At 37.6% G+C, this 144,179-nt stretch overlaps 2 protein-coding genes across 3 annotated transcripts; one reads left to right on the forward strand and one right to left on the reverse strand.

Moving 5' to 3' along the window:
* Nucleotides 1-10,380: 10,380 nt before the first annotated feature.
* RBM11 (RNA binding motif protein 11) lies at nt 10,381-30,389 on the reverse strand. Its single transcript, XM_019963541.2, has 5 exons — nt 30,215-30,389; nt 25,511-25,673; nt 24,106-24,178; nt 15,966-16,062; nt 10,381-13,052 (listed from the first exon to the last, which is right to left on the reverse strand). The coding sequence occupies exons 1-5, from the start codon at nt 30,308-30,310 to the stop codon at nt 12,741-12,743; spliced, it is 741 nt and encodes a 246-aa protein (XP_019819100.1). The 5' UTR covers nt 30,311-30,389; the 3' UTR covers nt 10,381-12,740.
* An 8,454-nt stretch (nt 30,390-38,843) lies between these two features.
* LIPI (lipase I) lies at nt 38,844-111,334 on the forward strand. 2 transcript variants are annotated; one of them, XM_019965214.2, is made up of 10 exons: nt 38,846-39,003; nt 52,636-53,021; nt 55,314-55,422; nt 64,290-64,391; nt 75,662-75,751; nt 76,941-77,108; nt 78,836-78,940; nt 86,332-86,443; nt 90,501-90,677; nt 110,034-111,324. In XM_019965214.2, exons 1-10 carry the CDS (start codon nt 38,895-38,897, stop codon nt 110,119-110,121), a joined length of 1,446 nt encoding a protein of 481 aa, XP_019820773.2. In that variant the 5' UTR covers nt 38,846-38,894; the 3' UTR covers nt 110,122-111,324. The 2 variants fall into 2 exon arrangements, with proteins under 2 accessions (XP_070642596.1, XP_019820773.2); XM_070786495.1 differs by lacking the exons at nt 76,941-77,108; nt 78,836-78,940 and having other exon boundaries at nt 38,844-39,003; nt 110,034-111,334.
* The last annotated feature ends 32,845 nt before the right edge of the window (nt 111,335-144,179 follow it).

Here is a 144,179-nt window from a genome sequence, read left to right on the forward strand (position 1 = left end):
TTATATATTTGAATGCTTAATATGAAATAACATGCCAGAGGGAAAGCTGGAAAAATTCATATAGTTTAATGATGAAAAGGCCTTCTGAAGAATGCCACCCAAAAGAGGCACACAAAGGAGAAGATGACAGTCTTGAGTACAAACTGCAAGTTTTGCATTTCAAAGATCCCCAAGCAAAACTTGACAAGTAGGGAAAGTACATTTGCAGCAACTGTGTATGCAATGGTTTGTATTCCTTTTGTATAAGGACTTAAAAATGATTAAAAAATTGTGAGTCCCCAAGGAAAAAAATGGACAAAGAACTTAACTTACATAGAGCAGGAAATGATGAATAATTAAAGTAAAATACTCACCTTCTTTTCCCTGGCATGCTGCAGTCCATGGGGTCACAAAGAGTAGGACACAACTTAGCCACTGAACAACAAAAACAACAAAATCACATACCTTGGCTTATTACATTAGTGATTGGCAATCTTAAAAGAAATTAAATATCTATGAGGCTAAGATTGTTGGGAAATGAGCTATCTAGCTATCTTATATTGTTATGGATGAAGGCTTGGTTCCCTTCGAGTTCATATGTTGAAACCTTATCCCCAGTGTCACGGTATTAGGACATGGGACCTTTGGGAAGTAATTAGGACAAGATGGGGTCATGCCAGTGTGATCACATGAACCACAGCCTTGTCTAACTCAATGAAACTATGAGCCATGCCATGCAGGGCCACCCAAAATAGATGGGTCATGGTGGAGAGTTCTGACAAAACATGGTCCAGTGGAGAAGGGAAAGGCAAACTAGTGTTCTGGCCTTGAGAAACCCATGAAAGCATGAAAAGGAAAAAATATAGGACACTGAAAGATGCTGTCTAGGCGCCCAATATGCTACTGGAGATCAGTGGAGAAATAACTCCAGAAAGAATGAAGGGATGGAGCCAAAGCAAAAACAATACCCAGCTGTGGATGTGACTGGTTATAGAAGCAAAGTCCAGTGCTATAAACAGCAATATTGTATAGGAACCTGGAATGTTAGGTCTATGAATCAAGGCAAGTTGGAAGTGGTCCAACAGGAGATGGCAAGAGTGAACGTCAACATTTTAGGAATCAGCCAACTAAAATGGACTGGACTGGGTGAATTTAACTCAGATGACCATTATATCTACTACTGTGGGCAAGAATCCCTTAGAAGAAATGGAGTAGCCATCACAGTCAACAAAAGAGTCTGAAATGCAGTACTTGGCTGCAACCTTAAAAACAACAGAATGATCTCTGTTCATTTCCAAGCCAAACCATTCAATATCATGGTATTCCAAGTCTATGCTCGACCAGTAATGCTTAAGAAGCTGAAGTCGAATGGTTCTATGAAGATCTACAAGATCTTCTAGAACTAATACCCAAAAAAGTTGTCCTTTTCTTTATAGGCGACTGAAATGCAAAAGTAGGAAGTCAATAAATACCTGGAATAACAGGCAAATTTGGCCTTGGAGTGCAGAATGAAGCGGGGCAATGGCTAATAGAGTTTTGCCAAGAGAATGCACTGGTCATAGCAAACACCCTCTTCCAAAAACACAAGAGAAGACTCTACACATGGACATCACCAGGTGGCAAACACCGAAATCAGATTGATTATATTCTTTGCAGTCAAAGATGGGGAAACTCAATACAGTCAGCAAAAACAAGACCGGGAGATGTCTATGGTCAGATCATGAACTCCTTATAGCCAAATTCATACTTAAATTGAAGAAAGTCGGGAAAACCAGTAGACCATTCAGACATGACCTAAATCAAATCCCTTACAATTATACAATGGAAGTGAGAAATAGACTCAAGGGATTCAATCTGACAGAGTGCCTGAAAAACTATGGACAGAGGTTCATGACATTGTACAGGAGACAGGGAGCAAGAGCATCGCCAAGAAGAAGAAATGCAAAAAGGCAAAATGGTTGACTGAGGAGTCCTGACAAATAGCTGTGAAAGGAAGAAAGAAAAATTCAAAGGAGAAAAGGAAAGCTATACCCATTTGAATGCAGAGTTCCAAAGAATAGCAAGGAGAGATAAGAAAGGCTTCCTCAGTGATCAGTGCAAAGAAATAGAGGAAAACAATAGAATGGGAAAGACTAGAGATCTTTTCAAGAAAATTAGAGATACCAAGGGAACATTTCATGCAAATATTGGTTCAATAAATGACAGAAATGGTATGGAACTAACAGAAGCAGAAGATATTAAGAAGAGGTGGCACGAATACACAGAAGAACTATTCAAAAAAGATCTTCATGACCCAGATAATCACGATGGTGTGATCACTCACCTAGAGCCAGATATCCCAGAAAGTGAAGTCAAGTGGGCCTTAGGAAACATCATTATGAACAAAGCTAGTGGAGCTGATGAAATTCCAGTTGAGCTATTTCAAATCCTAAAAGATGATGCTATGAAAGTGCTGCTCTCAATATGCCAGCAAATTTGGAAAACTCAACAATGACCACAGAACTGGAAAAGGTCAGTTTTCATCCCAATCCCTAAGAAAGGCAATGCCAAAGAATGCTCAAACTACTACACAATTGCACTCATTTAACAAGCTAATAAAGAAATGCTCAAAATTCTCAAAGCCTGGCTTCAACATTATGTGAACCGTGAACTTCCAGATGTCCAAGCTGGTTTTAGAAAAGGCAGAGGAACCAAAGATTAAATTGTCAACATCCATTGGATCATCAAAAAAGCAAGAGAGTTCCAGAAAAACATCTACGTCTGCTTTATTGACTGTGCCAAAGCCTTTGACTGTGTTGATCACAACAAAAATGTGGAAAATTCTTCAAGAGATGGGAATACCAGACCACCTGACCTGTCTCCTGAGAAATCTGTATACAGGTCAGGAAGCAACAGTTAGAACTGGACATGGAACAAAAGACTGGTTCCAAATAGGGAAAGTCGTACGTTAAGGCTGTATATCGTCACCCTGCTTATTTAACTTTTTTGCAGAGTACATCATGAGAAATGCTGGGCTGGATGAAACACAAGCTGGAATCAAGATTTCTGGGAGAAATATCAATAACCTTAGATATGCAGATGACACCACCCTTAGGACAGAAAGCCAAGAAGAACTAAAGAGCCTCTTGATGAAAGTGAAAGAGGAGAGAAAGCTGGCTTAAAACTCAACATTCAGAAATCTAAGATCATGGCTTCTGGTCCCATCACTTCCTGGAAAATAGATGGGGAAACAATGGAAACAGTGAGAAACTTTATTTTCTGGGGCTCCAAAATCACTGCAGATAGTAACTGCAGCCATGACATTAAAAAACACTTGTTCCTTTGAAGAAATGTTATGACTATCCTAGACAGCATATTAAAAAGCAGAGACATTACTTTGCCAACAAAGGTCCATCTAGTCAAGCTATGGTTTTTCCAATAGTCATGTATGGTTGTGAGAGTTGGACTGTAAAGAAAGCTGAGCGCCAAAGAATTGATGTTTTAGAACTGTGATGTTGGAGAAGACTGTTGAGAGTTCCTTGGACTGCAAGGAGATATCCAACCAGTCAATTCTAAAGGAGATCAGTCCTGAATATTCATTGGAAGGACTCATTCTGAAGCTCAAACTCCAATTTTTTGGTCAACTGTTGTGAAGAAGTGACTCATTTGAAAAGACTGTGATGCTAGGAAAGATTGAAGGTGGGAGGAGAAGGGGACAACAGAGGATGAGATGGTTGGATGGCATCAGTGACTCAGTGGACATGGGTCCAGGAGCTGGTGATGGACAGGGACGCCTGGCATGCTACAGTCCCTGGGGTTGCAAGGAGCTGGACATGACTGAGCGACTGAACTGAACTGAACTGAGTTTACCCAAAGTAACCTTAATAAATTTGAAATTTGTACTAAGTTTAGGCACAGTCTTTACCCAGAACCTCATTTTTAGTCATACTGACCATAAGGCACAGGTTTATGTCTAGGAAAAGTGACGATGAAATCAGCCCCGCGTGAGTGAAAGTCTCTCAGTCGTGTCCAACTCTCTGCGATCCACGGAGTTATCCAGGCCAGAATACTGTAGTGGGTAGCCATTCCCTTCTCCAGGGGATCTTCCCAACCCAGGGATATAGCCGAGGTCTCCTGCATTGCAGGCGGATCCTTACCAGCTGAGACACCAGGGACGCGAGGTAATTATGCTAGCTGTTAACAAATTTCCATAAAAGCACCATCCATTTATTACAGATCCTGCAAGCAAATCTTTAGTATCAACAGTGTGGTAGTATATTTAGAGCACTGAAACAGGTCTCATGACACTTTTAACCTAGGTTTTCTCTGCTGAAAGATGTGTAGTTTTGGGCAATTAAACTTCAGTTTCCTCATTTATAGGGTGTGTTTCTCATGACAAATGTGTGGCATGCAGCTGCCTGAATAAGTAATAGTTATTTGGGTTATTAGCCTCTTAAAGCTTCAATTCCTTATTTCTTCACCAATTTGTCCATCCATTCATTCATTCCTACTCTCCAAATCAAGTAAAGACATCTTCTACAGTAAACAAAGGACATCTGATTAATATTTTCTTCTGCTATTGCCTGAAGATTTAATTCTTTGAAGCAGTTCAGTGAATTCATCTTCAGTGTTCTTCAGAAAAGTACATTATGGTAAACTGCACAATTCTTTCATGAAGTTCCCAAATACTTCTGGGGTACCGTGGATCAGAATGATTATCTCAGTCCTTCTTTGATGGGGGACAGGGAGGAAAGAAGCTGCCTTATGGGCAGCTGGATAATCTGTGGGCAGAATGTGGGGGTGGTACCAATTTGTGATAAAGATAGACGTGAGATTTTCATCAAAGTAATGACTTGTAACTGCCTCTCTCCAATTTTCACATACAACCCACAGGTTGACATTTGGAGTTTCTTATCTTCTTGTTTTTTGAGTATGATATTTATTTTAATCAGATTCTATTTTTGTGCTCATATTCTGAGTTAGGGCAAGTTGGGTTGATGGCTGATCTGATCTGCCATCCAAAATCTGGCTTTGGGGCCTGAGCTGTGCTACTACTGAGGGATGCTGTTTTAAGTTTAGGCAATTTTATGTGAATTTTAAAGCAATATAATCACTCACTTAAGAATCTCTGATTAAATAAAAATGACCAGGTGTTGCAGAGACACTCAATTAAAAAAAAATGCCTGGCCATTCATAGAGAGGCTTATGTTAGTTGAACTCAATATGCCTTAGCTCATAATAAACAGAATTGAAGTGTTACTGAATTTTACCACTTAATAAAGACTATTTTTTTTTTCAAATTTTAGCATCAGGTTCCTTACCTGAATATAAACAGACAAGTGAATTTTCTATTGAAGGGACCAATCACCCACCAGAATGATAAAAGGATTACTTTAAAAACATCTGAATGACTGGCATCTCATTTCCAGGTTCGATGCACGATACTGGATGCTTGGGGCTAGTGCACTGGGATGACCCAGAGGGATGGTATGGGGAGGGGGGAGGGGGGAGGGTTCAGGATGGGGAACACATGTATACCTGTGGTGGATTCATTTTGATATTTGGCAAAACTAGTACAATTATGTAAAGTTTAAAAAAATAAAATAAAGTCAAAAAAAAAAGAAGTCACATGACTGATTGTATGAAAACATGTGGCTTTAGTCAAACATTTTTGGCTTAAAACTTTGGGATTGCCACTTATTTAAACATTTGAACTCTAACTTTAGAGAAATTAAGCATATAGTACTCCCAATTTTATTTCTACAAGATGATAGTATTACTTCATAAGGTTACTGTGAAGAATTAATGAAATTATGCATATGCATATGCTGTTTATTGATATATGAACATATTTTTATTTTAAAATATATTAAAATTTTATTACTAATAAAGTTTAATTTGAGAATTCCAAAAAACAAACAAACAAAAAAAAAAACATCTGAATGAACAGCAGCCTTGGAAAGAAACCTTACCTCAACTTCCTTTACTGATTTAAGAGCTGTAATAACCCCCTGGATGGAGTTTTCTGTCCAGGAGGAGACTGATTCTTAGTCCTGGGATGTGAGAGTTCAGCTGCCTTAAACTGTCCTTTAGGGGAACTTCCTATCACGTTGGAAAAGACTGGGAAAAACTGAGGGCGGGAGAAAAGTGACGGAGGATGAGATGGTTGGTTGGCATCACTGACTCAAAGGACATGAGTCTGAACAAACTCCAGGAGATGGTGAAGGACAGGGAAACCTGGCATGCTGCCGTTCATGGGGTTGCAAAGATTCAGACACAATTAGTGACTGAACAACCAGCAACCATCCCAGAAGAGCACCATCCCTAGCACCTGGATGGACAGTTGTGTAAACAAACCTGATAGAACCTTCTATACTTCCCACTGAAGCTCCAACTGCTCCTCCTTTTGTTAAGCACATCTCGAAACCATGGTCTTTAGCAATCTGGGGAGCCCTTCCTTCTCACATGCATGTGGATTATTCTCCTATGTGATGGTTAATTTTATGTCAACTCGACTGGACTGCCGAGTGCCCAGACATTTTGTCAAACATTCTTCTGGGTGTTTCTGGATTAGTCTGATACTTAAATCGATGACTCCTCAGTAAAGCAGACTGCTTTCCCTAATGTTGGTTATCCTCAAGCAATCTGAGGACCACAGTCCTGAGTGGAACAAAAGGTTGACTTCTCCCTGGAGAAGTGGAAACTTTCCTGCGTGGCTGCTTTCAAGTTGGGACACTGGGTTTTGAATGTCCTTCAGACTGGAAACATACCCCTGACTCTCCTGATTCTCAGGCATTCAGAGATGGACTGGAACTGCACCCCTGGATCCCCTCGGTTTCCAGCTTGCTTACTGCAGATCTTGTCAGTCTCCATAACATGTGAGAAAATTCCTGACCATCAATCTATTAATTAGTCAACCAATTCTGTTGCTTCTGCTCCTCCAGAGAACTCTAATACATCTTGTTGATCTGCATGGTGTTAATTAGTTCACAGGTCTCCAGCCACTTGGATACAAGTTGATTGAGGAAAAGTTTTCCTCCCAAGAGTTTTGATAATGAGGATGGGGTATTCAGGACTCCCCACTCACTCTGGAGGGTGCAGTGATTTTGAAACCTGCGACAATGCCAGAAAAAGTCAACTTTCTTACCAGTCTGAGTCTTGGGTCTCTGCCACATGTTCAATTAAATGAGGGTGATAAGAAATTTCCCTTTTTAACAATGGAAACACTCATAGTTTAGATATACAAGAAAAAATTTTGGGTTAGAACTAGTTCTCTAGGTATTGTGATTCTTGGTTTAAATTAGTCCTTCCCAGAGGTAACAGATTTTCCTGGTGGATCAGATGGTAAAGAATCTACCTGCAATGTAGGAGACCCAGGTTTGAACCCTTATTCAGGAAGATTCTCTGGAGAAGGGAATGGTGACCCACTCCAGTACTCTTGCCTGGAAAATCCATCACTAAAAGGAGCCTCAGTTCAGTTCAGTTCAGTCTCTCAGTCGTGTCCGACTCTTTGCGACCCCATGAATCGCAACACACCAGGCCTCCCTGTCCATCATCAACTCCTGGAATTCACTCAGACTCACGTCCATCGAGTCAGTGATGCCATCCAGCCATCTCATCCTCTGTCATCCCCTTCTCCTCTTGCCCCCAATCCCTCTCAGCATCAGAGTCTTTTCCATGAGTCAACTCTTCTCATGAGGTGGCCAAAGTACTGGAGTTTCAGCTTTAGCATCATTCCTTCCAAAGAACACCCAGGACTAATCTCCTTTAGAGTGGACTGGTTGGATCTCCTTGAAGTCCAAGGGACTCTCAAGAGTCTTCTCCAACACCACAGTTTAAAAACATCAATTCTTCGGTGCTCAGCTTTCTTCACAGTCCAACTCTCACATCCATAACATGACCACAGGAAAAACCATAGCCTTGACTAGATGAACCTTTGTTGGCAAAGTAATGTCTCTGCTTTTCAGTATGCTATCTAGGTTGGTCATAACTTTCCTTCCAAGGAGTAAGCATCTTTTTCATTTCATGGCTGCAGTCACCATGAAACCTGCTGCACCATGGCTGTAGTAATTTTGGAGCCCCCCAAAATAAAGTCTGACACTGTTTCCACTGTTTCCCCTTCTATTTCCCATGAACTGATGGGACAAAATGCCATGATCTTTGTTTTCTGAATGTTGAGCTTTAAGCCAACTTTTTCACTCTCCTCTTTCACTTTCATCAAGAGGCTTTTTAGTTCCTCTAGACAAAGATTTGAACATGACTGTGTACCTAACACCTTCACTTTTCCAGAGATAGTCATTGTGTCCATTTATCCTTGTCTTTTGTGTTATTGTTTTGTATTGTGCTGTCTATAAGTGTTTTTGATAAGAATGAGAATCATAGGGTAGACAGAATATACAGGCATGGGTTCTATATATCTGTTGTTTGAATTGGCCTCAGAGACCAGTGCATTTGAGATTCTCACTGGACTGCTGTTCACTTGAACAAACTTTGTTGTGAGTCACCTATAAAACTGAATGAGGTGCTTCATTCATCTTGATTTTTTAAATTGGTTTTTAAAATTTTTAATTGTATTTTGAATTTTTTTTGTATTTTAAATTTTAATTGATAATTGCTTTACAATATTGCATTGGTGTCTGTCATATATCAACATGAATCAGCTGTAAGCATACCTATATCCCCTCCCTCTTGAACTTCTCCCACATCCCACCCTATCCCACCCCTCTAGGTTGTCACAGAACACCTGTTTCAGTTCCTGTGTCACAGAGAAAATTCCCACTATTTTACATATACTAATGTATGTTTCCATGCTACTCTCTTCATTCATCCCACCCTCTCCTTCCTCCACTGTCTATAAGTCTGTTCTCTATGTCTGTCCAGACTCACCACTTCATGGCAAATAGATGGGGGAAACAATGGAAACAGTGAGAAATTTTATTTTTGGGGGGCTCCAAAATCCCTGCAGATGGTAACTGCAGCCATGACATTAAAAGACACTTGCTCCTTGGAAGAAAAGCGATGACCAACCTAGATAGCATATTAAAAAGCAGAGACACTAGTTTGCCAACAAAGGTCCATCTAGTCAAGGCTATGATTTTTCCAGTGGTCATGTACGGATGTGAGAGTTGGACTATAAAGAAAGCTGAGCACCGAAGAATTGATGCTTTTGAACTGTGATGTTGGAGAAGACTCTTGAGAGTCCCTTGGACTGCAAGGAGATCAAACCAGTCCATCCTAAAGAAAATCAGTCCTGAATATTCATTGGAAGGACTGATGCTGAAGTTGAAACTCCAATACTTTGGCCACCTGATGTGAAGAGGTGACTCACTGGAAAAGACCCTAATGCTGGGAAAAATAGAAGGCAGGAGGAGAAGGGGACGACAGAGGATGAGATGGTTGGATGGCATCACTGACTCACTGGACATGGGTTTGGGTGGGCTCCAGGAGTTGGTGATGGACAGGGAGGCCTGGCGTGCTGCAGTTCATGGGGTCACAGAGTTGGACACGACTGAGCAAATGAAATGAACTGTGTCTGTGTCTCCACTGCTGTCCTGCAAATAGGTTCATCAGTACCATCTTCCTAGCTTCCATATACATGTATTAATATGTGATTTCTGTTTTTCTCTTTCTGAGAATGCTGTTGAACTCCTCCTAACACCATACATAAAGATAAACTCAAAATGGATTAAAGACCTAAAAGTAAGGCCAGAAACTATAAAACTCTTAGAATTTAGGCAGAACACTCTATGGCATAAATCACAGCAAGATCCTTTATGACCCACCTCCTAGAGTAATGGAAATAAAAACAAAAATAAGCAAATGGGACCTAATTCAACTTAAAGCTTTTGCACAGCAAAATAAACTATAAACATGGTGAAAAGACAACCATCTTGATTTTGGGTTCTGAGAGCTTGGCTTAGCTGCAGAAAGAGCATCATCTCCCGTTTTGTGCCTACTGGGGGTGCAGATCATAGGGTCTGTGCCTGGATGAGGCTGGCTGTCAGGTCAAGGTTCTGAGACACGAAGAACCATTATTGGCTCTCAGGTGACTGTCTAATCCACAACCCTTCCTATCTCACTATCTTTGTAGTGTTGAGAATTCCTTTCTTAGTATTGTCCACCAGGAATCATGGATTAGATGGGAGATAGGTCAGATGGATTTGTGGGAGAGTGGAGTACCATCCTCACTGCCTGTGGCAACTTGTTCTCCTTCTTTTCAGCTATCTTTGGGAGTTCCTTTGGATTATGGAGGCTGCATTTTCTGTGTCCTATTCAGGGACACGTCTCATGCACATAGTTAAATTATATTCTAAGCCTGGAAGTTTACCTACAGGTCTTCCCCAAAAGAGACAGTAGTTTGTGTTACATTTGAATATATATACTCATGCAGATCCTAACTGTGAAAGGACAGACAATGGATCATAAAATTTATAAAAGCTTTTATCTTTAAGGGACTTATAGAATGCTCTCATCCTACACAAATACCCTCTTGGTACTCTGGGACGATCAGATAGCAAGAAGGGCACAAAACATATTAAAACTGGCCTAAAATGTTCCCTTGGGTTTCCCAGCTGGTAAAGAATCTGCCTGCAGGGGATACTTTGATCCCTGGGTTGGCAAGATCTTCTGGATAAAGAAATGGCAACTCACTCCAGTATTCTTGCCTGGGGAAATCTCAAGGACAGCGGAGCTTGGTGGGGTACAGTTCATGGGGCTGCAAAAGAGTCAGACACAACTGAGCGACCGAGTGACTAAACAAAAAGAAAATATCTCCTTAACAAAATTCAAGAGCAGAAGTCAGACTTAGACCAAAAATTTGATTTACTATAAATTCTCCTCTGCCTCCTTCTTATACTCACTTTTACCTCCAGCTCCTTATTCCTGACTCCCCAGAATATCTTTTAGATCCACCTTCTCTGAATCCAGCTCCATTTCCTCAACCAATTCTTTTAATCTCTCAAACTTCTATGGCTTCCCCAGAAAATCTCTTGACCACCTAACCACCTGCTTTAACTTCCCTTTCTTTACAATAATTATGAGAGGCTTTTAAAAAACTGACTTTAAAACATAAGGTAGTCGTCGTTCATATGACTGTTGTCAACCAGGAAATAGGGGTCTCCTGCATTGCAGGCAGATTCTTTACCAACTGAGCTATGTCACGAAGACACCAGTGTAAACAGGTGAATTTGCCTTTTGGTTGGTTGACTTGGTAAAATTGATATCCAGATAATTCCAGCCTGTGATGAAAGAAATTTCAAGAATTCCTTGCAGTTCAAAGATTTTAACTCATGTAACAATATTTCAAGATAATTTTCTTAATCTGGTACTTGTTAAGATATTTCTTATGTGTATATATTTCCTTTAATGCCAATTACAATGAAATAATCTGGGGCTTAGGAAATTTGCAAGGTCTAAGAATTGACGAAAATGCAGAGGTGAAGTTAATGTGTTTTAGATATATATCACTTCCTATTTACATAGAAAGATATTTTCCCTTTGGTATGATTCTAAATTGCAAAAATGTTAATTTAAAAAAAGGTCAGCATTTTTAGTTTGAATATTCAGCAATATGAAGTTTTATAGATCAAGGTACATTAAGCAGAATTTACATTTTCACATTTGTCAGATCAAAACAGACTAATATTTACATTTAAAACATGATTGCATTGTATAATCATAACCAGAAGTTAAATTCAGCTACTAATTTTGCTAAAAATATTTTATTATTTTAAATAATAATAAATATCTATAAGGTGCTATGCAATACACAAAAGAAATATCAAAGAATGGTTAAAATTGGGTGGTTAGCTCCTAATGAACGTGTGTGATCCTTTCAATTGGATTCAATAAATAAATATTTTCAGCATTCTAGTTTATGATGAGCTACAAGGTTAACAAGATTGTCCACATAAATCATTAATTTTACATGTAGTCTGTTTATCCCTGCAAATAAATGGTCCAGAAGTAGGAAAGCTGATTTTACGATAAACATTAAGTACCATACAATAGTGAAACTTTCTACTGAAATTATTGTTCATTATCAAGATCTAAATGTGTCCGATATATGCTTTCCAACCTGGAGGCGAAAGAGGTGGACAATGAATACTGACATAGCCAACTAATTTTTATAAAATACAATTAATAAATAGAAGTCAAGAGCCATGTATTCCTAATTATATATAATCATATGAAAAGGGAAGGAACCAAAAGCTAGCCACATGATAATTATCTTTCCTTTGGTATCACTGTTGTGTATCCTTGTATATGAAGTATATATGTATGAGAGTAAGGCTGAGACAAGATATTTAAATATAAAAAAGTATTAGTAATAAAGGAAACTAAACTCTGCTTATTCTCTCTTCTTAGGAAAAACATACAACTCAAAGATTTGTGTTAGTTTCATTCAGAAAACTGACCATCCCACTTCTGACTTCAGCTGCGGGTTACAGGCAACAATATAGGCGATCATGGTGCATTCTCCATGAGTGCTCAGTAAGTGACTTTTGATGAATGGTTTAGTGTAAGTTCATCACTGATACTAAAACATAACAACTCAAGACTGTATTTCTTGTTAACAACACCATTACAAATACAAAAAGCACATTATATTGTTTTTAAGATTTTTGTCATTCAAGACAAAAATTAAATACAAATCAGGTATCATATTGCTATATACTTCAAAGAAGACAAGAAAGCCATGGAATTGGTCCTTTAGTAGAATACAGATTTTTCTTTTAACAGAATGAAGACTAGTAGAGATACATTTCATTTGAATGTACATACTAGTATCTTTTTTTCTTACACTTTTGGAACTTTGGGCTATATTCATTTCCTCTGCTGTTTTCTGTGCTACTGTCGCTGTCACTGCTTTGTTTCTGCCTCTTTCGTTTATTTGTCTGATAAAGGTCTGAGTCACTTGGTTGCTGCTGAGTCCATTCATAAGAGCTGGGTCCAGCCTCCAGATCTGAAACATGATTCAGTGAGGAAGATGCAGAAGTGCTATTAGGAAGTGGTGCTGTCATCTCGTAGTAAGGAAGCTGCAGTGCTGGGTAGTATGTAGGCCACTGCTGTGGGAAAAACCCACACATATTCACCTACCAAAGCAAGCCCACAAAGGGAAAAAAAAAAGACAAAGTTAGAGTTTACATTTATTATACAAGTAACTATGAGCAAACCAAACCATGTGTCAGTAAGAAGGACAGGGATGCAGTAGTTTCTTTAAACGATTAACAAAGATTCCAGCTGGTGTATAGCGTACTACAGCACAGATCAATGCTGTCCTAAAGAAATATAATGTAAGCCACATGGGTAGTTTTAAATCTTCTAATAGTCACAGGACGGAAATAACAATGAAACAGGTGCAATTTAAATAATATATATTGTGTGTGTGCTCATTTGCTCAGTTGTGTCTGATTCTTTGCCATCCCATGGACTGTAGCCCACCAGGCTTCTCTGTCCATGGAATTTCCCAGGCAAGAATACTGGAGTGAGTTGCCATTTCCTACTCCAGGGGCTCTTCCTGACCCAGGGATTGAACCCATATCTCCTGTGTCTCCTGCATTGGCAGGTGGATTATTTATCACTGAGTCACTTGGGAAGCCCTAATATATTTTATTCCCAAATATCCAAAATATTGTCATTTCAACATGTAACCAATATAAAAATTACTCATGAGATATTTTACTTTTTTATACTAAGTCTTTAAAATCTGCTGTGCCTTTTATACTTATGGATGTGGTTTAGTAGCTAAGTTGTGTCTGACTTTTGTGACCCCATGGACGGTAGCCCACCAGGCTCCTCTGTCCATAGGATTTCCCAGGCAAAAATACTGGAGTGGGCTGCAATTTCCTTTTCCAGGGGATCTTCCCAACCCAGGGGTTGAATCCAGGTCTCCTGCACTACAGGTAGATTCTTTACTGACTGAGCTACCAGGGAAAGAAAGAAAGAAAGTGAAGTCGCTCAGTCGTGCCTGATTCTTTGCGACCCCATGGACTGTGTAGCCTACTAGTCTCCTCCATCCATGGGGTTTTCCAGGCAAGAATATTGGAGTGAGTTGCCATTTCCTTCTCCAAGGGAGCTACCAGGGAAGCCCTATATATTTACATATTTATACTTATATTCAAAAGCATATTCAATTTGGATACTAAATTTTCATTGAAAATATTTAATCAGAATCTAGATTATATAAAATTTAGTTGAAATAGTAGCTATACATACCCCAATTTTTTTTTTTGCAAACATACTTCAAAGTTTTGCAATAATTGCATCAAGTTTCTGTTCCTAAACTTAAATTAAAATTAAGTAAAATGAAAATAATCACTCCTTATGGATGGCTGATAGTCACCATATTTTGCAGCACCGCAGTCAATTCTTAAGATAGATGAACTCAAATTTCTAGCTATTTAAAGTAGATTAAGGACCTATTTGCAGGGCAGGAATAGAGACACAGACACAGAGGGCAGACTTGTGGACATGGGAGAAGGAGGAGAGGGTGGGACAAATTGAGAGTAGCATTGAGAGAGTAGTAATAGAAAATAATACATTACCATGTGTCAAATAGACAGCTAGAGGGGAAGCTGCTACAAAACACAGGGAGCTGAGTTCACCTCAGTGCTCTGTGATGACCTAGAGGGCTCGGATTCGGTGGGCAGGAGAGAGGCTCAAGCGGGAGGGCGTATGTGTAGACTTAGGACTGATCACGTTGTTGTGTAGCAGAAACCAACACAACATTTTTAAGCAATTTTCCTCCAGTTAAAAATAAAAAATAAAATTAGTAACCAGTAATGTGGAATGGGGCAACATTAATACTTATTAATATTTTTGAATGAAAGTATAAATAGTAGACTGTGGACAACGTGATCATAAAGTTATTTACTTCCATTAAAAAAGATTAATAGGGAAAACAAGCTCTCGTGTGTGCGTATGTGTATGTATGTATGGCTCATCTCATCAAAGAGAAAAATAATGCCACAAAGAAGATATTGATGGTTTTAGATGAGAACTGGCTGTTTATTACTATCTCACCATAAACAAGGAAAGGGCTTTCCTGACGGCTCAGTGGGTAAAGATTCTGCCTGTAATGCAGGAGACTTGGGTTTGATCCCTGGGTTGGGAAGATCCTCTGGAGAAGGAAATGGCTACCTACTCCAGTATTCTTGCCTGGGAAATCCCATGGACAGGGAAGCCTGGTGGGCTACAGTCCACAGGGTCATAAACGAGTCAGAAACAACTAAGCACAGACTGTATAACCAAGAAGTTTTTTCCAAAAATTAAATTATCAACTTTCATTATGTTTACAAAGTGAAAATGGCTATTTGAAAAATCTGAAGATCATATGTATGTTGGATGTTTGTAAGAAATCTCGTGTTAATCAGAATACCTGTGTTATAGTCCCACAGCTGTCATTAACAAATTGTATAGTCTTGGGCTTGCTGATTAATCTCTGAACCTCAGTTTTATTATGTATAAAATGAGATGTTAGAAGAAAACATTTCCTAAGTTCCCCTTTAACAATATAGTCCACCACTGTGATTTCTAGGCCAGAACCACATTTTTGAGAGTCTTTGGAAATAAGGTAGTTTACTCTACCAATTGAGAAACTTTGTGTTTAGTTAAAATAAAAATCTATGTACAAAAGCAGTATATGGTGATTGATGACTACATTCTATCAAAATGCTTCATTAAACAGTATTCAATTTTAGAAACATACCTTTTAAATTTTAAAAATATAGTCATTCAAGTGATTCAAATTTTATTTTACCACGTGCATTATCACTTGCATCTGCCATTTTTCATTCATACACTGGCTGTTTGTGGACATAACATGTATGGGATTTCAGATGATCAATTTCAGATAAAAGAGCAGATCGCCACTGGGGCACAGTGCTCAAGGCATATTCTGCCTTCACTCTAGGCTTAGAGTTGAGCTTAAGTTCCAAGCAGTTTTCATATCCTTTATAGTTTGTATTATCATGTTATATTTTCAACCAAAGGCATATTAAACTTACCATCTTCTGAAAGAGAAAATATTCTTGAGATAAAGATGCATTATTAATTGGAGAGAACTGCATGGAAAAGGAAGATCTGCCCATGGCTTCTTCATTTCTTGAGGGAGGTAAAAGAAGAAGTAATATGAAGTTAAAATTCCTATGGACAGAGGTACTCTAGTCTTAGAAAAAAAAAAAAGAGAGAGACAGCTTCATAATTAAAGAACTTCTCTAAAAGCTCAATTAAGATAAATTAACTTTAAACATATTACACTGATAATGTAGTGACATAGCAGTATCTCAAGTCTTATTAATTACCACATACTGAAATCTTAATATTTAGAGTCACATTTGGCTTTCTGATAGGAAAATGTTAATCAATGTTATAGTTGTATAAAGGCATAGAACACTCAGATATGAAGAAAGCAAAGTAAGTCAATAATAATCACCAAGCATACACTCAATCTTCTACAAATAATATAGGTGAAAAAATAGGAATTTTTTCAATTCATTTTTGAAGGTACTTTCACTATTAAACTAAAAAAATTATGCTCTTTGTTAAACAAGCTGCTGATATTAGCATGAACACATATTTGCTGATTTCTTCCACACGGTGATAGTGGTAAAGAACCTGCCTGCCAATGCAGAAGATGTGAGAGACTCAGGTTTGATTTCTGGGTTGGGAAAACCCCTGGAGGAGGGTATGGCAACCCACTTCAGTATTCTTGCCTGGAGAATTCCATGGACAGAGGAGCCTGGGGGGTTGTGGTTCACAGGGTTGCAAAGAGACAGACACGACTGAAGTGATTTTGCACACATGCATAATCCCTGATTAACATCAGAAGTGTCCAAAAATTTCATTTATATATGTAATGTTTGCATCTATGGAGATCTCTAGTAAATCCCAATGTTATATGTACTGGCTGGATTCTCAGCTAGTCCTCATTATAGCTAGTCTTCATTCTATTTGCTCCACAGTATGCCACAATTTTAACACTAATACTGCTAATCTTAGGACAGGAAGTTTACTGTGGGAAGGGTGAATTAAAACAGGCAGATGGAGGCAAAGACAAGGGCAGGAGAACAACAAGAAGCTGTCAGACGGATAGGTGTTGGTTCATGGTGAGAGCAGGATCACAGAAGCCAGTGGAGAAGTGGGTTTCAGCGAGGAAATACTTAGTGTTGGTTGTTAGAGTAAACTGGATAAGCATTAGAGCTACTCTATCATTGATCAGAAGATTCCTGACAACAAACTGTTCAAAGAACAGCTTCCAAACAACAGTGGGGTTAAGAAGTGAATAGGAAGTAAAGATGTGAAGGATAATTTTTCAGTGAGAAGAAGGGGAAAATATAATAGACTGATTTGGAGACAAAGTTCAAGGAGACGTGAACATGTGTTTGCAGTAAGTGATAGTAAAGAAACAAGATAAAAAGCACAGTGAGGTTATAGACTGGGGAAGATGTGACCCAGTAGCAGAGGTGGTAAGATTAGCATCATTATAAAAATAGCTGCAAAATTTCTAAAACCACTATCTTTCCCATGAGAATTTCAGGGCGTGCATATGTTTCTCCATAGCGGAGTCACATGTAAATTGGGAAGTCACAAGTTGAACTGTGTCAACTCAAAAGTTATATGTTGTAGTCCTAACACCAAATAGTTCAGAATGTGACCTTATATGTGAGAGTTAGGCTAAAAAGAAAGCTGAGCACCAAAGAATTGATGCTTTTGAACTGTGGTGTTGGAGAAGACTCTTGAGAGTCCCTTGGACTGCAAGGAGATCCAACCAGTCCATCCTAAAGAAAATCAGTCCTGAATATTCATTGGAAGGACTGATGCTGAAGTTGAAACTCCAATACTTTGGCCACCTGATGTGAAGAACTGACTCATTGGAAAAGACCCTGATGCTGGAAAGATAGAAGGCAGGAGGAGAAGGGGACGACAGAGGATGAGATGGTTGGATGGCATCACTGACTCAACAGACATGAGTTTGAGCAAGCTCCTATTGGTGATGGACCAACAGGGAAGCCTGGTGTGCTGCAGTCCATGGGGTCTCAGAGAGTCAGGCATGACTGAGCAACTGAACTGAACTGTGACCTTATTTGGAAATAAGGTTGCTGCAGATGTAATTAGCTAAGAGGAGGTCATACTGGAGTAGGAGGTGCTAAACAGGCATCCTTCCTTATTATAGTCAAAGGGGAAACTTGTGGAGACAGATGCACACAGGGAGAACATCATATGGAGATGAAGGCAGAGAATTGGGTGATGCTTGTACATGTCAAGGAATATCAATGATTGCCAACAAATGAGCGGAAGAAGCTATGAGAGAGGCACTGGATTCCCTGGTGGTTCAAATGGTAAAGAATCCACCTGTAATGTGGGAGAACTGGTTTCAATCCCTGGGTTGGGAAGATCCCCTGGAGGAGGACATGGCAACCCACTCTAGTATCCTTGCCTGGAGAATCCCATGGACAGAGGAGCCTGGCAGGCTACAGTCTATGGGGTTGCACAGAGTCAAACATGACTGAGCAACCGAGTACAGCACAGCATATACGACAGAGGCACAGAACAGATTCTTTCTCATCGCCCTCAAAAGGAACTCTAGCAGACACCTTGATTTTGGATTTTGAGCTGTGAGACAATACATTTCTGTGTTTAATTTCGTTTGTGATACTTTTTATGGTGGCTTTAGCACTGAGAAGCTAAAGGCAAAGGAGAAAAGGAAAGATATACCCATTCGAATGTGGAGTTCCAAAGAATAGCAAGGGGAGATGAGAAAGCCTTCCTCAGTGATCAGTGATCAAAGAAATAGAGGAGAATAATAGAATGGGAAAGACTAGAGATCTCTTCAAGAAAGTTAGAGATACCAAGGGAACATTTCATGCAAAGATGGGCACAATAAATGACAGAAGTCAAATGGACCTAGCAGAAGCAGAAGATATTAAGAGGTGGCAAGAATACACATAAGAACTATGCAAAAAAGATCTGCATGACCCAGATAATCACGATGGTGTGATCACTTACCTACAGCCAGACATCCTGGAATGCAAAGTCAAGTGGGCCTTAGGAAGCATCACTACAGACAAAGCTAGTGGAGGTGATGGAATTCTAGTTGAGCTATTTCAAATCTGCTGTGAAAGCGCTGCACTCAATATGCCAGCAAATTTGGAAAACTCAGCAGTGGCCATTGAACTGGAAAAGGTCAGTTTTTATTCCAATCCGTAAGAAAGGCAATACCAAAGAATATTCAAACTACCATACAATTGCACTCATCTCACACGCTAGCAAAGTAATGCTCAAAATTCTCCAATCCAGGATTCAACAGTACATGAATAGTGAACTTCCAGATGTTCAAGCTGGTTTTAGAAAAGGCAGAGGAACCAGAGATCAAGTTGCCAACATCTGTTGGATTATCAAAAAAGCAAGAGAGTTCCAGAAAAACATATACTTCTGCTTTATTGACTATGCCAAAGCCTTTGACTGTTTGGATCGCAACAAACTGTGGAAAATTCTGAAAGAGATGGGAATACCAGACCACCTTACTTGTCTCCTGAGAAATCTATATGTAGGTCAAGAAGCAACAGTTAGAACTGTACATGGACAACAGGCTGGCTCCTAATCGGGAAAGGTGTATGTCAAGGCTGTATATTGTCATTCTGCTTATTTAACTTATATACAGAATACATCATGAGAAAGGCTGGGCTGGATGAAGCACAAGCTGGAGTCAAATTGCCAGGAGAAATATCAATAACCTCAGACATGCAGATGACACCACCCTTATGGCAGAAAGTGAAGAACAACTAAAAAGCCTCTGGATGAAAGTGAAAGAGGAGAGAGAGAAAGTTGGTTTAAAACTAAACATTCAGAAATCTAAGATCATGGCTTCTGGTCCCATCACTTCATGGGAAACAGATGGGGAAACAATGTTAACAGTGACTGACTTTATTTTCTGGGATTCAAAAATCACTGCAGATGGTGACTGCAGCCATGAAATTAAAAGACACTTGCTCCTTGGAAGAAAAGCTATAACCAACCTAGATAGCATATTCAAAAGTAGAGACATTACTTTGCCAACAGAGGTCCATATAGTCAAAGCTATGGTTTTTCCAGTAGTCATGTATGGATGTGAGAGTTGGACTATAAAGAAAGCTGAGCACTGAAGAATTGATGCTTTTGAACTGTGGTGTTGGAGAAGACCCTTGAGTGTTCCTTGGACTGCAAGGAGATCGAACCAGTCCATCCTAAAGGAAATCAGTCCTGAATATTCATTGGAAGGACTGATGCTGAAGCTGAAACTTTGGCTACCTGATGCAAAGAACTGACTCATTGGAAAAGATCCTGATGCTGGGAAAGATTGAAGGCAGGAGGAGAAGGGGACGACAGAGGATGAGATGGTTGGAAGGCATCACTGACTTGATGGACATGAGTTTGAGCAAGCTCCGGAAGTTGGTGATGGACAGGGAAGCCTGGCGTGCTTCAGTCCATGGGCTTGCAAAGAATCCGACACGACTGAGCACCTGAACTGAACTGAACTGAACTAGCACTGGTGGTTGAGACGGTAAAGAATCTGCTTGCAAGGCTGGAGACCAGGTTTTGTTTCTTGGGTTGCAAAGATCTCCTGGAGAAGGGAATAGCAACACATTCCAGTATTTTTTCCTGAAGAATCCCATGGACAGGGAAGCCTGGAGGGCTATAGTCCATGGGGTTGCAAAAGTCCGACACAACTGAGTGACTAACACAAGCACACTAATACAGGAACTATTTACTAAAAGCAGAAAGTATAAGAGGTAATAACAAGCACAAAAACACATTTCCAAGGAACACTAGTGAAAGACGAGGGTATGAGAAGAGCAGCATTCTCTGCACAACACTTCTAGGACACTATGACCTTTTCTCATCCTTCCTTTATAATGCAGCACATACTAGAAGAAGGTATTACCAGTGAAGTGGAGTAGTATGGAATATATACCTGTCTCTGATCTTTTAGCCTAGAATTTGTGATAATGAAGTGCATATCAAATAGAAGTAGAACATGTATGAGTTACTGCTGTCTTCTACTTGTTTATCTAGTCCTCTTCTGCCCCACACCTAGCAATACCTTGTTTCTGTCCAAACTCATAAGGAAAAAGAGGTATCCTTTCCCAGTAGAAGAATAAGGGAAGTTTTTATGTAACCTAAATGGCTCAATTCATGAGTCCACAGTTCCTTTCATACCAAGGAAGTGAATCACCACCACCTCCTGCCAACATTTGCTGAAAGTACTCACTGGATACTTGCTATATGCCATTTTAAATACCCTGAAACTATAAAATTTGACTCTTTGACAATAATTGTCCTCATTGTAGACATGAGGTACAGTGTGATCATTTGTCCAGGGTTATACTGTTAATATAGTGACAGAGGCAGGATTCAGATTCAGATAGTCTGATTTCAGGACCTACTTTGTCCTGATTTCATTGATTTAGAAATGTGGGGGACAATGAGGACGTGGAGCACACTGTGTTATGCGTGGGGCGCAGTACTTCTTCAAAAGATGAGTCTGGGTAACTGCCAGTCCTAAGAGGTCACTCTTCTATGCTTAGGAGGGTAGATATAATTAGCAGACATGGGAGGTTCAATGCTGTTAGACTACTTGAGAACATTCAGTTCTACTACAGAAAACAAGAAAACAACCAGCATGGATAAAACTCAGAAGAATATGGTAGCTTTTATGAAAGATACATTGATGGATCTGATGCAGCAGCAGAGAGAAACAGGGGCTATGAACATTAGTGTAGCTAGAACTCAGCTAATACAGATTTATGAGATAGTGATGATACTGTAATTAGAACAAGCAAGTGACTTGGAAGACATAGGCAGAATTCACAACATATATTAAATATTCAAAATAAATAATTTAGCATGTGTTAAGAGATGCCATGGATAGATTCAGTGAAAATATGATGGAACAAATAAGACTGTTAGTCATGGGTAGAAAGGGAAGGAAAGACCAAGTCATTATCATGGTGCCACTGGGCTAAGTTATGCTGTTCTTATGTCTGCTCTGCCTAAGAAACTCAGGTAGACCTTGTGAGTATGTAGCTCCTTCTGTGGCCAGGTATATTTGCCCCTCTGTCTCTTTGAGAAAGCAAGTAAGTGAGATTAGCTCTAGGAACTTTCTATCTGAATGGAATCTCTTACTCTAACCTCAGCTCTAGTGCTCGTGCGTGCATGCTTGCTAAGTTGCTTCAGGTGTGTCTGATTCTGTGTGACCCTTCTGGTTCCAAATAGGAAAAGGAGTACGTCAAGGCTGTATATTGTCACCCTGCTTATTTAACTTATATGCAGAGTACATCATGAGAAACGCTGGACTGGAAGAAACACAAGCTGGAATCTAGATTGCTGGGAGAAATATCAATAACCTCAGATATGCAGATGACACCACCCTTACGGCAGAAAGTGAAGAGGAACTAAAAAGCCTCTTGATGAAAGTGAAATTGGAGAGTGAAAAAGTTGGCTTAAAGCTCAACATTCAGAAAACAAAGATCATGGCATCCGGTCCCAATACTTCATGGGAAATAGATGGGGAAACAGTGGAAACAGTGTCAGACTTTATTTTTCGGGGCTCCAAAATCACTGCAGATGGTGACTGCAGCCATGAAATTAAAAGATGCTTACTCCTTGGAAGCAAAGTTATGACCAACCTAGAGAGCATATTCAAAAGCAGAGACATTACTTTGCCAACAAAGGTTCATCTAGTCAAGGCTATGGTTTTTCCTGTGGTCATGTATGGATGTGAGAGTTGGACTGTGAAGAAGGCTGAGCGCCGAAGAATTGATGCTTTTGAACTGTGGTGTTGGAGAAGACTCTTGAGAGTCCCTTGGACTGCAAGGAGATCCAACCAGTCCATTCTGAAGGAGATCAGCCCTGGGATTTCTTTGGAAGGAATGATGCTAAAGCTGAAACTCCAGTATTTTGGCCACCTCATGCGAAGAGTTGACTCATTGGAAAAGACTCTCATGCTGGGAGGGATTGGGGGCAAGAGGAGAAGGGGACGACAGAGGATGAGATGGCTGGATGGCATCACTGACTCGATGGACGTGAGTCTGAGTGAACTCCGGGAGTTGGTGATGGACAGGGAGGCCTGGCATGCTGCGATTCATGGGGTCACAAAAAGTCAGACACAACTGAGTGACTGATCTGATCTGATCTGATGGACTATAGCCTGCCAGGCTTGTAGACTGTCCAGAGATTCTCCAAGCAAGAATATTGGAGTGGGTTGCCATGCCTTCTCCAGGGGATCTTCCTGACCTAGGGATGGAACCTGCCTCTCCTAAGTCTCCTGCACTGGGAGATGGTTCTTTACCACTAGAGCCACCTGGGAAGCCCACTCTAGGGCTAATAACCACACAATCAGTGGGGAAGGCTGATGCAATAGAGAGAGAAACAGGTTGTATGAATATCAGTGTAACCAGAACTCGGCTAGTAGGGTCCCTTGCGTCCAAATGTTAAATTATCCAATACCCAAAGCTTTCCTTTTGCTTTTCACTGTATCTTTTAAATTGGTTTAATAAATGCTGTGATTTGAGCACCTTAGTCTGGTTTGGGAGACTTTCTGTCCCATGACCTTTGGTATAGCTAAACTGAGAGCATCCCTGCAGGCTATGGTTGCATCAAGAAATAAGCGTACATCAAATGAGAATATTTTGAAAATTACCATAGAGAAATTCTAAAAATTAGTAAAATAAATAGTAGAGTGACTTAATGTTCAAATGCTTAATTTCAAGCCTAGAAACTATCACCTTTTCATCTTTGTGCCCTTGGCAATTAGTTAACTTTTGCATCTCTATATTTATTCAAGTATAAAATATGGATAACAGTATTTCTATGATCCATCACAGTGAGACTTTGCACACTTAAGTGATTTCACAGTAATGAAAAGTACACGGTAATCTATAAACAATGCTACAAATATAAATCTCTCCCACCTACTGCAGAAAATATTGACTGAATTTTAAATGAAAATACTTTCTGTCACTTTTCATGCCTTCAGGAAAAATGAATTCTTTAATATTAACCTATGTCTAAATAGAAAGGTTTTATAGAATATATGAAAACTCTTCCTGGTATTAAGACCATATTTATTTGCCTTACCGTTATGAAAAAAAAAATATTTTTAATTACCTGTAGCTGTGTGAATTTATCTTAACACAGCTTTCAAAACTTTGGTTAGCAGGTTCACAAGAGCGAGAGCTCCCTTCAAAAGAAAAAGAATAACAGATTATTTCAAGGTACATCTTTCTGGAGTTCTCACATTAAGCCATTTTCAAAAACTCCATATAAAATACACAAGATGTTTCTGACCTCCCAAGTACTACTTACAGGGTTGCTTATATCACGTATAAGAGCGTGAATTATAACCAAGCTTTGTCCAAAGCAATGACTGTAGAAAAAAGAATTAGGCTGACATGGGGCCATACAAAGTATATAATGCTGCTTGCTAATACATACCTGTAAACTAAAGATGGCAAATGATCAGTGTTATTTGCCTTCTGTGTGGAAGGCATGAGTTCTCTAAACTGCACTGACAAATGTAAAAGTAACCTGACAGAGGCCACTGAGCAGCTGGCTGGGGACGTGTCAGGACACAACATGGCCTGGCCTGTTTTACTGTCGGTATGAGTTAATCGGATGGTACTTGAGAGCATGATGCAGCCAACTAATTATCTTTGTTAAGACAAAATCAAATGAAATGTGAAGTGGCCCTTTTCCTTTGCAACAAGACAACAGTGTTTTCTTATTCTTATGTCTTTTTTAGTACAGCGAGAAGCATAAGAACCAAACAAGGGGTACATTCATAAACCTGAATCATTGAGGAGGGAAGGAACATAAGTACCATAAGCATCACAACATAAGTATAAGCACTGCCTCTATGAGGCCCTCAAACTATAAAAGGGCTAGAGTAATAGTGCCATGTTCTCTGGACATCTAATCAATGATGAACAGTGTTGATGTGTTGTTTGAGAAGAAGAACACAGGAGAAGTTGTTTGAGGCCATTCATGTTAGGAAGCTTTTCTCTGTGGCTATGAAGGCTCAGCCTTTGGCCAGCTGCTTTTACAGGGCTCAGATCCAGGGTGATATGTATAACATGGTAAACCCAGGACAAAGACTAAGGCACCCACCCTATCTTCCAAATGGTAGATATTTGATACCATTGACAGGAAGATCAGCAAATAGCCTTGGTTTATAAAAGCTAGAGTTGGGTATCCCCAGTTCACTTAGATTTGTTTAATTTTTAACAGCCAATAGCAACCATCATGGCTATTTTCTGGCTGACATTAAAAGAGACCACTTTAAATTTTAATATAGAAATAATGTTATGGATTTGGCAATGTCATTGGTTGTATTAACTAATTACATAACATTATGAATGTGTTCTGAGAAATTTTAAGAGGCTGCAGGAGCACTTTTTTGGTCTTAGGCTATAACATAAAAAACATAGGAGAGAAAAAAAAAAAAGTTTACACCTCTGGGAACAACACCACAAACAAAACACACTTTGAAGATTTCATCAGTGAGACAACCTACCAAATCGATACTGCACATTAATTGGTCTTCCATATAAACGAATTCCATTCAGCAAAGCTATGGCATAAGACACCGATTCTGGGTGTTTAAAGCAGACAAATCCAAAAGATTTCGGCTTTCCTTCTCTGTCTTTGCATATAGTCACTTTGGTTAATGGCCCAGCCTGCAAGAAACTTAAAAATTATTTTGTCATAAATCTAAAGATTTTTTTACACACAGAAAATCAACTATATTCAATTTAGGCTAAAATTCCAAATCTGTTAGCAATAACAGCTTTACATAGTTCTTTTGATCATGTATTTTCCTAACAATAAATATCATACTTCATCACACTTTCTTGGCATTTTCTGGCTCATCAAAAAACACTTATGTTGTTAAGGTCAGGAAATTTTAGGTAATAGTTCCAAATCTTGAAAGATAGGCCTAACAAAACAATTTAGAGTGCATTTAAATCTAAGATTAAAATACTACTTTGCCTCCACACATATAGACCATGTTTAACTCAAAAATAATTGAAATGATAAACCCAGCATTCCTTGAGATGTTGGGTTTATGTTACCATAAAGCAACTCCAGTACTTTGGCCACCTCATGTGAAGAGTTGACTCATTGGAAAAGACTCTGATGCTGGGAGGGATTGGGGGCAGGAGGAGAAGGGGACGACAGAGGATGAGATGGCTGGATGGCATCACCGACTCGATGGACGTGAGTTTGAGTGAAATCTTGGAGTTGGTGATGGACAGGGAGGCCTGGCGTGCTGCAATTCATGGAGTCGCAAAGAGTCGGACACGACTGAGTGACTGAACTGAACTGAAAGAAACTGGTAACATCACATCAAAGCCTATTTTTTTTTTTTTCTGACAAGATTAAAACATTTTCACAAGAGAAATTAAATTTCTGATTTATACAGAAACTGTATTTTAATATGGTAAGCCCATTTGGTAAATATTCTCAAAGGGAAAAGTGTTTTAATATGTTTAAGACTTTTAATTAGGTACACTATCTGTAAGAATGAAAAATTAGTAAGGGTCTAAGTCTAACAACTGGGGAATATTATTCCATGGTATATTATTAAAATAAGATAAAATAAAATTGAAAATATTCAGATTTTATTGTGATTAAAACCTGTAATTAGCAATACAGAGTACAAAATCAGAGTCAAATATTGTAAAAGAGTGCTAATTACACCCTCAAATGTCACATTTCCATCATGACCATGATTACAGGAAGTACTTACCAAGCCTCATATAGATTTAAAGGTAGATGGCTCATACTTATTCATTGCTCTTTAATGACTGATTGCTTTTCTCTGTTGAGTTGGATAAGTATATTAAGGAATTGTTTTTAATCTAAAGAAAAATGTTAATTATCATCTTTAAAATGATACTGTATTTAAGATTCAATCTTTCTTTCTTTATTCTCTACTTTCCCAGGGAATAGCTCATCCTCCCTTCTGGCTTCAAGAACCACCTTATCAACAAATCTATTTTTTTCCTACTCATGCCTCCTTCATGCAGACAGTCTCCTTGAGAGCTCCATGTGATTATACTTCAAACTCAACACATTTGAACCTAAATTCATTATCTTTCCCCTTGAGATCTCTGTACTGTGCTGTGATTCGTCTCTCAGTTGTGAGACTGTGATCCTTTGGATTATAGTCCACCAGGCTCCTCTGTCCATGGGATTTTTCAGGCAAGAATACTGGAGTGGGTTGCTATTTTCTTCTCTGGATCTTCATGGCCCAGATTTCTTGGTTAAAAGTACAAAGATACTAAACCTGATTTTCACTCTTCCAAGGATAATCAGAAATTTGAAAGAAACTAGTAACAAGGAGTGGAGAAGGCAATGGCACCCCACTCCAGTACTGTTGCCTGGAAAATCCCATGGATGGAGGAGCCTGGTATGCTGCAGTTCATGGGGTCGCTAAGAGTCAGACATGACTGAGCGACTTCCCTTTCACTTTCCACTTTCATGCATTGGAGAAGGAAATGGCAACCCACTCCAGTGTTCTTGCCTGGAGAATCCCATGGACAGAAAAGCCTGGTAGGCTGCAGTCCATGGGGTTGCAAAGAGTTGGACACGACTGAAGAGACTTAGCAGCAGCAGCAGCAGTAACAAGGAGAACCAAATAGTAATAAAACAAATCAATTTTAATCAGTGTTTCTCCACAAGTGATATTAAATATATGAAATCACAAATGGACAAAATATGCTTATATGCTTTGAATTTTACAAATTCAAAAATATACCCATGCATTTTAAAAGATGATATTCAACAAGAAGACTTGCTGGTAGTAAAAATCACATCATAAGTTTTTAGTACTTTTAAACCAGAGTCAAACACATAAATAGTGCTGCCAGTTGTCAAAGATTTGCTAAGTTTTTCTGGGTTGAAGCCTTTCTAAAAGACACCTCACTTTAGTAAATCCTCCCAGAATACAGGAGAGCATAGGCAAAAATAAAAACAAATGCTTTGCTGCCTGATCTAATACAGATGAATATTTAGCTAGAAATTATTAAAAAAAATGAGACTATCAATCTATCTAATGTATCTTGTAGTTTCACATACATCTGGTACAGATCCAGTTCCTGTTGACTAGAAATAACATATGTGCATGGGGGCATTCAGGTCTATCCATCCCATGACCTCATCATTCCCGCCCCCCTCTTTTTTGTTGGCTCAACATGAGAGAAGCTTTCTGGAGAAAAAGAACTATAAATTTTCTTTCTACCTCCCTCCATCCCTCCTCTTCTTCTTTCCTTCTTTTTTTTTTTTTTAAGTTAGAATGATAAATTCCAAATAATACTAGGATGAAAAATAACTGCAGGAAAAGACAAGTATTAGAGTAGATTAAAAATGGCAGGTTTAAAAGGATGGCAAGTTAGAAGAATAAGCATTAAAGCCTTAAAATCCACAATATTTTTCAAGTAATGTTTTATGTCCCGGAAATGAAACTGTGTTCCTGCAGAAAATTCTATCAAATTGTGTGCATCTGTTGGTGGCTCAGATGGTAGAGTCTGTCTGCAATGCAAGAGACCCAGGTTTGATCCCTGGGTTGGGAAGATCCCCTGGAGCAGGAAATGTCAACCCACTCCAGTTTTCTTGCCTGGAGAATCCTATGGACAGAGGAGCCTCGCGGGCTACCCTCTATGGTGCTGCAAAGAGTCGGACAGGACTGAGCAACTAACACTTCCACTTCATAATTACTAGAGGGGCAATTTAGTTCAAACACAAATGAAGAGCCTTTCAGAAACTACATAAAGAACCCCTTTCACCTCTGATACTCATGCTTAGCCCTTAGAATTTAGTTTTCTATTGTCTCCCTTGGAACTTGCTCTTATTCTGATAGAGGAAAGTCACTTTTGATTTCTCTTGATATAAGCATCAGTACTATTATTAATAGTAATAGTAGTATTGTTCAGCAGTAGCAGCAGCAGCAAACACTTAGGAAGTACCAGGTTCAGTTCTGTCTGATCTGGATGAGTTTACTCAATCTTCACACCACATCATACTGTAGATACTATGACTCCCACCGACATTTGAGGAAACTGTGGTGCTGAGCTATTTATGTACTTGGCCAAAATCACACTGCAGATATCAGAATTCACACTTGAAACAACTTTGCTGTACTAAATGTCCCTCTTTTTGCACATTATTTTAAAACATGATAATTAATTTTAAATTTCTCCTTTTAGAAAGGCCAAGGACTGTCTCAAATGTGTATGCCTAGCACCTTACTTACTGTCATTGTAATTATTGATCATTAAACGGTTAAATGAACGGCTGAATGTGGATATCTCTTTAGCATGTAAGATCTATGTGTATACAGTAGGTGTATACAGGAGACATAAGTTATCAGGTCTGAAAAAGTTTTCGTAAGACCCTCTTGGTATGAAATAAAGGGAACTAGTCAGGGTACTGGAGAAGGAAATGGGAACCCACTCCAGTGTTCTTGCCTGGAGAATCCCAGGGACAGGGGAGCCTGGTGGGCTGCCATCTATGGGGTCGCACAGAGTCGGACACGACTGAAGCGACTTAGCAGCAGCAGCAGCAGTCAGGGTATCAATCGGTCTCAGTCATGATTTGGCTGCCCAAATTATGCGGAAATCTCATTTATTCTGGAGTAAAATCATCTCCTGTATAAAAGGGCTTGGGAGAGTAACGTATACGGGAAGCATTTTAAAATATATTCTTCTCATTTCGCGGGATGTAGGGCGTCAGGGTGCTTATTATCTGAAGGAAGACAGTGACAGAGCTGTTTTCTGTTTTGCCTGAGCACACCAAGGCCCAGGCAGCCTCTGCAAAGCTCTGACTCAGGGTTGGGGGTTGGGGGTATACTCGTCACTGCACACCCCAGGACTCTGCAATGGGGACGGGAAGGGGAAGGGCAGGGAATGAGGCGCACTTTTTGTCACTTCACTGCTGCTGCTAAGTCGCTTCAGTCGTGTCCGACTCTGTGCAACCCCATAGACGGCTGCCCACCAGGCTCCCCCGTCCCTGGGATTCTCCAGGCAAGAACACCGGACTACCCACTTGCTAACCTGGAGACAGCTGAGCCAAAGCGGAACTAAATTAAAACCAGAGCAAAGGATGCGGAGGGAAAGGGAGCCGGACTCCGGGTGATTCAGGTGCGCCCCGCCCCTCCTGCTGCGCTTCCGGCTCGACGCGCTCCGCCCCTCTGAAACCCCTTCCCTGCCGACTGTACCTGAAGGAACAGCTCGTAAAGAATTTCTTCCCGCACTCGAGCCTCTAAATTTCCCACAAACACCGTCCTGTCGGCTTCCTCCTGAGCAGGCAACATCCCTCCGGCTCGATCCAGAATGGAGGAGGCTCCGAGACCACGCCCTCTCTCCTTGCTGGCGGAGCCGACGAAGAGAGTAAGAGCGGCAGGGGCGGAGCGATGCTGCGGGGCCACGCCCCCAGCACCTCGTGGTAACCGCCCACCGCACCTTCGCCATGTCCCGTATCCGACCAGGACCATGGGAGAGTGAGTGAAACTAAGATTAGTCTGCAAGGGGCCTTGACATCTTGCTTGTGGAGATCCGTTCATTTCTTCAGGGCACGACATTATTAATTCATTTTGGATGTGTTCAACAAACATTTTAAATAAAATGACTATAGGGATGAGATATAAGCTAAGCTAAGCTAAGTCGCTTCAATCGTGTCCGACTCTGTGCGACCCCATAGATGGCAGCCCACCAGGCTCCCCGGTCCTTGGGATTCTCCAAGCAAGAACACTGGAGTGGGTTGCCATTGCCTTCTCCAATACATGAAAGTGAAAAGTGAAAGTGAAGTCGCTCAGTCGTGTCCGACTCTTAGCGACCCCAGGGACTGCAGCCTACCAGGCTCCTCCCTCCATGGGATTTTCCAGGCAAGAGTACTGGAGTGGGGTGCCATTGCCTTCTCCATAGAGATGAGATATAAGACATACTAACTTCATTACCGAAGGTCACAGGCTAATGGGGGAAGACTAATTTTTTTGTTTCCAAAGAGTAAACGAATAAATAATTGGGGTTTAAAATTGGTGTTTTTCATAAAACTCGTTTTGAAAGAATGAGTGCATACGTGCATGGATGTGGATAGAGTACTGGAATTAATTTAGCCAGGAAGTGTTACCTAGTTGAAGTCTTTGAAAATGGACACAGGTTTTAGGTAGACTGCAGAAGGCATTTGCACTTGAGAAAATAGACTATACCAAAGAATACTGGAGAGACTATAGCAAGTTTTGTTACTGAAGACAGAACTTTTGAGTATGGCTGCTGGGTGACTGTGGGCTTCCCACCTGGCTCAGTGGGTAAAGTATCTGCTTGTAATGCAGGAGACAGGAGTTGGGTCCCTGGTTTGGGAGGATCCCTTGGAGGAGGGCGTGGCAACCCACTGGAGTATTCTTGCTTGGAGAATCCCATGAATAGAGGAAACTGGTGGGTTACGTCCATAGTGTCGCAGAGACTCCGATAGGACTAAAGTGACTGAGCACACAGGCATGCTGGGTGACTGTAGTAGGATCTCGTGTTTGTATTTTACATCAGGGCTGTACTTTGTTTTTTCTTTTTTTTTTACTTTACAATATTGTATTGGTTTTGCCATACATCAACATGCATCCACCACGGGTGTACATGTGTTCCCCATCCTGAACCTCCCTCCCACCGCCCTCCCCATACCATCCCTCTGGGTCATCCCAGTGCACCAGCCCCAAGCTTCCTGTATCCTGCATTGAACCTGGACTGGCGATTCATTTCTTATATGATATTATACATGTTTTAATGCCATTCTTCCAAATCATCCCCCCCTCCCTCTCCCACAGAGTCCAAAAGACTGTTCTATACATCCGTGTCTCTTGGTATCTCGCATACAGGGTTGTCGTTACCATCTTTCTAAATTCCATATATATGCGTTAGTATACTGTATTGGTGTTTTTCTTTCTGGCTTACTTCACTCTGTATAATAGGCTCCAGGGCTGTACTTTGTAAACTATGGACCAAGGTGAAAAATTACTCCTTACTTGAGGAGGATTGAAAAAAAAAATTCCTGAAAGGAGGAAGAAAACTTACTCAGAATCTCAATATTTTGATATATTAAACAAAATATTGTCAACTGTTAACTTGGCTTCCTTTCTGATACCATATGTCTGCATAGAAATGTGGTGATAGTTCATTTGAGTTGAAAAAGTATTCTTTTACATGGACCAAAGAAAAGTTTTCTTTTACATGGTTACTGGACCAAAGAAATCATCTTTTTTGATGGAAAGGACACATCTTTGGAATCCAGATTTCTAACTGAATTCTGACATTACTTAATTTTATAACTTTAAGTAATTTCACTTTTTAGAATTCAAGATCTATTTCTTAAGGATTGTATTGGACTAATATAATTACCTCATTTAATAGATATTTTCTGAGTGCTCACTATGTGCCAGGCGCTATTTTTAATCCTTGGAAAACAAAGGTGCCTATAAAGATATGTCCTTCTAAATCACCTTAGAGTGTTAATGGGAGAAGCAGATTTCTTGAACATGTAAATAGAAAATTATGTGTCAATGACTTCAGTAGTTACCTTCAGTCGATATATCATAAGTCTTTTAAGTCCTGTCTCCATTTCTTCTTTCTTCTTTCATCAGTATTGTAGCATAGTGGGAGGGGGTTGTGAAAACATGCACACTGTGTGTGTGTGTGCTCAGTCGCTCAGTCATGTCCGACTCTGCAACCCCATGAACTGTATAGCCCTCAAGGCTCCTCTGTCCATGGGAACTCTCCAGCAAGAATACCGAAGTGGGTTGCCATTACCTCCTCCAGAGGATCTTCCCAACCCAGGGACAGAACCCAGGTCTCTCACATCGCAGGCATATTTTTTACTGTCTGAGCCGCAAGGGAAACTCTGCACATTACAAGCAGATAGCAAATACATGTTGATCAAATAAGTGGATACTTGCAGGTCTCTATTATGAGTAGATCTATTGATTTTTAAATTCATTTACCTCCAAATTTTTATCCAAACCAAGATATTTTCTCTTTAACTCCTCAGACATTGCTTATCTGGGAGCTGTAACTTCAGGTTTGACTGTAAAATATGTAGTGCATATAAGTCATCATGTTTTTTTGCTGGACTGAAATTTGCATCATTTTTTTTTTGTCTATGGTGTGTATGATTTTGGTGTTCTTATCACATCTTTTATTTTGAAAGTACATAAGTTTATGGCATGTGTACCTCTAGAATAATTATTTAATGTTTTAAGGTTTGAAAGTCAGCTCAAAGCAGTTAGCTGTTTGCTCAGAATTTGGCCTTTCTTTGTATTTCCTAATTGATACTGAGTGAATGAATGGTGATAAACCTAGTGGTAGCTTAAAAAGAATCCCTTTTATTCTCACCATTTCTTGCACCATCAGTCACATATAATCACATATAAAATCTAATGGGTTAGATGCATGGATAAATAATTAGTCTTTTCTCACTCATATCAGGATGCCTTATACCCATAACTGCATAAAGACATCAAAAATGTGTGTGTGTGTGTGTGTGTGTGTGCGCGCGTGCGCACGTGCACATGTGTGTGCACGCATGCACTTCCCTGATGGCTCAGCAGTAAAGAATCTTCCTGCAATGAAGGAGATGCGAGTTTGATCCCTGGGTCGGGAAGATCATCTGGAGGAGGGTACAGGCAGCCCACCTCCGTTTTCTTGCCTGGAGAATCCCATGGACTGAGGAGCCTGATGGGCTATATAGTCCATAGGGTCACACAGAGTCTGACACAATGAAGTGACTAAGCATGCACACATGCTCACATATATATGGTGATGGTGGTTTAGTTGCTAAGTTGTGTTCAACTCCTGAGACCTCATGGACTATAGCCTGCCAGGCTCCTCTGTCCATGGGACTTCCTAGGCAAGAATACTGGAGTGGGTTGCCATTTCCTTTCCCAAGAGATCTTCCCAACCTAGGGATTGAACCCATGTCTCCTGCACTGACAGGCAGGTTCCTTCCTGCTGAGCCACCAGGGAAGCCCATATATGTATATATATAACTAGAGCTCCAGAGTTCCTTTCTCCCCTTCTTTGTCCAGATGACTTATTCTCTTTTGTAGTTCAGCCCAAATAGCATTTCTTGCAAGGCTTGCCATTCAGTACTGTAGATTAGCTGGTTGCTCCACCTGTCTGGTTCCATAGTTTTCTAGACATATCTTTTCCAATCCCTCTTCTCTGTGAAATACTATAAGGTAATATATTTCGATATCTAGAACAATCCCTGATACCTCTGTAGATATATCATAACTAGTTGCTGAAATAATACAGTTTGACTAAATGAATGTCTCTATTTTAATGTTCAGCAACCAAGTTAAACCTGGAAATCAGTAGATGCTTAATAAAAGTTGCATAAATGAATGAACACATGAATGAGTGAATGGAGAAACTTATGGAATTAATGTTAAGGGTGTGCACTGAATATCTTTGAAAAATTAACCTCACCTGTCTTCATTATTTTTCTTACTCTCAGTTTTTCTTTGTTTTGATTTCCTTAATCATATTTGTCCCAAGTAAATATAACTTGTTGTGTTGTTTTACTTGCATTAGATATTTATTAAAAGAAATATTTGTAATATTAAAGAGATAACTAAGACAGTGAATTCATCAAGGAGTCTACCATGCAGATATAAATATTCTGGAGGAAAACCTTCCTAACATACATATATACAAGTCAGGATGCATGTCCTTTCCCCAGGACATGCATCCTGACTTGTATATATGTAAGGAAGGTTTTCTTATGTTAGGAGACCCCACTCCTGCAATGTTCACCAGGTCTTCCCATGAGCTGGTCAGGCTGGTCCTCCTTGGAGCAGGGATTGAGTGCCCACACATGTGTGGTGGTAGAGCGGTGTGCAGAGCTGGCATGCCTGCGTGTGTGTCTGCTTCTGCAGCCAAGAGTGTTCTGACAAGAAGCCTGCTTTTGTAGATAGTTCTGTGATTTTAGAGAGCTTCCCAGGGTGCTAGTGGTAAAGAGCCCACCTGCCAATGCAGGAGATATAAGAGACATGTGTTTGATTCTTCGGATGGGAAGATCCCCTAGAGGAGGAAATGGTAACCCACTCCAGTATTTTTTCCTGGAGAATCCTGTGGACAGAGGATCTTGGCAAGTTATGGTCCATAGGGTCAAAAAGAATCGGACACTACTGAAGTGACTTAGCATATACATAACATAAAACATATTTTAGGAAAATACATGTGTATCTTACTATGTACCTTACTATACATTTTATCTTTAGCTTGCCTTTTATCAAAATGCCAACATCTGTTGGATCATAGAAAAAGCAAGAGAATTCCAGAAAAAAAACATCTATTTAAAAAACATCTATTTCTGCTTCATTGACTATTCTAAAGCCTTTGACTGTATGGGTCACAAAAAACTGTGGAAAATTCTTAAAGACATGAGAATATGAGACTACCTTACCTGCCTCCTGAGAAATCTGTATGCAGGTCAAAAAGCAACAGTTAGAACCAGACATGGAACAGTGGACTGGTTCTAAATTGGGAAAGGAGTATGTCAAGTCTATATTGTCACCCTGCTTGTTTAACTTATATGCAGAGTACATCGTGCAAAATGCCACGCTTGATGAAGCAAAAGCTGTAATCAAGATTGGTGGGAGAAATATCAATGACCTCACATATGCAGATGACACTACCCTTATGGCAGAAAGTGAAGAGGAACTAAAGAGCCTCTTGATGAAAGTAAAAGAGGAGAGGGAAAAAGCTGGCTTTAAACTCAACATTCAAGAAACTAAGATCATGGCATGCGATCCCATCACTTCATAGCAAATAGATGGGGAAACAATGGAAACAGTGACCAACTTTATTTTCTTGGGCTCCAAATCACTGCAGATGGTGACTGCAGCCATGAAATTAAAAGACGCTTGCTCCTTGGAGAAAGGCTGACAAGCCTAGACAGCATATTTAAAAGCAGAGACATTACTTTGCTGACAGAGGTCCATATAGTCAAGGCTATGGTTTTTGCAGTAGTCATGTATGGATGTGAGTGAAAGTGAAAGTCACTCAGTCGTGTCCAACTCTTTGTGACCCCATGGACTATACAGTCCATGGAATTCTCCAGGCCAGAATACTGGAGTAGGTAGCCTTCCCCTTCTCCAAGGGATCTTCCCAATCCAGGGATCGAACCCAGGTCTTCCACATTGCAGGTGGATTCTTTACCAGCTGAGCCACAAGGGAAGCCCAAAAATACTGGAGTGGGTAGTCTATCCCTTCTTCAGCAGATCTTCCCAACCCAGGAATTGAACCAGGGTCTCCTGCATTGCAGGCAGTTTGTTTACCAACTGAGCTATGAGGGAAATGTTTAACCATAAAGAAAGCTGAGCACTGAAGAACTGATGCTTTTGAACTGTGGTGTTGGAGAAGACTCTTGAGAGTCACTTGGACAGCAAGAAGATCCAACCAGTCAATCCTAAAGAAATCAGTCCTGAATATTCATGGGAAGGATTGATGCTGAAGCTCCAACACTTTGGCCACCTGACTTGAAGAACTGACTCTTTGGAAAAGACCTTGATGCTGGGAAAGATGGAAGGCAGGAGGAGAAGGGGATGACAGAGGATGAGATGGTTGGATGGCATCATTGACTCGATGGACATCAGTATGAGCAATCTCCAAGGGTTGGTGATGGACAGGGAAGCCTTTTTTGCCGTATTCTATGGGGTTGCAAAGAGTTGGACATGACTGAATGACTGAACTGATCACCCCAAAACCATGTAATGAAGGCTTTCTACACCAATAAATATTGATTTCTCTGCATCATTAATTTTAATTCACAGTATGTATTAATATATAAAAGTAGCTCAGCAATAAAGAACCCACCTGCCAATGCAGGAGACATAGGTTCTCTCCCTGGGTTGGGAAGATACCCTGGGGAAGGAAGTGGCAACCCACTTCAGTATTCTTGCCTGGGAAATCCCACGGACAGAGGATCCTGGTGGGTTACAGTTTATGGGATTACAAAGAGTCCACACAATTTAGCAACTAAACAAACAGCAACACAATATATATAATTAGATGAATCCTCCACTGGTCAGCATTTGTGTTGTTTCCACTTTTTTTGGCTATTACAAATATGCTGAGATGAACTTCCTGGCTCATATATCTTTGTGCATGGGTGTGATTGTACTTCTTTGGCAAAGTATCTGGGATATTTAATTATAGAACCAAAGGGTGAGGACATTAAGCATTTTGACACATATTGCTAAATTACACAACTTTTTGTCCCAAAATATATTCTGACAAAAAAATGACTCCTTCATCTCAATAAGTCTACTCAACTACCTTCTATAACTAACTATAACATGCCTAGAAACTTACTTGGTGTATAGGGCTTCATCAATTTTTTATCTTCTTCATCATCATCCTCATTTTCACTCTTATAGTATGATTTATACTGTATACATGTCTGGCAGATCTTAAAATCATTCTTTTAAATACAAGGAGACTAATTAGTACATATATATTATCTTAGTAAAATATACTCCTTTTATATAATATTTTATCTTCCCACTAGTTTTGCTATTTGATGCAGTGGACATTAATGGTCTCAACTTTCTCACAATTTACAGTAAGTGAAATGTATGAAAATGAAGCATAATTTTATATTTTGAAATTTTTCCATGGATTGTTTTGTCCTAAATGCCAACTTGGTATTTTCAATATGAGCTCTTTAGGATGGTTAAGATGAAAATAATGTGCAGGATTCATATTTAAGTGTGACAGCAAAAGCACAGAGCAAAAGGAAAACGATATGTGAAGAAAGACTTATCTGTTAATTTGACTCTAAACTTGTTTAGAGTTTCTCTTAAATGTATGACATTTATCTTTCTTCCCACATTCTGAAAACATGTAGTTTGCTTATATCTTTGTTAGAAAGGTACACTTGTTACAGCTAAATGATTATTTGTTGGTCTCCAAATTATCATGTTGGCACCCTTTTAAAACTGAAGTCTCACATAAAATTCCCAGAGACCGAATAGGTCAAAATAATGATGACATCTCAGCAGCAGTTACATTTTTCATGATTTTTAAATGAATACCTCATTTTGTTTGTGGTTCCTCTGAAGCACCTCCCCAGACCTCAGCATAGTTTGTACTGACTGATGTGAATTAAACAGGTTTGTTCTTAAAGTATCTTTTGAAGTTTACAGAGACTTGAATTTCCAAACAAATTTAATTTTTGAACTTACAATGCACATACATAGAGAATAGCGATTCTCTCTTTTCCTTGCCTACCAACATCCATTGTTAGAAGGAAAATAAGGGAAAAATGAAGTACATAGTTGAAATCTTGTAATAATTTTAAAATGTCTGCTATGTTAAAAACAAAAATATTTTTAAAATCTTCAAATAGTAGATCTCAAGAGACAGGCTAGCATTTTCAATTTTAAAATAGCCACTGAGTTTGGGTTGCAAAATGACATATATATAAAAAGGAATCTTGGTGGATATGAATTTTATTATTGATTTCATGGTTATAAAGACAACTTAGTTTGTAATCAGAATGAACATAAACCACAACTTTTTCTGACTCTCTTTATTTCTAGTGTTTTCTAACATCACATTTGCTTTAAGGTTTCAACAAACATCTTCTTCCCAACCATTTCTGAAATCCTGAGGTTAAGAGGAATAAAGAAAGATATAATTATCTTTTTCTTTCCCTTAAATTCACCTCGTGTAGCTAAACACTTATTACAGTGTTTAACTCATAAAACCTTCTCACAAGTACAAGCTAAATGGGAGAAAACGAACTGCCTCACCTTTTCAACAAACAGGGAGGAGCAAAAGCCAAGGATAAAACCTTTAACATTAAAACCTACCAGACTGTGACAGTCCTACCAAAGAGAAACCATAATGAATTTTAGAATTTCTTTTTTGGTGAATCTGAGTGCTTCTTTTACTTTTATCAGATTCCAAATGAGAGTATACATTTTTCTCTGTTTGATGTGCTGGGCAAGATCTGGTAAGAACTGATAATATGATTTATATTAAAATATGTATTAAATATTGTTTGGTTTGAATTCTTGGATAAAGAATGATATAACATTATGGTATAAAAATATACTGTAATTATGGGTATTCATGTGCAAACAGATTATTATGAACGTTTGTGTGTGTGTGTGTTTGGTACATTGTATGTTCTGTATTTTACTTACTAGAAATTTTTTTTTCAAGGAGATATAAATAGAACAAATACAAATATTCACGAGAAATCTAGAATAATTTAGTGCTAGGGAATTTTCTTCAGTATTGGAAATCATGGCTTAATAAACATCTTGGTTTTTTTTTTGTTTGTTTGTTTAAATAACCCTACTTTTGAGGACAACTTTTTCATAGGTAAATTGTCAGTTGCAAAAGAAACAATAGAAACATATTCTACAATGTTTTGCTTTGTCCTATCACTTTACAACAAAACAGAAACCAGAACAAGTTTATGATAATAATATTGAAATTGTCCTGGTTTACTGGCTTACGGTAATAAAATTTACTAATTTAAGTAATATCATTTACTACTTTATGGTAATAAATAGTTCAGTAGAACTTCTTGTTCTACTTTATGATAATAAGTAGCAATTTTACAATCATAATGAATAGTTTTCTGTAGAGATTTTCCAAAAGAAGGCCATTTCCTTTGTTTTAAAATCTTTTTAAAAATTTCTTGAATGCATACTTGAATAACCTTAAAATATCAACTAAAAATTCAAATTATTTCTTGTTTCTTTTCAATTGTATATGTGAGCTTAAAAATAAATTCTGGAAATGTTTGTTCTATATTCAAATACAGACTTTGAATGGTAATAATATACAGTTCATCATTTATATTTTACTTACTTGGAATTTTTTTGATAGGTATTTTGTGGTTTTGTAATGTACAGTGAATGTGAAAGTGAAAGTCACTCATGTCCGAGTCTTTGTGACATTGTGGACTATACAGTCCGTGGAATTCTCTAGGCCAGAATACTGGAGTGGGTAATCTTTCCCTTCCTCAGGGGATCTTCCCTACCCAGGGATCGAACCCAGGTCTCCCTAATTGCAGGAGAGCCAGCTGAGCCACAATGTACAGTAGTGGTACCTTAATTTGAAAGAATTCTAAAGTATAGACTCCTATCCTTTGTGTTATATCATAGTTGACATCATTCTACATCAATATTATGGTAGACTTTCTCAATTTGTTGCTTTGATTAGTAGATAGGAAGTTGTTCTCAATTGATAAAACACAGATATGATTATAAAGTGTGTTTCTGGCTCTGTCAACAGAAATAAAATATCAGACGTTTTAGATATTAATAACAATAAATAAAAAATAAGAAAAATTAAAAGATTGGCTGAGTATTAGAATCATACTTAACCCATGCAAGTGTTCTCTCATTTTACATAAGTTCTTACCTACCTAGGATATTTTGTTGAAATTTCAGTAATTTATTTCAGATAAATATGTTTTTATTAAAATTATACATGCTCTTCCCTTCTCCACTAGAGGTTCTGAAATATATTTTTCAGAAGCATTTCTTACACTCAACATGAGAATAATTACATCTGCCTTCAAAAATGGAAAAACATCCTGAAAAACTGGGATTAGTCAGATCATTTCAAAACTTTTAAATAGAATCAATAGAAGTAGAGAAGTAGCTGAACAAACTACTGTATATACAAATATATATGTATATGCATATATATTTAAATTATATGCACATGTGTTCTTAGTATACTTTTGAGTCCTAATATCTGCTGAAATGGTGGTTGTGGCTGTTACCATTATTACTATAGCAAGTGTCAGCAAATATTTCTGTAAAGGGCCAGATAGTGAATGTTTTAGGCTTTGAGGGCCCTACAGTCTTGATTACATCCTTTCAACTCTGCTATCATGGCATGAAAATAGCCATAGACAGTTCATAAACCAATGAGTCTGGCTGTGTTCTATTTTAAATGTATTGATGGACACTAAGGGCTTCCCAAGTGGCTCAGTGGGTAAAGAATTTGCCTGCAATGCAGGAGAGGCAGAAGGCACAGTTTTGATCCCTGGGTTGGGAAGATCCCCTGGGAGGAGAGCATGGCAACCCACTCCAGTATTCTTGCCTGGAGAATCCCATGGACAGAGGAGTCTGGCGGGCTACAGTCCATGGAGTCACAAAGAGTTGAACACGACTGAAGTGACTGAGCACATATGCACAATGGACACTAAAAGCTGAATTACCAAAATTTTCATGTCACAAAATATTCTTTTTTTTAAATTTTTTAAAATTGTAAAATCATTCTTAGCGTGCTGGTCAGATTTAGCCCACAGGCCATAGTTTGTCAACTCCTATGCTCCAGTAAGTAACTAATAGAAGAGATGTTAAAGATAGATTAGTTCATCTTTCTCATTTCACAGGTGAGGAAAATGAGATTCGGAAAGATGGAGTCATTTTTGTTAAGGTGATAGAGCTTACAGCCCTGGACTTCTGGACTCCTGGGCATTGTGTTTAAAATGCAGATTCTACAATTATGTAAAGTTTAAAAATTAAATAAAATTAAAAAAAATGCAGATTCTTCTTCACAGGATGGAGGGTGAAGCCCAAGATTCTGCAATTTTAATTCACTCCCAGTTGATGCTCATATGTATGCAGACCACACTTTTAGTAGTAAGAGTATATTTGTAGAACCTTACTGAGTGGACTGTCTGTAGGGCAATAGTCATTCCAAAAGCCATGGAATTCTGAGCCCACAGACTCAACAAAGTCATCATTATTTTTCTCTAAACTTTATAAAAATCTTTCTGATGTGACTAGTAATCTATTTCTATTGATTTACTAACATCAAATGTTCACAAACAACTTTGTAATTTATTGTACCAAAGTTACTTTAAGGGTGTTATGAAAGAAACTGGGATTTACAGTTAAAAGATGCAGATTCAAGTCTGGTGGCTGTTCTCCCAGGCCAAATCATTTAACCTCCCTGAGCATCAGTTTCTTCATTTTTAAGTGGAAGTAAAATTTATAATACCATTTCAGTGCATTTTCAGGCTCAAAGGAGATAACATAAATGAGTGATTTGGTCAATTCTAAAGCAATATAAATTAGGTTAGAGTAATCCACTGTTTTCTTCCAGATGCATTTTCTCTTTAATTCTCTAAGATTGATTTCCAGCTATAGGACCTCACGCTGTATCTACCCATGTACAGTTATGGTAGACTTGTATGTACTACGTATATCAGAATTCCCTGAGTTGTGCCTTTAAAAATGTAGATGTACCTTCCAATCAGAATCTCTGGGCATGGCTCAAGAAACCACATTTGAATAAACTCTCCTTGTCATTTTTTATACCCATTTTTAAACTCATGCTTAAGAATTCCTTTTTTTTTTAAACAAAGAATTCCTGATCAAAGTCTTATCAGTCACTTACTATATTTTGCTTGTTTGGTCAGCTGTCAGTGTATTTTCAACAGCTTTTCAAATATTTGCACAGTTGAAAAGTTACTGATTGAATATCTTGATTTCTTATTACATGCTAAATAAATGTATTTTCAGGTTATTTAATCTTTTAAAATTTCACTTTCTTGAGGAAAAAGGTAGCAAATATAAAACAGTACAGTGCCTGGCATGGAGTGATTGCTAAGTGAAGTCACTTCAGTCATGTCTGACTCTGTGCGACCCCATAGACGGCAGCCCACCAGGCTCCCCCGTCCCTGGTATTCTCCAGGCAAGAACACTGGAGTGGGTTGCCATTTCCTTCTCCAATGAGTGAAAGTGAAAAGTGAAAGTGAAGTCACTCAGTGTCCGACTCTCTGCAACCCCATGGACTGCAGCCTTCCAGGCTCCTCCATCCATGGGATTTTCCAGGCAAGAGTACTGGAGTGGGGTGCCATTGCCTTCTCCGGGAGTGATTGCTAAATAATCATAAACCATCATTAATATTATTGATGTTATTGCTGTTAACAAGTACAATTTTGCTTTTAGAAATGAAGAAAGAGAAGGAAGTACATTTTTCTTTTAGAAATGAAGAAAGGGAAGGAAGGAGGTTTTCATGCAGGCTCTTTGGGATGAATGTGGATTTCAGAGGATTATCAGAGGAAGAAGTAAATCTTTATAGAGTGTGTTAGGATTGGTAATTTTTTATGACTGGATTTTGAGGACTCTCTGTTATTTATTTTGTCAGTGCTTAAAGTAGCAAGACAGACTAATTTGTGTGTAAGTGGGTTTGAAATCAAAGAATATTAGGATAATAGAAGTCATAGGGGACCATTTATTTCAACTCCTTCCATTTAAAGAAACCAAGGCCTAGAAATGAGAGCAGAAAAACATTTGCTCAAATTCACAAGAGAAGTTTGAAAGAAATTAAAGACATTTGGGTCTCAGTCATCCATGTCCAAGGCGCTGTTCACACCTCTGAACTCTTGTTGGTTTGGATCTCCTTGTTCTCTTCTTCACAACCATTGCAACTATAATGGAAATATACTTCAGTTAGAGCTGAGCAGCCTAGAATCATTGTTCCTGATGTCATATGTCTTTGATATTTTTTAAAAGTTTACTGCTTCTATAATTTTAAATCTAGGAAGATTTTCACACTTCTTTCTCAGTGCACTGCTCTGTTGAGATTATTGCTAGAGTCATTATCTTTCTACATATTTGATAATGAAATCCAGTATTGTGCTCTTGCTACTGAATTTCTAATCAGAGTAATTTAGACCAGTCCCAAGAACCTCAATTTGTTAAATTTTCAAACAACATCAATACTTATTTTTCTGTTCTAAATATCTTTATCTTTCAGCCAATAACATTATTTATCATTTTTTTAAATCAATTCAAGTCTATTTAAACCATTTCTCCTCCTTATAACACTCCTTATAACAAAAAGTATGTTAGATTTAAAACGTTGAGAAAATATTAAAATTCAGGAGGGAGAAACACAGAGAAAATATAAAAAGATAGACAAAATATCGAATATTACCATCACCACAAACTACAATTATGATAGTGGTCTATTTCCTACCAGTTCTAATACAGTAAATATTTGTGTATGTGAACAAATATGAGTTAGAGTTTACTGCATATATACTATGTATTATAGCTAAAATTAGGACTATATGTGTATATTTATAGACTATATAGATTTCTTACTTGCTGCATTACTATGGATACATCATAATTTATAGACTCTGCCATGTATTTAGTTTATTCCTAAATAACCACTTTAAAAATGATGTGATATGTATCAGTGTTAATGGTCATGGTATAATGGTAAAAATGATACAATGATATTATTTTAATTAATCTTTACTAGTTATTAAGAATATTGAGCACATTTTTATACATTTATGTTTGAGTATTTAATTTTGTAAAATGTCTTTATAGTCGTCACTTGGTGTTCACTTGGGGCATTCTTTTTCTTCATTAATAGTTCTTTATGTATATTAATTCCTCTTCTACTTTGTATTGAAAATATTGTCCTAAGTTTTTTTTTTTTTTTGTCATTTGGCTAGTTTATAGTGTTTATGTTGTTGTTGTTTAGTTGCTAAGTCACGTCCAACTCTTTTGTGACCCCACAAACTATAGCCTGGGGTTTTCCAGGCAAGAATACTGCAATGGGTTGCCATTTTCTTCTCCAGGGGATCTTCCCGACCCAGGGATCAAACGTGAATCTCCTACATTGGCAGGTGGATTCTTTACCACTGAATCACCAGGGAAACCCTTAGTGTTTATGTACAGAAGTTTTAAATTCACCTGCTGTGAAATCTGTTGGTCTGATACTTTATGGTTTCTTCCTTTTTTTAATGCTAAAAAGTCACTCCTCAATCTGAGATGGTATATGTATACATTAATTGTACTCTTCTTCTAGTTCACATAATTTTACTTTTAAACAGAATGTTTTTATCTAACTCAAATCAAATAATTATTGTAGTAATTATTATATTTAAAAACCCATTACCTTTGACAACTAATGATGTTGACCATCAGTTTTGAGCCTAGTAGCCATTAGACAACTCTCTTGTGAAGTGCCTTCAATTCTTTTGTCATTTTTTTGAAAGTAACTTTTTAATTTTACATATATGTATAAGTGTACTGGAGAAGGAAATGCCAACCCACTCCATTATTCTTACCTGGAAGATCCCATGGATGGAGGAGCCTGGTGGGCTACAGTCCATGCTGTCGCAAAGAGTTGGACATGACTGTATATGTGTATACAGGGCTTCCTAGGCAGTGCAGTGGTAAAGAATCTGCCTGCCAATGCAGGAGACATAAGAGATGCAGTTTCGATCCTTGGGTAGGGAAGATCCCCTAGAGTAGAAAATGGCAACCCACTTCAGGATTCCTGCCTGGAAAATTCCATGGACAGAGGAGCCTGGCAAGCTACAGATCATGGGGTTGCAAAAAGTCCAATATGACTGAGTGACTGAGCATACACAGCACATGTGTGTATACACACATAAAACATATACACATAATATATATATTATATATAATATATATATATACACACACATACATACACATATGTATTTGGGATATGGTACTTTTTCATATGTACATTTTGCAAACCTGAACATTCAGATTCTTATCAGTGTCTTTTTAGGAGCAGACATTTTTCACTATGGCAGTTTCCAATTTATTATCTTTATGTTTTGTGCTTACTGTATCATATCTGAAAAATCTTTGCTTACCTCAAGATTGTTAATATTGTCTCTCAATATTTCACACATGTTGTCTGCCAGAGAATGAAGCCAAATCAAAGCAAGCAGAGCTGAGAGAATGAGGAGAAAGGATGGGCCTTAGTTCTTTTTCACTCTAGAGCTAGTTTAGCTCCATTGCCGTAAAGTCTGACCCTTCTAGAGTCTCTCTTGAATGCCTGTGACGTTCACTGAGTTTTCTCTACCCTGGCTGGTCAGAACTGCAGTGCCTCCCAGCAGGCCGTGGCCTTCGAGGTTGCTGAGCTGACAGCTCTTTTGGAGTTTCACCCTACGCAGGCACCAGTTTGTCTTCAGCAGTGGATTCGAAGAGACTCCTCTCAGAGTTTGGAGTTCTGCCGCTGCATAGCTCCCTCCTTTGTGGTATGCTGTGATACAAATTCTAGTAGATTCAACTTTTTCAAACTTCAGTCTTTGTCCCCAACTTGGCAAAACCGCCATGTTTTGTTGGGTTCAACCCTCCTGCACTGAAGTCTGGAAACTGCCTCCAGGTAGAAAGGTATTAGATATAGGGTTCAAATCATTTGTTTACCTTTGTAAAGATACCATAGCTGTGTGCTTTTTGTTGTCCAATGTGTAAACTTTTTCTTCATATATTTTGTCAAGTTTTCTATCTGTTTACAGAGGTAAAGTAAGTGTGGAATCAGATATCCATAATATAATGATGGGAATTGGATTCTGTAAGATGTTTGTTTTTGTTTTATTGTTGTGTGTGTGTGTGTGTATGTGGTCACATAGTCATGTCCAGCTCATTGTAACCCCATGGTAGGTCACTCACTGTGACCCTACTGGGCTTCATTGACCCCAGTGTAGCCCTCCAGGCTCCTCTGTCTATGGTATTTCCCAGGCAAGAATACTGGAATGGGTTGCCATTTCCTTCTCCAGGGAATCTTCCCAACCTAGGGGTCAAACCCGGGTCTCCTACATTGGAGACAGATTCTTTACTATCTGAGATACCAGGGAAGCCTTTTCTATTTTGGTAAGACATATATTAAAAATTCCCATTTTAAGTGTATAGTTCAGTGTTATTAAGTGCGTTCACACTGTTGTGCCACCATCACCATCACCCATCTCTAGAACATTTTCATCTTCCCAAACTGAAAATCTGCACCCCATCAACTCCACATTTACCACTTTTTTCCCAGCCCTTGGCAACCCTTGTTCTACTTTATGCCTTGATAAATTTGACTCCTTAGGTACCTCATTTTAATGAATCATATAGCATTTATATTAATATTTTTGTGACTATCTTATTTCATGTAATATAACATATTTAAAGTTATTCCACGTTGTTTCATGTATACGATTTTCCTTCCTTTTAAAGGCTGCATAATATTCCACTGGATATATACCCCAGGTTTTGTTTATCCATTCCCCTTTACTGGACACTTGGGTTGCTTCCACCTTTTGGCTTTTGTGAATAATGCTGCAATGAACACAGCAGCTGCAGCTTTCAGCAGTGCACACAAGTTCCAATTTCTCTACATTCTTGTCAACAATTATTTCCTGTTTTTCTTTTTTAATAGTAGCCATCCAAATGGGTTTGAAGTATCATGTCTTCCTTTGTTTTTAGTTGATTGTTTTGTGCTGACACATTTTGATCTCTTTATCTTTTTTTGCTGTATATTCTATATATTGTATTTATCACAGGGATTATGTATAACATCTGAAGTTATGACAGTCTATCTTAAATTGATACTAATTTAGCTCCAATAATGGTAATAAAGACTTCAGTAAAAACTCTCAGTTAAAATACTCTACTCCATTAAGCTCTACTTCACTCATTTTATGTTATTGATGACACAGTTATATCTTTACATATTGCATACCCATTGACATAGATTTGTAATTATTTCTATGCATTTGTCTTTTAAATCCTATGGAAAATAAAAAGTGGAGTTACAAATCAAAATTTCAATAGTATTTTTTATATTTGTTCATAATTCACCTTTACCAGAAAATTTTACATTTTATATGATTTCAAGTTATTGTATAACAGTCTTTCATTTCAACTTGAAGGGCTCCCATTTGCACTTCATGTAGAGCAGTTATAGTGTTAATGAATTTTCTCAGCTCTTGTTTGTCTCATTCACACACAAAATGTGTTAGTCGCTCAGTCGTGTCTGACTCTTTGCAACCCCATGGGCGGTAGCCCACCAAGGCTCCTCTGTCCATGGAACAGGACACTGAAGCCGAAACTCCAATACTTTGGCCACCTGATGTGAAGAACTGACTCATTGGAAAAGACCCTGATGCTGGGAAAGACTGAAGGCAGGAGAAGGGGATGACAGAGGATGAGATGGTTGGATGGTATCAATGACTCCATGGACATGAGTTTAAGCAAGCTCCAGGAATTGGTGATAGACAGGGAAGCCTGGCGTGCTGCAGTCCATGGGGTCGCAAAGAGTTGGACACGACTGAGCAACTGAACTGAACTGTTAAGTATTTGATTTCTAGAACTTTATTATTTTTTTCTTTTTCTATAATCTACCAGAGTTGAGTCAGTTTGATATTCTTTAAGAGCTTTACAGTACACTAGTTTGACTTTTTTGTATCATTTGAAAAGTTTTGTTTTACTTTATCTGATATTAATATTATTAATGAAATTGACTATGTGTGCTTACACGTTGAGTTGCTTCAGTTGTTTCTGGCTCTTACAACCTTATGGACGGTAGCCCGCCAGGCCCTCTGTCCATGGAATTCTCCAGGCAACAATACTGGAGTGGTTGCCATGCCCTCCTCCCTTGGATCTTACCAACCCAGGGATTGAACCAGCCTGTCTTATGTCTCCTGCATCGGCAAGCAGGTTCTTTACCACTAGCACCACCTGGGAAGCCCCAAATTGACTATACAATGTCACAAAAAAGCTAAACAAAACAAAACGAAAAACACAGACCCTCGGTGGTGGTTAATGTAATGTAGCTGCTACATTTATGGTTTCAGGTGGGAATTGTATAGGCAGTGCTCTTCTTTGTTGGGTTTGCTGGCGTGTTTGGCTTTTAATTGGGTGTCAATCAACTAGGGAGACTAATACAACTTAGCTCTTTTACACCTGTCTCTCCTTTTCTAGCAGGCCAGACCTGGGATATTCTCACTGTGATGGCAGAAATGTGGGATGCCCAGCTCTAACGTGCAAGCCCACTTCAGCATCTGTTTGCATTACATCACCAAGGCCCTATTTTCCAATATTACAAGCTGTAATACTTGTACCCATATCAAAAATTGGGGCAAGTCATCCCACTTATGATGGGAGAATACCTCAGAGTTACAAGCCGCATGGCATAGATTCAGGAAACAGTGAGGTATTGGAGCCATGATTGCATCTAATATATCAACCTAGTTTGTCTTTATTTTACTTGTGTAGAATATACCTACCTATCCATTTATTTAAAATTTCCTGTGCACTTCTTTGGAGAAGGCAATGGCACCCCACTCCAGTACTCTTGCCTGGAAAATCCCATGGATGGAGGAGCCTGGTGGGCTGCAGTCCATGGGGTCCCTGAGGGTCAGGCATGACTGAGCAACTTCACTTTCACTTTTCACTTTGATGCATTGGAGAAGGAAATGGCAACCCACTCCAGTGTTCTTGCCTGGAGAATCCCAGGGACGGGGGAGCCTGGTGGGCTGCCGTCTATGGGGTCACACAGAGTCGAACACGACTGAAGCGACTTAGCAGCAGCAGCAGCAGCAGCAGTGCACTTCTTTATTTTGTAGCTAAGTTTCTTTTTTATGAAGGTGATTTTTTTTTAATAGGAAGACGTTATTACAGTTACAATACTTTGTTTTGTGTAAGTTTATCATTTCGTGCTTTCTACTTTCTATATTTTTCATTTTCTTTGTATCTTTTGTATATATACATGTTTCATATGTTTTAGTGTGTAGAGTTATGTCTATTGTTTTACATAGTATAATGGTTAACTGTTAAGGTAATCAATATTTTTTAAAACCCATACTTATCTATTTATTAACATTTTTTAAATTGACATATTCTGAATCCCCCAGTTAAGGAATTTTCGTACCACTTTATCTATACCCCTTTTAACCTAAATTTCCATCTTATATTAGTATACGTTGAGGCTTCCCTGGGGCTCACACAGTAAAGAATTTTCCTGCATTGCAGGAGACCCACATTCAATCCCTGGGTCAAGAAGATCCCCTCAAGAGAAGGCTTCCTACTCCAATTTTCTTGCCTACAGAATTCCATGGAAAGAGGAACCATCTTATTAGTATATATTGACTTATACTAAACATTCTTGTTAAACATTTGAATAAGAATAATTTCTGATATTGCATTTATGTTTTACTCAGTTTTACACTGTTTACACTTACATTGGTATCTAACTTGTTTCTATGCTCACTTTTTTTTTTTTTTTTTACTGTGAGTTTCTATGGATTTTGTCTTCAATAAAGCTCTCACTTATTTAATAGTGATGATGTCAGGAACTTTACTTAGTCAACTTTGGGTGGTGTACTTTAGGAAACATATAAAATTATTGGGCCACAAACTTTTGTACTTATAGTCTTCATTTATTACACTTTTATATGTCTGATGTATTATTTTGGAAGACAAATATGAAGTCATCATAAATTCATTCTTCTATCTGCAACCTGGATTTTCTGCCTTAATATCTTTAGGATATTTTTATTTTTCATTGAAACCAAAACTGATTCTAGGAGGTCTCTTAGTGAGTCTGATGAACTGAATTTCTCCAGATACTGGTGAACCTTTTTCAGTTTGTATACCCTGGTGTGAAGTTATTTCCTTAATTGTTTTAACTGCTACCCCCTCTCTCCTCATTTCCTCCCTACCTGCCAAGGGAATAATGATTTTTAATTTGAATCTTTATTTTCTATCCCATATCTATGTTTACCTTCATAATTTAAATATCTTTTCTCCTTCATTTCTTACTATATATAAGGTGAGATTTTCATGTTTTTGCATCTGTAAAATGAATTTTTATTCTGCAATTGCATTTTTCCTTTTTGTGAATTGGAGTATATTTTTATTCCATTTTAACCTTAAGCTATTGTTTTTGACTCAATAAATTTTCTCTTAATACCCTCCTCTTTTTGAGATGTGTTTTTTCCTTGCATTCTAATGGAGTTCTAAAGAGTTTCCTGCAATTACTTCTGCATTTGGTAATAGACAATAGACTTTTCTGTTGTTTGTTATAGGTGATTTCTTTCCCTTATTTCATCACAGGGATTGTGTTTATTCATTTCTCATTCCAGGGCCAGGTAAAATCTACCTTGGCTTTTAGTGGGCCAGCAGTTTGGATATATCAATTGCATTTTGACTTCTCAGAGTTCCAGCTGGTGGGAAGGTGGATAAGCACAATTGTCTACCCTATTTGTACTCTGTTAAGCATTGATATTGCCTTGAGGTTTAATTTATTCCTCCTTTCCACTTCCTCATTCCTTTGTACTTAGAACAAATGAAGTATCAAAGTTTTTCACTTGTCCAAGTGTCTCTCAGCTGTTAATCTGGGAATTCAATTTCACTTCCTTCCTTCTTTGTCTCCTTCTGAATAATTATAATATCACATATATAATTTCCCAACTAGAATGATTGCAACTAGTGCATATTATTATGTATTTTCTGAATATATTTGCATATAAATAGATGTATAGTTTTAAATGTGTGTTTATATATGTTAAATAGATACTTATATTTATCAAATACATATAAATGTATGTAATGACTTGAGCACATTATTTCTGGGCCTTTAAATTACCTCTATTTCTCCAATATTCAAATAATGTATATTCATTTTTTATGTGTTTTCAGACTATTTTCTTGGTGTAAATTCTTAGAAGTGTAATTACTGCATAAACTTTACTAACACTTTTGTGATTTTTGCTATGTATTGACAAATTTTTTCCCAACTCTTCTTACCAAGTTAAATTTTCAGAAGTAGTACAAGCATATGCTGTCATTAAAAAATATTTTGAGATTGTATCCTCATTTAAAAAAAATTACAATTCTTAAAAACTATGAAAAGAAAAAACAGCCATGTTTCACTGCCTAGTAATGACCATTGCTTTGGTTTGGCTTAGATATTTCATTTTCTGCTCTGCTTTCATCTAGGATGGATGGCTGGGTAGATATGTAGGTATATAGATGATAGATAGATAGATAGGATGCACACATTGATGAAATTACATATGATGATAACTAAGGTGTTTTAAATTTTTGTGTGAATATGCATAACCCTATAATTAATATATTTATATTTAACACAGTGCTCATTTCATTAGTGTAACTCTAGGCAAGAAAATCAAGAAGACTAAATATTTTTAATATTTTGTATGTGTGGTATACACATACACACATATACAATTTCAAAATGAAGTATCAACTTTTGCTCTGAGCATCCATATATATGAATCTTTGTTACATTTACCCTTATAAGTATTACATATTAAAATTATTTTTTCATTGTGTTTAATTTGATAGGAAGAAATTGATATATTTTTGTTTTTATTTGATCACTAGTCAGATAAAATATATTTTTTCCTAATGCTTATTATCTATATCTTGATATTCTTCTGCAAAATTGTTAAAGTTCATATCAACTTGTGGACTTTTATTGCTGTGTATAACACTTTCCTTATTAACAATATTAATGATTTCAATCACATCATTGCTATTTTGTACTGATAAAACTAATTCTTAATTTTTAACCAGCCACATTCATTTCTATATTTTATTGTAAATTTTGAATACATCTAGTTCAAAAAGTCTACTTAAGTAATCAATGAATTACTTTCAACATTGCAGTTGCTCAGTATATTACGTTAAACTGCTAATACAATAAAATCCTCCACACCTTCCAAGTTCAAGTATTTCCTTTGCAGCAGTGACAAGAATAGAATCAAATAAATACTATCCCAATACTTAGCTTGACTGACTTTTTTTTTTTTTAATTTCAGAGAATAAGGCACCATGCCTTGAATTCTCTCATCTAAGTTTAAAGGATTCCTTCAGAGATCTGTTTAATCCCCAAATGGAGATATCTTTGATGTTGTATACAAGGAAGAACCCGACTTGTGCTGAATCACTGTTTGAGAAGAATGACTCACTTAACATTAATTTCAACACAAGCAAGAAAGCAGTCTGGCTGATTCATGGGTACAGACCACTGGGCTCCACTCCTTCATGGCTTCAGAACTTTGTCAGGATTTTGTTGAACCAAGATGATATGAATATAATTGTAGTAGACTGGAACCGAGGAGCTACAACTTTTCTTTACGTTAGGGCAGTTAAAAATACCAGGAAAGTTGCTGTCAGTTTGAGTAGGTACATTCAGAATCTTTTGGTAAGTCTGGAATTTTATGGGTTGTATATGTTATATAATAAATGGTGGTTTTATAATACTACAAAAAGGTGATAAAGTAAATACTATTTCCTTTAAGACTTTGTTAATCAAGAATTACTGCACAAGTGTGAAGAATTACTGTGTTGATGTGCTTCACATATGCAGCCATGATTCTTTTGTGTTAATGGATAATTCTATACCTAGACATGGCCTATCTTATTTTTTAAAGTTATCTTAAAGACTCAATTATCATATTTTATCTTAAAATATTTCAAGATTTTTGTTTTTTTAAATTCTGCCTATGCTGACTTCAGGATTAGTGGGTGATTTTATGTGGAGAGAGGAAATAAACTATTTAATCATTAGACTTTTTCGATATATTTTCTAAGATATGTCTAAAATGACAAAGTGTACATTGGTCAAAGTGAGAAACAACTTGAAGAGTAGCATATTTTTGCCACCTTGGAAGCAGGTCGTAGTTCCTTTTAGGCTTATCCAGTTTAAATGAAGTCCGGTTAAATAATTTCAGGCCAGTTCTAGGTCCACCTGTGTTTCAAATGATCTTTAAGTCAGTGTATATAGAGATCTAGAGATCTATGTCTTTTCTAGAGAGAGGTCATAGTAATGGTGCTCGAGAGAAAGAAAGGTGATAAAAGACTTGGGGTCATTCTTGAGCTTGAAATCCACCTTCGAGTTGTGTTATGCCGAACTTCCAAGCCTCTGCTGAAATTCAGCAAGCATCATAGATCCAAGAAACAGTTGTACGTAGTTGTTAGAAGTCAGACTAGAGGGATTGAAAGACCACCAAATCCACACCGTCAGTGTGAGTCTGAGCAATAGCTTAACCATTCTGCCTCGTTTCTGTCTATTCATTTGGGATAACAAAACTTTATAACAATATTTTATTTAAGTGTTATGGGAAATTAATTCTTAACCAGTGTTTGTTATGTAATAACCATTGAATGAAATCAGCTATCATTATTATTTTTACATCCACAAATTTGGACAAAACCAAACCATCCCTCTGGAAACAGAGGGCTATTGATTCACTTGTTCTTATTGATAGCCTGAAAATTGCATAAGTAATTTTTCCTTTTTGCAGTGGTCTTTTCTATACTTAATACATATGTACATCAAAGTGTGGAACTTGTGAATATTAAATACAGAAGTTTAGGAAAAGTCTAATGTTAGATAAATTTCTAACAGTGCTTTTCCTTGCAATGGCTCCATATTAATAATGAAGGATGAAAAATTCAGTAGCACTATAGTTGAGAGTGATACTCCCTGGAGGTTGCAGGTACTGGTCTGAGAAATTTTGAAGAAAATTATCACCCCATGCCTGGGAAATCAGAATCTAGTTTCTCCTTAGAATAAATGTTCCACATCTTTCTATCAGCCATCAGATGTGTGACTGTGTAGACTGGACCATGACCTGCTTCCTGAGAGTGTAAGAGAATATAATAAGAGAAATTCTCCCTTGTTTAAGCTCCTAATGTTACCATACCTGTGATCAAAACTTGGGCTTTGAAAATTTGACTCCTTTGCTCTCCAGCAGGAGGGAGGAGGCAGGTGGGCTGCACAGAGTCTATGGGGTCGCACAGAGTTGGACACGACTGAAGCAACTTAGTAGCAGCAGCAGCTCTCCAGCTTGTAATCAGGAGAAGTCACTTAAAATCCCTGCATCTCATTTTATCATCTCTAAAGTAAGGGTGGATATTCACATTGTTCAGTCTTCCTCAAGTTTGGACACAATTTACAGATAAAACAAGGAGGCAGGTTAGGTTATATTTTGAAGTTAAACAGACCTGGACTTGAAATCTATCTTTTTCCCTTATAGTAATAAGTATATATGACTTTGGGCAATTCACTCTAAAACCATATTTATTAAGCATTTAATAGGTGCTAGGGGAAGTTTTAGGCAATGGATAAAAATAAATAGCTCATAGGACTTTGTGAATATTAAATATGAGATTTATATAGCACTTATCAAGGTCACTAGCACAAAGTATCCAAATATGTTTTATTTTTATTATTACAAAATAATTAAATATATTATTTTACATATGCTTTTCTAGATAAAAATTTAATGGTATTAATATGTAAATAAAAATCAGATATTTTATTTAAAAAGTTGAACGAAGATATAGTTGTTTAAAATTATAAAATTGTATTCCCTGTCTCCCAGAAGTGGACTAAACCAGAAAAAATAATGATTTTTAGAACACTGATGCAACGAGGCATAATTTATGACTTTCTGAAATGAAAATTGTAACACTGCATTTTGAATTGCAGAAGCATGGAGCATCTCTTGATAATTTTCATTTCATAGGTGTGAGCTTAGGGGCTCATATTAGTGGATTTGTTGGAAAGATATTTCATGGTCGAGTTGGAAGAATAACAGGTAAAATATTTTTAAATTATATTTATTTATTTTAAGTGTTTTTGATAAAATTAATGGTTTAGTATACTTTTAAGTTTCAGAAATTGTTACTTTATTTAACAGGGGCAATATTTAAGCAATGGAAACAATGCACAAACGTTCATCATTTTTCTATATTATATTCAAAGACTGGTCTTTGTTTTAGTTAGACTCTGAAGGCTTACTTATTCCTTAACCAAACTTAAGTGACCCATACAGAAATGGAAGGGGAATGATTTATTTTTGCATGTGAATTAATTGTGCATGTGAATTTTAAGGAGACCTTATTGTAACAATCCTGAGGAAAATTTTACCCATTAGAATTTTTACACATGCAAAACTTTTTTCATGTATTAACCAATAATATAACCTGTTATCATATATTTAATTTTTAGAAACTTTGATGTAATTTAATTATTTTGAAATTTTTAGTTGAACACGTGAAGAGAGAAACAGGAGTTGGTATTTATACCTGGGAGATTCTGGACCCCAGTTCTCACTGTATTTCCTTAACAAAGTTACTGCCTTCATAAAGCTTAGTAACCAAATAATGCTGACATGGATTTTCAGGCCTCCCTTTAGGAATGGCAGTGATTTTAAAACTAGAAGGATAGTATCTTTTCCCAGTTAATTTAACTTTCTAGAATTATTGAGATCTATTCCAAGAAGAATTATAATTATTTAAAATGTTAATACTAGAGTCTTAAGCAAAGGGGGAGGGGAGAAGTGAATACATTGTTTATAGATATTTAGAGTCTTTAAAGACCTTAAGTATACCTTACTTTCTTTGATCAGTCTTAATTTTATCTTCCTTATAAAGGATGTGAAAATTGAGGATAACTGAATAAATTCAGGAGGGTCAAAAATTTAGTAACATCTAAGCCAGGATTTATACAAAGATCTCTGGCATCCAAAGCCTATTCTCTTTCAACCACCATACTAGCTCAGTTTGAACTGTTGATCAGCCTACTTTATTTTAAGGTGTGTTTATTCACATATTAGACTAGTTAGAATGGCTCCACATGCCAAGCAATCATCAGAGTTTAAAAGCCAGCAAACATGTTGGATCTACATCAGGGCAATTTACAGGAAGAGAGAAATTTCTGCTTCATTCAGTTATGTCGGATCTAACAACCACTGGATCATAGAAAAAGCAAGAGAATTCCAGAAAAACATCTACTTCTGCTTCAATGAATATGCAAAAGCCTTTGTCTGGATGGATCACAACAAACTGTGGAAAATTCTTAAAGAGATGGGAATACCAGACCACCTTGCCTGCCTCTTGTGAAACCTGTATGCAAGTCAAGAAGCAGCAGTTAAAACCAGACATGGAACAACAGACTGGTTCAAAATTGGGAAAGGAGAATGTGAAGGCTGCATATGGTCATCCTGCTTATTTAACTTATATGTAGAGTACATCACGTGAAATGCTGGGCTGGATGAATCACAAGGTGGAATCAAGATTTCCATGAGAAATATCAGCAACCTCAGATATACAGATGACACCACCCTTATGGCAGAAAGCACAGAGGAAGTAAAGAGCCACTTGATAAAAGTGAAAGAGGAGAGTGGAAAAGCTGGCTTAAAACTCAACACGGCGGAGGAGTAGGACGGGGAGAACACTTTCTCCCCCACAAATTCATCAAAAGAGCATTTAAACGTTGAGTAAATTCCACAAAACAACTTCTGAATGCCGGCAGAGGACACCAGGCACCCAGAAAAGCAACCCAACTCTTCAAAAGGAGAGAGAAGAAATACAGCTCCACCCACCAGAACACCGACACAAGCTTCCCTAACCAGGAAACCTTGACAAGCCACCTGTACAAACCCACACACAGTGAGGAAATGCCACAATAAAGAGAACTCCACAAACTGCCAGAATACAGAAAGGACACCCCAAACTCAGCAATTTAAACAAGAATGAAGAGACAGAGGAATACTCAGCAGATAAAGGAACAGGATAAATGCCCACCAAACCAAACAAAAGAGGAAGAGATAGGGAATCTACCTGATAAAGAATTCCGAATAATGATAGTGAAATTGATCCAAAATCTTGAAACTAAAATGGAATCACAGATAAATAGCCTGGAGACAAGGATTGAGAAGATGCAAGAAAGGTTTAACAAGGACCTAGAAGAAATAAAAAAGAGTCAATATATAATGAATAATGCAATAAATGAAATTAAAAACACTCTGGAGGCAACAAATAGTAGAATAACAGAGGCAGAAGATAGGATTAGTGAATTAGAAGATAGAATGGTAGAAATAAATGAATCAGAGAGGATAAAAGAAAAATGAATTAAAAGAAATGAGGACAATCTCAGAGACCTCCAGGACAATATTAAACGCTACAACATTCGAATCATAGGGGTTCCAGAAGAAGAAGACAAAAAGAAAGACCATGAGAAAATACTTGAGGAGATAATAGTGGAAAACTTCCCTAAAATGGGGAAGGAAATAATCACCCAAGTCCAAGAAACCCAGAGAGTCCCAAACAGGATAAACCCAAGGAGAAACACCCCAAGACACATATTAATCAAATTAACAAAGATCAAACACAAAGAACAAATATTAAAAGCAGCAAGGGAAAAACAACGAATAACACACAAGGGAATTCCCATAAGGATAACAGCTGATCTTTCAATAGAAACTCTTCAAGCCAGGAGGGAATGGCAAGACATACTTAAAATGATGAAAGAAAATAACCTACAGCCCAGATTATTGTACCCAGCAAGGATCTCATTCAAGTATGAAGGAGAAATCAAAAGCTTTTCAGACAAGCAAAAGCTGAGAGAATTCTGCACCACCAAACCAGCTCTCCAACAAATATTAAAGGATACTCTCTAGACAGGAAACACAAAAACAGTGTATAAACTCGAACCCAAAACAATAAAGTAAATGGCAACGGGATCATACTTATCAGTAGTTACCTTAAACGTAAATGGGTTGAATGCCCCAACCAAAAGACAAAGACTGGCTGAATGGATACAAAAACAAGACCCCTACATATGTTGTCTACAAGAGACCCACCTCAAAACAGGGGACACATACAGACTGAAAGTGAAGGGCTGGAAAAAGATTTTCCATGCAAATAGGGACCAAAAGAAAGCAGGAGTAGCAATACTCATATCAGATAAAATAGACTTTAAAACAAAGGCTGTGAAAAGAGACAAAGAAGGTCACTACATCCAAGAAGAAGATATAACAATTATAAATATATATGCACCCAACATGGGAGCACCACAGTACGTAAGACAAATGCTAACAAGTATGAAAGGAGAAATTAAAAATAACACAATAATAGTGGGAGACTTTAATACCCCACTTACACCTATGGATAGATCAACTAAACAGAAAATTAACAAGGAAACACAAACTTTAAACAATACAATAGACCAGTTAGACCTAATTGATATATCTATAGGACATTTCATCCCAAAACAATGAATTTCACCTTTTTCTCAAGCACACATGGAACCTTCTCCAGGATAGATCACATCCTGGGCCATAAAGCTAGCCTTGGTAAATTCAAAAAAATAGAAAGCATTCCAAGCATCTTTTCTGACCACAATGCAGTAAGATTAGATCTCAATTACAGGAGAAAAACTTAAAAATTCCAACATATGGAGGCTGAACAACATGCTGCTGAATAACCAACAAATCACAGAAGAAATCAAAAAAGAAATCAAAATTTGCATAGAAACGAATGAAAATGAAAACACAGCAACCCAAAACCTGTGGGACACGGTAAAAGCAGTCCTAAGGGGAAAGTTCATAGCAATACAGGCATACCTCAAGAAACAAGAAAAAAGTCAAATAAATAACCTAACTCTACACCTAAAGCAACTAGAAAAGGAAGAAATGAAGAACCCCAGGGTTAGTAGAAGGAAAGAAATCTTAAAAATTAGGGCAGAAATAAATGCAAAAGAAACAAAAGAGACCATAGCAAAAATCAACAAAACCACAAGCTGGTTCTTTGAAAGGATAAATAAAATTGACAAACCATTAGCCAGACTCATCAAGAAACAAATGGAGAAAAATCAAATCAACAAAATTAGAAATGAAAATGGAGAGATCACAACAGACAACACAGAAATACAAAGGATCATAAGAGACTACTATCAACAATTATATGCCAATAAAATGGACAACGTGGAAGAAATGGACAAATTCTTAGAAAAGTACAACTTTCCAAAACTCGACCAGGAAGAAATAGAAAATCTTAACAGACCCATCATAAGCACGGAAATTGAAACTGTAATCAAAAATGTTCCAGCAAACAAAAGCCCAGGTCCAGACGGCTTCACAGCTGAATTCTACCAAAAATTTAGAGAAGAGCTAACACCTATCCTGCTCAAACTCTTCCAAAAAATTGCAGAGGAAGGTAAACTTCCAAACTCATTCTATGAGGCCACCATCACCCTAATACCAAAACCTGACAAAGATCCCACAAAAAAAGAAAACTACAGGCCAATATCACTGATGAACATAGATGCAAAAATCCTTAACAAAATTCTAGCAATCAGAATCCAACAACACATTAAAAAGATCATACACCATGATCAAGTGGGCTTTATCCCAGGGATGCAAGGATTCTTCAATATCCACAAATCAATCAATGTAATACACCACATTAACAAATTGAAAAATAAAAACCATATGATTATCTCAATAGATGCAGAGAAAGCCTTTGACAAAATTCAACATCCATTTATGATAAAAACTCTCCAGAAAGCAGGAATAGAAGGAACATACCTCAACATAATAAAAGCTATATATGACAAACCCACAGCAAACATTATCCTCAATGGTGAAACATTGAAAGCATTTCCTCTAAAGTCAGGAACAAGACAAGGGTGCCCACTTTCACCATTACTATTCAACATAGTTTTGGAAGTTTTGGCCACAGCAATCAGAGCAGAAAAAGAAATAAAAGGAATCCAAATTGGAAAAGAAGAAGTAAAACTCTCACTATTTGCAGATGACATGATCCTCTACATAGAAAACCCTAAAGATTCCACCAGAAAATTACTAGAACTAATCAATGACTATAGTAAAGTTGCAGGATATAAAATCAACACACAGAAATCCCTTGCATTCCTATACACTATTAATGAGAAAACAGAAAGAGAAATTAAGGAAACAATTCCATTCACCATTGCAATGGAAAGAAAAAAATACTTAGGAATATATCTACCTAAAGAAACTAAAGACCTATATATATAAAACTATAAAACACTGGTGAAAGAAATCAAAGAGGACACTAATAGATGGAGAAATATACCATGTTCATGGATTGGAAGAATCAATATAGTGAAAATGTGTATACTACCCAAAGCAATTTATAGATTCAATGCAATCCCTATCAAGCTACCAACAGTATTCTTCACAGAGCTAGAACAAATAATTTCACAATTTGTATGGAAAGACAAAAAACCTCAAATAGCCAAAGCGATCTTGAGAAAGAAGAATGGAACTGGAGGAATCAACCTACCTGACTTCAGGCTCTACTACAAAGCCACAGTTATCAAGACAGTATGGTACTGGCACAAAGACAGAAATATTGATCAATGGAATAAAATAGAAAGCCCAGAGATAAATCCATGCACATATGGACACCTTATCTTTGACAAAGGAGGCAAGAATATACAATGGATTAAAGACAATCTCTTTAACAAGTGGTGCTGGGAAATCTGGTCAACCACTTGTAAAAGAATGAAACTAGAACACTTTCTAACACCATACACAAAAATAAACTCAAAATGGATTAAAGATCTCAACGTAAGACCAGAAACTATAAAACTCCTAGAGGAGAACATAGGCAAAACACTCTCTGACATACATCACAGCAGGATCCTCTATGACCCACCTCCCAGAATATTGGAAATAAAAGCAAAAATAAACAAATGGGACCTAATTAACCTTAAAAGCTTCTGCACATCAAAGGAAACTATCAGCAAGGTGAAAAGACAGCCTTCAGAATGGGAGAAAATAATAGCAAATGAAGCAACCGACAAACAACTAATCTCAAAAATATACAAGCAACTCCTACAGCTCAACTCCAGAAAAATAAACGACCCAATCAAAAAATGGGCCAAAGAACTAAATAGACATTTCTCCAAAGAAGACATACAGATGGCTAACAAACACATGAAAAGATGCTCAACATCACTGATTTTCAGAGAAATGCAAATCAAAACCACTATGAGGTACCATTTCACACCAGTCAGAATGGCTGCGATCCAAAAGTCTACAAATAAAAAATGCTGGAGAGGGTGTGGAGAAAAGGGAGCCCTCTTACACTGTTGGTGGTAATGCAAACTAGTACAGCCACTATGGAGAACAGTGTGGAGATTCCTTAAAAAACTGGAAATAGACCTGCCTTATGATCCAGCAATCCCACTGCTGGGCATACACACTGAGGAAACAAGAAGGGAAAGAGACACGTGTACCCCAATGTTCATCGCAGCACTGTTTATAATAGCCAGGACATGGAAGCAACCTAGATGTCCATCAGCAGATGAATGGCTAAGAAAGCAGTGGTACATATACACAATGGAGTATTACTCAGCCATTAAAAAGAAAACATTTGAATCAGTTCTAATGAGGTGGATGAAACTGGAGCCTATTATACAGAGTGAAGTAAGCCAGAAGGAAAAACATAAATACAGTATACTAATGCATATATATGGAATTTAGAAAGATGGTAACAATAACCCTGTGTACGAGACAGCAAAAGAGACACTGATGTATAGAACAGTCTTATGGACTCTGTGGGAGAGGGAGAGGGTGGGAAGATTTGGGAGAATGACATTGAAACATGTAAAATATCATGTAAGAAACGAGTTGCCAGTCCAGGTTCGATGCATGATACTGGATGCTTGGGGCTAGTGCACTGGGACCACCCAGAGGGATGGTATGGGGAGGGAGGAGGGAGGAGGGTTCAGGATGGGGAACACATGTATACCTGTGGCGGATTCATTTTGATATTTGGCAAAACTAATAGAATTATGTAAAGTTTAAAAATAAAATAAAATTAAAAAAAAAAACCTCAACATTCAAAAAACTAAGATTATGGCATCTGGTCCCATCATTTCAGTTCAGTTTAGTCGCTCAGTTATGTCTGACTCTTTGTGACCCCATGGACTGAAGCACACCAGGGCTCCCTGTCCATCACCAACTTCCAAGTTTGCTCAACTCATGCTCATCAAGTTGGTGATACCATCCAACCATCTCATCCTCTGTCATCCCCTTCTCCTCCTGCCTTCAGTCTTTCCCAGTATCAGGGTTTTTTCCAATGAGTCAGTTCTTCATATCAGGTGGCCAGAGTATTGGAGTTTCAGCTTCAGCATCAGTCCTTCCAATGAATATTGAAGGTTGGTTTCCTTTAGGATTGACTGCTTTGATCTCCTTGTAGTCCAAGGGACCCTCCAACACCACAGTTCAAAAGCATCAATTCTTCAACACTCAGCTTTCTTTATAGTCCAACTCTCACATCCATACATGACTAGTAGAAAAACTATAGCTTTGACTAGAGACCTTGGTCAGCAAAGTAATGTCTCTGCTTTTTAAAAGCCTGTTTAGGTTGGTCATAGCTTTTCTTTCAAGGAATAAGCGTCTTAATTTCATGGCTGCAGTCCCCATCTGCAATGATTTTGGAGCCCCCCCCCCCCAAAATAAAATCTCTCACTGTTTCCATTGTTTCCCATCACTTGTTGTGATCCGATCCCATTACTTCATGGCAAATAGATGGGGAAACAATGGAAACAGAGACTTTATTTTGTGATTTCCTAAAGGAAATCAGCCCTCAATATTCATTGGAAGGACTGATGCTGAAGCTGAAGCTTCAATACTTTGGCCACAAGATATGAAGAGCTGACTCACTAGAAAAGATTCTGATGCTGGAAAAGATTGAAGGCAGGAGGATAAGGGGATGACAGAGGACCAGATGGTTGGATTGTATCACATACTCAATGAACATGAGTTTGAGCAAGCTCCCAGAGATGGTGAAGGACAGGGATGCCTGCTGTGCTGCAATCCATTTTGTCACATAGAGTTGGACATGACTGAGTGACTGAGCAACAACTATTCAGTCATGTGGGCCAAATAAACTAGGGTTAATAGAAGACTGAGATAAGCAACATTATATTTTATTTTTAAAATATCTTTTTAAGATAATTATTGCCCTATTGAATAGATGTTCTCAACGCATTTCATTTCATCTCTTCCTCAGCATTTTTTGATACTCTGCAGTAGATCATGAGTCTAGAATTTTATTCAGAATTCTGAATACACTAGAAATAATATTATCTTTTATAACATTTTTAATATATTTTTTCTTTTTTGTGTGCAGTAAACTTTTCTGAGAAATGAATGATAAGCTAATAATAAATATGTTTTATTCCACAGCTCAAATTGCACTTAAAATCATTTTAGACCTTTCAATATACCCAGGATGAGCTGGTATGGAATGAGGTTGAAGATAGGACCAGGATAATATTTATTATTTTCCACCCTCAGGAGGAGGAGTAGTTACTTTCTATTAAATAGAATTTTACTACCAGCATATTCGTAATTACTTGTTAAATGAATGTCCTAAAGAAAGCCACAATATTTTGTCAAGGTATGTGTAGTGTGGCTTGACATTGCATCATTGATAAACTCAAGATTGGGAATAATGTTATTCAAATAAAACAGATAACTTGCTATTCATCTAATTTAGTTTATCTTTAGATATATTTTTGGACAGGTTTAAACTTGTTATGTTTATAATTAATAATAATGCAAGCGTGTGATAATAACTCTGTAATATAACTTGTTTAATATATTAATAATTTCTTGAATTTCAGGTCTTGATCCTGCTGGGCCACAGTTCTCTGGAAAACCATCAACTGGCAGATTAGATTACACTGATGCAGATTTTGTGGATGTCATCCATACTGATACCAATGGTAACAATGCAGGATTTATTTCTTACTTATTTGAAAATGCAAAAAGAGACATGGACACTGGGGAAGAGGAAAAGGAAACAGTAGTGGATGAAGTGTTAAGTCTGAAATTATATGATTATTATATTTCCCACAAGCAACATTTCTTAGAGTTAGTTTATTCTGTGGTGTAAAATGACACCCTGCACTTAGTTTTTAGGAACTGTCACATCATCCTAAAAAACAGAAATTTGATAAAAAATTATACTTCATCCTTTCATTCTATCAACAGTTTTATTGATTTGATCACAATTTCCCCCATGCTTAATGTTCCTGATATATTTAGGTTACTCTTCTCTCTTCTCATTTTATCACTTTGTTGTATATCAACTCAAACTGAGCGCATATATTGAAGCACAGAGAAAGAATAATTTTCCCTAAAGATTTTAAATTATTTTCCTCTAAATGTCTAACTCAATATTGACAGTTTTGGTCAGAGTACCTTGGACAAACACTTTCCGGAAATATTTTAGATGGCCCTGATCTCCTTCCTGTATTGAAACTGATATTGAGTACTTCTTATATACTAATCTCTTTAAATTACTTATGTGGATTAATTTTGGAATGCTCCTAAATCCCCATGAAATAAGTAAACATTTTCATCACCTTTTTGCTGACGGAGAGGCTTGGGTCAAAGTGACAAAGTCAGTAAGAGGCAGAGTTACAATTTGAAATAGTGTCTTTTGATTCCGGTATCTTCACTTCACCAGTATGTTGCTCAGATTAACTAGTAATTTACATGTGTTATGGTTGGTGGCATGGGAAAGATATAGTGCCATGATACAGACAGGAGAAAGTAACCCAAAGATGGTTCCCAATTCGCTGTTTCTTCAGGTCTGTTTTCTCTTTGACCCAGGTAATTTATTTGCTCCTATATTATCCTGAGTTTACTCTGGGAGAATCGATATCAGTGATTTTGTGAGATATAAATACCATTAATGCAATAGGTGACAAGTTTTCAACTTCTATGTCTACATGCCAGTGTGCTGAGCCTATAATCAGAACAATTATGCTCTTTATTTGGAATGTAAGTTCATCTACATCATACAGGGTCATTGTCTAAAGTTTCGTAATTCTAATATGACACCCTCAGCCTTTTATGTCTTCCTAATCTTGAGCCCTTGATATCACCTTAACATTTCCACACACGACAGCACCAGGTGCTCTGCAGTTCTTTTGAAATTCCAGCTTCAGTTCTGCTTATGGCCTTTTGAATTAATGTTTCATACATTTTATTGCTTTTTGTTTGCATTTTTTAGTTTTCTTAATAAAATTTTTGGATTGTCTTATAATCGGAGAAGGCAATGGCACCCCACTCCAGTACTCTTGCCTGGAAAATCCCATGGAGGGAGGAGCCTGGTAGGCTGCAGTCCATGGGGTTGCGAAGAGTCTGACATGACTGAGCGACTTCACTTTCACTTTTCACTTTCATGCATTGTAGAAGGAAATGGCAACCCACTCCAGTGTTCTTGCCTGGAGAATCCCAGGGACCGGGAAGCCTGGTGGCCTGCCATCTATGGGGTCGCACAGAGTTGGACACGACTGAAGTGACTTAGCACAGCATAGCATATTCTTAATATCTTTTGATGACTCAGTTCATCAAATATGACTTGCCACTAGGTGCCATAAATTGGCACCTTTAATTGATCTTTTTATGGCTATCACCAGTGAGGAACACAGATTTTTGATACTACATATTCACTGGTTTCAAGGAATCCCTGAATAAGATACTTGAGGTCAGCACATAACCTGACAGATTTCTCTTTCCTGAAATACTAACCCACGAGTGCATTTTATACTTGCCAGTAATTCTTGTCTTTATTCAGATGTTTATGTTAAAGAAGCTATGTTGCCTTTAATAATTGTTGATTACATAATCTGAATAAATATTCTTTCTGGGATATCAGGAAAAAAATTATGAGTTCAATATCCAGAACATTAAAAAAAACAACAACACTCCAGGGAGGTGAACTGGTCATTTGGAGTCACTTGTCTCATGGATAGTTTTTCTGATGTAGAGAGTATGAAAAGTGTTTTTGAAACCCTCATAAGATGTTGTAAAACATCTTATGCTATCTTTTTAGACCCCAAAGGGTAGCACTGTGCTGCTGCTGCTAAGTTGCTTCAGTCGTGTCTGACTCTGTGTGACCCCATAGACGGCAGCCCACCAGGCTCCCCCGTCCCTGGTATTCTCCAGGCAAGAACGCTGGAGTGGGTTGCCATTTCCTTCTCCAATGCATGAAAGTGGAAAGTGAAAGTGAAGTCGCTCAGTCGTGTCCAACTCTTCGAAACCCCATGGACTGCAGCCTACCAGGCTCCTCCCTCCATGGGATTTTCCAGGCAAGAGTACTGGAGTGGGGTGCCATCGCCTTCTCTGGGGTAGCACTATAGAAGTAACAATAAGCTTGAAACAAACCAGACTTTTTATAGTCTGGTTTATATAGCAAGCTTTTAGTAATTCAATGTTATCCAGAAAAACCTCACATATTAAGTTGTGTTTAAGGAGTTCTTACATTATCAGACCTTCTAGGTATCTGATAGAAGCAAATGATAGTCCTTTATGTACAAGGATCATGTCATCTGTGGTCTCAAATTATTTTTATAAATATATTTTAAAATGTCCAGCATCCATTGGAGATAGCCAGGTACACTTGAAGCAAGAAACACATATGAGAACCAAGAAACAATAGTTAATAGAAAAAAAAATAGTTAATAGAAACAGACTCATAGGTATCTGACTATTGGAATAATTCTACACTGGCTAAAATGTGCTTATTATTTTCAAAGAGATAGATAAGATTGGAAATATCAGCAGAGAATGATATTTAAGTATAAATATGACCTATTCTATTTGATAAAAATAATAATAGTTTTTAACCTAAGAAGTAAGTTAATTGACAATTTTTGAGTGGGTTTAACAAAAAATTTGAATCAGGTACAAAGATAAAGCATGTGACTTGGAAAATTGGTGATAAGTCTATTTCTAGAATGAAGAAAAAAGATCGAATACAGAGCAAAAAGCAAATAAAATAGACAATACAGAGAGGTAAGAGGTTCATAGGATAAATAGCAAGAAGGTCAATCATATTTCATTCAGATTCCAAATAAAAGGAGAGAAAAATGCAACAGAAGTGATATTTAAGGATAATATCTCAGAATTTCTAAAAACTCAGGAATTATAATCAATCACAAAATTGAAATGCATAGTTAATTCCAGTGTGAATAAATAGACAAACTCATTGAGACATATGATGATAAATTTACAGAAAAGACCACATCAAAGCATATAACATAAAATTAAATGAATATGTACACCCGTGGCAGATTCATGTTGATGTATGGCAAAACCAATACAATATTGTAAAGTAATTAGCCTCTGTTAAAATAAATAAATTTAAATTTAAAAATATTAAATCAATAAAGATCTAAATTACAACTAATTTCTCAAGAGAAACAATGAAAGTTAAGAAAGAGTAGAGTTATATTTTCAATATGTTGAAAGAAAATAGCTTCCTAGTATTGCAGTGTGTTTCAGGAAAAAAATGAAACTATACAGTTTCAGACAAGTATACACTGAGATAAATTATCATCAAAAGAAGGAAAACTATCCTTTTAGGGCTATTCAGGAAGGAAGAGCATTGAAAATGGTAAAACATACTTCAGTTTAAATGAATATTGATGGCATAAAACATTGTCATTGTTTTATAGAATTTGGAATGTATAGAGAATTAAAATACAAAAATAGTATATTGTTAGGGCTGTTAAATGAAGTTCAAGCATTCTTTGTTCCTTAATTATATGTAAGAAAGTTTAAAAGTAATTGTCAACATTTGGTGTTCATAAATCAAGGCTTTCTGTTAAATCTCTAGGTATTTAAAAAGATAAAAAAGTATATAAGGATACATGACTTCCATGCTAATGGAGGACAAAAGTGAAACAGTTGTGTTTAAGTCCAAAAGAAGGCAAGGAGAGAAAGAATCACATAAAGCAGGCAAGTAAATAAAAGTAAATAATGGGAACACTAAACTGAGCTATACCATTAAATGTAAGTATTTCATAGAGCTGGAAGCATAAAGAGTAATATTCTCTATAATCAAATTAAACTATAAATAGATAAGAAAAATATAAGTTGATAATCCATATATTTATAGAACAAACATAGTTTTAGATAACTAATGAGGGAAGAATAAATAATAGAAATATAAAATATTTTAATTCAATGATATTAAAGTTACTACATATTAAAATTTGTTGGAATCATGACTAGAAGTAAATGTCCAGCTTTTAATACAGATATTTTAAAAGACTAAAAAAATCAATAATCTAAGCATCTATTAAACCTAGACAGTGTGGTAAAAAGCAGAGACATCACTTTGGTGACAAAGGCCCCTATAGTCAAAGCTATAGTTTGTCCAGTAGTCATATATGGATGTGAGAGTTGGACCATAAAGAAGGCTGAGTCCCCAAGAATTGATGCTTTCCAACGGTGGTGCTGGAGAAGACTCTTAAGAGTTCTTTGAACAGCAAGGAGATCAGACTAGTGGATCCTAAAGGAAATCAAGCCTTAATATGCATTGGAAGGACTAATCCTGAAGCTGGAGCTTCAATACTTTGGCCACCTGATGGGAAGAGTTGACTCATTGAAAAAGACCCTGATGCTGAGAAAGATTAAAGGCAAAAGGAGAAGGGGACAACAGATGTTTAGATAGCATCACTGACTCAATGGACATGAATCTGAGCAACTCTGGGAGACAGTGAAGGACAGGGAAGCCTGGCATGCTGCAGTCCATGGGGTTGCAGAGTTGGTGATGACTTAAAGACTGAACAACAACAACAAAAAGCATCTATCTTCAGAAATTAAGAATTAATCAAAAAGCACACCTATAGATATTGAGAAAGAAACTAATAAAAATGTATAAAAATGGAATAAAAAGTCAATTAGAAATGATTCAAAAAGCCAAAAATTTGTACTTTACTTCCAGATTAAGTGGTCCTTGTAGAGAAAAAATAGGATGAGGGGAGAAAACAGTATCAATACAAGTAAAGGAAATAGTGTTATAGATACTATAGGTATTAAAATCATTGTAATACAATATAATGAGTGACATTTAAGATAAATACGAAAATATATTACCATATGCTATGATATATAAAGTAGAAAAATTCTTATGAAAAAGCAAAAGCATTTTCTGACAAATGAAAAGGGAAAATTTGAAGAGTTTTATAATTATTGATGAGACACTTCAATTTAAATCCTTCCAACTAAATACTCAGGCAAATTTTTGTTTTCTACTAAATAAATAAGTGATAAATAAGACCACTTTTACACACACTTTCAGGTAATAAAAAATAAATAGGAAATGGTTTGTAAATGTTTGAGAAGGCCATCACAAACTTAATATCAAAAGAAAGACACTGAAGAAAAGATAGTTTGCTGGACATTCTCTGTTAAAAACAAAGATGCAAAAATTCTGTATCAAGTATCACACTAGTAAACCAGCAACATATAAAGTTGGTATCAAATCACATCCAACTTGGATTTATTATTAAGAAGTTAAGTTAGTTTACCATTCAAAAATCAACTTCTTAATTCATCTCATCAAAAGAAGAGAAAATTCATTTAGTGATCTCATGTAAATGCAGAAAAAGCTCTAGGGAGGATTTATGTATGGGAAAAATTGACAAATTGGAAACAAAAGTAAAAGTCCACAATCTGGTAAAGCATATCTATCCAAAAATCAATAGAAAATGTCATATTGCCAATGGAATATGGACGACTTTCTTTTTGAGACTGGGGACTGGACAAGGATACCGTCCTTGTCATTCTGCAGCAACATTTAATTGTATGTCTTCAGTGCAGTAAGGGGAGAAATGTATTAAAAGATATGAATATAAAATCATTTCCAGATGATATTTTGCATAAATAGATAACCCCAAAGAATCTCTAGATAATTAATTAGAATTCACAGGAAAAATTAGCAAGGTTGTTGAATATAAGTTATATATACAAAATTCAATTCTTTCTAGAAACCAGCTATGCTGCTGCTGCTGCTAAGTCGCTTCAGTCGTGTCCGACTCTGTGCGACCCCATAGACAGCAGCCCACCAGGCTCCCCCGTCCCTGGGATTCTCCAGGCAAGAACACTGGAGTGGGTTGCCATTTCCTTCTACAATGCATGAAAGTGAAAAGTGAAAGTGAAGTCGCTCAGTCGTGTCCGACTCCTAGCGACCCCATGGACTGCAGCCTACCAGGCTCCTCTGTCCATGGGATTTCCCAGGCAAGAGTACTGGAGTGGGGTGCCATTGCCTTCTCCGTGAAACCAGCTATAGGACTTAGCAAATAAAATTCTAGAATTATGCCGTTGTAATATAGCATCAGATCAGATCAGATCAGATCAGTCGCTTAGTCGTGTCCGACTCTTTTCGACCCCATGAATCACAGCACGCCGGGCCTCCCTGTCCATCACCAACTCCTGGAGTTCACTCAGACTCACGTCCATCGAGTCAGTGATGCCATCCAGCCATCTCATCCTCTGTCGTCCCCTTCTCCTCCTGCCCCCAATCCGTCCCAGCATCAGGGTCTTTTCTAATGAATCAACTCTTCGCATGAGGTGGCCAAAGTACTGGAGTTTCAGCTTTAGCATCATTCCTTCCAAAGAAATCCCAGGGCTGATGTCCTAATAACTCAATAAAATTGCATAAACACATTATGCAGAAAAGCGCTAAACATTGCAGACCAAAATACTGATCAAAAGATAGTAAACCACATATACAAACATGAATATTATATACATGTCAATTTTTTGCAAGCTAACTTGCAGCCCTAGTGCAATCTTTATTAAAAGCCAATCATTAAAAAAAAATAACCTCACAAGCTAATTATAAGATTAATGTGAAATGAAAAGGGTCAAGTACCATTGAAGTATTCTTGAAGAAAAAAAGCACAAAGACTTGTCCTTCTAGTTATTAAATCTTATGGTAGTAATGAAGACAGTGTCATATTAGTGTTCAGTTCAGTTCAGTCAGTTCAGTCGCTCAGTCGTGTCCGACTCTTTGCGACCCCATGAATCACAACATGCCAGGCCTCCCTGTCTATCACCAACTCCCGGAGTTCACTCAAACTCCTGTCCACTGAGTCAGTGATGCCATCCAGCCATCTCATCCTCTGTTGTCCCCTTCTACTCCTGCCCCCACTCCCTCCCAGCATCAGAGTCCTTTCCAATGAGTCAACTCTTCGCATGAGGTGGCCAAAGTACTGGAGTTTCAGCTTTAGCATCAGTCCTTCCAATGAACACCCAGGACTGATCTCCTTCAGAATGGACTGGTTGGATCTCCTTGCAGTCCAAGGGACTCTCAAGAGTCTTCTCCAACACCACAGTTCAAAAGCATATTAGCGTAAGGGTAGACAAAAAAGTCAGTAAAGTAAAATACAGAGTTATGAAACTTATTAGATTTATTATGATTTTGATACTGCTGGACAGTATGAAAATGATTCTCACTTTTTCTGGGTTTCATTTTTTAAATTGAAGAATAGTTGATTTACAATACTGTGTAAGTTTCAGATACACATCATAGTGTTTCTGTTTGTTTGTTTTATAGATTATATTCCACAATAGGTTATTATAAGATATTGGATATCATTCCCCATGCTATGCAGTAAAGCCTTGTTGCTTGTCTGTTTAATGTATTAATCCCATGCTCCTAGTTGTCCCTCCCCCTATTTTCTCCCCTTTGGTAGCTAGCCCCTTTGGTAGTTTTGTTTTCTATATCTGTGACTCTGTTTCTGTTTTTTATATACATTTATTTGAATTATATTTTAGATTGCACCTATAAGTAATATCATATAGTATTTGTTTTTTCTTTGACTTATTTCACTATGCATATTCTCTAGCTCTATCTACGTTGCTGCAAATGGCAATATTTCACTTTATTCACTTCTTAATCCAGTAATCTGTTGATGGGCACTTTAGTTGCTTCCTGTCATGGCTCTTGTACATAGTACTATCATGAACACAGGGGAGCATGTATCTTTTTAAATTAGTGTTTTAATTTACTCCAGATATATACCCAGGAGTGGAACTGCTGGATCAATGGTAGTTCTGTTTTTAGTTTTTTTTTAAGGAACTTTCATGCTGTTTTCCATAGCGGCTGCACCAATTTATATTCCCTACAATAGTGTATGAGGGTTCCCTTTTCTTAATGTCATCTCCAACATTTGTTATTTATAGACTTTTTGGTCAGTGGTTCTGAGTCAGTCAATTGAAAACTCTAAATGAAATAATACGTTTCCAATGCCCATAAAACACAAAATAGGAAAATATCGGAAATATATAGGAAAATTCTTTTCCAGTAGTGAAAGGAAAAGCAATAAACATATTATGAACTATTATTTTAAAAATATTCATAACATAACATTTTTCTAAAGTGTGCATGAAAATCCGTAACCCAAATTGAAACATTAAGATGTCTTGATTGTATTAAAATTAAGAACTCATTAAAGAACCCTTCATGAAAGCTAACAGCAAGCCAAAACAGGAAAACTGGTAAGTAAGTCGTGTACATCAGTAATAAAGAAAAATGGAACTTAATTAAATCAAGACTTGATCAGACATTTTACAAAAGGGAAATTCTAACTAGGCACTGGAAAGTTCTTAAAATCTTCAGTAAGCAGAAACATTTAAATTAAAACCTCATGTAATACCACATGCCTACCAGAATGACTAAAATTAAAAAGCCTAATAAGACCATCTATTGGAGGATATGTAAAACAGCAGAGATACTTGTATGTTGTTTGGTAGTGGTATAAATTGGTACAACCTCTTTGGCAATTTATTTAGGATCATTTATTAAATTGAATATACTCATATTCTATAACCAGCAACTCTATTCCTAGGTATGTGACCAACACATGTGCTTTCAAATATGCATTAATGTGTGTGTTCAAGGATGTTCATAGTATTAACACATATTAACCTTAAATTTGAAACAACATATGTCCATCAACAGAAGAATGGATAAATAAGTTGTGGTATGTGTGTCAATGAAATAGTGTATAGCAATGAATGATTACAAATGAGTGACTACATTTATACCTGACAATGTGGTCTAATATCACAAATATACTGATAATTGAAAGAAGCCAGACACAAAAGCATGCTTGAAATATGAGTCAATTTATATGTATTTCCACAATGAGCTAAAATAAAATATATTGTTTTGGAAGCTTCTTTTTCAAGAAAAAGTGGTTTTTATTTTTATAGAAAAGTAAGGTGCTGGTTATTGGGTTATTTCCTGACATTGGTTTGGTAGCTAAGTGGCTGCTTGCTTTATATTCATTAATTAATCTTTAGTTTTATGTCTTATGTTCTTTTCTGCATGGATGTGTTATATTTTACAATAAAAAGAAAATTAAAAAAAAATATCTGCTCTCCCCACCCTTCTTGAAACCAAGAGAATGAATGGCCCAAGCAGACTCAACTGCCCTGCCCCTTCCATCTGATAAAAGGGAAATGACATGCCTGAATCAAGGGCTACTTGTAAGTTAATAATAAATATCTTTTGCTTCTTCCTGATTCCTGAGCAGTCTTCTTAGTTTTGATTCTACTTCAGATGCAGATTGGAGAAAATGATGGCTCTAAACCTGAAACTCCCTAGTTTTAGAACTCTTATGATGAGTTCAAATATGAGGAATTTTTAAAGATCTCCAAAATTATTGGGCTTCATGGGGGTTATATTTAGAAGACTGTTCATCCTTACTAAAATTCCACAAGCTAAGTGGGGGGTGGAATGGAAGGAGGAGTTGGTTAGTTTATCCTTACCACTGACACAGTCAAATCCTATATGCACTTCCCTGGATTCCAGGGAATTCTGAGGAAGTCACCCAAGTTGCCTTTTGTCTCTCCTTATACCCTGTACCCCCTTCCCTGTAATCCTCATGCCCAGTGTCCCCATGCCCTGGTAATGCCTCACCAGCTGTTACCTTGTTCTGATACTAACTGGAACTAAATCAAGTAGCTGCATCTTGATCCTTACTGTCAAGACTCAAGTACTTATCTTTGCTGCGCTCAGTCTATTGCTGATCTCTCTCAAGAGTTCATTATGTTGTAAGAAATTTCTTGAAACCCAAGCTAAAGCATTGTTATCTTACTTGGCAGTGAGATCACAGTCCCAAATATTCTGAGCTTGCTACCTTTTTTTTTTTCAATTTCTATGGCTCCCCTAGGTTACAGACCCCATATTGGTTAATGTACCTAGAAATTGCGCCTCCCCTAATGTCCCAAGGTTCTACAGATACAGTTGGCTGTCCGTATCCATGAATGTGGAACTTGTGGGCAAGGGGTGACGACTGTGCTGTACCACTTTATATAACGGACTTGAGCATCCTCAAGTTTTCATGTCTCTGTGGGAGAGTGGGAGATGGAGGGGAGTTCCTGGAACCAATACCCCATGGATGCCAATGGATGAGTGTATACAGAAGTTTTTAAATCATAGCTACATGTTTCATGTCACTCTGGCCCAACTTGTTCCAGTTGAAGTAGCATCTTTTGATTTTTCCAGTTAGTGAGTCATCAAATGCTATTCATTATTATCCAGAATGAGAGTGAATGATCACACCTAAAAAGTCCTAAATGACTTAGCTTCATTTCCTCCAGTGCTCTCTCTCTCACACGTTATACCAGATAAACTGGATTCTTTAAATAGCCTGTATGCACACAGATACCTGCTTGATTCTGCCTCACTCACATCCTTCACACTTCACATCTTTGTTCAATTCTCACCTCCTCAGTAAAAAATTTCCCAAACTATTTAAAAGTCCAGCCTACCACATTCACTGTCCCTTATTCTGCTTAATTTTTCTCTGCAGCACTTATTATCTGACATACTGCATTTTTACTTGTTTATGATGTCTCTCTTCCACTAGGATGTAATTTCCACTACAATGAGGATTTTTTGCTCTTCCTTTTTCAATTGTATTGATATATTCATAGCACAAATAACTGTTATGGGCCCATAATACACTGATCACATGTAAATGTATTAAATTAATGAAATGTAATTTGCATGAGAAGTTAAATTGAAGAAATAATACCCCAAAAATTCTCTTTTGAAAAAGAGAATTTTTTTTTCAATTCACATTTTGAATTACTGTCCATGAATTTTATAGGAAACTTTGTTTTATATGTGTTGCTGAACTGATTATATATACTTTGTGATTCTTGGGTCTTTTCTTCTCAGGTCTAGGCATTAAACAACCCTTGGGACATATTGATTTTTATCCAAATGGAGGGAAAAAGCAACCTGGCTGTCCCAAATCAATTTTTTCAGGTATACAAAAAATATTTTAGAATAAATTGTGCATGCTTCAAAAGAATGAAAGAAAATCAGTTTTTTTTTTTTTTCCTTTTTAATATGTGGTCAACAGTTTTTTCACCACTGCTGATCATTCAGGAGTTATTGGTGGAAATGATCTAATTTGATCCTTCTGAGTTCATAAATGTTACCAGTAGACATCTCATTTGATTATGGATGAAACCTACTATCCTATAGGTTTATCATTTTTAGTTTATCAGTTTAAACAGAAGTTTAAACAGAAGTAGACATCTCATTTGATTATGGATGAAATCTATTATCTTATAGGTTTATCATTTTTAGTTTATAAGTTTAAACAGAAGTTATGTCAGTGAAGAAGCATGTGTAGCTGAAGTATCATATAACACAAGTTTGGTTTCAGGATTTAATTTTTACCATTGTTGTTGTTGTTTAGTTGCTAAGTTGTGACTGACTATTTTGTGACTCCATAGACTATAGCCCACCAGGCTCCTCTGTCCATGGGGTTTCCCAGGCAAAAATACTGGAGTGGGTTGCCGTTTTCTTCTCCAACCATTACCGCAGTATTATTGTGTGTTATTCACAGATTATGAACTCTTGCATTTGGTCATTCTGTGCATAAAGAGCTAAACAACTGCTCTCTGTGTGGAATTTGGCTTACTTTAGAGCCACGGTGAGAAATGTCCTGAGATCTACAGTGGGAACTGGTCAAGAACCACATCTTTAAAGGCCACAAAAAACTAGAGTAGTTTAATCAAAGGGACAGGAATGTGAGAAGTTAGGAAAGGAAAGGGACATAATAAATCTTTAATGTCACCTGTTTGCACAGGTATCTTTGGCATTGAGTAGGAATGTTAGGGGTGAGAGTTTAGAAGGGAGTTATGTGTACACTAATAATTAAATATGGTAGCACTGTGTGTGTAATTTGTCAAAGTACTGAAATTAAACATTTTTGCTACTTTATTACTTTAGAAAAATTTCTTCTATATCTCATGTAAAAGGCATACTATATTTAAGCTTCCAATGGTACCGTTTATTAAGTTGCTTGAGATAAAACTGCATTGTAGTCAGCATTGTGATATTCATAAAGTACACAGCATTAGGTAGAATTTAATCTTTAAATTTTTTTTCTAATTTACTTGAACTTGGCTTAATACATCTAACTGCTTGATTTTTAACACTTAAGGACTTGAATTTATTAAATGCGACCACCAGAGAGCAGTTTACTTATTCATGGCAGCTTTGGAAACGAGCTGCAATTTTATTTCATTTTATTGTCGTTCATACAAAGATTATAAGACTGGTCTATGTGCGGATTGTGCTGACTTTAAGGGAAAATCATGTCCCAAACTAGGTAAGAGAGATTGTTATGATTACTCTAATTCTTTGCGGAAAGTGAACAACATAATTGTGTTATTATTTTCTGCTGCAAGCTTTCATGTTTACTTGTTAATATACTAACACTTTTGGGAAAAGTCTTCTGTGGGACAGGGAAAATAATTCATTTCCTAGTAAATGTTTTTAAGGTTCTTAGTGAGAGGAACTTGGTCAACCTCTTTTCCATGCTGCATGTAGTATATGCATGTGGAGGCTTCTTGATGATCCTTGTTCTTAATACACAGAAGGATCTATCATCCATCTATATTTCCACTAAAGAAAGAAACTTATTCATTTTTAGTGATATTAAGGGTTTTCTTTGCTGTTAGTTTGTATTTTTAAGGGAAGTCTTAAGAAGTGAAGAGGTATGAGCCATGGTTAGCTTTGCATTTATTATTAGCAAGTAGATATGAATCACACATGGTTTATACTTTCTAAATCAATAAACTTGGTAAGAACAGTTAAATATTGCAACTTTTGATTAACTGAAATCTGATGGTGGGAAATTATAGAGAAAAAAGAATCCACATAAAAATAGAATTTTAAAGCTGGAAATGAATCTCAGAGGCTGCTTGTTCAGTGTTTGCCAAAGACAATACCAGACCCCAAGTATGTCATGAGCATGTAGACATCTAATCGTATCATGACAGGTCTACTAGAAATGTTTCCAAAGCCAAGTAGCTTCAATTAAATGGGTAGCAATGACAAAGTCTGAATTAAACAGCCTCCTGTGATTTTCTTTCATAGGCGGTATATATTAACATATGTAGAGAATCACTAGAAGAGGCAAGCAATCTGCAGGCTTTGCTAGACTTATTTCCTCATAGACCCCTCTGTCTAGAATATATTTTAGTTTATATAATATATCTTAGTGGGATTGGTTTTCTTCAGCCCTCATGTTGGGGATTGCTTTTCTGGTTCTGTTGCTTTTCCAAAGTCAATTGTGACCCAGTGTGAACATGTGGATTGCTTAAGGGCACAAGTGAAAACTAGAGTTAAATCTCTGAATTTTCAATTTAATATTCTGTCTACTGCATTCAGATTTCAAATTTGGAGGTAACAAAGTAGAAATAGACACATACATGAAGTAGGAAGCATCTTAGATATGTGTGTGTATATTACATATTCTATATGTACAAATAAGGTTTATATCTGAAATATATATTATACATACAGTATATAGTATTGTGTGTATCTATATAGCAGAGATTATATATATATTTCATATATAATAGAGGTGATATTATACTATATACCTTGTGTGTATAATGTGCACATATACATGCTGTATCAGCATGAATATGTATATAAGAGAATTGGAGGCTGTGCTCATGGAGTTAAATTTTATGTTCAAGTTTTATCTAATTAGTTTATTTTGCTGAATTCAGTAAAAGGAGTTTCAAGTAAAATTACCAATTTATAAATAAAGACTTTGGCAAATGGACTTTAACCATATGGAGTATGAAACGATCTGATATGATTTCCACAGTGTAGATTTATTTGTGAATCTTCAATGTAAGAGTTGTTATAGTTGAAATAAATAGGATGTGAAATTATTTGAAAAGTGATTTTAAGTTATAAAAATCCATAAATTGTAATTATTATTATAGTACATCAATCCTTTAGTTGTTTTCAGTAATTAGGTATTTTTGTATGCTATTTGATGCAAGTTCAATGACTAATATTCTATTTCTCAAATCTCAGGTTATCAAACTGAGCTATGGAAAGATATTTTAAAAGAAAGGATAGAAAACACAACTCTCAGGACGACTGTATTTTTGGATACTGTTGGAACAAATCCATTCTGTAGTAAGTTAATATTTGTTAACAAATGAACTAATTATTAGTTTTATATACTAATTCAATTTTTATCCAAAATTCAAATTTCATTATGTGCTTTCAAGGAACTTTAAAATTTGCTAGAGGGTCAGTTGTACAAATTCAAATAAAATGAGCATATGCTTTGGGTAATATTCTTCCAAAAAACAATTGATGTCTTTTGTTTTCCCCCTCAATTTCCATGATTATTCTCCCATGTTTAGTGTTATGTCAGCATATAACAACTCACAGAGTTTAAGACATCTATCTACACTATTAGCACCCCTTTGGAAACAAGCTAAATTATATAAATACAAAATGCGCAAGTAAATAATAATCTTGCCAATTTATTTAGAGTTAAACAAGAAGAGAAAATTTGGAGAACAGGAGAAAATCTCAGAAACTTATTAATGAATTAGATTTATGAGGAAGTATTAAAAAAAGTAAAATTATTCTGTTTAGTGATCAGGAGCTTAAAGTGGTTTAAATAAAGCAAATCCTATTATATGAAAATATTATGAAATACATTTCCATAAGTTTGCCATTGATTCTGGTTCCTGAGGAATAAATATTTGAAATAGACCCAATAAGATATTTTTGGTCAGTTAGTGTAGATATTTTGCAGTCAAAGTTGTTACCAATTTTTAAGATATTCTTTAAATGTTTGTGAGGTGTCCTGTCATTCAGAATTGTTCAGTCGCTAAGTCGTGTCTGACTCTGCAACCCCATGGGCTGCATGCAGCATACCAGGCTTCCCTGTCCTTCACTATATCCTGGAGTTTGCTCAAACTCATGTGCATTGAATCAGTGATGCCATCCAACTATCTCATCCTTTGTCGCCCCTTTCTCCTCCTACCCTTGATCTTTCCCAGCATCAGGATTTTTTCCAATAAGTTGGCTCTTCCCATCAGGTGGCCAAAGTACTGAAGCTTCATCTTCATCATCAGTACTTCTATGAATATTTAGGGTTGCTCTTTGTTAGGATTGACTGGTTTGATATCCTTGCTATCCAAGGGCCACTCAAGAGTCTTCTCCAACACTAGAGTTCAAAAGTATCAGTTCTTCAGTGACCAGCCTTCTTTATGGTGCAGCTTTCTCATCCAGACATGACTACTGGGAAAACCATAGCTTTGACTATGTGGAGCTTTGTCATCAAAGTGGTCTTTGCTTTTTGATACATTGTTAGGTTTGTCATAGCTTTTCTTCCAAAGAGCAAGTGTCTTTTAATTTTGTAGCTGCAGTTACTGTCAACAGTGATTTTGGAGCCCAAGAATATAAAATCTGCCACTATTTCCACTTTTCCCCCATTTATATGCCATAAAGTGATGGGACCAAATGCCATGATCTTAGTTTTTCTGAATGTTGAAATTTAGGACAGCTTTTTCACTTTCCTTTTCCACCCTCCTCAAGAGGCTCTTTCAGAATTCAGAATTGGGCTCATCCATTTTTTCATTAAAATTTTTATTGAATTAAATTTAGATTCACATGCAGATGTAAGAACCAATGCAGAGGGATCCAGTGTGCACTTTATTCAGTGGTAAAATTTTGTAACACTATAGAATAAATATAATATCACTCAGTTCAGTCACTCAGTCGTGTCTGAATATTACACGATATTGCTACAATCAATCCATCTTATTTATATTTCCTCACTGGTGTGTGTGTGTGTGTGTCTAGTTCTCTATAACTTAATCATCATATATAGAGCTCTGTATCTATCACCCCAGTGAATATATTGAACTGTTCCATCACTATCAGACCTCTTGGGTGGCACTTTTATAGCTATATATATTAATACCACCTTCATATCCTGCTGTTTCTAATTCTTAACATCCATTAATATATTCCTAAAAATTTGTAATTTTGAAAAATTTTATATAAAGGGAATTATTCACTATGTTTGGAGAAGGCAATGGCAACCCACTTCAGTACTGTTGCCTGGAAAATCCCATGGACGGAGGAGCCTCATAGGCTGCAGTCCATGGGGTCTCGAAGAGTCGGACACAACTGAGTGACTTTACTTTCACTTTTCACTTCATGCATTGGAGAAGGAAACGGCAACCCACTCCAGTGTTCTTGCTTGGAGAATCCCAGGGACGGGGGAGCCTGGTGGGCAGCCGTCTATGGGGTCGCACAGAGTCGGACACGACTGAAGTGACTTAGCAGCAGCAGCAGCAGCATGTATCAATAATTCATTCGTTTTATTGCTGAATAGTATTCCATGGTATGTATGCACTAAAGTTTGTTTAATCATTCATATGTTGTAGAACATTAGGGATGTTTTTAGATTGGGCTGTTATATTAAAGCTGCTTTGGATATTTGTATACATGTTTTCATGTGAACTTATCATTTCTCTGGTATAAAGTCTCAGGAATATAAATACAGAATCAGAAGTTAATTTCACATTTAGCCTTATAAGAAATTGAGAAATTTTTAGCGTGGCTGACCATCTTATATTACCCACAGCAAAGTATGAGTGATCTAATGAGTGATTTCTTACTAGCATTTGGTGTTGGTCATTATTTTTTTTAAAAAATTATCCTTCCTGATAGTATATAATGATACCTTGTTAAGGTTTTAATTTTTGTCACCCTAATGGCTTATGAGTTTGCATATCTTCTCTGTATGGTGAACTGTGTGTTTGTGTCTTTTGCTCATTTTCCAATTGGATTTTTTTAACTATTGGCTTTTGAGGGTTCTTCATATATTTTTATTGGTAGTCCTTCTTTCCTTGTTGAAGATTTGGTCTGCAAATATTTTTTCCTAGTTTGAAACTTGAGTCTTTTCGTCTTCCTCACAAGGGCTTTCACAAGGGCAAAAGGGTTTACTTTTGATGAAGTCTAATTTATCGCTTTTTCTTTTCAAGGAACATTCTTTTGATATCTAAGAACTCTTTGATGAGCCCTCAGTCCTGAAGATTTCCATTCAAATTTTTTTCTAACAGTTTTATAATTATATGTGTTCCTTTAAACATACACAATCTTGTTTCAAATTTATATTGAAAAGCACATATCTTAGAATATCTAAAATAATTATTACAAAGAATAAAGAAGAAACAATCACTTTGACCTCCTTCTGCATTGCAACTTTTTTTCTGATTCTCTTCTTCCGTCCTCCTCTTTCACCTTTACGGCTTTGTGATTACAATCTTTGGAACTGTATTATGCCCACGTGAGTAATTCAAGACAACCTCTCTCTTCTAAGGGCAGCTTATTAGCAACCTTAATTACATTTGAATTCTTAATTATTCTTTGCCATTTCAGGTAACATATTCACAAGTTCCGGAGATTAGGACATGGACATATTTGGGGAGGTCTGCTACAGTTAAATATACACATGTGAGTTTTCACAGTCTACTGGTATCAGTATTTACCACTTCAAGTGAAATGTGAGAACTTCACTTCCATTTAGGTTACTTTACGTTCTCCACTTTTTAATATTACTGTCTCAAATATCAGATTATGTGATAATTTTATTTCAATTATCAAATATGATTTATCAATTCACAAGGGTAAGGATAATTTATTGTGAAAGTGTTAGTCACTCAGTTCTCTGTGACCCCATGGTCTGTAGCCCGCCAGGCTCCTCTGTTCATGGAATTCTCCAGGCAAGAATAAGTGGGCTGCCATTCCCTTCTTCAGGGGATCTTCCCAATCCAGGGATCGAACCCAGGCCTCCCTCATTGCACGCAGATTCTTTACCGTCTGAGCCAACAGGGAAGCCCACTTTATTGTGTGTAGCCATATTTTTTTCTTTTCCCATTTCCCCTTTTTATTCTGCTGCTGCTGCATCGCTTCAGTCGTGTCCAACTCTGTGCGACCCCATAGACGGCAGCCACCAGGCTCTCCCATCCCTGGGATTTTCCAGGCAAGAACACTGGAGTGGGTTGCCATTTCCTTCTCCAATGCAGGAAAGTGAAAAGTGAAAGTGAAGTTGACCAGTCGTATCCAACTTTTAGCGACCCCATGGACTGCAGCCCACCAGACTCCTCCATCCATGGGATTTTCCAGGCAAGAGTACTGGAGTGGGGTGCCACTGTCTTCTCCATTTTATTTCTGAATACTCCAGAATTATTTACTTCATCAATTCCTCTGTGTTCCTTCTTACAACATGTAAGAATGAGTCTGCTAAAGAGAAATTCTTTGTTTTCTTTGAAAATGTCTCTATTCCTCCGTTATTCTCAAAGTATAGTTTTTCTGTGTATAAGAAATAGAATTGAGTTCTTTCTTTTCACACTTAAAAAGTGTTGTTATCACTTACTTCCTTTTGGCCTCTGTGGTTTCAGATTCATTGTAACTCAATTGGTTGTTCTCCTGTAGCTAACACATCATTTCTCTTTGGCCGCTTTCAGGATATTTTTCTTTTAGTGTTCTGAAGCTCGATTATAATTTTTTTTTGCTATAGTCTGACAGGTCCCTGGGGTTCTGTCCATTTTTTTTCTGTCTGTTTTTTCTCTGTTTTCAGATTGAGTGGCAGATTGATCTGTCATCCAGTTCACTGGTTTCTGTCCTCTATTATTTCCACTCTACTACTGAGACTATCCCATAAGTTCTGTGTCCATTATGGTAGTTGTCATTTATGTAAGGTCTACTTTATTTCCTTTTATAGTGTCTATTTCTTGGCTGAGACTTTTCTACTTCTTCATCTTTTTTCAACAGCCTCTGACTCTGAAGCATTTTTATGATGGTTCCTTTAAAATCCTTGTCGGATTTTCCCAGCATCTAATTCATCTCAGTGCTGGCATTAGTTGATTGTCTTTTCTCACCAGAGTTGTGATTTTCTTTGTTCTTGGTATAACAGATAATTTTCAGTCACATCTTGGACATTTTCTCTATGTGACAATTCAAATGCTGTTTAAATCTTTTATTTTAGCAGGAGTTATATTGTTTAGGTTTTAGCTTTATGTATTCTGAAGCTGTGAGTTTTAGCTATATAGTTTCAGGATTTTCATATTTTCCTGGTGACTTGCTTTTTTTTTTGCTTCATAATTAGAAATGCATCATTTTTTGCCTCACAGACATTTATCAGATTCTGACACAACAACAATTTATTTCATAGAGCCTTTAAATCTTGTGCCTTTTTTTCTATCTTTAATATTATATTCTGTATTATTTTCACTTATTTAACAATGAATAATTATTATGAATATTATCATTAATCAGATGCTCACTTATATTTACCAGTTTCAGTTTTCTACATTTTAACTTGTCCTTTTTTCCCTCCTCATCTCCTCCCTTTTGGACTTAATCTTTATCTTGCTAAAATAGATCCTTAATAACTTTTCACTAAGTAATGTCTCTCAGTTTGTTTCCCTGAAAATATCCTTATTGTTTTCTTACTCTGGAGTGCAATTTTACTCCAGAATAGAATTCTACACTGAGAGTCATTTTCATTGAGTACTTAAAAGATATTAATTCTCTTGTTTTAATATAAATTTATATTTTCATTTATTAGTAATCTAATGGAGATAATCTACAGTTTTATTCTTGTTAAACTTATATATGTATATATGCATTTATTTATTAATCTGTTAATTTAAATAATCTATTGTTTTCTTCTGGTTAAACTTATATATGTGTATATATACTTATTTATTCATCTAATAATTTAGTCATGATTTATTTTTATCATTTTCTAGTCTCAATGTTCAATCCAAGTCTCTATTAAAATTAAATGAAAAATGTTTGTTATTTCAAAATAAATATTCATGCCACATTTTATCATAGAAAACTGTCGTCACTCTGCTCTTCAAAATTCTCCCTTCAGAACAAGGTGGATTTTGTTTTTTCCAGAATTTATGTACCATAACCCTGGAGGATATTTCATGTAAATTTATGGAGGTCCTTAACCAATAGGGACTTGTAAATTTAAATTCTGTGTTACCTGGAGTTTATTTTAGTCTCAGGGAATTTTTTTTTTTTTCCACTTAAGACTAATACACAACCACTAGGAAGAATTTTCCAAGTTTCTCTTTCAATGACAAAGCAGAGCGCTAAGGTCCCTGACTCTGTGCAGGGTTTTTCATTTTGGCTCCATCACTCAGTGCTGCATGGAAGTTGACACTTCAGTCTCTGTCTCCATGCTACAACCAGTTCTCACGTCCTTTAGAGACCCAGGGCTTCAATTCTTAAGACTTGCCTTTAATTTCTCTTCATTGCCGCCTCCTAGTATTTGGTCTTTCTTCATCTGTGCTTGGTTATATACCTAATTTATGAATTTTAACCCAGAATTTCTATGTAATTATACCAGGAGTCAGGGTAATTATGTAACATCTCAATATATCATACTTCCAGGAATCATCTGAGCAATATGAGCACCCACTTTTTTGGGTGAGGGGACGAAGATATTTTATCTAATGCTGGGTAGTCACTGCAAAGTAAAAAGTGTTCCTTTATGTCTTTTGTGCTATCAATTGATAAGGGCCAGTTACTTTGAGGTGTCCTAAGGATCTAAGTACTCTTAGCTGTTTAACAGAAACATTTAACAGCTAACATGCTCAATTTTCGTACATGTGTATCTCAGAATAAAAGTTCATCTATTCCACATTCTGTTTCTATACATTGTCTTCCAAGAGTTTTGCATAATACTTGGGAATATTCACAGAGAATAGGAAATTTCTGTGTAGCCCAGGCAATAATGGGTAAAGGGATGAGTTCAGCATCTTTTCCTCTGAAAGTTATATCAATTTTTGTAATGACATTTTGAAAAAGAGATACTATGATCTCACTCTATATAGGATTGTCTAATTTTATTGTCTGGCTTCCCTGGTGGCTCAGTGGTAAAGAATCCATCTGTCAGTGCAGGAGATGAGGGTTCCATCCCTGGCTTGGGAAGATTCCCTGGAGAATGAAATGGCAACCCACTCCAGTCTTCTTGCTTGGAAAATCCCATGGACAGAGGAGCCTGGCAGGCCATGGTCCATGGAGTCACAAAAGAACTGGACATGACTTGGTGACTAAATAACTGTCATTCCTAAATAGCCAGTGAAATTGGGAATTATATTTGTCAAGCAAATATAGGTAGGACTATTAATCATATAATTAAGGAACCTTATAATATTTACCTTAGATGTACTGATGGAGAAAAATTAATTAACCTAAATTCTGCTATTTTTTGGTTTTGAGACCAGTTAGTATTTACTAATTATTTGACCAACTTTTCAGCATACTCATGACTGACTGGCAAGCTTTCATTTTTTCAAGACTAGTGAAAATTTAACAAAAGGGAAAATCTATTACCTGTGTACCAAATGAGTGCCTCTCAATATTATTTGCAGATATAGTATGTGCCTAGATTACATAAATATATATTTACATGCATATTTGCACCAAAATAAAGTTTAAAAATAACATGAATTGCATTCCACATTTTTGTTTTGTAGCCTATTATTTTGTTCTCAGTATAATTGTTCTGGATAAAAATATGAAGGATGGCTATGTTACATTTAAATTATTAAACCAACTTGGAATCGTTGAAGAGCCAAGGCTCTATGAGTAAGTATAATTTAGTGTCTCTTTCTTTCGTAAGATATATTTTCTCAAGCATCCACTTTTCAAGATAATCCCAACAGTATAAATTTTCTATGCAGTGAGTCTTAAATTGTTAAATATTAAATGGATCTCTGATTGTCATATAACTAAATAATTTGTTGATGTTATACATCTAGCTACTGCAAGAGTTAAAAGAAAAAAACTTTCCACCTAATTTTGAGCACTCCTAGGATTTGTTATAATAACTATTGATATTATTCCATAATATTGATTTGGCCAAAAAAGTTCTTCCACATTTTTATGTAACATCTTGTGGAAAAACCCAAATGAACTTTTTTGACCAACCCAATAGTTTATTACTTTAAACTGCTTAAAATTGTGTATGAATGTATATACCCATGCACACATATATTTGTGATTCATTACTTATTCTTATCAGACACATGCTTTGTTAGCTTTTAAATTTACTTATTCAAGTGTTATTTAGCACAACCAAATGTATTCAGGTGTTTCACTAAATAATGGGGATCCAAACTAAAATAGCAATGTTACCATTCTCGAGGAGGTCACAGAGTACTGGAGGAGACTAATGCATAATTACACGTTTGAGTAATAAGTCTTAGAGAAACAAAACACTCATGAACTATGGGAATCCAGAAAGAGAAGAAAGGAAATGTTCAAAAGGATGGTATTATCATCAGGGAATGGATGAGGGTGCTTTCAAAGGCATGGAGATAGAAAGTGGCTGAGTTCAGTAATAGCACACAGACTGTGGTCCTAGAGCAGTTGTTTCAAGCTTGTTCAGAAGGCAAACAAATTATGAGTCTTGATTTCAAAGAATCGTGTTCTGTGCAGAATACTATTTTAAATACTGATGCATTTTATTCAAATACCTGATGAGTACATTTTTCATGAAAAATGTAAAAATATGAAACCCATATACAAGGTAAATCTGTCCATCTAAGTCTGGCCGATGGCCTTCATGTTTTTCTATTAATAATTCTTTGCTAATGAATTTAGTCATGCTTTGGGATATTAACTGTTTTAGATGCCATGGGAGTGAGAGACTTCTAAGTGATCTTTTATTTCCCTTTTCAAAATTAAAATAGGACTATTTTCTTGCTGGAGAAAATGTGCTATACAGTAGAAAGTGAGAATAATCTATAATTACATCATGCAGGGATATTCCCATTTACGTTAGTTTATAACCATCCCTCTTTCTCCTTCTCCTCCTCCTCCTCCTATTTCTCCTTCCCTTCCACCCCCACCTCTTCCTCTTCCTCCTCTTTCTTTCTCTTATACATGCCCCTATGCATGCATGTGTTATTTTTTCACTTAGCAAAATTAGGATATTTTTGCAAATGTGTTCTGCTTTCTGATGTTTATACTGAATGCTATAGCGTTTTTTTTTTTTTTTTTTGTACTATGTCACTAAAAATCACTTACACATTGTAATATGATGCCAAATATATTGATATGCCAATATAGGATTTAAAACCGAGTGTCAATATTGTGTATTCAGGATAGAATGACTCCTCACATGATGAGTAATGGGGAGATTAGTGTGAAACAGGTGCAGAGTGGTGGCTATCATGATAATTTATATGAAAGATAATGGGGGCTTGCATCAAGTCAGTGGAAGTGGGATTTTAGGATTTAGAATAGATTTGTTTTTTGTGATTAATTAAATGTGAAAGTGAAGGGAAAAGTGACTAGGAGTGACTTTGAGCTTTAAATTTGGTGCCTATTTGAATTATGGTGTTATTCACTGAGCTAGGAGATACAAAGAGAGGAACCAATTTAACCATTCAATAACATGTCTTGAACTGTACTAGAAATTAAGGACAAATTTAGGGAAAATTAGATTTCTGTTCCTTCATACTTTTAGTCTAGTGAGCAGATAGAGTTTACAAACACAGTAAGTTCCCTACGTATGGATGAGTTCCGAGAGTATGTTCATAAGTCCAACAAAGTTAGCCTAGGTACCCAACTAACACAATTGGAATTGGCTACCTAGGACTGTACTGTAAGGTTTATAATACTTTTAACACAAATAATACATAAAACGCAAACAGACAAAAAAAATAAAGAAGACATTTTCAATCTTACAGTACAGTACTTTGAAAAGTACCGTAGTACCAGCTATGTCTCTGCTGCTTGTCCACTTGCTTTCGGACATCCCGCTTGAGATAGCGAAGCCGTGCTACTGTACTCTACACAGTGCTTTTGTGTACTTTACTGTGCGCAGCTACTTGTAGAAGATTAATGCATGTCGTAGTGTACACCAGACACAAGGACTAACATGTGACTGGACATGAGAACACATGTTCACATCTTTGAAACTTCACAACTTGAAGATTTGTATGTGGGGAACTTCCTGTGCATAATACAAATAAAATAATGATATTCGCTATTTCTGTTTCCAAGCAACTTTTTTTTTTCCCCAAGCAACTTTTAATATCTATATTGAGCTCTGGAGAAGGAAAGGGCAATGCACACTGGTATTCTTCCCTGGAGAATCCCATGGACCGAGGAGCCTGGTGGCTACAGTCCATGGGGTCACAAGAATTAGACATGACTTAGTGACTAAACCACCACCACCATATTGAGCTAGGCACTGTACTAGGAGCTGAATATACTAGGATGAGAAAAACATGATACTACCCTCATTAAATGTATAGTCTAATAAAGGACATAAAATAAATGAGTAGTGATAAAATTATGTAAATAAGATCTGTCTGTGAAAAATGTCTAGAGGCAAACCATAGAACGTATGGGAACATAAAATAGTGGAGTCACTAAAGCTTTTTCTAAGGACTTTTTATATTTGTTGAGACAAAACTGAGGAGCAGAAGTTAATCTGCTCTGCTGATTCCAGGTAGAGGGGCCAACACAGGCAAAACTCCTGAAGCAGGAGGAAGTGTAGTCCATTTCAGGAGCTGAAGGAACTTTGATGTGTCTGAGAACAGAGTCAGGGGAAGGAAGAGAATGATGAGACAGGTAGAAAGCACCTAGATTTTGTAGGAATTAGAATTTGTAGGACATGTTCAAGGGTTTTTATTTTAGTCACTGAGCAAGTGAAAACCAATAAAGTATTTGCTTTGGGGCAGTCTGGATAGAGCCAGGACTGGGGTTTTGTTTTGGAAAAACAGTTATCTGGATACGCTGACTTTGAAGTATCTCTGAGAAATCTAGATAAGTTCTTGGACAGAAGTTAGAGATGTGACCAATGACATTATGTTCTGTGAAAGAGGAGGTAGTCACTCTGACAGGGATGGGTTTTGAGGGGAGTGATAACAACCTCTTTGGGGTCTAGATGCTTTGGAGAATCCAAAGGAGAAGGGAACAGGCCAAATATAAGATGGCACAAGTGCTGGGTGTGCCGCAGGTTGCTTTTCAGCCATTCTGTGTGTGACAGGTGCCTCAAACAAAGAAATTATTTAACACATTTTTTAAAAAATTTCTTGTCCTCTACTTTTCCTTTCCCTTCCCTCCCCCTCCTTTTCCTTCTCTTCTCTTCTTCCTTCATTCCTTCCTTCTTCCTTCATCTCCCACCCATCTTCTCTCCCCTCCTCCTTCCCTTTCTTTCCTTCTCCTCTTTCTTCTTATTTTTCCTCCTCCTCCCTTTTTCTTTCCTTTAGAGGCAGGCAGACCCATGATATGATAAAGTGGCACAGAACAGGAAAGGATTATTATTTGTGGGTCCAGTCTATTCACAGAATGGTGATAGCTGTTCAGGGGCTTATAAAAAGTAGCAAAATATGGATTCTCTAATCTTAGACAAGTGTAGAATCTAGACACTGAGGTGGAAAGACAAGATGTCCCAATTTTTCTCCAAAATATTTTCCCCAAATATTTGAGTGTGGGAGTTACATATCTTTTTACTTTATCTTGTTTTTAATTAGTTTATACTATTTTAATAAATGTCACATATTTTATTGTTTGGCCTTTTCACTGTAAGATTGATATTTCTACCTAACGTTGATATGGTTATATTGATTTTAAAGTTGTATTACATTTCAAATTACTAGTATGATGAGATGTCAAATTTTATATTTAGGAGGCACAAAATATTTTATAAACTTCAAGAATTCAAGATTCTTGGTCAATTTTTAAATGATGTTGCAAATATTTCAAGCATCGGTTTGGCATATTTTCAAAGCTCAAATCAACAATGTTCCATGTGCAAATACACTATTCAGCTTCTCAAGCTAAAATCACTTACATATCCAGAAAGGTAAGAAAACTAAATTCTAATTCCAATGTTATCTTTTAACTTGAAAATATTCCTTTGCTAAGGAGTGGTTTAAAAATTCATGTACTCAAATGTTTATTGTATATTTTAGATTATATTTATAAAAACAGTAGACAATCTAAAAGGTATATAAAATTTTTTGGCTTAAATGAGATTTATTTTGGAATCATATTACCCAAGCAGAGAAAAAAGATATATAATTACTTCATGAGATACAGTAAACATGAAAAAAGTTAAATAAATGTCTGCCTTAGAATTTTAACAGTTATTTCAATAGAGTTCTGGATTGCTAAAAATGTCTCTTCCTTTGTTGACTGCAACGCTTTATCTTTATTCCTCTTTATGTTCTTGTATTTATATACTTGATTTCCCAATTACCTTTTTGTGAATGTTGAACATAGTAAATAAGAAATTTTGGAGAATAAAAATGGTAAGTGGTAAGAATATTCATTTAGATGAGGTATATATTCACAGAGAGGGGCTGGAAAATTCTTTGAAATAATTTATAAATTATTTTGTAAGCTTTTGGCATGAGAATATTTAGTCATTCAAAAGTTAATGAATGAAAAGTTATTGTAATGGAAAAAAGTCAAAGGGTAATTTTACTTTTGCCATTGACTAAAATACTTACAAAAATATCAAATATATGGGCATCATCAGTTAGGAATATTAGCAACACCATTGCCCGACAAGTATATCAGAGACAGAAAGAAACTTTGGTGGCGGGGAGGGCAGTCATATATAAAGGACTAGAGCTGCAAGATTTTTAACCTTCAACTGATCTCTATATCTATTATTTTAACTATGTAAAGTCTATACTAAATATAAGAGTAGGAACTATATTTGTAGTGCTCAAAAAATAGATCCTAGAGAGGTCAAGTTTATTGCACCATCATATTCCCCTGGTCTCCTCCATTAATACCTCTCTGAGCCTCAGGATGGTAAATATAAATAAAGAAGTGTGGTTGTTGTAATTTTACATGCTCTGTTTCTGGCACTTAAATGGTATCAATACACCCCCACTGTACAGATTTCACCAAATAACTTGATCATTAAGGATCTCCCACTCTTCAAATGTAAAGCAAGAGGCCAGCTCCCTCCCTCTGCCCCCTTTGTCTAACTAACTTATTCATTGTTGTCATCGTGGTAAGAAAACTTAAAGTGAGATCTACTTTCCTGGCAAAGTTTTAAGTGCACAATAGTGTTTATAATAGTCACAAGGTTTACAGCAGGCAAAAACAAGCAAACAAAAACCTCTTACAGGGCTTTCCTGGTAGCTTGGTAGTAAAGAATCTGCCTACCAGTGCAGGAGACATAGGTTCAATCCCTGATCCCTGATCCCTGATCCCATGGGATTCCACATGCCTGGAGCAACTAAGTCTGTATGCCACAAATACTGAGCCTGTGCCCTAGAGCTTAGGAGCCACAACTACTGAGCCCATGCAACTACTGAAGCCCTAGAATCCATGCTCTGCAACAAGAGATGCCACTGCAGTGAAAAGCCTGCATAGGGCAACTAGAGAGTAGCTCTTGTTCGCCACAACTAGAGAAAATCATGTGCAGCAACAAAGACCCAGCACAGACATTAGTAAAAACGATTTTTTTTTCTTTAAAAGACTGCACTTCCACTGCAGGGGGTGAGGGTTCAAAAAAAGAAAAAAAGAAAGAAAAAACTTACAAAAGACAGAAAATCCAACCACAAATTCCTAAAGATAAAGGAGATATGTGCATGCTAAGTTGCTTCAGTCATGTCTGATTCTGTGACCCAGTGGACTGTAGCCAGCTAGGCTCCTCTGTTCATGGGATTCTCTAGGCAAGAACACTGGAGTGTGTTGCCGTTTTCTTCTCCAGGGAATCTTCCTGACCCACGGATCAAACCTGCATCTCTTTTTTCTCCTGCATTGGCAGATGAGTTCTTTATCACTGGGGCTACCTGGGAAGCCCAGCGGGCTATGTAGCCAGTTGTAACTGAAATTCCATGGAAGATGTGGCTTCTGGCTTGGCTGCATTCAAAGCATGAAGGATTTTTGCGTGGTATCTCTTGGCTCAGGCATTAACATTGCTTCATTCTCAGTCTTCATGGTATCAAGTCAGTTGCCCATACCTACTTGATTCCAAGTTCAACTCCCACAGGAAAAGAAATAAAGTTTAAAGATCCCACTGCATCTCACTGGTTTTCATTGGGCAAATTCATATCTCTGAACCTCACACTGTGTTCAGGGAATTCAATTCTTCTGATTGTCCAGGGAAATAAGTTCCTTCATTGGTTTATGCTTAACTGTGAGACAAGATGGGATCAAATTTATCCAAAGTTTATAGACTGAGGGTAGAGTAAAGAAAGACGGGGGTATTATTACATGAAAGGGATAGATGGTTGGTGACAAAAATCACAGGCCACTACAGAGAGACTGAAAATATTTTGATATCAGGCAAAACATTAATTAAACATAGATTGTCCTCCTTGTAATATATCCTGTGTGTGTGTTAGTCACTTAGCCGTGTCTGACTCTGCAACCTCATGGACTATAGCCCACCAGGCTCCTCTGTCCATGGGATTTTCCAGGCAAGAATACTGTAGTGGGTTGCCATTTCTTTCTCCAGGGATCTTCCCAACCCAGGGATCAAACTGAGGTCTCCTGTATTGCAGGCAGGTTCTTTATCATCTGAGCCACCAGGGAAGCCCAATATATCCTACTAAAGTTAAATATTGATTTTACTATAAACCATAATTTTGACTGGCTGACACAGTTAACTTGTGAATGAAAGCAATAAATGAATAGTTAAGCTAGAGAATGCAAATTAAGATCATTTAAGATCTGGGTACTTCAAACAGTTGGGGGTTAGGTTTCTTAAATAGGTATGTTTATGTTCCTGCATGGCTATAATTTAATATTTTGACTGATAAGACAGGTAAGAATAAACATTGAAGTAACTCCTCAAATAATTTACTCCAGTGACATACAGGGTTTATATACAAATTTAGACATTTTTCTTTTTTCAAATTAATTAAACATTTAAATCTCTAATTTTGTAGCTTTGGCCTCTATGTTTTACTTACTTTAGGATAACTTCTCTTGTTAATTCAGTATTGGTTTCATTAAATATTTTCAAGGTTCTTTTGAAAAATATAAAAATATTGAATTTATAATATTGAAAACATTATAAATGAAGCTTAGATTTAATGAGGTTCAGTATTTGGCTAAGAAGATCCAAAAACTATCTTTAGAGAGTAACCTCAGAAAACCAATTCACAGTTATGCTATTTGTGCTGAAGTCATTAATACTTCATTTTGTCTTTTAAACTTCCCAATTAAAAGTCCAAGGTACCCTGGGAGAATGTGGGAATTGAAACTCTAGAATTCTGAAGGGTGTTTAAAGGAAGCAATTTTGGCAAAACTATTTTACATTTTTAACAAAGTTTGTTCATTCATTCTGAGACTTGTCCACCGTCTTCACAATCCACACCCCATTTTCTTCTGGATCCTCAAATGATGTTCTAGGTCAGTGTAATGTCGACAGGTGATACAGATTAAGAACTCTAAACAATGTCAAAGTGTGAGCAGCCACTGTGTGTTTATATTTATATATGCAAGGTAAGCTGTGCCTCATATATGAATTATGTGGTTTTAGGATGATGGGAGAAGGCAGTGGCACCCCACTCCAGTGTTCTTGCCTGGAGAATTCCAGGGACGGGGGAGCCTGGTGGGCTGCCATCTATGGGGTCGCACAGAGTCGGACACAACTGAAGCAACTTAGCAGCAGCAGCAGCAGAATGACTGGATATGAGTTTTTTTACATACCATTAGAGTATTGAACATGAAGGTTATTATACCTAAATGTTTTTAGAAATCCAGTATTTTAATTACCATATTAAGGGACAAGATATTATTTTCTACATCTAAAATTGTTTTAGATTAAAGTTTTGTTGCAGTTGTGTATGATTTTTGAAAAAGTTTGATAATTATGATAAGTGATTATCTTTTTAAATTGTCTAAAATTATGACATAATTTTACCTGATAATTGTATAATTGGACAATGTAAGCAGGAAGTTTCAGGTTAAAATTCTAAAAACTACAGCACATATATTTTCAATAACTATGCTTACCCAATGGCTCAGTAGGTAAAGAATCCACTTGCAGTATAGGAAACCTGGGTGACACAGGTTCAGTCCCTGAGTCAGGAAGATCCCCTGGAAGAGGGAATGGCAACCCACTGCAGTATTCTTGCTTGAAAAATCCCATGGACAGAGGAGCCTAGTGGGCTATAATCCAAAGGGTAGCAAAGAGTCAGACACAACTGAGCAACTAAGAATGCAATGCTGTAAGGTGCAATTATATAAATACCAAGTAATCAATACACATCTTAACAAAATTTGATTAAAAGTACATTATATAAATATATAAATAAAATAGTAACTAAATATAAATGTATTTTACAATCAATCCTCATTCATAAAATAGCTGCTTTTCTTTATATTTTTGCCTTGTAATATGTTCCATAGCTTTTCAGTGTCATTTGTAAAATATATATTTGACTCCTAGCAGATGCTCGACTAGGGGCTTCCCGGGTGGTAGTAGTGGTAAAGAATCCGCCTGGCAATGCAGGAGAGATGCAGGTTCGATCCCTGGGTTGGGAAGAGCCCTGTAAGAAGGCATGGGGAATTCAGTATTCTTGCCTGGAGAATCCCGTGGACAGAGGAGCCCTGTGGGCTACATCCATAGGGTTGCAAAGAGTCGGACACAACTGAAGTGACTTAGCATTCATGCACAGATGCTCAATTTATAGCAGTCCTTTCTTTTCATTTTCATTCCCTTATCTTGTTGGTCCCCAATTTAACTTTTCTTATACTCATTTTATCTATACACATATTTTTCAAGCAACAGACTGGACAAGTCAATAATTATATGAAAAATATTGGTCTGTTTTGCTAAAATAATTCATCAATAAAATGCTTTGTTCCCCCAAATTCTGTGAAGCTATGTCTCATTCTGCAACCTCATAAACACCTCTGCTAAGTCACTTCAGTCGTGTCTGACTCTGCGCGACCCCATAAACGGCAGCCACCAGGCTCCCCTGTCCCTGGGATTCTCCAGGCAAGAACATTGGAGTGTGCCATTTCCTTCTCCAACGATGAAAGTGAAAAGGGAAAGCTAAGCCGCTCAATCATGTTCGACTCCCAGGGATCCCAGGGACTGCAGCACCAGGCTCCTCTGTCCATGGGATTTTCCAGGCAAGAGTACTGGAGTGGGGTGCCATTGCCTTCTCCGATAAACACCTCTACCTTCTTGTAAAAGTTTCATTCATTGCTAATTTGTAAACTTCTTATCCAAACACTATATTCACTTCTACCACACTTCTCACTCTTTTAATTTAGTGATCAGAATAATCCTCATCCATCAGAGTTGTTGGGGATATAGGAAGACTCTGAGCAGAGTTAAGAACTTCAGAAAAAGAAATCTGCATTGGTTGCAAATTTAGCTGATAAAATGGAATTTATCTTGTGAGTTATTTGCCCTAAATTCAATTCAAGCTTCTCTTTTAGGGAATGAATATTTTAAAAAGTGTTGGACAAGACACTTGACAGTCCCTTGAACTGCAAGGAGATCAAATCAGTCAATCCTAAAGGAAATTAGTCCTGAATATTCATTGGAAGGACTGATGCTGAAGCTGAAACTCCAATATTTTGGCCACCTGATGCGAAAAACTGAGTCCTTGGAGACCCTGATGCTGGGAAAGACTGAATTCAGGGGGAGAAGGAGACAACAGAGGACAAGATGGTTGGATGGCATCACCAACTTGATGGACATGACTTTCAGCAAGCTCCGGGAGTTGGTGATGGACAGGGATGCCTGGTGTGCTGCAGTCCATGGAGTCGAAAAGAGTCGGACATGACTGAGCAACTGAACTGAACTAAGGAAGATTTTTAATTTTTTTCACCAAGGTGTATTTTTTGGATGATGTATATGATTTAAGGAAAAATTATTGTATGTAAAGGATTGATGACTTAATTCAAGATTTAGGCATTAAAGGGAATACCAGAGAAGTTTGGCTTGTTTTACTATTAGTGAACTTCTTATAAGAAGTTTATAAGAAATTCTTAGTATAATAGTGGTTAAATTTATTTTTGGTTGTTGTTCAGTCTCTCAGTCCTTGTGACCCCATGGACTGCAGCATGCCAGGCTTCCCTGTCTTTCATCATCTCCCAGAGCTTGCTCAAACTCATGTCCATTGAGTCAGTGATGCCATCCAACCATCTTGCCTCTGTTGTCCCCTTCTCCTCCAGCCTTCAGTCTTTCCCAGCATCAGGGTCAGTGAGTCAGCTCTTCCCTTCAGGTGGCCAAAGAATGGGAGCTTCAGCTTCAGCATCAGTCCTTCTAATGAATATTCAGAGTTGATTTCCTTTAGGATGGACTGGTTGGATCTCCTTGCAGTCCACAGACTCTCAAGAGTCTTCTCCAACACCATAGTTCAAAGCATTAATTCTTCAGCGTTCAGTCTTCTTTAAATTTATTTAGCATCTACTACATCTCAAATGCTATTTTTACAATCTTTGCAACAACTCTATGAGTTAAGTATTTTCTTTGTTTTGTTAGTAAAGAAAGAGAAACTCAGAGGTTTAAAATAACATGTCTAAGGTCTCTTAGCTGAGAATTGCCTTCGTCATGACAGGAAGCCAGACTTTTCTTGGTTTTATTCATTTGTTGTTTCCTTTATTTTTAGTTGCTGCTATTTTTATAGGAATAAAGTTTTTCACTAATTAATATAGTCAGTTATTCTCATTGTGGGACATTTGGGAAATTAATTCACATGTAGTCCTGTAACTAAGAGATAACACCGTTAATATTTTGTCATGTTTACATATAATCACACATGCTACAGTGGAATCATGAATTTAATTATTTGATTCACTGTCTTCTTAATCGTGTTTTACATAGACAAGTGTTAGATACAACTCCATTGCTGGTTAAGTAGAAATAGGGTAAAGTCATTAGGATATGCCATAGAGGAAAAAATAAGCATATGTGTCATTTTAATTTTTATGGAAAGATCTAATCTATTTTTTACATAAAAATTTAATTTTTATGTAAAATATAAATAATTTTAATTTTTATGTAAAATCTAAAATCCACACTCTAAATAGTGTCGTTTTAAGTTTTATGTAAATTCTAAACAGAAAGTCATTAGGATATGCCACAGAGGAAAAAAATAAGCATGTGTGTCATTTTAATTTTTATGTAAAATCTAAGCAGAATTTTTATGTAAAATCTATCTAAATAGATAGACTATGAAAATTTGTTAAATTTATAAAATTTAGATGCAGTTACTTGTACTCAGGGAAAAAACTAAAATACATTTTGTGGGTGGTTAACAGAACTCTTAACATTCCCTGTTGGCTGTGGATGCTAACAGATGCTTGAATGAAATTCATGCTTTAAGTTTAATTACCTAGATAATTGCAGTAACCATTTAGTTGCTTTTCCTGTTTAGATCTGTCCATACAGATAATGTGCAATTAATGAGAATTAGCACTGCCAAACTATTGGGAGTGTGAGTGATAAAAATGTGATGCCTTATGGTCCAGAATAAACTGTGTATCTAACTCAGTCAATAATTAGCTGTCTGTAACAAACAATGATGGAGACTACACAAACAATATAGTTCTTCTGAGCATTTCCAGTAGACTAGCCATTCAAACGTAGGGACTGAGAGGAATATTTGTAGTGGAGGTACCTGGGTGACTTCTTGAGAAAAGTTGAATTAAATCTACTTTAAAAATGTTACCTTAATAAGTAAAATGTACTTTTTTCAGCATATAGTTCTATGAGTGTCAGTAAGCACATAGAGTCATGTAACCACCACCACAATTAATATACAGAACATCTCCATCAATCACAAAAACTGCCTTTTGCTGTCCCTTTATTTCCAACCACCCACACCTACTCTCTGGCAACCTCTGCACCTAGATTTGCCTTTTCCAGAACTTTATATAAATGGAATCATATGGTATATTGCCTTTTAAATATCACTTATTTCACTTACCTTTAGACATTTAAAACTCACCCATGTTGTTGCTTATATCAATGGAATGTTATTGATACATAGTATTTCATTGTATGTATATACCACAGTTCCTTTATCCTGCTGCTGCTAAGTCACTTCAGTCGTGTTCGACTCTGTGCTACCCCATAGACAGCAGCCCACCAGGCTCCCCCGTCCCTGGGATTCTCCAGGCAAGAACACTGGAGTGGGTTGCCATTTCCTTCTCCAATGCATGAAAGGGAAAAGTCAAAGTGAAGTCGCTCAGTCGTGTTCGACTCTTAGCGACCCCATGGACGGCAGCCTACCAGGCTCCTCCGCCCATGGGATTTTCCAGGCAAGAGTACTGGAGTGGGGTGCCATTGCCTTCTCCATCCTTTATCCTAGTTGGAGCAAAAATATAATTTGTTCATAATTTTTTATATCTGTCCAGGATAAAGCCAAAATAAATATTTACCTACAGCTTTTTATGTGAACCTAAGTTTTCATTTATCTTAAGTTCCTAGAGATTGTAAGGTCATATTGTGAATGTCAGGGCTTCCCTGGTGGCTCAGATGGTAAGAATCTGCCAGCAATGCAGGAGACCCAGGTTTGATCCTCGGGTTGGGAAGATCTCCTGGAGAAGGGAATGGCTACCCACTCCAGTATTCTTACCTGGAGAATTCCATGGAAAAGAAGCCTGGTGGGCTACAGTCCATGAGGTAACAAAGAGCCAGACATGATGGAGCGACTAACATATTCACTTTTCACTTTCATTGTGAGTGTATGTTTAACCTTATAAGCAACTGCCAGGCTGTTTTCCAAAATAACTGTACATTTTGCATCCCCACTGGCACTTACCAGAGTTCCATTGCTCTCTTACACCCAAAACTGCAACTTCACCAGTTTTTTGTTGTTGTTTTTGCTATTCTAATACTTGTGTAGAAAACAAAAACACTTCTGTTCACTATGCTTTTAACTTGTATTTCTCAAACGACAAATGATATTGATGACTTCTGCCATTTAATTGAGGGTATCTGCATCTTTAAATTTAATGTAATTTAGGTATTGCTGCTGCTGCTGCTAAGTCGCTTCAGTCATGTCCGACTCTGTGCGACTCCAGAGATGGCAGCCCACCAGGCTCCCCCGTCTCTGGGATTCTCCAGGCAAGAACACTGGAGTGGGTTGCCATTTCCTTCTCCAGTGCATGAAAATGAAAAGTAAAAGTCAAGTTGCTCAGTCGTGTCCGACTCTTAGCCACCCCATGGAGTGCAGCCTACCAGGCTCCTCCATCCATGGGATTTTCCAGGCAAGAGTACTGGAGTGGGGTGCCATTGCCTTCTCCAGTTGGGTTTAAATCTGCCATCTTGCTATTTTATTTTCTGTTTGTCCCATCTTTTCTTTGTTCCCATTTTCTCATTGTCTGCCTTTTGGATAAATTGAGGAATCTATGATTCCATCCAGAGGAGGACATGGCAACCCACTATAATATTCTTGCCTGGAGAATCCCAAGGACAGAGGAGCCTGGCAGACTATAGTCCACAGGGTTACTCAGAGTCAGACATGACAGAAGCAACTTAGCATGCCTGCTTATGATTCCATTTAAGCTTCTTTATCAACGGAAGTTGATTATTAGTTGTTTCTATGGAGTTATATTATAATCTTCATTTTATCACAGTCTTAAAGTGAAAGTGAAGTCGCTCAGTCATGTCCAACTCTTTGCGACCCCATGGACTGTAACCTACCAGGCTCTTCTGTCCATGGGATTTTCCAGGCAAGAGTACTGGAGTGGGGTGCCATTTCCTTCTCCAGGGGATCTTCCTGACCCAGTGATGGAACCCGGGTCTCCCGCAATGCAGGCAGATGCTTTACCGTCTGAGCCACCAGAGAAGCCTGCAATCACAGTCTACCTCAAGTGAATTTTACCACTTCACATATAACATGAGGACCTTACAGTAGTATACTTCCATTTCTCTCTTGTGCTGTTCTTGGCATGTATTTTAATTATACATGTGCTAAAATCTCTATAAAGTGCATCACTTTTCTTTAAAGAGATATTTCTATTAAAATACATGAATAATTAGAAAGTCTTACATATTTTCCCCATACATTTACCGTTTCTGGTGTACTTCTAACCCTTATTAGATGCATATTTTCATTTGGTACAATTTACCTTAAGACAAAAGGAGCTCCTTTAAGATTTTTTTGTAAGATCTGACAGTTGTGAGTGCTTTCAACTTTTGTTCATTTTTATGATGTCTTTATTTTTAAAGAGAATTTCTCTGGGTATAGAATTCTAGTTTGACAGTTGTTCTTTTACTTTCAGTACTTTAGGGATGTTACTGTGCTGTCCTAAACCATGCATTGAGTTTAATGAGAAATTTATTACTATCCTTCCTTTGTTGCTATGAACAAACTAAAACTCTTTTCTGTGACTGGTTTTAAGATTTTCTCCTTATCACAGATTTTAAACAGTTTAATTTTATGTGACTTTTTGAAATTTTTTACATACCTCTTGTGATTAGTGTTTGTTGACTTTTTTTGGATCCATGGGTTTGTAGATTTCATCAGATTTTATCTAACCTTTTCACTTATTTTGAAATATCTCTTGCTGTGTCCCTACTCTCTAGTATCTCTTTGAGGACTCTAATTTCGAATTTATTAGGTTATTTGAAGGTGTCCCACTATTAACTGATGCTCTGTGAATTTTTAAATTTAATTTTCTCCCTGCATTTCATTTTGAATGTTTCTCTTGCTTTGTCTTCAAGTTCATTATTCTTTCCTTCTGCCATGTCTAAGCTGCTATTTAACCATTATAGGGCATTTTTCATCTCAGATATTGTACTTTTCACCCATGGATGTTTCGTTTTAATCTTTGAGTATGTTTCATGTCTCTACTTACCTATTTGAACACATGAAATACAATTATAGTAACTCTTTTAATACCTTTACCATCAGAGCCACCAGGGAATTGCCATCTGTTGGATCATAGAAAAAGCAAGAGAATTCTAGAAAAACATGTACTTCTGCTTCATTGACTATGCTAAAGCCTTTGACTGTGTAGATCACAACAAACTGGAAAATTCTTAAAGAGATGGGAATACCAGACCACCTTACCCTTCTGTGAAACCTGTATGCAAATCAAAAAGCAAGAGTTTGAACTGGATTTGGAAAAACAGACTGCTTCCAAATTGGTAAAGGAGTATGTCAAGGATGAAAAGAATATAATCAGATTTTGCTGTTGACCATCTGGTGATGTCCATGCGTAGAGTCTTGTGTTGTTGGAAGAGAATGTTTGCTATGACCAGTGCATTCTCTTGGCAGAACTCTATTAGCCTTTGCCCTGCTTCATTCTGTACTCCAAGGCCAAAATTGCCTGTTACTCCAGGTGTTTCTTGACTTTTTACTTTTACATTCCAGTTGCCTGTAATGTAAAGGACATCTTTTTTGGGTGTTAGTTCTAGAAGATCTTGTAGGTCTTGATAGAACTGTTCAACTTCAGCTCCTTCAGCATTACTCATCGGGGTATAGACTTGGATTACCATGGTACTGAATGGTTTGCCACAGAAACGAACAGAGATCATTCTGTCATTTTTGAGATTGCATCCAAATACTGCATTTCCGACTCCAGTCATCCTGGAATGTGAAGTCAAGTGGGCCTTAGGAAGCATCACTACGAACAAACTAGTGGAAGGGATGGAATTCCAGTTGAGCTATTTCAAATCCTAAAAGATGATACTGTGAAAGTGCTTCACTCAATATGCCAGCAAATTTGGAATACTCAACAGTGGCCACAGGACTCAAAAAGGTCAGTTTTCATCCCAAGCCCTAAGAAAGGCAATGCCAAAGAATGCTTAAACTACTGCACTCATCTCACATGCTAGCAAAGTAATGCTCAAAATTCTCCAAGCCAGGCTTCAGCAGTATATGAACTGTGAACTTCCAGATGTCCAAGCTGGTTTTAGAAAAGTCAGAGGAACCAGAGATCAAATTGCCAACATCCACTGGATCATCGAAAAAGCAAGAGAGTTCCAGAAAAACATCTATTTCTGCTTTATTGACTATGCCAAAGCCTTTGTGTGGATCACAATAATCTGTGGAAAATTCTGAAAGAGATGGGAATGCCAGACCAACTGATCTGCATATTGAGAAATCTGTATGCAGGTCAGGAAGCAACAGTTAGAACTGGACATGGAACAACAGACTGGTTCCAAATAGGGAAAGGAGTACATCAAGGCTGTATATTGTCGCCCTGCTTATTTAACTTATATGCGGAGTAGATCGTGAGAAATGCTGGGCTGGAGGAAGCACAAGCTGGAATCAAGACTGCTGGAAGAAATATCAATAACCTCAGATATGCAGATGACACCACCCTTATGGCAGAAAGTGAAGAGGAACTAAAAAGCCTCTTGATGAAAGTGAAAAAAAAGTTGGCTTAAATCTCAACATTCAGAAAACTAAGATCATGGCATCCAGTCCCATCACTTCATGGCAAATAGATGGGGAAACAGTGGAAACAGTTGCAGACTTTATTTTCTTGGGCTCTAAAATCACTGCAGATGGTGACTGCAGCCATGAAATAAAAAAACGCTTACTCATTGGAAGACAAGTTATGACCAAACTAGACAGCATATTAAAAAGCAGAAATATTACTTTGCCAACAAAGGTCCATCTAGTCAAGGCTATGGTTTTTCCAGTAGTCATGTATGGATGTGAGAGTTGGACTATAAAGAAAGCTGAGCACCAAAGAATTGATGCTTTTGAACTGTGGTGTTGGAGAAGACTCTTTCGAGTCCCTTGGACTGCAAGGAGATCCAACCAGTCAATCCTAAAGGAGATCAGACCTGAATGTTTCATTGGAAGGACTGATGTTGAAGCTGAAACTCCAATACTTTGGCCACCTGATGCGCAAAACTCAATCACTGGAAAAGACCTGATGCTGGGAAAGATTTAAGGCAGGAAGAGAAGGGGATGACACAGGATGAGGTGGTTAGATGGCATCACTGACTCAATGGACATGAGTTGAGTAAACTCAGGGAGTTGGTGATGGACAGGGAAATCTGGCGTGCTGCAGTCCATTGGGTCACAAAGAGTTGGACATGACTGAGTGACTGAACTGAACTGATATCAAGGCTGTATTGTCACTCTGCTTGTTTAACATATATGCAGAATACATCATGCAAAATGCCAGGCTGGATGTAGCACCGCCTGGAATCAAGATTGCTGGGGGAAATATCAATAACCTCAGGTATGCAGATGATATCACCCTTGTGGCAGAAAGCAAAGAGGAATTAAAGAGCCTCTTGATGAAAGTGAAAAAGGAGAGTGAAAAAGTTGCCTTAAAAGGCAGCATCCAAAAATTTGAGATCATGGCATCAGGTCCTATCACTTCATGGCAAATAGAAGGGGAAACAACAGAAACAGTGACAGACTTTATTTTCTTGGGCTCCAAAATCACTGCAGATGTTGACTGCAGCCATGAAATTAAAAGACGCTTGCATCTTGGAAGAAAAACTATGACAAACCTAGACAGCATATTACAAAGCAGAGAGATTACTTCATCGACAAAGGTTCATATAGTCAAAGCTATGGTTTTTGCAGTAGTCATGTATGGATGTGAGAGTTGGACCATAAAGAAAGCTGAGCAATGACAAATTGATGCTTTTGAACTGTGGTGTTGGAGAAGACTCTTTCGAGTCCCTTGGACTGCAAGGAGATCCAACCAGTGAATCCTAAAGGAAATCAACTCTGAATATTCATTGGAAGGACTGAGGCTGAAGCTGAAGCTCCAGTACTTTGGCCACCTGAAGGGAAGACCTGACTCACTGGAAAAGATCCTGATCTGGGAAAGACTGAAGGCAGGAGGAGAAGGGGACAACAGAGGATGAGATGGTTGGATGGCATCACTTTTTCAATGGACATGAGTTTAAGCATGCTCCAGGAGATAATGAAAGCCAGGAAAGCCTGGTGTGCTGCAATCCATGGGGTTGCCAAGAGTCGGACACAACTTAGCAACTGAACAACATCAACAACAATAATGTCTTTGCTGATTCTCACATCTGTGCTAGCTCTTGGTTGATTTCAATTGGTTGCCTTCATATGGGTCAATTTTCCTGCTTTTTTGCATGCTTGGTCATTCTTGATTAGATGCCAGACACTGTGTATTTTATCATGTTAGGTCCTCCATAGTTTTGTATTCTTATAAATATTCTTCTTTTATTCTTAAGATACTGTTTAGTTACTTTTAGGAAGATTGGTTCTTTCAGGTTCTGCTTTCAAAGTTTTTTAGGTAGGACTGGAATCATGCTAACTTTATGGGTAATAATCCCCACTACCGAAAGGCAAGATCATTCTATTCTCTTTACTCAGTTACCTACAAGTAGGAACAGATACCTTTGTTAGTGCTAGGAACCTTATCCTAAGTAACTATTTAAAAGAACACTAGATGCGTAAATGTGACAAGTTGTACAAAAGCTTATGGGAGATATTTTAGAAATAAAGAATGTGTATATTTTTTGTATTTCATGAAATATATATGGATTAAAATTAAAAACTAATTATATTTGAATTTTAGAGATATTTTTTAATCCTTGGGTTTCTTCTGTATTTTTACTAAAGTTTATCAATGTACCGTACTCATTTCTGCTAATTTGTGGTAAACAAAGCTTTAGAAATGCAACATCCAATGCTTTTTTTATTTAAAAAAACACTAAATATTCTTATTCCTATAATATTTCAACATATATCACATATATTTTCTAATTATACAGTTTAAATTTTTTTTTATCCTGGGGATAAGGAGCTATTAATAACATAGGATTAATGATCTCAATATTAGAGTCTCCTGGCAATAGAACTATATAGGCTTCCACAATGTAAAAACAAGAAAATTAGTTTTCCTAATATATTTTGGTAAAATTTAACTTTGGAAGCTGTAATGAGCCTGACCATAATGCTTGTGGAAGCTTTGTAAAATGTGGAATATTTAATAAAAGATATGTATTGAATATATTGAAAATATGTCAGTCATAATAGGATTGTGAGCTTTCATTTTATTGTAGAAAATAAATGAAACACACTTGCTTTAAGGTTGTATTAAAAATATGTTAGTAGGACAATTACTTGATGACAGATACAATTTATTATTAGGTTGGTGCAAAAATAATTGCAGTTTTGCATTGTTGAACTTTGCCATTTGATATTGGAATACATTCTTAAATAAATGTAATTATGTTATACATCATTTTAATGCACATTTCTCACCTTATTTATTTATATTTTTGCTAATTACTTAATACTTCCTGTTTATTTTATATTTATTTTAGACTAGGGAAATTATGTTAGAAAGCAATTTGAGTGATTTGAGTTCAAAATGGGTCAGAAAGCAGCAACATCAACAACATGTTTGGCCCACGAACTGCTAAGGAACAAACAGTGCAGTGGTGGTTCAAGAAGCTTTGCAAAGGAGATGAGAGCCTTGAACAGGAGGAGTATAGTGGCCAACCATAGGAAGTTGACAACAACCAATTGAGAGCCATCATCAAAGCTGATCTACTTACAACGGCACAAGAAGTTGCTGAAGAACTCAACGTTGACTGTTCTATGGTCATTTGGCTTTTGAAGCAAATTGAAATGGTGAAAAAGCTCAATAAGTGGATGCCTCAAGCTGACTGAAGATCAAAAAAATCGTCCTTTGGAAGTGCGCTCGGCGGCCCCGCGGATCTGTCTCTTGCTTCAACAGTGCTTGGACGGAACAGACCCAGGGACGCCCCTTGCTCCAGCCTCCGACCACCCTCCAACCTTTTTTCCAGTCGCAACCTTCGGAGTCAGCCACTCAGCTGTCCGCGAACACCGGGACCAGCCACCATTTTTTAACTCCTTATTATTACCAACCAATCATGAGCTCCCAAATTCGTCAGAATTATTCTACCGAGGTGGAGGCCGCCGTCAACCGCCTGGTTAACATGCAACTGCGGGCCTCCTACACCTACCTCTCTCTGGGCTTCTATTTCGACCGCGACGATGTGGCCCTGGAGGGTGTGGGTCACTTTTTTCGCGAATTGACCAGGGAGAAGCGCGAGGGCGCGGAGCTCTCTTGAAACTGCAAAACCAGCGTGGCGGCCGCGCCCTCTTCCTGGACGTGCAGAAGCCATCTCAAGATGAGTGGGGTAAAACCCAGGACGCTATGGAGGCCACCCTTCTCGTAGAGAAGAACCTGAATCAAGCCCTGTTGGATCTGCATGGCCTGGCTTCTGCCCGCGGAGACCCCCACATCTGTGACTTCCTGGAGAACCACTTCCTAGATGAGGAAGTGAAACTTATCAAGAAGATGGGTGACCACCTGACCAACCTCCGCAGGCTGGCTGGTCCCCAGGCTGGGTTGGGCGAGTATCTCTTCCAAAGGCTCACCCTCAAGCACGACTAGGAGCTTCTGGAGACCAGTGGCCATTGAAGAACCCACCTAACATCAGGGCTGCCTGAAGCCCCTCTCTGCAGCTACTAGGCAGCTTTTTTAACACCCTGGAGCCCTCTCTCAAGCCTTGGACCATATGGAAACAATAAAGCTTTTTGCAGCATAAAAAAAAAAAAAAAATCGTCCTTTGAGTGCTGTCTTCTCTTATTCTATGCAATAATGAACCATTTCTTAGTCAGATTTTGACATGCAATGAAAAGTGGATTTTATATGACAACCAGTGACTATCAGCTCAGTGTTTAGACCAAGAAGAAGCTCCAAAGCACTTCCCAAAGCCAAATTTTCACCAAAAATGATCTGTTTGGTGGTCTGCTGCCTGTCTGACCCACTAAAGGTTTCTGAATCCCAGTGAAAGCGTTACATGTGAGAAGTCTGCTCAGCCAGTGGATGAGAAGCACTGACAACGGCAGTGCCTGCAGCCAGCAGTGGTCAACTGGAAGGGCCAGTTCTTCTCCACGACAACGCCTGACCGCACATCACACAACAAATGCTTCAAAAGCTGAAGGAACTGGGTTACACAAGTTTCGCCTCACCCACTATATGCACCTGACCTCTCGCCAACCGACTGCCACTTCTTCAAGTGTCTCAATAACTTTTTACGGGAAAGATACTTCCACACCAGCAGGAGACAGGAAATGCTTTCCAAGAGTTCATCGAATACTGAAGCATGGGTTTTTATGCTACAGGAGTAAACAAACTTATTTCTCATTGGCAAAAGTGTGTTGATTTTAATAGTTCCTATTTTGTTTAGTAAAGATTTGTTTGAGCCTAGTTACAGTGATTTAAAATTCACAGTCTGAATCCACAGTTACATTTTCACCAATAATACATTTATAATTATAACCAATAATACATTTTCACCTGATAATAAATCTGACACCCTTTTCTGACTCTGACAACTTAAAACTGAGGTGAATTAGGGACATCCAGACCATTGAAGGCTCACTAAGTGAAGAAAGTCTTTAATTTAGCAGGCTAAATTAAAAATTGACATAAAAATATATGCATTTGTTAGGGAAAGTGTTAAAGTCATTCTTCCACTTAATAATGGAGAAAGGATTATGTCTGATTTTTCAGTTACATTCTGGTCTCTGACAATTTACCATAAAGCTACTTCTGCTAATATCTAAGAATCTTTTAAGATTGAAGTACTGATATTTCACACTTCTATACTATTAAATTTTCAAATGCATTTATTAGTTCAAGTGGAAAAATATTGTAATATTCTGTATCAGTTTTTATAGTTAAAGATAAATGTGTCCATATTTTATTACTTTTCAAATATTATCAGATGTAGGAAGTTGATTTAAAATGGAAGAATTTAACCTAACAATATTGTTGAATATTTTAAAATGTGTTTAGTCATGTCTCAAGTTAGAAGAAGATGGGGAGCAATGTATCTCTTGATCTAGAGCAGTGCACATGTCAAATAAGGGTGAGCTACCAGCAGAGACATTACTTTGTCAACAAAGGTCCATCTAGTCAAGGCTATGGTTTTTCCAGTAGTTATGTATGGATGTGAGAGTTGGAGTATAAAGAAAGCTGAGCACAGAAGAATTGATGCTTTTGAACTGTGGTGTTGGAGCAGACTCTTGAGAGTCCCTTGGACTACAAGGAGATCCAAGAGTCTGTCCTAAAGGAGATCAGTCCTGGGTGTTCATTGGAAGGACTGAACTGAATTGAAGCTGAAACTCCAATATTTTGGCCACCTGATGTGAAGAGCTGACTCATTTGAAAATCCCCTGATGTTGGGAAAGATGAAGGCAGGAGGAGAAGGGATGACAGAGGATGAGATGGTTAGATGGCATCACCAACTCAATGGACATGAGTTTGGGTAAACTCTGGGAGTTGGTGATGGACAGGGAAGCCTGGCGTGCTGTGGTTCATGGGGTCACAAAGAGTCGGACATGACTAAGCGACTGAACTGACTGACTGACCAGCTCCTGTGCAGTTGAATTGTCCCCTTTTCCTTGATTAAATTAGTATGACTGATACTGGGAATTTCCATTTATTTCTACCATTTTTTCCTTTAGCTCCTTTCCTCAACTTCGACCAATCTTTGTTTATTTTAGTTGATTACTTTTTTGAGGGTTTCAAGAGATTAACAAGAAGATAAAATACTGAACATGATTCACTACTGTGACTTGAATTCTCAGAAATCTTGAAATACTGAATACACAATTTCTCCAAGACATAGAATGATTTAAATGTTATTATTTCCATTTTAGCAGGTGACAGAGAATTGATTAAACATTTTTGCAAAATTGTCTGTGAATTCAGTCCAACTCTTCCATGGTGGCTATCATGATAGAAGTGGCCTAGCCACTAAGAGTTGAGTTCAGTTTTTAGCTGTTTCAGTATCCCAAAATATTTCCCATTTAGTGTAAGTATTCCAGTGAAGCAGCAAGGAGAGAGGATGTTGAAGTACAAAGAATTTTTTCTTTCTCACAAATACTATGTCTATTCATCTTTACATAGACAAATGAGATGGAGCAGAAATGATCCTATAGGTTTTTTTCAACTCCCTGCTTTTAGAGAACTCGTTAGTTTTAGGCATGTGCTATGCTTAGTCCATGTCCTACTCTTTGTGATCCTATGGACTGTAGCCTGCCAGGCTCCTCTGTCCATGGGGATTCTCTAGGTAAGAATACTGGAGTGGTTTTCCCTGCCCTCCTCCAGGGGATCTTCTCAACCCAGGGATCGAACACAGGGATCAATAATGCATTGCAGGCAGATTCTTTACCATCTGAGCCAGTTATAGGCATAGGATATTCTAATATTTGTGAGAAGAAAATAAACTTTGCTGTTTTACTAACAGTTATTTTTTCTCTCTTTTTCTCCTTCACAGACCACCACTATGCATCTATAATTTTGTACTTAAAGAAAGCAAGGAACTATTTCTCACTCCAAGCACATGCAAACCACGTGAAATATAAAATGCCTTCATCCATCAAATGTAACAGCTTGTTGTGAATTGAAAAACTTGTAAATGGAAACAATGCAATTAGTATTTCATTTAGACTGCATTGTTCAATCTGAAATTTGTATATTTCTTCTTCTTGTATAAGTTTTTAAGAATCAAAATATAGAATATTTTAAGATGCATATGGTAAAGCATTCTGAATATATTTTAAAGCTGTTTATTTGTTTACCTTGATCAAATGTTTCTCTTTGAATGTTTCCCTTTTTTACTTATTATTAACAAAAAAAGTCTTTAGAAAAAAAGAAGCTTATTGCTTCAACACACTGTCCAAATAGTATCGTTCTGCACTCAGAATGCAGTAATGAAATAAATGAATTTTTTAAAGCTGTGTAAATTTTGAGAAGTTCCTTGGATTCATGTAAATCCCGCAAACAAACATACCTGTTTAGTGATCCATTTGGCATTTTATAATGCTTTGTAAATAAAGGCTTTGTTTCATGGAGCACAATAATCTATGGGCCCATAATCGTTAATGTCAGATCCAGGGTCTACCACTTATTCACTTACTAATGGTGTGATCATGAATAACAACTTTTACCTCACCATATATCAGGCACCTAAAAGTTTCTGTGAATATTGATTCTACACTTCAACTAGTGTCTTCCCATAATGATAATAAAAATAATAACAGCTAACACATGCATCACTGTATTCTTGGCCCAGTTTAATACTGGGCAAATTTAATCCCTACAGAAACCTTCTGAGACTGGCCTTGTTGTCTCCACTGATGAATAAACTGAGACATAGAAATGTTAACTAACTTACCCAGGATTGTGTACAAAACCAAAATTGAAACCTAAGTCTCTTGAGTCTGTGGCTTTGAATCCCTATTCATGTTTCTCCAGGCTTCCCTGGTGGATCAGTTGGTAAAGAATCTGCCTGAAATTCGGGAGACCTGGATTCGATCCCTGAGTTGGGAAGATCCCCTGGAGGAGGGCATGGCAAGCTACTCCAGTATTATTGCCTGGAGAATTCCCATGGATAGAGCCTGGTGGGCTACCGTCCTTGGGGTCACAAAGAGTCAGACATGACTGAGTGACTTTCACATGTTTCTCCAAAGTTCAATATATGTTAATTGTGATATTAATAAATGATCACTTTCAAAATACAGTCATCCCTAGTTATCCTTGGGGGATTGGTTCCAGGACCCACCACGAATACCAAAATCCACCAATGCTCACATCCCATAGTTGGTTCTCATTATCTGTGGTTCCACATGCATGGATTCAACCAAGCACAGATTACATAGTGCTATAGTATATATTGGGAGAAAAAACCCTTTGTAAGTGGAACCCATGCAGTTCAAACCTATGTTGCTCAAGAGTCAATGGTAATAATCTAAATGTCCTTGGCATTCTCCCATTTACCCATTCAGTCCAGGAATTCCTGGTCCTCAGCTCCCTCTCACTTGTGTCTGAAAGCTTCCAAGATTTATTTTATGTGTTTCTAAACTAATCTGTCAACTATAGTCACAGTCTCTATGCTTTTGATTTCCTGCTATATTAGTTTGCTGGAACTTTCATTAACAAATCACTGATAGGATGGCTTAAACAACACAATTTATTTTCTTACAGTTCTGGAGGCTAGAAGTCCAAGGTCAAGGTGTTGGCAGGTCTGGTTTCTCTGAGACTTCTCTCTTTAGTTGCAGATGGCCACTTCCTTGCTGTGTCCTAACATGGTCTTTTCTCTGTGCTTGGTGTCTCTTTTGTGCGTCTTGATTTCCTCTTCTTCTAAGGATTAATAATATCACTTACATATAACACTGTATTCTTGCTACAGTTTAATACTTTATATGTATATATACATATATATTTATTGATGTGTGTGTATATATATGTATATATCAATTATCATATATCAATTCTCATATATCAATTCATTTAATCCCCTATAAAAATCCTATGAGATTAGCCTTTTCATCTCCACTGATACAGAAATGGAGGCCATAGAAATGCTGACTTAACTTACCCAGGATTTCATACAAAATTAGAATTGACTGGTGTCCTTATGCGGAGAAGGCGATGGCACCCCACTCCAGTACTCTTGCCTGGAAAATCCCATGGACGGAGGAGGCTGGTAGGCTGCAGTCCATGGGGTCACAAAGAGTCGGACGTGACTGAGCAACTTCCCTTTCATTTTTCACTTTCATGCATTGGAGAAGGAAATGGCAATCCACTCCAGTGTTCTTGCCTGGAGAATCCCAGGGACAGAGGAGCCTGGTGGGCTGCTGTCTATGGGGTCGCACAGAGTCGGACACGACTGAAGTGACTTAGCAGCAGCAGGTGTCCTTATGAGATTACAGCCTACTCTAATGAGCTCATTTTAATTTAATAACTTCTTTAAAGACCCTGTCTCTAAATAAAGTCACATACTGAGGTACTGGGAATTCATCTCATAATACTGTCCATAACTCATTAGCACCACAATGATTGTTGCTGTTGTTCAGTTGCCCAGCTGTGTCCAACTCTTTGTGACCCCACAGACTGCAGCATGGCTGGCCCTTCCTGTCCCTCACCATCTCCTGGAGGAGTTTTCCCTAGTTCATGTTCATTGCATCAGTGATGCCGTCCAGCCAGCTCATCATCTGATGCCCTCTTCTCCTTCTGCCCTCGATCTTTTCCAGCATCAGGGACTTTTCCAATGAATCATCTGTGAGCAACAGATGACCAAAATGCTGGAGCTTCGACTTCAGGATCAGTCCTTCCAGTGAATATTCAGGTTGATGTCCCTTAAGTTTGACTGGTTTGACCTCCTTGCTGTCCAAGAGACTTCAGGAGTCTTCTCTAGCACCACAGTTCAAAGGCATCAATTCTTTGGTGTTCTGCCCTCTTTAAGGTCCAGCTCTCCACAACAGTACATGACCACTGGGAAGACTTGACTATATGGAATTTTGTCGGCAGAGTAATGTTTCTGCTTTTCAACACACTGTCTAGGTTTGTCATCACTTTCCTGCCAAGAAGCAATCATCTTCTGATTTCGTGCCTGCAGTCACCATATGCAGTGATTTTGGAGTCCAAGAGAAAGAACTATGTCACTACTTCCACCTTTTCCCCTTCTATTTGCCATGAAGTAATGAGAAATGCTGGGCTGGAAGAAGCACAAGCTGGAATCAAAATTGCTGGGAGAAATATCAATAACCTCAGATATGTATATGACAACACCCTTATGGCAGACAGTGAAGAGGAACTAAAAAGCCTCTTGATGAAAGTGAAAGAGGAGAGTGAAAAAGTTGGCTTAAAGCTCAACATTCAGAAAACGAAGATCATGGCATCTGCTCCCATCACTTCATGAGAAATAGATGTGGAAACAGTGTCAGACTTTATTTTTTTGGGCTCCAAAATCACTGCAGATGGTGACTGCAGCCATGAAATTAAAAGACGCTTACTCCTTGGAAGGAAAGTTATGACCAACCTAGATAGCATATTCAAAAGCAGAGACATTCCTTTGCCAACAAAGGTTCGTCTAGTCAAGGCTATGGTTTTTCCTGTGGTCATGTATGGATGTGAGAGTTGGACAGTGAAGAAAGCTGAGCACAGAAGAATTGATGCTTTTGAACTGTGGTGTTGGAGAAGACTCTTGAGAGTCCCTTGGACTGCAAGGAGATCCAACCAGTCCATTCTAAAGGAGATCAGCCCTGGGTGTTCTTTGGAAGGAATGATGCTAAAGCTGAAACTCCAATACTTTGGCCACCTCATGTGAAGAGTTGACTCATTGGAAAAGACTCTGATGCTGGAAGGGATTGGGGTCAGGAAGAAAAGGGGACCGCAGAGGATGAGACGGCATCACTGACTCGATGGATGTGAGTTTGAGTGAACTCTGGGAGTTGGTGATGGACAGGGAGGCCTGGCGTGCTGCGATTCGTGGGGTTGCAAAGAGTCGGACATGACTGAGCAACTGAACTGAACTGAATTGAATGGGGCTGAATGCCATGATCTTAGGTTTTTTAATATTTAGTCTTAAACTGGCTCTTTCATTCTCCTTCACCATAATCAAGAAGATGTTGTGTCCTTCTTCACTTTCTGCTATTAGAGTGGTATCATCTGCATATCTGAGGTTGTTGATGTTTCTCCCACCTATCTTGATTCCAGCTTGTAACTCATCCAGCCTGGCATTCCTCATGATGTGCTCAGGGTATAGGTTAAACAAACACAGTGACAGCAGACAGCCTTGTTGTACTTTTTTCTCAATTTTGAACCAATCAGTTGTTCCATACAGGGTTCTAACTGTTGCTTCTTGACCTGCATACAGGTTTTTCAGGAGACAGGTAAGATGGTCTGGTACTCCCATCTCTCTAAAAGTTTTCCACAGTTTTTCATGATCTACAAAGGTGTTAGCATAGTCAATGAAACTGAGATAGATGTTTTTCTGACATCCCTTGCTTTCTCTATAATCCAGTGAATGTTGGCAATTTGATTTCTAGTTCCTCTTCCTTTTCTAAACCCAGTTTGGACATCTGGAAGTTCTTGTTTTGCATAATGCTGAAGCCAACTTGCAAGATTTTAAGCATAACCTTACTAGCCTGGGAGATGAATGCAATTGTCTGATGGTTAGCGTATTCTTTAGTATTATCCTTCTTGGGAATTGGGATGAGGATTGGCCTTTTCCAGTCCTGTGGCCACTGCTGGGTCATCCACACTTGTTGACATAATGAATGCAAAATCTTGATGGCATCCTCCTTTAGGGATTTGAATAGTTCTGCTGGAATTTCTTCACATCCATTAGCTTTATGAACTGCTGTGCTTCTTAAGGCCCACTTGACTTCATAGTCCAGAATGTCTGGCTCCGGGTGACTAACCACACCATCGTAGTAGTCTGGTTCATTAAGGTCTTTTTATACAGTTCTTTCATGTATTCTTGGAGAAGGAAATGGCAACCAACTCCAGTACTCTTGCCTGGAAAATTCCATGGATGGAGGAGCCTGGTGGGCTACAGTCCATGGGGTCACAAAGAGTTGGACACGACTGAGTGACTTCACCTTCACCTTCCATGTATTCTGTCTCTTCTTGATCTCTTCAGCATTTATCCCCTTCATGGATCACTGCATTGTCATGGCGAAGGGGCTTGCATAACTCAATGAAGCTAAGAGCCATGCCATGCAGGGCCACCCAAGATGGACGGGTCATAGCAGAGAGTTCTGACAAAATATGATACACTGGAGAAGGAAATGGCAAACCACCCCAGTATACTTGCCGTGAGAACGTCATGAACTGTATGAAAGACTGGAATGATAGTCTTTGCCTAATGTGACATTTGAAGGTGAACTGGGGCCCTTATTGATACCTACCTGAAAAACTGATAAGTGAAGACTCGATATGTTAGATATGTGTTCCAGGCAGAAACTTGTAGAAGGCTTTCCACATTTTGCTTAGGGATTTTAGCAGTCTCCCTGCATCTCTACTGTCGGACATTCCTTCTTCAGTGTCTGCTTCAGCTGTTTGGTCCATAGGCCTCTGACTCCAATCAGTAGAAACACATTTGCTGTCCTTTCTGTCACTTAGGCATTTGCTCACAAACTTCCCATATTGTAAAAAAAAACTAGAAACCTTTTTGTAATTTCACTTTTCCAACACCCCTCAATTAGTTTTCCAGATAGCTCCAGAAATTCTGAATCTTAGTTTGTGATATTAATGACATTTAAAATTAAATAAAGTGCATTAGAGATATCTTCCTAGAGGGAGAATTCCTATTCCAGTATTTGAGACTGCTTAGGGACTTTGGAGGGAGAAGGCAATGGCACCCCACTCCAGTACTGTTGCCTGGAAAATCCCATGGATGTAGGAGCCTGGTAGGCTGCAGTCCATGGGGTCACTAAGAGTCAGACACAACTGAGCAACTTCACTTTCACTTTCCACTTTCATGCATTGGAGAAGGAAATGGCAACTCACTCCAGTGTTCTTACCTGGAGAATCCCATGGACGGAGAAGCCTGGTAGGCTGCAGTCCATGGGGTTGAACAGAGTCGGACGACTGAAGTGACTTAGCAGTAGCAGCAGCAGGGACTTTGGATAACAGAGAAACAGTACCCGACCCATCTCATAGCTTATTAAAGGACCCCATAACTCTCATAACAAAATTTCCTTGTCGTAGGTGATGGGATCCTTCAAGGATAACTTGTAGATATAAACTTATGAAATGTTTATAGGTTTCCATACTGCAATATCTGGGAGAAATATCAACAGCCTCAGATATGCAGATGATACCACTTTAATGGCAGAAAGTTAAGAGGAATTAATGAGCCTCTTGATGAAGATGAAAGAGGGGAGTGAAAAAACTGGCTTAAAACTCAACATTCAAAAAACTAAGATAAAGGCATCTGGTCCTATCACTTCAGGGCAATCAGATGGGGAAAATGTGGAAACAGTGTCAGATTTCATTTTCTTTTGCTCCAAAATCAACGTGGATGGTGACTGCAGCCATGAAATTAAAATACACTGCTTTTAAGAAAAGCTATGTCAAACCTAAACAGCGTTTTAAAAAGCAGAGACATCATTTTGCCAACAAAGGTCCATATAGTTAAAGCTGTGGTTTTCTAGCAGTCATTACGGATGTGAGGGTTGGGCCACAAAGAAGGCTGAGCACTGAAGAATTGATGCTTTGGAACTGTGGTACTGAGAAGACTCTTGAGAGTCCTTGGACTGCAAGGGTCAAACCAGTCAATCCTAAAGGAAGTCAATACTGAATATTCATTAGAAGGACTGATGCTGAAGCTGAGGCTCCAATACTTTGGTCACCTAATGGGAAGAGCTGACTCATTGGAAAAGACCCTGATGCTGGGAAAGATTGAGGGCAGGAGGAGAAGGGGGACAGCAGAGGATGAGATGATTGGATGGCATCATTGACTCAATGGATATAAGTTTGAGCAAACGACAGGAGATAGTGAAGGACAGAGAAGCCTGGCGTGCTGCTGCAATTCATGAAGTCGTAAAAAGTCAGACACGGCTTAGCAACTCAACAACGACAACAATACTGCAATATCTTCTCCAGTGTCCTAATTCCCTCTAATTTTTTTTTTTTTTCATGATGAACAATGAAAGGAAGACTTTGGAACTTGTCTTGAGGATGAGAGGAAGTAAACTCCTCTGACTCACAAGTTCATAGTTTTCAAACAATGTTTTTAATCACATTTTTTCCAAATTTGTAGAAATTATAGATCAAAAATAATAGTGAGAGGGAAAACTGCAGTTTCTGGAGGACTGATGAAGCACAGATATTTTATAGCAATCATGTACGACAACAGAATGAACAGATAGCCATTACGCACAAAATGGGTTACACCAGGCTACTTTGAAGAAACTCTGGGTCAGATACAGAAAGCTGCAGAGAGGCACAATTATGTAGTAATGCTTATAATCAGCTATAATCATGTAAGTGTTGTTGTGGGTCATAACATCTATGGCCTTAATCCTGCTTTTTCATATAATAATGATAACAGTAACAACAAATACATAACGAGTAATTACGATGTGCCAATCTGTGTTTTAAGTCTTTGACTTTCAATACTTTCAAATTTCATTTAGTCCTTACAAATGCCTCATCAGGTATGTAGCTTTTCCACCTTCTGTGACAGAGGGGAGAAGTGGAGAAGAAAATCTGTCAGACTATTTCTTTCAATACCTGAAAGATATGTTTGTTGTGTTTTGATAGTTATCTATTGGATATATATTAGGCATTCTGCAAATGCTTGCGAATAAATCAAGGGATGGATGGGTGAACAGGAAATCAATTCCTCTGGATAAAAAGCACAGGACAAAAGGCAGACCCTGGCCCTGAGAAACCGTAATGTGGTTAGTGAGTGCCTGCCAATAGCCTTGGAGCAGTAACCTGGAAACATCCTGGCAAGTCCTCAGACACATGTGCTGGTTTTCTGTTCTGCGCTGGCAGGATCTGAGGATGAAGACACTGCTAACAGTTACCAAATACCTGAAAATTTCCCCAAGATAATATACCCTGCCTCTTCAGGTGGCATAAGCAACATTGTCAGAGAACATTTGGGGATGACGTTGGCATTATGAAATGTAGGACTTCGAAGCACAGATAACATTTTCATTCATGATTTCTTTTTTCCCTATGAACATGCGTTACATGAAAAAAGAAGGAAATACGGGAGGTGAACAGCTGGTTATGCAGATGGTGTTGATGAGTTGAATTTGGATTTCTGTACCATGACTTAAGTTTCTGGAATGTAGGTCTCTTGGCTAGGGGTAGGATTATGTATCTCACAGGGACATGGATGAATGTGTTTGCATGTAGACTAGCAGTCATGATTAAAGTGCTTTCACTGGAACATAACATTGTAGGAAGTGTTTGAAGATTCAAAGCAACAGATCACTCACCCAGATTCACCAGGACTCTATTGAATATTCTTCCAGATTTCCTATGGATCCCTGGCAGCGCCTTACAGTTCTTAACTCAGGTTTGCCCTCCCAACTTCCTTCCCACTGCGGCCCTTTCTTGGCCTTTTCTGTTGTTAACTTATCTCTCCCAAACTCATTCCTCACTTTGCTTTTGCTCCTCCTCTGCTTCTTAAAGATAATATTTCATGTCTCTGTTAAGGCACTTTGCTTACTTGTTTGTATCCACCACTAAAACATAATCTCCTTGAAAGTAAGAAATTTTGTATTATATACATTTTTTTTTTTTTTTGTATTTTCAGGGTCTAGCTAATGCCTGGACTATTCCAGGGGCTCCAAAAACATTTGTTGAATGATAAATGCAAATTTTAAAAAATTAAGCAGCTTCTTTTTTGGCTTAGCTGGGGAAGGGTGGGCAGATACCAGTGATTGCTGGCTATTTAGAAGAACAAAATGTTTCAGGTGGTTCTGGTTTGAGATCAGAGAGCTCTCACAGTACAGCAAATTTAAGATTTTCTTTGTCTTACATTATTTTCTAAGAATGTAGTAAAACCAGATATGATTTTAATATTAGATGATTTTAGTCAAGACAGATATAGTACTGAAGAATAATTTGCATTTATAATAAAATTTGAAACTTCTTTTACATATATTGTTAAAGTATTAAAATGTTAACATTCTAAACACAGATGAATTATAAATTTCAGGCTTTTCCTTAATAATTCTCTGGGAAAATAAACAATTTGAAGATTAAAAAAATAAAGTCTACCACAGGCATAGATTCTGAAATCATTGAAACTTTGTCAATGGAACTTGTCATCAGTTTTCAAAGCATTTTTAAAATTCTTTAATATTTAATGTTATGTTTATTTTTAACACTGGGTAGGAGAGATGTTTAATTAGGAAAATGTCTATGGAATTAACCTGCAAATACGTGTTTAGCCATAAAACCTTGTGATGAACAAATGTATGGGAGAAAACAATGCAGTGCCTCTCTCATTGTCACTGTTTTCTCCCCTGAAATCTCATCTTACAAAATAAGCTACAGAAAGATGTTGGGCATCCTTCAGGACCTTCATGTCTTGAGCACTTCTGAATGCATTTCGCAGAACCAGAGTATCTGACTTTGTTGGAAGATGGTTCCTGCAACAGGGATGTGGTGCTCAAGAGTGGTTTCAAATACAAGCCTGGGCAATAGTCTTCCTGAGTTCACATCTTGGATCTACCATTTGCCATCTGGGTGCTTTTCACCTGACTACTTAAGTCCCCTGTGTCTTAGTTTCCTTAACTGAGAAGTGGTGGTATTAATTATACTTTCTTCACAGGGTTGGTGTGAGGATTAAATAAGTATAACGTCTAGAACAGAGTGACAGAATTCACATAAATATTGTAACTATTACAACTGTTACCTGTATGCACAGCAGAGACCAGAAGCAGGACTTTGGTCATTGGTATCAGCTACTGCAGGAGCTATGGAGTAGTGGTCAATATATGTCAGGGTGAGATTGTGCTCAGACATCACTGAAAGCTGGTCGTTTGGCTTCGTCATAAGTGGGGTGGTCTCAATTTGAATATTACCTGAAAATTTTATTAAGACTTAAAATTTTAAAAGCAGTTCAAGCTTCACAGTAAAACTGAGAGGAAGGTATGGAGATTTTCCACATGCTCCCTGCTCATGTACTCACAGAGCCAACGGCATTATCAACACGCCCCACCAGAGTGGAACATTTGCTACAGTTGATGAGTCTACATTGACACGTCATAAACACCAAAAGCCTGTAGTTTGCATTGTGGTTCAATCTTAGCATTGTACATTCTATGTTTGGGAAAATTCCATAGCTGTACTTTTTCCAGAATGCTATACAGTTGGAATCACACAGTATGGAGCCTTTTCGGATTGGCTTTTCCCCTCAGTTATATGCATTTATGTTTCCTCTACGTGTTTTCATAGCTTGGTAGCTCATTTCCTTTTAGTGCCAAAAATATATTATATTGTCTGAATATATCACAGTTTATTTATCCATTCACCTACTGAGGGACATCTTGGTTGCTTCCAAGTTTTGGCAACTATGAATAAAACTGTTATAAACATCCACGTGTAGGTTTTTGTGCAGACATAAGTTTTCTGTTCTTTGGAGTAAATATCAAGGAGCACAATTGCCGGATCATATGGTAAGAATGTGTTTAGTTTTGTAAGAAAACCATAAAACTGCCTTCTGACGTGGCTGTACCAGTTTGCACTGCTACCAGTGATGAATGAGAGTTCCTGTTGCTAGATATCTTACCAGCATTTGGTGTTGTCCGTGTTCTGGATTTGGGCCATTCTTGTAGATGTGTAGTAAAATCTCATCATGGTTTCAATTTAAATTTTTCTGATGACATATGATGTTGAGCATTTTCAGTACCCTTATTTGTCATCCTTGTATCTTCTTTGGTGAGGTGTCAACGTCCTTTTCCCCATATTTTCTTATTGTTGAGTTTTAAGAGTTCTCTGTATATTTTGGATAAGTCTTTTATCAGATGTGTCTTTTGTAAGTATTTTCTCCCAGTCTGTGGTTTATTTTCTAATTCTCTTGGCATTGTCTTTTGATGAGCAGAGTTTTTAATTTTAACGAAGTCCAGCTTACCAATGACTTCTTTCATGGATCATACCTTTGGAGTAATGGACATGAAAAAGGTCATCTAGGTTTTCTTCTATGTATCTTGGAGGAGTTTAATAGCTTTGCATTTTACATCTAGGTCTGTGATCCATTTTGAGTTAATTTTTGTGAAGGGTAAGGTCTTTGTCTAAATTAATTCTTTTGTATGTTGATGTCCAAATGTCCCAGCACTGTTGTTGAAAAAACTGACCTTTGCTCATTGTATTGCCTTTGCTCCTCTGACAAACATCTGTAGACTATATTTAAGTGGGTCTGTTTCTGGGATGTCTATCCTATTCCATCAATCTAGTTGTCCATCCTTTCACTTCACCCTCTTAATTACTGTCGATTTATAGTAAAAGTCTTTGCTTCCCTTGTGGCTCAGCTGGTAAAGAATCCACCTGCAATGTGGGAGACCTGGGTTCGATCCCGGGGTTGGGAAGATCCCCTGGAGAAGGGAAAGGCTACCCACTCCAGTATTCTGGCCTGGAGAATTCCATGGACTATATAGTCCATGGGCCGCAAAGAGTCAGACACGACTGAGTGAATTTCACTTCACACTTTGATAGTAAGTCTGAGAGTAGAGCAGTCAGTTCTCCAATGCTGTCCATTTCCTTCAGTATTGTGCTATCTATTCCTTGAAACAGGTTTGAGAGAGTATACCCCTTAAAACTTATATTTGCAGCTTTAAAATATTTGTAAACACTCATGTGTTCATCATGTACCTGTCCAAAAGGAATGAGATTAATGTGTATTTGACAAAGAGCCTTGCTCAAGTAGGACAGGTATGTGGAACATAGAAAAGAGAATAATTTGAATTCTTAGACTCAACGAAGTTATATTCTATTAGGAAAGCTACCTGGTTGAACACATATTGTCATACCTCATGATTATTGCAGAAATTATGATGATTCTGAGGGCTGGTATGGAACAGAGGCTGAGTATCAGCTGCAGTGGAGATGTGTGAAGGTTTGACTGGATAAAGATGATATTGGTTCTGGATGGATGTTTAGGGACTAGCTCATGTAAAGAGGGAGCTAGAGAGGAGAATGTAGCTTTTTATAGATGTTGAGTATGAGGAAGAAGGGAGAACAGACGTGACACATGTAAGTCAAATTATATGAAGTTGTGTATGTCGTGGAAAGGAGTTATTCTAGTCAAGAGCTATTTAAGATTACCAAGTGAAAACAGGGCATGAGCATACTTGTGTTTTTAAAAAGAGATATCTCTCAAATGCCTAATTGGAGAGGATGTTACCAACCCTTCTGCTGGTGTCCTGAGCATACCAAGGTAGGATAATAAAAGGAGACACTAGATAAACAAGTGAAATAAGATGGAGAGACTCAGCACAGAGATGCACTTGAGTTTTGCTACAACAGCCGGGCAAAAACAAAGGAAAAGTTCATATGTTGTAGACGCGTCCCTTTAATGTGACATAATTTTATTCATCCCTTCTCTAAAACATATTGAGACCCCCATTTTGAGCTCCAAAGGGAAAACCTAGTAGGTTTCTATTACAGTGATAGTGTATAGTGAAGTCACTCAGTTGTGTCCGACTCTTTACGACCCCATGGACTGTAGCCTACCAGGCTCCTCCGTCCATGGGATTTTCCAGACAAGAGTACTGGAGTGGGTTTCCATTTCCTTCTCCAGAGAATCTTCCTGAACCAGGGATTGAACCCGGGTCTCCCGCATTGTAGGCAGACACTTTACCGTCTGAGCCACCAGGGAATTCTATTAAATGTCCTCAAATGTAATGAGTAAAAACAAAAGAAACGATTAAGGATTGCTGTATACCAGCCACTTGAAAATTGTATGGGTTTTAATCTGAAAGAGCACATAGGCTTTTTTCTTTTTTTTCCTGACAATAGCAGGGACTTGAGGAACATGGCAGATTGAGTTGACTTACATAATAAAGTCTGGATGGGACCTATTATTTGAAGGGCTACTAATAGCAGTGGTTTGAAAATCCATGCCTGCCTACCGGGGTCCAGCCCTGGTTGGATCCAGGGATTCCCTCAGGAGGACAGCGTTGATGAAAAGAGGATAGATAAAAGGGGAGAGAACAGAGGCTTGATCTAACTGGTTTACCCAGAAAGCCAATAAAATTCGTGACGCCAAACTTGCTCTGACCACGGAGGCCACAGGAGCCCTCTCGAATAGCTGAAGGTGCCCTGCCTTAGGCACCTTCTCGAGTGGGTCTTAGAAGCCTGGGCTGGTAAGTGGTCTCAGAGGGCCCCCACGCTCCAAATTAGTCCTCCTGAAGGAAGAACAGAGAAGAAAAGGAGAGAAAAGGAAACAAGAATGACATGGGGAGACCAAGACTGATGAGCAAGGCCCATAGCTTTATTTTCAAAAGGAGTTTTTATACCCTAAGTTGTCCATAGAGGATAATAGGGGATGCAGAGTCATGCAAAGTCAGCAGTCCTTGACCCTTATCGAGACCAGGCTTTCTTTTCTGCAAACTTACGTATACAAATGCTTTAGGTGATTTACATCATCTTCTGGCCAGGAGGCCTATTAACATTTTATGACTCTTTGTTCTGATAAAGGTTAGTTAACCAGAAAACTTATTTTCTCTAAAAGTAATTTTTCTAAAGTTTGGTGCCACTCTCTGAAAGCACTAGATAAAGTTGCATTCCTATAGGGCAAAGGTGCAGTGGGCTGTAGCAAGGAAAGGATTTACTACCTCAAGGGTCTAAAGTTGTTAACACCAAGGCCATTACTTCAATTTTCTACACACTAACTATATTAATTAATATACTCCCAAGGACACAGTGGGTAAGGGATATGGAAACTTGGCAGCAAGCATTAGCTCAACAATGAAATCTTCTACTAGTTCTATTCTAATAATTTCTAGCTCCCCGAGAGGCTCTATACTATTTGAATATCTTAAGCTTCCCATGCCTCTCGTGGTTGGGAGGCTGTAAACAATCATATGCATAGCTGTAGGAGTCCAGATAAACCTGTCAGGCAAGTTAGAGAGCCATCTGAGGGGTTTGGATTGAAATACTCCTATTATGCCCAGGAGGCTTATTAACTAGAGCTCTAAGTTGATTTCCTTCAGAGAAAGGTGGTCGGGGATATCCCTCTGTTAATGTCAGAGGAGTTGGTGAAAGTCTTAAAATAGTAAAACAGACAGATTCTGGTTTTGGGGTAGATGCTTAAGCAGATCCAGGGGGCCCCTTGAGTCCTGATTTGCCTTTGCATGTCAGGTCCTCTCCACATGACCTTTGTCATGGGTGGGAACTCCCGTGCTGGCTCCCGGCACATGCCCAACATGGAGATCCCAAAGGAGTTAGATCTATACTCTCTAGGTCAAAATTGCATCATATCTCTGCAATTCCTTCTCCAGAACAGGGTAACTTTTGTTTGCTCAGTTTTTTAAAGAAATCCTGATAATTTTTTTTTTAATTAAAAAATTATTATTATTATTATTATTTTTTTACTTTACAATATTGTATTGGTTTTGCCATACATCAACATGCATCTGCCACAGGTGTACACGTGTTCCCCATCCTGAACCCCCCTCCCACCTCCCCCCCATACCGTCCCTCTGGGTCATGCCAGTGCACCAGCCCCAAGCTTCCTGTAGCCTGCATCGAACCTGGACTGGCAATTCATTTCTTATATGATATTATACATGTTTTAATGCCATTCTCCCAAATCATCACCCTCTGCCACCACCACAGAGTCCAAAAGGCATCAGTGTCTCTTTTGCTGTCTCGCATACAGGGTTGTCATTACCATCTTTCTAAATTCCATATATATGTGTTAGTATACTGTATTGGTGTTTTTCTTTCTGGCTTACTTCACTCTTTAAAATAGGCTCCAGTTTCATCCACCTCAATAGAACCGATTCAAATGTATTCTTTTTAACGGCTGAGTAATACTCCATTGTGTATATGTACCATAGCTTTCTTATCCATTCATCTGCTGATGGACATCTAGGTTGTTTCCATGTCCTGGCTATTATAAACAGTGCTGTGATGAACATTGGGGTACACGTGTCTCTTTCAATTCTGGTTTCCTCAGTGTGTATGCCCAGCAGTGGGATTGCTGGGTCATAAGGCAGTTCTATTTCCAGTTTTTTAAGAAATCTCCACACTGTTCTCCATAGTGGCTATACTAGTTTTTTAAGTGTTATTTTTATTTTCTCTTTCTTCCTATTAAAAAATCACACACACACACATACACACACACACTTATGTCCCTGTGTGGGGAAAGGGAGGGTATTAGAGGCATTAGAGATCTCCCAAAGTTTCCCACTGAGAAAATCTGGTTTTTCATGTGAACAATATTGAATATGTAAATTGAATATAGAAGTTACACTGTACAGAAAAGTTTAATATCTAAGATCTATGAATTATATACATTATGTAGGATGACATGCTGATTTAAAAATTCTCACATTTTATGAACAATTTACCCAAGCTCTTCACATGCATTTTTTATATAAATATATCTTTTAAATCAATTAGGCCCTCTTTAACGTTACCTAACAGGGTTCTCTAGGCCATGGTTTTTCTGTCTTATCTAAGTCATCTGAGCTGCAGAACTTTGGGAACCTATATGAAATGTTACAGGGAATTTTGCATTGCTCATTTAAGGGTTTCTCTCTCAATATGATGAAGAATAAAAGTGCACTAAAGGGACATATATTTACAATTCCTTGCTCCAGAGACAAAACTATTACCAATTTCTTATATATCAAGCTATCTTGTATCTGGAGTTAAAGCTAATCATTTCAATAATCACGAAGTGCCATGTTAAACTGCAATTTTGATTTACACTATTAGGATTAATTATCAAGTCTTTGGTAAAATTAATTTACTCCTCTTTTGACTCTGAGGGGGCCAAAAATTTCTTCTAAATCAGGGTAAAGAAGTCACATCTTTTAGGCCCACGTGACCAGTCCTTGGCTATGGGCGGTCCATGGAAAGGGGCTGTGAACTTAGATGAGATCATTTTATTTATCTGGGGGTATTATTGCAAGGAGTCAGGTGTCAACACTCCCAGGAGCCAGAATAATGGTGCCCTAGTCCTGAAGATGGCATGAGGTGGCAGAGCATACATAGCCTTGGGGAACAGATGGGTGGTGGGTAGGCATTTAGTGCTTGGCCATCTGTCCTCACAGTCTGATGGCCTTTCTTTGTCCATTCCTGCACAAGACATTTAGGACAACCAGATCAGTTTATCATACTTGGAGTGCAAAAGTCTTCCATGAGTCACCCCATGGCCTCTTCTACCTACCCCTTCAACCTTATTGCTGTCTTTTTTTTTTTTTTTTCCTGGGACCTTTACATATCCTAGGATATTTCTAGAGAGCTACTCTTAGATCTCTATGGTCCATCAAGAGGCCCCTCTGTTTTCCCTCATCTGAACTATGGGGAGAAAATATAGAGATATGAAAACTGAGTTTTTTTCCTAATCTGGGGACAGTCTTTCTCCTTCCACATTTATACAAGTCTTTCTCACTCAGCAAAATACTTATCTCCACCAGTTTCTTGATGCTTCTACATTCTCCCTAAGGCTTAGGCTTCAAGATGTCAAAAGACAGAGTTGCAGGCTTTTATTTCTTTCAATGAAATTCTTCCTTCTTTGCTTTTTGTCTAAATCAGTGAGCCCAAAATAGTTTTGCTTCTAGAACTGGGGAAGAAGACCTATGCCAGGAGATAGGTACCATTCACCATTCCATTAGTGATGTTTACTGATTAACTGATTTTTTAATCTGGAGGTGATATTTACAGTTACAGTAAAATAGATGATAAGTTATTAAATTATATGATGTGTGCCACTGATACATGATCTAGAATGAAATTTATTTATTTGTTTTTAAATAGAAGAGTGGTTTACCAATGTTAGAAATATATCCATTCAGTCAGTTCAGTTGCTCAGTCCTGTCCGACTCTTTGCAACCCCATGAATTGCAGCACGCCAGGCCTCCCTGTCCATCACCAACTCCCGGAGTTCACTCAAACTCACGTCCATCGAGTCGGTGATGCCATCCAGCCATCTCATCCTCTGTCGTCCCCTTCTCCTCCTGCCCCCAATCCCTCCCAGCATCAGAGTCTTTTCCAATGAGTCAACTCTTCGCATGAGGTGGCCAAAGTATTGGAGTTTCAGCTTGAGCATCATTCCTTCCAAAGAAATCCCAGGGCTGATCTCCTTTAGAATGGACTGGTTGGATCTCCTTGCAGTCCAAGGGACTCTCAAGAGTCTTCTCCAACACCACAGTTCAAAAGCGTTAATTCTTTGGTGTTCAGCTTTCTTCACAGTCCAACTCTCACATCCATACATGACTACTGGAAAAGCTATAGCCTTGACTAGATGGACCTTTGTTGGCAAAGTAATGTTTCTGTTTTTGAATATGCTCTCTAGGTTGGTCATAACTTTCCTTCAAAGGAGTAAGCGTTTTTTAATTTCATGGCTGCAGTCACCATCTTCAGTGATTTTGGAGCCCAGAAAAATAAAGTCTGACACTGCTTCTGCTGTTTCCCCATCTATTTGCCATGAAGTGATGGGACCAGATGCCATGATCTTCGTTTTCTGAATGTTGAGCTTTAAGCCAACTTTTTCACTCTCCTCTTTCACTTTCATATATCCATTAGTTAAGTTAAATAATGAGAGAAGTTTAAACCTTTAGTTCCCTGGAATATCTATGTAATCAGAACTATCCATTATCCAAAATTTCCATATAAACAAATATTTTTAAAATATCCCCAAATACAATCAAGTTTAATTATTTTTTTTAATTTTATTTTATTTTTAAACTTTATAATATTGTATTGGTTTTGCCATATATCAACATGAATCTACCCATCCTGAACCTTCCTCCTTCCTCCCTCCCCGTACCATCCCTCTGGGTCGTCCCAGTGCACCAGCCCCAATCATCCAGTATCATGCATCGAACCTGGACTGGCGACTCGTTCCATATATGATATTATACGTATTTCAATGCCATTCTCCCAAATCATCCCACCCTCTCCCTCTCCCACAGAGTCCAAAAGACTGTTCTATACATCAGTGTCTCTTTTGCTGTCTTGTACACAGGGTTATTGTTACCATCTTTCTAAATTCCATATATATGCGTTAGTATACTGTATTGGTGTTTTTCTTTCTGGCTTACTTCATTCTGTATAATAGGCTCCAGTTTCATCCACCTCATTCTTTTTAATACTATTATGAGTTGATTTCTAAAGGGTATAAGGTCAGTTTTACCAATAAAACATAAAACACATTGTCACAAGAGGGCAGCCTTTTAACATGGATTGTTCCTCAACCTGAAGCCATTCCTTGGTAACTTAAGACAGTTACTTTAATCCACGTAACCAAATAATGATAAAACAATACAAAATATTCAAGCAGATATTTTGCATTCTGCATGTTTTTTTTGTATTATTACTAATAAAAATATTTAAAACCGACAAGGAAAATAAGAACTGAATGGTTTCATGTAGAAATAAGGGTTTATATAGGTTGTATCTTTTAAATATCAACTGAAGGTCAGTGGCTGGGTTGAATGCACCAAAATCTCATATGATCAAATGTGAAATTCTCCTCTGAGCTACCCAAAATTCTAACCAAGAAAGGGCAAGCTGGAAGGATCCAGACTGATATATTACCCACAAGCAAATGAATGTCAGTGGATGTATGTTTCTAATTTTTAACTTAGAAACTGCGTAAAGACACAGGGCTATTTGGACATATTGATAACAAGTACATTTTCTTGGTAATGGCTGGTCTTGTCTGTAAGACACAGAGAGGGCACCCTCAGATCAGCAGTGTCACATCTCTCCCAGGCTGTCTGACCCTGTCCGAGGCTGACCAGTTACTTCTCTCAAAGTCAGTGTTCTTTCCAAGAGCAGCCCACAGTGCTATAAATGTCCATCTTGCCCCAACTTGCTCCAATTTGGGCTTCTTACAGAACTGGAAACTCTCCCAGCCAACTGTGGTTTCACAAGCCCTCGAGGTAACTCTGATTGAGAACTACTGGAAGCTGCTGGCAGACAGCAACAAAGACCATATAGCCCCATGGGGTTTAAAGACTGCATGAGTTTTTAGCCTTAATACTTTTCTCCTATCCTTAGCCTCAATTCTTTGGCAAATTCTTTGCTGAAGGACTGAATCTTTTGAATTGTGGTGTTGGAGAAGACTCTTGAGAGTCTCTTGGACTATAAGGAGATCAAACCAATCAATCCTAAAGGAGATCAGTCCTGAATATTCTTTGGAAGGACTGATGCTGAAGTGAAAGTTCAGTACTTTGGCCACCCGTTGCAAAGAACTGACTCATTGGAAAAGACCCTGATGCTGGGAAAGATTGAAGGCAGGAGGAGAAGGGGACAACAGGGAATGAGACGGTTGGATGGCATCACCGACTTGATGGACATGAGTTTGAGCAAGCTCCAGGAGTTGGTGATGGACAGGGAAGCCTGGTGTGCTGCAGTTCATGGGGTCACAGAGAGTCAGACACGATTGAGCTGCTGAACTGAATGTATCCATAGCCTGGTCTCTGCTGCTAATACACACTTGTCCATAGGTTTTCTCTCTTTCCCTGTCTCTAGGACCAATCCAGGGATTTTATTTCTGCATCACTTCTGACAGTTATGGAGTTTTCCAGTGATGTTCTTAGGCTGCCCCATTTATTTCCAGTCTTCTTCTCTTCCTCTCTACCACTTTATACCTTATAATTATAATTATCTGAATAATTTGGCAAGTAAGTTTCTGTCTCCAAAGAATCTATATTTCTGCACTCCTGTTTTGGTAATTGGCTTGGTATTCCAGTCATTCTCACTGCCTGGAAGCCCAACAGAAAGCCTTCTGCCTTGGCTGCTTCTAAATTTTTGAATTATACATCTTCGTAGGGTCTAATTTTATTTTTTTAATTTTATTAGCTTTTATTATAAAGCTGGATCTCTGCTTTTTTTCCTGCATGTTTCACTCAACCTAAAGGTCTAAACTCTTTCTGAATTTCAAGTATTAGTCACTTTAAATGTCCTTTTGTGGGAGATAGACTTTTTCATCTGAGACACTGTTGCTAATCCACTTTTCTTGGATGTAATTCATTAGTTTACTCTGTATCATTTTCCAGTAGAGAGGACCTTCTTTCCCAAACCCTGAAAGTGTATATGCTGAGTCACTCAATTGTGTCCGACTCTTTGCGACCCTATGGACTGTAGCCCACCAGGTTCCTCTGTTCATGGAATTCTGCAGGCAAGAATACTGGAGTAGGTTGTCATTTTCTCCTCTAGGGGGATCTTCCTGACCCAGGGATCAAACTCAAGTCCCTTATATCTCCTGCATTGGCAAACAGATTCTTTATACCACTGTGTCCCCTGGGAATCCAACTCTGAAAGTGGGGAGGATTGGTGGGGGGGGGGCGTGTCTATGTAATAGCATGTAACCTACTCCTTGTGTGGACTTTACGTGAGAGCAAGGCCTTTCCCTCCTTATCTAGCTTGTCTCCCAGTAACTAGATCTGTCCTACAAAATTCCAAAATAATGCTCATGAGTCTGCATAGTTCCTGGGGTTAATACAAACTGAAATAAGCCTGCCTTATATATGGAATTGTAGTGTAAAGGAGAGGGAAAGAATTATTTTTTTCTTTCCTGATAGATCTTTAATTGCTCAACTATACTCACTGGCTTGTGAGTTTTGAAAGCTTTTTTTCTTTTTTCCTTTAATTAGTGAAGAACTATTCTTCCTCTTAATGTTCCTTTTTTGGATTGCAAGTGGAAATTGTAGATGACCTTGATACCAACTAAGCCAGTTTGAAAGAATTTGAGTATTACTCTAGGATTTCAGAAAAAATATCCATTCCTTGAGAGGAAACTAAATATTATCACCACTTATACTCCAGCAGTAAAGAATCTGCCTGCAATGCAGAAGACCAGGGTTTGACCCCTGGGTTGGGAAGATCCCCTGGAGAAGGGAATGGCTAACCACTCCAAAAGTCTTGCCTGGAGAATCCCATTGACAGAGGAGCCTAGAAGGTTACAGCCCATGGAGTCACAGAGTCAGATAGGACTGAGCGACTAATACAAGGCATGGACTTTTTCCAAAATAGGAGACAGAAATACACTACAAACACCAATTGTTTGGTGATGTGGCATAACTGTGAAGGCAAATGTTATATAATTTGAATATGGATGACACTGCATAGAGCACAAAGAAGGAAAAATACAATAGTCAAGTTTTTGTCAGGCTGTTGGGTTTTAAAACCTGGGTCAGGACTCAAGTATTTTGGTGTGATAGATGTCTTCCCCTTGATTCCCTGAGTTAGGTTGTGGGTAAGGAAGAGAAAAAATGGAAGAGAAACCACATAGAAAGCAGTTTCTAAGATAGCTTAGAAATGGTTGGTGAGAAACTCTCTTCAGTTCAGATTGAAACTGGTATTCAGGAGTGATTGTTGGAAACGGACTTGGAGAATTCAGAAACTTCCTGAAGTTCCCCTGTATCAGCTGTTATATGAGCAGGAGACATATCTGCCATGTGGTGGAATCAGATTGGCCTGAGGACACTTTGTGCCCTTATTCTGGACACTGGCTCTCAAGAAAAAGTGAGGCATCTCAGTCAAATTGGTGCACTTGCTGCAGTCGGTGGAATGACAAGGGGGCTTCATCAGGAGCCCGTGGACCTGATCTCAGAAATGCGTGTTCCACTGACCTGGCAGGTCTGAAGAGGTCTTATGGTTGCATTTGGAACAAAGTGGACACAGCAGTGATCTTCATGGACTAATGACTGAAAACCCAGTAAGAATAGGTCTATCTCTTAATAAGTACGAAGGTTAACACTTTGTACTACTTCCCACCCACTGCAAAATCTCAACAATATAGAAAACACCTTCCACGGTCCTTGGAATCTATGTTCCATTCTGGGGAGAGGGTGAAGGAGAACACGAATTGATGAATTTTCCTATGTGCACGTGACTGTACTTGCATCAGCCACTGTCACCATTTGGTGGCAATTTACAGCAATTCTCAGCCTTGTCACTAGGAGAAAATAACTTTCTGAGTATAATGTGACCCTCACCTTTATAAATTTAAAAATGATGGGAAACTTTACATACTCGTCAAGGCAGATGTAAGCATAGAGCACAGGATGTTTTTTACTTCTAAAGATTGACGCCATGTACACAGCTAATCTTTATGTGAGATAGAGCAGAACTTATTTAAATGAGTAAGATTTAAAAATCTACATTTTATCTCCTGATGATAAAAATCATAGTAACTCATCAATTTTCAATCAAAAATATAAATATTTCAATGCATTTTGAGCTTCATTAAACTTATTTTGTATTAGGGGGAAAACTCATTAAATTCTGGAAGAAGTAAAAGTGAAAGTTAAAATATAATTTATGAGGGATCTTGGATAGTATATCTGTGAAATATGTAAAGCATTTAATCTAATCACTACAGTCAACTTTGGTCTCAAACTAGAACAAATTTGACTAAAGCAGAAGAGAATTATTAATGATAATAATTTTAAATATGTATATATCATGTATGTTATGAATTTGATTAATTTTTTAAAATCTCTATTTTATAATCCAAGCCTGTGCCCCTTTAAGCAGCATTTCACAACTTGAAATTAGATAATCATTTATCAACTTATGATTGAAGGATTTTTAGACAAGCAAACTCCAAAAAAAGCATCTATAAATAAAATATCTTTTAAAGGCATTGATAGAAATTTTTTAAAGCTTGAAGATTATTTACCTAAAAGTTAAACCATTTCTATGTGACATGGTGTAGTCATAATCTTGTATATTAGCAGAACTTCAGCCCATATTATAAAAGCAGTTGGGAATTTCATGGAATAATGTAGTTCTATTCTTGGAATTTTACATTTCTTTTTGATAATTGAGTATACTTCTCTTTGTCTCTTTAAACCAAGACAAAATAACTTAGATAATTTTCAACTACATTTCTGGGTCTAGCATATAACTGAAAATATAGTCAGTTGTCCATATTGGTTGAATAAATGGATGTACTGTAGTTGCAAAGTAACTAAATGGTCAAGTTTATGGTCGAAACAGAATTTCACGTAGAAAAGAAAATTGAATTTGGAAAAAATTAATAAGGTGCATGTGCTTGAATAAGGCAGAGCTAGACGGCATAGTGGAATCACTGGGGAACTGACAACAACAAAAATTTAGAAGCCTGGGTGTTACCCTCCAAGAGACTAATTCAGTTCTTACAGATATATTAAAATTTCCAAGCAAATCTGCTGTGGTTTGAAAAGCACTGGATTTTAAGTGAAGAGAGTTGCAAATGATATGACAATGAACATTCCAGTCGACTTAAGAAATTACATTCCAGTACTTAGAAAGTGTAGAATTTAATTAGTATTTTTTCCTCTGTATTCTTCATATTGGAAATTGCTCTGACTTGTCTTCAAGTTTACTGATATTTTCTTCTGATATCTCTGGTAAGCCCATTAAGTAAAATTTTCATATCAGATATTGTATTCCTCAGTTTTAGAACTTATATTTCCTTATTTCTCCACAGTTTTTATTTCTTGCCTGAAATTCCCCATATATGTATATGTATGACAACACATTCCTTTAATTTTGAACATACTTATAATAGTTAATTTAAAGTTCTTGTGTTCAAATTCCAACATGTACACCATCTCAATGTCTCTTTCTACTGTCTGCTTTTGTTAAAATATATTTTCCAATTTCTTTTACATTTGGTTATTTTAAGTAATATACTAGATTTTGTGGCTTATATATTGTAGAGACTCTGGGTTCTGTTATTTTCCTTGAAGAGTGATCCTTTTCTAGTATTATCCATCTATCTGTACTCAAACATCAGATTTCGTTCCTCTGTAGTGGGTAATATTGGAGTCTCTGCTCTAATTTCTGAGCTATTGGTTTCTGCTGGGGTCTAATGGCATTTCCTCTATGGGTGTGCAATTTATAAGTTACTCATAATTTGAATGGTGCTTAGATACATAGTTCAAATCTTCATTCTCCTTTGTGACTTTCATTTGCATGGTATCCTCTCCCACCCTATTCAATTTCCCAGCTCTTCTGTTTTTTAATCTGGAACTATGTGCTTATTCCTCAAACTGGAAAAACATTGCTGCTTCATATAGTCATTCAGTTCTCCACAGATTGCAGAGCATCATTAGATGATAAAACTGAATTAATGCAAACTTATCCAACATGGTTATCTCCCTTTGTACTCTGAGGAGTTCTATACAGTCAGCAAAAACAAGACCGGAGGCTGACTGTGGTTCAGATCATGAACTCCTTATTGCCAAATTCAGACTTAAATTGAAGAAAATATGGTCAAATCAGACCATTCAGGTATGACCTAAATCAAATCCCTTATGATTATACAGTGGAAGTGAGAAATAGATTTAAGGGATTAGATCTGATAGACAGAGTGCCTGATGAACTGTGGACTAAGGTTCATGACATTGTAGAGGAGACAGGGATAAAGACCACCCCTAAGAAAAAGAAATGCAAAAAAGCAAAATGGCTGCCTGAGGAGGCCTTACAAATAGCTGTGAAAAGAAGAGAAGTGAATGTGGAGTTCCAAAGAATAGCAAGGAGAGATAAGAAGCCTTCCTCAGCGATCAATGCAAAGAAATAGAGGAAAACAATAGAATGGGAAAGACTAGAGATCTCTTCAAGAAAATTAGAGATACCAAAGGAGCATTTCATGTGAAGATGGGCACAATAAATGACAAAAATGGTATGGACCTAACAGAAGCAGAAGATATTAAGAAGAGGTGGCAAGAATACACAGAAGAACTGTACAAAAAAGATCTTCATGATCAAGATAATCACGATGGTGTGATCAGTCACCTAGAGCCAGACATCCTGGAATGTGAAGTCAAGTGGGCCTTAGGAAGCATCACTACAAACAAAGCTAGTGGAGGTGATGGAATTCCACTTGAGCTATTTCAAATCCTAAAAGATGATGCTGTGAAAGTGCTGCACTCAATATGCCAGCAAATTTGGAAAACTCAACAGTGGCCACAGGACTCAAATATGTCCGTTTTCATTCCAATCCCTAAGAAAGGCAATGACAAAGAATTCCCTAACTACTGCACAATTGCACTCATCTTACATGCTAGTAAAATAATGCTCAAAATTCTCCAATCCAGGCTTCAATGATACGTGGACCGTGAACTTCCAGATGTTCAAGCTGGATTTAGAAAAGGCAGAGGAGCCGAGATCAAATTGCCAACATCTCTTTGATCATCAAAAAAGCAAGAGAGTTCCATAAAAACATGTTTCTCTTTATTGACTATGCCAAAGCTGTGAAATTTCTTAGAGAGGTGGAATACCAGACCACCTGACCTGCCTCTTGAGAAATCTGTATGCAGGTAAGGAAGCAACAGTTAGAACTGGACATGGAACAGCAGACCGGTTCCAAATAGGAAAAGGAGTACATCAAGGCTGTATATTGTCACCCTGTTTATTTAACTTATATGCAGAGTACATCATGACAAATGCTGGGCTGGATGAAGCACAAGCTGAAATCAAGATTGCCGGGAGAAATATCAATAGCCTCAGATGTGCAGATGACACCACCCTTATGGCAGAAAGTGAAAAAGAACTAACGAGCCTCTTGATGAAAGTGAAAGAGGATAGTGAAAAAGTTGGCTTAAAACTCAACATTCAGAAAACTAGCCAGTCCAGGTTCGATGCATGATGCTGGATGCTTGGGGCTGGTGCACTGGGACGGCCCAGAGGGATGGTATGGGGAGGGAGGAGGGAGGAGGGTTCGGGATGGGGAGCGCATGTATACCTGTGGAGGATTCATTTTGATATTTGGCAAAACTAATACAATTATGTAAAGTTTAAAAATAAAATAAAATTGGAAGAAAAAAAAAAAAAAAAGAAAACTAAGATCATGGCATCTGGTCCCGTCACTTCATAGCAAATCAATGGGCAAAGAGTGGAAACAGTGGCAGACTTTATTTTTTTGAGCTAAAAAATCACTGTAGATGGTGACTGCAGCCATGAAATTAAAAGACGCTTACTCCTTGGAAGAAAAGCTATGACCAAACTAGACAGCGTATTAAAAAGCAGAGACATTACTTTGCCAGCAAAGGTCCATCTAGTCAGGGTTATGGTTTTTCCAGTAGTCATGTATAGATGTGAGAATTGGACTATAAAGAAAGCTGAGCACCGAAGAATTGATGCTTTTGAACTGTGGTGTTGGAGAAGACTGTTGAGAGTCCCTTGGAATGCAAGGAGAGCCAACTAGTCCATCCTAAAGGAAATCAGTACTCAATATTCATTGGAAGGGCTGATGTTGAAGCTGAAACTTCAGTACTCGGCCACCTGGTATGATGAGCTGACTCATTCGAAAAGACTCATGCTGGGAAAGATTGAAGGCAAGAGGAGAAGGGGACAATGAGGATGAGATGGTTGGTTGGCATCACCGACTCAATGGACATGAGTTTGAGTGAACTCCAGGAATTGGTAATGGACAGAGAGGTTTGTCATGCTGCAGTCCATGGGGTCGCAAAGAGTTGGACATGACTGAGTGACTGAACTGAACTGACTAAACTGATCTCTACCTATTTTCTTTTTCATTCTGTGCATCAAATGTGTTTTTTAAATGGTTTGATCAGAGTTTATCATTTTTTATCTGCATTTGAGTTAGTCAGATATGAGCTACTACCACATCATTGTAATTTAAACATTTGAACATTTTGAACAATTTTTCTAAAATTTAAAAAAGTTTCCAAGTTGTCAATCCTTCTGTAAATATAATCAAGGTTTGAATTACCAACATCCCTTGGAGGCAGATGTGCACATGAAACTTAGGCTCAGCTAATCAGATATGCCCATACGTTTGAAAGTAAGAAAAGTGATAAAAGATATTGTTCATAGACAATGTTTTACTTGATACCTGGAATGACAACAATAACCAACTTTCACCCAAGAATTCTGTCTTCAGTGACTGTGAACAAGAGGTTAACTTCATGGTACAGAATTGAAATTGTTTTTGTGGTAATGATTGATTTTGGTAACATTCTGTTTTTTTCTTTTTTGTATCCCTGCTACTTATTATATAATCAATCCCTCACATATGATTCGATTCTAGCTTTTTGTTTCCCAGTTTACACTAGATATTTATGGGCAAACTTTTCACTTTTGAAAAAAATGGTTTTGGTTGACATAGAAATAATAAAAGAAAATAAGGAAATATGTCATCTTATTATGTTAGTGCCACATTGAAAATTCAACAATCCTCTTATCTAAAAAATAGAAAGTTTCTGTTTCTCATCATCTTAAAATCTATATCATTAAATCATGGAGAATTTTCAGAAATGTGGTGTTATACTTAGTAGCATCCAGATCACTGAGGGGGAAATGAAGAGAAATTTGAAAGAGGTAGCACTGTGCAGTAATCTAGTTGGGACACAGGTGTGCATGGAGCCATAATACTTCCCATCATGGCATTTGTAAAATTAAAGTTAGGTTCCCATGAACTTGCTAATTAGTATGACTTTTACAGACATTTCATTAACCTAAATAGTTTAGATTTCCTGTAGATAGACTGCATGTATTCTCATCTTTAACCTTTTCATAATGGTCCCTAATTATAGATTTCATTGATTCTTAATAGCAAAGGAACAGCAGTAGTTTATAAAGTTATATTCTAATTTGTTTTTTTACTAATATGTGAAGTGATTTTTATCTTTCTTTTCACCTCTAGAGCTAATTAAGAATTCTGGGTTAATGAAATTTCCTGATCATACTAGCATTGATTTAAACTTTACAATGAAATCATTATTTCCATGTATTACTTGCTTGCATTATGGTGGTATTTGGCTAATGAGTTCTCAAAATGATGTCTGAGAGGTTAAACAGTCCTCAAATGAATGCCAACATTAATTTATTTGTGTGAATTTTCAAAAACAAGTTTTATTTTTAACTCTAAAGGACAGTAATGTAGTTAGGGTATAAGCACTCTCTGGTTAATGAAATTTAAAAAGTTAAAGTAGATTACTTCATTTTTTCCCCTCATCCTCTGATGGTTATATAGTTTCTTAAAATAGTTAAAATATTTAATTTTAAAGGCTGTCTAGCATTTTTAGTCAAAGGGATAAGCTTTTCAGTTTGGCTGGTCGTTGAAATTTGAGCAATCTTTCTTTCTTTTGTTTAATATAATTATTGACTAGTCCAGGCCTCCAGAGTTACTGGTATATATGAAATTATATAAACAGTCATTAGGCACATGTATATGGAAGATGGCTTTCTGTAGCAACCTTTGTGCCTATATTATAAATCCTATGCAACTGGACATTGATTCCTTCAATTTCTAAACTTTGAAATACAAGTGGAAGCACTGTATAGTAACAACAGCAGGCAATTTAAATTTTGTAAAACTTTTGATGTTAAAGGAAATTTTTTCAAAATGCATATAAATAGCATATGGAATCTCTAAATAGTTATCTATAGGTGAGCATGTCCAGACATCCATGAATAAAACAGAGTTTAATAAAGTGCTTTTTTCCCTATATCTAATATGTTTATGTTGAAGGGTTTGCAGAATATTTAAGGCTGTAAGGCACAGATTATGAGGTAAAGGCAGGAGGCAAAAGATGTGGTGGAGGTGAAAATGAGGAAAAACAGAAATAGGCCTCCAAGTGGATATGTTCTTATAAAAAATTATCAGAGGAAAGGTAACTTCAAAATGACTTTACCAGGTAGGGCTTTCTGAATATACCACAGAAGATGGCTCGTCTTTTTATGTAGATCATGCCAGTGCAACAAGCAATAAGCACTGTTTATTAGACTCTTCAAAGTGGTTGATAGTGAATGAAGTTATGTTTATATTTATGTTAAATATATATTTAGGTTATATTTATATTTATGTTAAAATCAGTAACCTTGATTTATAGGTGGTGTGATGACCTCCTGAAAATATCCCCAACAGATTTTCGAGGGATATCTAATTTGCAAAAGCTCAACTTGAAACAGCTACCTCTGTCAAAGTGTATATCACACTTATAGTTGGATTTTCAGCAAGTTTCAAGTTCTACTATTCTTACAGGTTTTTAAGAGGAATGCCTACCAGAATAAAATATTAAGGGGCAAATTTAATTGGATCTTACAAGTGAAAAGCTAGGTTACAAAAATTCTTCCTTTGTAATTATTAATTTTCCTAAGTCTATTCATTCATGGTCTTGTAGGTGGAGCAACATTTATGAGACCTTTTTGTGAGACCCATGGCCAGCAATATAACTGTGATGTATACTAACTAGCCCACCTCCAGGGACTGGTTAAATTAAATTGAAAGTAATCTCCCAATTGACATATCCTAATATGCCATAAAAATCTAATAACAGCATTTGTAAGAGTATAAACTTAAAAATGAATGCATTTGAGCAAACCACAGGAGACAGTGAAGGACAGGGAAGCCTGGCATGCTGTAGTCCACGGGGTCTCAAGAGGTGGACACAACTTAGCAACTGAACAACAACCACAAAGCTTAAAAATATTTTTACCAAATTTTATAAAACACAAAATATACATTTTGGTCTCTTGTTTTGAAGTCTGATGGTGTGAATGTGCCCATGTACAACAGTTGTTTAATAAGCAAACTTATGCAAAAGCTTTGGGACAGGTCCAGCTCTATGTAAAGTTGATCTTGTGTTCAGAGTTTTTCTTCCTTAGAAGTAATTCACATATCAAAAGATATATGCACTGTGGGTAAAACCTCTCCAAATTGCTGGTGGGAAATGTGCCTTGCATAAGCAAACCTCTGTAGCCAGCATTTCGATCTCATAGGCAACAAATACAACAATGCAGGCTATCTATCTCTGCACACTTCTGTACAAAGCAAGACCAAGGAATATGCCTGGTTAAGATGTGCCCAGCTTACAAGACGCATTTATTTGTTACAAAAGAAATGTATTATTCTCACTATTGAATTCAGTAAATCAAGTATTGATCTAACAAGAATCAATAAATAAGCAGAATCTTAACAACTGTTCCTTATCAAGGCAAGTAAAGTAAGGGTTTAAACCTAAATTAGATAATTGGAACACACAACTATAGATAGGGCAGTCAAAAGTACAGAATGAGGTTATCAAAATTCAGTAGTATTTTCTCTACACTTAGTAACTTTAGCAGCGGAAAGTTTAGCCCAGATATATCTGGAACTGTTGACGAGGCATAAATAACAATAGCACTTTGCATCTATTTAGCTTTGGATTAAGCAGAAGGCCAGGTAGCCTATTTATCCTGCACTGAACAGTGTCAGACTTTGTTTTTTTGGGCTACAAAATCACTGCAGATGGTGACTGCAGCCATGAAATTAAAAGACGCTTACTCCTTGGAAGGAAAGTTATGACCAACCTAGATAGCATATTCAAAAGCAGAGACATTACTTGGCCAACAAAGGTCCGTCTAGTCAAGGATATGGTTTTTCCAGTGGTCATGTATGGCTGTGAGAGTTGGACTCTGAAGAAAGCTGAGTGCTGAAGAATTGATGCTTTTGAACTGTGGTGTTGGAGAAGACTCTTGAGAGTCCCTTGGACTGCAAGGAGATCCAACCAGTCCATTCTAAAGGAGATCAGTCCTAGGTGTTCATTGGAAGGACTGATGCTAAAGCTGAAACTCCAATACTTTGGCCACTTCATGTGAAGAGTTGACTCATTGGAAAAGACCCTGATGCTGGGAGGGAGTGGGGGCAGGAGGAGAAGGGGATGGCAGAGGATGAGATGGCTGGATGCCATCACTGATTCGATGGACATGAGTTTGAGTGAACTCTGGGAGTTGGTGATAGACAGGGAGGCCTGGCGTGCTGTGATTCATGGGGTTGCAAAGAGTCAGACATGACTGAGCTACTGAACTGAAGTGAACTGAACCCTTTATTATTGCGTTTTTATCTATGGACTCTCCCATTTCAGTGTTCTCTAGGTGGTTGTAGGTATGGCTGCCTTTGGCGTTGGTAGAATATGGTGTCATATATAAGCAAGAGTTCACTGGCCAGCGCCTGCATCACATCAATGAGTGAGACCCATTTTTTGTTGCTCAAGATGGCATGGTGACATTACATGAATCAGTAGTTAGGACACTAATGTAAGAAGCTTATATAACAACTCACAGAATGATGGAATTAAATGTGAACAGGTGAACATACAGGAAAGCTGATCAGACAATTCATTATCAGTAGAGGTAATAAGTGAAATATCTGGGAGATATGATCTTACAACTGTGCTTTTATGGGGATTCTTCTCATAAACAAGACCTTGTTTCTATTTGTGATGGACCTCTAGTGACCATTTCCCATAAAGTTCCCATAATATTATCTTACAATGAAATAATTAATGATAGCACTGAAGTGCCCATTGCAAATTCAACAAAGGAAGGGTGCTTGCTAAGTTCTGATTACCTGAAATGAGAGTTGACTTTCTTTCTTCCCTCATGGCTTCCTCTTGAAATGTCAGCTTCCTGAGAAACTGGAATCTCACACATTCTAGAATTCTCTATTGCTGCCTAATGGTTACCTGTTGTCAAATAAGATAAAATTTTGCATTTTAAGAGTGTGCACTTTCTTTTTAATCTCTAAACAGAGGAGGCATTGATCTCTCTTGAGTGTTTTGGCAGTCATTATGGACTAAGCTTGGGTCATGACTTTGTGGCTATTTATCATGAAAGACAATGCTTGATTTGAGGAATGTTGTTTTGATATATCATGTGGATAGTTAAGTACCATTTGTGAGAGTCTTTCAGTCATTTTAATTGTTAAATTTGGTGTAACCAAGAGGCATGGTTAGAGGCCTTTACTAGCAACACTATAGCATAGAGATCTCTATCTATGATTGGGCAGGGTTTTAGCCTTTCTCCTAGATTTCTGGGCTGGGGAGCTGGGGATGTATATTTCTTTTACATCTTTCCAAATAACCTTTATGTATGTTTTCCATGGGCTTACATTTGGAAACAACTGATGAAGGAAATAATTAGAATTTCTATGTTCAGGAAGATTTCTACACCTTTTCATATATACAATGGTAATTTTCCCAGACCAATGTCCAATTTTTGAAACTGTAAATTTTGGGAACTGACTAAAGAGTGTAAATCCCTAAGGCAATAATGTCTGACTTAGGTGAACTGTGTGTTATGCTAAGGTTGTACAGGCTCTTAATCACCATTTACTCATTTTCTGGTCCTTTGTTTCCTAAGTTTCAGAGCAATATTAAGTCTCTCCCCTATGCTGCTGCTGCTGCTGCTAAGTCGCTTCAGCCGTGTCCGACTCTGTGCGACCCCATAGATGTCAGCCTACCAGGCTCCCCCATCCCTGAGATTCTCCAGGCAAGAATACTGGAGTGGGTTCCCATTTCCTTCTCCAATGTATGAAAGTGAAAAGTGAGAGTGAAGTCACTCAGTCGTGTCTGACTCCTAGCGACCCCATGGACTACAGCCTATCAGGCTCCTCCGTCCATTGGATTTTCCAGGCAAGAGTCTCTCCCTTATAGACAGTCATAAATCAGATAGTTTGTGTAATCATTCTATTTATTAGAAACACATACTCAAAACTCAGTGTCTAAGGTGTGACAGCCATTTAAAAAATATCAATTTAACCTTTACAGTATTTACAACTAAATTTATACTCATGTTATTGCTGTTCATAATATTTAAATACATCTCTACATACAATGACAAGAAAAAATACTGCATATATTAGAGAACAAGTTAGGCATCCTTGGCAAACCTACATTTCAGCTGGTATTAGCAGAAATATGTGGATATAATAGCAAACTTGCTAGCCAAAATTGTTAAGTTTTTCAGACTGAAATGTATGTTAATTCAGAAGCTATATAAGCAAAGATCAGTTAAAAGATCAAGTATTTGGCCTTTTTAAAACATAAAAGTTTTACTTAGATTTCCACTAAAAAGGAAATATAACACTCCAATAATTTTCTCCTTACTTCTCTGGCTGTTACCTCTCTATCTTTTGTGAAAGTTACTACTAGACACTCAGTTATCCACCTCTAGCCATCGGTCATACTCAGCATTTTTTCCTCTTCTCCTACGCACTTTCTCTATAGCCCATCTCTTTCAACTCTTCAGCTTCTATGACCTGTTTTTTCCATCTCCTCTGAGGGTACCTGATTTTAGAATCTCAAATCATTGGAAGTTTTTCCTCCTTCCTCAGCATCTTCCACACTGCTGTGTGAGTGCTCTAAGACACATGTCTAAGCTTGGCTTTCTTGTATATCAAGTTCTTCTAGGTCTTCTTACAGCCATAAAGAAGTCCAAACAGCTTGGTATTTTATGTAAACCCTGTTGTCATAAAATTTAATTATCTGTATATCCTCCTCTCGTGGTTTTCCTTTCACAAGCTTTTCTCCAGCCATATTATGCTAATGAACTTTCCTATATGCTCTCACACCTGTCTCATCTCCAAGATCCTTTGGCCTACATGGATGTCCTTTCCCTACACTCATGTCCATATAATCCTCTATTTCCATTTACTTCTGTCTTTATTGTTATTCTGGTCACAGTGCATTATCATCACTTTTGAGAATTTTTCCTTAATATTCTCAGTCTCAACTGGGTACATGCTCGTCAGCTTCTGGAGACTTACCATTTTGCATTTTCATTTCTTGTCAGTATTTTAGACTGGAAACTAGCTGCTTATAGGCAGAGGCTAGGATTTATTCTTACTTTATAATGCCTAATATAGGGTCTATTGTCATAAATACATTGTGGGGCCATAATTCCTGGGGACATGTACACATTGTAGGGACACATGGCTTGGAGTAAATAAAAAAATGTGATAAGTTAGAGGGTCAATAAATTTTGCATTTGTAAAAAGCAGGAGTAAAAGAGATAATAGGTGATATGTGGAACACTGGGAAAGAAAGTATAGTCAGAAAGCAAGAAATTGATTCTAGGGGCTTAGAGGTCAAGTTCAGAGAGAAATACTTAAAGACATAGCTCAGGAAATGGAATGGGAAACAGAACCAAGTAACCGCAGTCACTACGAGAAATACAGTCAAGAACATGCTTTGGGGGAGAGGACCGACACAGG

This window comes from Bos indicus, chromosome 1, assembly GCF_029378745.1.
Source record: "Bos indicus isolate NIAB-ARS_2022 breed Sahiwal x Tharparkar chromosome 1, NIAB-ARS_B.indTharparkar_mat_pri_1.0, whole genome shotgun sequence".
NCBI classification, from domain to species: Eukaryota; Metazoa; Chordata; class Mammalia; order Artiodactyla; family Bovidae; genus Bos; species Bos indicus.

What these genes read in the sequence shown, in the direction of transcription:
- RBM11 (XM_019963541.2), bottom strand. Translation starts at nt 30,310, where the DNA reads ATGTTGCCTGCTCAGGAGGAAGCCGACAGGACGGTGTTTGTGGGAAAT. An exon ending in TTTACGAGCTGTTCCTTCAG is followed by an intron (nt 25,674 to 30,214) that starts GTACAGTCGGCA and finishes AGTTTCTTGCAG; the next exon opens with GCTGGGCCATTAACCAAAGT. An exon ending in ATAAATTCACACAGCTACAG is followed by an intron (nt 16,063 to 24,105) that starts GTAATTAAAAAT and finishes ACCTCCCTCAAG; the next exon opens with AAATGAAGAAGCCATGGGCA.
- LIPI (XM_019965214.2), top strand. Translation starts at nt 38,895, where the DNA reads ATGAATTTTAGAATTTCTTTTTTGGTGAATCTGAGTGCTTCTTTTACT. An exon ending in TCCCAAATCAATTTTTTCAG is followed by an intron (nt 75,752 to 76,940) that starts GTATACAAAAAA and finishes TTAACACTTAAG; the next exon opens with GACTTGAATTTATTAAATGC. An exon ending in TCACTTACATATCCAGAAAG is followed by an intron (nt 90,678 to 110,033) that starts GTAAGAAAACTA and finishes TCTCCTTCACAG; the next exon opens with ACCACCACTATGCATCTATA.